At 35.1% G+C, this 144179-nt stretch overlaps 8 protein-coding genes across 8 annotated transcripts; 7 read left to right on the top strand and 1 right to left on the bottom strand.

The window, feature by feature from the left end:
- Nucleotides 1-7273: 7273 nt before the first annotated feature.
- Smp_047650 (putative ferritin) lies at nucleotides 7274-10148 on the top strand. Its single transcript, XM_018795563.1, has 2 exons — nucleotides 7274-7693; nucleotides 9824-10148. Exons 1-2 carry the CDS (start codon nucleotides 7364-7366, stop codon nucleotides 10010-10012), a joined length of 519 nt encoding a protein of 172 aa, XP_018649864.1. The 5' UTR covers nucleotides 7274-7363; the 3' UTR covers nucleotides 10013-10148.
- Nucleotides 10149-25289: 15141 nt separating this feature from the next.
- Nucleotides 25290-27262, top strand: Smp_047660 (putative ferritin). The gene is made up of 2 exons (XM_018795562.1): nucleotides 25290-25827; nucleotides 26978-27262. The coding sequence occupies exons 1-2, from the start codon at nucleotides 25471-25473 to the stop codon at nucleotides 27164-27166; spliced, it is 546 nt and encodes a 181-aa protein (XP_018649863.1). The 5' UTR covers nucleotides 25290-25470; the 3' UTR covers nucleotides 27167-27262.
- A 6924-nt stretch (nucleotides 27263-34186) lies between these two features.
- On the top strand, nucleotides 34187-35185 carry Smp_047680 (putative ferritin). The gene is made up of 2 exons (XM_018795561.1): nucleotides 34187-34522; nucleotides 34902-35185. Exons 1-2 carry the CDS (start codon nucleotides 34193-34195, stop codon nucleotides 35088-35090), a joined length of 519 nt encoding a protein of 172 aa, XP_018649862.1. The 5' UTR covers nucleotides 34187-34192; the 3' UTR covers nucleotides 35091-35185.
- A 3063-nt stretch (nucleotides 35186-38248) lies between these two features.
- Nucleotides 38249-51367, top strand: Smp_147640 (putative homeobox protein even skipped; the record flags this gene model as incomplete). Its single annotated transcript, XM_018795560.1, has 4 exons — nucleotides 38249-38369; nucleotides 40388-40833; nucleotides 43098-43161; nucleotides 50634-51367. 4 exons carry the CDS (start codon nucleotides 38249-38251, stop codon nucleotides 51365-51367), a joined length of 1365 nt encoding a protein of 454 aa, XP_018649861.1.
- Nucleotides 51368-65694: 14327 nt separating this feature from the next.
- Nucleotides 65695-88918, top strand: Smp_047700 (putative ring finger protein 11 (sid 1669) (nedd4 ww domain-binding protein 2); the record flags this gene model as incomplete). Its single annotated transcript, XM_018795559.1, has 6 exons — nucleotides 65695-65894; nucleotides 72360-72461; nucleotides 78189-78580; nucleotides 83521-83777; nucleotides 85708-86061; nucleotides 88357-88918. 6 exons carry the CDS (start codon nucleotides 65695-65697, stop codon nucleotides 88456-88458), a joined length of 1407 nt encoding a protein of 468 aa, XP_018649860.1. The 3' UTR covers nucleotides 88459-88918.
- Nucleotides 88919-92660: 3742 nt separating this feature from the next.
- Smp_147650 (putative formate-tetrahydrofolate ligase) lies at nucleotides 92661-104531 on the bottom strand (the record flags this gene model as incomplete). The annotated part of the gene is made up of 7 exons (XM_018795558.1): nucleotides 92661-93249; nucleotides 94675-95057; nucleotides 99972-100048; nucleotides 102864-102923; nucleotides 102961-103074; nucleotides 104371-104450; nucleotides 104486-104531. 7 exons carry the CDS (start codon nucleotides 104529-104531, stop codon nucleotides 93002-93004), a joined length of 1008 nt encoding a protein of 335 aa, XP_018649859.1. The 3' UTR covers nucleotides 92661-93001.
- A 22207-nt stretch (nucleotides 104532-126738) lies between these two features.
- On the top strand, nucleotides 126739-133367 carry Smp_123770 (kettin/titin-related protein; the record flags this gene model as incomplete). The annotated part of the gene is made up of 9 exons (XM_018795557.1): nucleotides 126739-127065; nucleotides 127104-127183; nucleotides 127221-127280; nucleotides 127315-127430; nucleotides 127471-127594; nucleotides 127632-127714; nucleotides 130274-130453; nucleotides 130667-130809; nucleotides 133158-133367. 9 exons carry the CDS (start codon nucleotides 126739-126741, stop codon nucleotides 133365-133367), a joined length of 1323 nt encoding a protein of 440 aa, XP_018649858.1.
- Nucleotides 133368-140629: 7262 nt separating this feature from the next.
- Nucleotides 140630-141562, top strand: Smp_102390 (hypothetical protein; the record flags this gene model as incomplete). Its single annotated transcript, XM_018795556.1, has 1 exon — nucleotides 140630-141562. One exon carries the CDS (start codon nucleotides 140630-140632, stop codon nucleotides 141560-141562), a length of 933 nt encoding a protein of 310 aa, XP_018649857.1.
- Between the last annotated feature and the right edge of the window lie 2617 nt (nucleotides 141563-144179).

Genomic DNA, 144179 nt, shown 5'->3' with positions numbered 1-144179 from the left:
TTAAAGGAAAAAAAAGAGGGCGATTAAAGTGAACATGGAACAAAGCATTGGAGAATAAAATCATGACCATGAATACTGCTTAGTAATATCTAAATATAAGAACTTGGTACAGATTCTTGAATATCTCTGGTTGACAGCTTATGCTTCAAGAGAGGTAATGAACTTCAGTCAGTAAGTAAACAAGGAAGTAAGTAGCCTAGTAAGAAATTTGTTGACCGGAATTAATCATTCATTTGCATATCCGATCATATATATATATATATATATATATATATATATATATATATATATATAGGTACGGCTTCATTTGCACATAAAAGTCTTATGTCAGAATCATGAATGGAAGCATCTAATTCAGAGGTTGATAAACATTTGCTAACATTTTTAGGACAGAGAAAATTACATATATTTCCCATACTGTTGATCATCAAACAGTTAGGTGAACATAATGGCTTTATCTTAGGTAGCAGATAACGTGGCACTTCAAACTGTACATATAAAGATCTAGAGTAAAAAATGGAAGGTATGTAGGAATACAATCAAAAAGTTGGGGAATGTAAATAATTATATATATATCGATATATCGAGTGCACCAAACCTGATTGGGACTTTCATGTTTTTGTACCAGATATGATTTGTCCTAATGATCCACGTATTTCTGATGAAGTTTCCTATAAATCTGAGGAAAATATGTTGAATGAATCAAATTATGATCGAGAATCCTATGCAGTTTTGATAGATGCTGATTTTTCTGACGACCTATTATCCTACAATGAAATCCTTAATAAATTGGAGGAAAATATTACAGAAAAATCAGATCTTGATGTTATATCAAATACCAGTTGTCCTCATAATGCATTTGTTTCTTGTGGGAAACTTGTTCAATGCGAAATACGAGTCGTAAACGAGTTCGATTTTGATTACCATTCGGATGATTTCTTATTAAATGTTGTTTATCCTTATAATGAAGTCATTTCTAATGAATCCTCTAGTCAATTTGAGAAACATGTTTTAAATGAAGCCACATCATTTATGACTTAGGGATATGAAAATCCAACATTATTTCGTTGGGGAGGATAGTGTTGTAAATTCTATAGTTTAAATTCTAGATGTCAGTGATTACGGTACATAACCGACATGTTGATCATATACAATTTCAGGAACCAGATGGGTCCGTTTCCATTTCAGTGTTTAATTCTAATACTAATAAGTATATTCTACATCATACAGAGTCTACATCCAATACATAGTCGGACAGATACAAGATGAACCTAAGGAGAAGAGGTACAATTGATTGGAAAAATTTGGATTTTCAATTAAGCTGTGGCGGTTGTGGTGTTTGTATGAATTAATGATTCCTTTGTATTTCATGATTGCCCGATTTTGAATTCCAAATACATTGTGTTCGTTTGTGCTCACCTAGTTCTGTTTGGTTTAAATTTCATTATTTCAAGGATTCTTAGTTCGTATAATAGTTCAAATACTTCTACTCACCACACTGACGTATCGCAAATTACAATCAAGTATTTTACCTGTTCCCTTTTGCTCTCTCCATCTCATATCAGTCCGTATCAATTAATATTTTCGAACGAAATAATAGTCATAAACTTCTAAACTAATGATAACCTTCTTTGCAGTCCGAATGGGTTATTAATGACAAGGAAATATAATCTATATTGTTTCATTTTACCGAATAATGTATCAAACAAAGTGAATAATGATTCCTTAATTTAAAGGGAAAAACTCGATTCCTATAAAAAAGTATGATATTTCAAGCATACCTCATAAGGACATTCAGACATTATTTATATTTTCCATACATGTTCGATGGTTAGCGTTTTTTTAGCGAGTTGATTTTCTACGGGATGGGGTCGCTAACCCCATGCCCAACCCTCCTCCTTTACCCGGGCTTGGGACCGGCAGTAGCCCCTGGAGGAGCTACAGGCGGAGTTTGATACAACAAAGAAACTTGCTGGAAATTACCGTAAGCCAGAAAGACCAGTGAAAAGCAAGGAAGGCAAAGTAATCACCGATATTGAAGAACAACGAAACAGGTGGGTAGAACACTTCAAAGAACTCTTGAATCGACCAGCTCCACTGAACCCACCCAACATCGAAGCAGCACCCACGGACCTCCCAATCGATGTTGGCCCATCAACAATTGAAGAGATCAGCATGGCCATTAGACAAATCAAGAGCGGCAAAGCAGCGGGACCAGACAACATCCCGGCAGAGGCACTAAAAGCAAATGTAACAGCAACTGCCAAGATACTCCACATCCTCTTCAGTAAGATTTGGGACGAAGAACATGTACCAACAGACTGGAAAGAAGGACTTCTCATCAAGATACCAAAGAAAGGCGATCTGAGCAAGTGCGACAACTACAGGGGCATCACTCTCCTCTCAATACCAGGAAAAGTCTTCAACAGAGTATTGTTAAACAGGATGAAGGATTCCGTGGACGCTCAACTTCGAGATCAACAAGCTGGATTTCGTAAGGATAGATCGTGCACAGATCAAATCGCAACTCTACGTATCATTGTGGAACAATCAATCGAATGGAATTCATCACTCTACATCAACTTCATCGACTACGAGAAGGCATTTGATAGCGTGGACAGGACGACACTATGGAAGCTTCTTCGACACTACGGCGTGCCTGAGAAGATAGTCAACATCATACGGAACTCCTATGATGGACTGAACTGCCAAATCGTCCACGGAGGACAACTCACCGACTCGTTCTAGGTAAAGACCGGTGTTAGGCAAGGTTGCCTACTCTCACCCTTTCTCTTTCTCCTGGTGATCGACTGGATTATGAAGACGTCAACATCTGGAGGAATGCACGGGATACAGTGGACAGGAATGATGCAGCTGGGCGATCTAGACTTCGCGGATGATCTGGCTCTTCTATCACAAACGCAACAACAAATGCAGGAGAAAACGACCAGTGTAGCAGCAGCCTCAGCAGCAGTAGGTCTCAATATAAACAAAGGGAAAAGCAAGACTCTCCGATACAATACAATATGCACCAATCCAATTACACTTGACGGAGAAGCTTTGGAGGATGTGGAAATCTTTACATATCTGGGCAGCACCACTGATGAACACGGTGGATCAGATGCAGATGTGAGGGCGCGAATCGGCAAAGCAAGAGCAGCATACCTACAGCTGAAAAACATCTGGAGCTCAAAACAATTGTCAACCAACACCAAGGTTAGAATTTTCAATACAAATGTCAAGACAGTTCTTCTGTATGGGGCAGAGACGTGGAGAACTACGAAAGCCATTATCCAGAAGATACAAGTGTTTATTAACAGCTGTCTACGCAAGATACTTCGGATCCGATGGCCAGACACTATCAGCAACAAGTTACTGTGGGAGACAACAAACCAGATTCCAGCGGAGGAAGAAATCAGGAAGAAGCGCTGGAAGTGGATTGGGCACACTTTGAGGAAATCACCCAATTGTGTCACAAGACAAGCCCTCACATGGAATCCTGAAGGTCGAAGGAGAAGAGGAAGACCAAAGAACACATTACGCCGAGAAATAGAGACAGACATGAGAAGAATGAACAAGAACTGGAAAGAACTAGAAAAGAAGGCCCAGGACAGAGTGGGTTGGAGAAAGCTGGTCGGCGGCCTATGCTCCATTGGGAGTAACAGGCGTAAGTAAGTAAGTAAGTAATACATGTTCGATGCCTTAAGAACAAACCAAACTTTACGTTTTATCTCATTGGTACAATAGATGATTTTCATTCATATAATCTATATCGGACAGATGTCCGTATAAGAGATGAGAACAAAAAATATTATGTGCAGAAGTCAATAAGTAGCAAGAGGAATTTTAAAAAAAGTGATCCGAATGTATAATCAGTAATTTACATGACAGAACTTTTCTCGATCATGTTTGAGATTCAACAAACGTTGGCATTTGGTTGTGACCATTTGTAAAGTCATGTTAGGTTCCTATTCAATGCGTACTAAATTTTAGTGCGGATGTTAACATCTGAATTCTTTAATCTGCAGATAGAAATCAAACATTTAAATTGATCTGACGTAATTTCATTAATTTTGAATCGCTCATATTCTCGATTTACTTTTCCAGGATGAGTGAGATAATGATCGGATTAAGATTTTGATATTTAAGAACACTGATAGCGAATGTCGAACAATGATGACTGTCCTCCAGATATTTTAGATAACATTTGGACTGTACCATTAAGAGATAAATCAAGTGGATTTTTTAGCAGAATGAAATCCATAGATTTATTGTATTCATCTGTTCCAAGTCTTCTCAGAAGTAAGCGAACTTGGTCTGCATCATCGAGATTTGAGCACGGAATATGTCTCCAAAAGGATAAAACCAGGAATCAATATGACGCCAAAATCAGGATTATAGTCTTATTCATAAATGAAATCTGAGACGGTTTCACATTTATCTGGTTGTGAGGTTGAAGTTGAATGAGACGAGAGCTTCTGAGTCAGTGCATCCAAAGGCACCGCTTGATTTGCGTCGCCTTACGCTTGCTGAATTTGTAGAATGGTTGTAAGGTCGTCCAAAGACATAGACATTTTCTTTTCGGACAGTCGAAGCAACAAAAGAATTTCCGTCACCACCTTAGTTTCATCCTTGATCAGTCTACCCAGTAATATACAAGAGAGAACTTGTCTCGATCTAGTTTGACACGATAAGCTAACCTATGTAACTGCGAGGCTAGAAATGTGTTAGTCCGAAATGAGACTAACGGCCTATTCCATTACCTGATCGGTAGACAAGCGAGAAAGTGAGGAAGAAGACTAGTTAACTGAAACACTACTCAATTTATTCCTGATTCCCGATTCCAGATTAGTCTAAAAAGATACATGAATAAATATATGACTAACATGAACACAATGTATAAACAATTAAAAAAAGTACAATGATGTCCAAACTGGGCGTTACGGTAGAAAAATAGAGTACAAAAGGTTACGTTTAAATTACTATGGCTTAGAAACAGAAAAGGGTGTGTCAGTGAACCACATATCAAATAAAAGCTTATGCTTTATAGAATAACCTAGAGACAAAACTAAATGTTAGTATCTTAGATACTTTGAATTAAGTCCAATAGCATCCCCAAAAATAGGTTCCATTGTACACTACGACTTTTTTGTTTCTCTATTCACATCAGTTTTATCATATATTTTGATAGAGTATTCATTGTTTTAATATGAAATCTCGAAAACTTTTAATAGCTTATATTGTTCACTGTTCTTTTTATTTATACTAATGTTAGTCAGTCATAATCTTCCCAGTGCATTCTACTCGCAAGTAGTATCGTTATGTATTGTTAAATACCAATAAAATTACTTAACATCTTGAGATGGTGGAGAAGATTTGTAGTTCAGGTGGGTGACATATTTAAATTCAATAAGAACCAATCAACATTGAGGTGCACAGGACAAGCTGTGAATCACATATGGAAAAATTCAAACACTTCACTTCTACCCAAAGTTTGTGCTGATAATGTCGTTCAGAAGGACGATGAAAGCTCCATGACCAAACCACTCAGCTCAGAGAACAAAACTCCATCAAAATACTTAACATCTACCAATCAAAGAAGACATTGATGAAACAGTAACTTTTAGACAAGAATAGTAAATTTTAAGAAATTATGTTGAAAACTGTGCGTATAAACAAAGATTCTACAGTTACGGATAATAACGATTAATAAAAGTGACATTTTAATGTAACAGCCATGGTGTAACGAACGTAGTTTTTGTTGAATTAAGCTAAATCCTACACTGAATTTATAAGATATGAAAACAATACATTGAATACATCATGTGCACATCTTCCTTGAACGGTCGCTGATAATCTACATCGTTCTTACATTCCTGTAGTTACTCGAACTGATTCTGTAATATTTTCTCTTCATATTCCTACTTCCAATTCTCGATACTTACTACTTTTATCTGTCCGTATATACATCATGCCACAATAGCAGTTAACCTTAACTGAATATAGCCAACATTAGAGTGATACAATCAAATAGTTTCATCTAAAACCAATAGTACTTATGTAGGTACCAACTTAATATGATGTGACTTGTATCGGTTTAAAAGGGAAATTAAGAAAAAATTCAACTGGGTTCAGTAAATGTAAGCAGTTAATTCTAAGATCAAACTATTGACAATTTGAGCAGCTTCGGTACAAAGATAAAATAATGCTATTTCAATTCTTTTTAAAAATTTGAGTCCTTAAAGTATGTGACAAGATAATTAGGGAAAGTTATATTTTAACAAATGTGGATTTATAGGCATTACCTACCTACTAAAAATTATTTCCTTTCTGCTTCATTTAATCTTTGAAGAATAAAATGTCATGATCAGAAGAGGTTTTGTGGAGATTTCAGTATTTTCATAGTTGAAATCATGAGTTAATTGAAGCTAGACCACCATGGAAAACCTGGAAGCACTGGATGGCCGTTTCGTCCTATTGTGGGACTCCTGAGCAGTGCGCATCCACGATCGCACCTCGCGAGATTCCAACCCAGGACCTACTAGTCTCGCTCCATAGCACTTAACCGATAGACCACTGAACCGGCATCCAACGGTGTTAATGTCTAACTTCAACCAATCCACGAAGTTGAGCAACCATTTAAACCAATGTCTTCAGTGAATTGATATCGATATTATTTTAAATTATATACGATCACACTTTCATTCATCAAAGTCAACTAGGATTGAATAACTTCGACTTTTAAACTTTCTTTCTTAAAAAAATTCCGATATTCTATTCTTCTTAATATGTCACATGGTTACGAAGAATTTCTCATAAATGCTGGTCACAATAGTACACATACTGATGTACTTCACAAGTAATACTATAATTTTCGATGATTGTACTCTTAGGAAAGTAATTTCACGTTTTGATATTATGAAAAATATGAGATTTACATTGGTAACAAACAACCAATAGGGAAACGATTTTTAGGAAAAAAAATGTATGAAATTTATATGAAAGTAGACCATCTCTTCAATTGTATCTTAGATATTATTTCAACCAATCTGAATAGCACAAACTAGTTAATAGTGTACAAACAGGTATTCAAAACAAATGGGAAGCATTTGTTTGATCATTATAGTCTAATGTTATTATTTAAGAAATATGTGTTTGTTTCATAACTTTAACAGTCCATGTGAGTTGTTATGCTGTATATGTGTCTATTTCGAAATCAATAAAAGGAGTGAACAGATTTGGATTGAATCAGTTTTAGTTAGTTGCAAGGTCTGTGAGTATTAGATTAGACGAGAAACTCCAGCAAACGATCTAGGAAACTAAAAAGATAGTAGTTTGAGTAGTTGTTTAAGTTAGAAAAACTATGAGTTCATCAAGAGCCAGACAGAGTTTCGCCACAGAATGTGAAAATGCCATCAATAAACAAATCAATGTAGAACTACAAGCTGCTTACGATTATATGGCATTCTTTACTTACTTCGATCGAGATGATGTATCATTTCCGAAAGCAGCTGAATTCTTTCGAAAAGCTTCACATGAGGAACGTGAACATGCAGAGAAGTTGGCGAAATATCAGAACAAACGTGGTGGTCGTGTTCAATACAGTGATATCAAGTGTCCGACTAAGACAGAATTCAGTAGTTTGGAAGATGCTATGAATACTGCCCTTGGAATGGAAAAAGCAGTCAGTAAAGTAAGTCAAAACATTAGTTATTTCTTGATTACTTTTTTTCAACAAATAAGCTACTTTTCACATTGGTTTATTTGCGTGAACATTAAGAAAGTGGCCGAACAATCATGAGGTCTTAAACTGATATCATCAACTAGAAGACAAAAAATATGGATGTTCACTTTATGATGAATGAAAAGCAAAAAAAACCCACTAAGAATTCATTAGTTTCACATGATCATTGGACGTTCTTAAGTTATTTATGTGTGAAGAAGTGGCTTACACTGAGTCCTGAGACGTCAAAAAGTTTAGTTTTTTTACTCATTAGGATATTACAAATATTTTAATTTATTTATAACCATCTACCCAGTGCACAATTTATTCGAAATTATCAAGTCAAGCCTTGGTATTGGTACCTACAAATGTATGTATGTATGGTGTACATACATGGTCTAGAAGTAAGATCTAGGTTCTGACCTAGGATTTAGGGTTAGTTTATACATTCCGTAAAATATAATCCTGACTAAGTCTTAGTGCCAACCTCTCAGACTTAAATTTAAGAGAGATTGAGTCAAAATATACTACATCGTGTTTCTTTTGACTGATCCATAATCACTTCATTATCCCATTTACATGTGAATATTTTCACTAATTTTATGCCTTATAAGTACTAAGTGATACTTCATTCATTAAAACGAAGTAAAAATCTGTCAGCAGACAGCATGTTAGCTTGACGAATAATCCATGACATTGGGGTCGCTCATCCCCTCACGATTGCTTATTTTTACTGTTTATCTGTTACAGAAGTAATTGTGTACTCCTTTATATTTAAATTCATTGTTCACTACGACTATTTACATGTAGTTTCCAGTTGTTTGAATTAAAGACAGAGTAGGATATCTTGATTAGTTTGGCTTTAGAAACATTTAAAAATTCTGGCTGAATTCCTTAACTGAACATGAAATATAGCTCAAATAATATTCAGATGAAATAGACCCAAATCCACTGATTGATAAAATACAATAAGAGTATTAGTGTACTTACCGATACTCAAGTTATACCTTTAATTTATTTAAGGTTGTCGATTGTTTTTCTAGTCTTGTAAGATGTAATTCATTCATTGTTTTTATACGCAGGGTGGATAGAGAATTACACTATAGTGATGAAGTGTAGACGACTGTTTCTATTATGGATTTTTGTGTTCTACTGTAAATATAAACCACTTTAGATATTGTTTTTATAACTCGCTTTTAACGCAATGACTTACATGTTTATCTGAAGAAAAGAATTTTAGTCACAGTGAACCATCAGTTAGCACTCCAGTTAGATTTCTGTTCTATGGTGTTGTAAATAGTCAGCAAAGTTTAATTTCTATAGTCAATTACGTTCTCAATAAGTTTGTAATTCTCCAAAAAACGATTTATTTTAGTGTCACTGGTTATCTCTTAAAAGATGAAATCCTAACAAATCAAACCTTTCAGGTTTTGTTTACCACAGGGTTAAGTTACCAATGCTTTAGGGACAGTCAACTGTACCCTGTATGCTGAAAGTTAATTACATGTTACGCTGAATAAATATCGTTTTGATATTAAGCCAATGTCCGGCTACATAATCTTACATAGCTTGATCTGGAATTCTCCCCTATACCAAAACGAAGTCATGTAGAATAGCACTGACATTCATCGTTTGCCCGTGGCTATCTCATAAAAATCTCATACGGAGTTGATACTTCATATCGATTACATATTCATCGAAAACAACTCAAATTTAGTATGTAGTTTCTATTACGTATTGACCTTATTTAGAGTCACTCAAAACTAGAAAGCGTTGGACAGCTGCTTACACTTAGTTTGGGACTCACCGGGGCTTGTTCATTACTTCAACGGATATCAAACTCAGGACCTTCAGGTATCGCTACAAGCGCTCAACCTTTAGATAAATGAGTTATTACCAATTGTTTCCTTACATAACTTCACTCAGTTCGCGGTATTTCCAAACGATTATTCAATACCACTGGTGATACTTGTTTCACAGGTGACATGGTTAGACTCCACTGGTCCCTGTGGAACTTTGGCGATCAACTCTCAAAGTTCATCGTTTTTCATTTTACAAAGTCAACTATTCAGTAATCATTTCATTATTTTTCTCTCTTAGTCATTATTAGAACTTCATGAAGTAGCTTCAAAGAACAATGATCCAGCATTGGCAGATTTTATTGAAAGTGAATTTCTTCATGAACAAGAAGATGCAATCAAACAATTCGCCGATTATTTAACCGAGACACAACGAGTCGGTAAAGGACTTGGAGAATATCTATTCGATAAATTAACATTAAATGAATAGAAAGATTCTAATTACCTATTATAAATGACACTACTAATTATCATGATTTCATTTGATACAGGATAGTTTGTTTTTAAAAATTATTATTTGTAAATATATCAAATATACTTCAGCAATATAATCATATAGTTCTGATAAACTTTGCTTTTTCAATGTCTTCTATAAATCTATCAAGCTTTTCGTTCGTATTTAGTAAAGCCATTGTTGTTAATGATCGATAAGGCGATAACCAGATAACCAAATATTGTCTAACCCTGTATCCTCAGTCAACTAGGTATCAAAATGTTAGATGTGGAAACCTTATTTCCTTGTTAGATTTCTCTATTTTTCATTAAAACATTAGTTCCAATCAAGATAATAGCTGTTTCACATCTCATACAGGTGATAATTGTAATGAAGAAATATTTTCTCTATTTATTTGTCACAGTGGTCAGTGTAATTAATCAACAATGAGAAGTCCTAAGTATTGAATTCAGAAGGACATTTTAATCAGTAGGTTCCCTTTCTAAGTAAATGTTTCAGCAGAGACTGTACCAATGAACACTGTATTTGACTTTTAAACCTTTTGTTTACTAACCACGAAGTTTAAGTGCACTATAAATCTAACTAGCAGTTTATTGATGAGATTTACTCCTTAAAGTTTATATAAAAATTAAACGGTGTCTATCGTTTTTCACTCCGCAGCACTTTAAGTGTTCAATAAGTACGTCTGCAACGAAGATTACACTCTATTTTGCACCACTCACTATTAAATGACAACAAAAATAACAGATTGTCGGATACAGTAGGATTATCAAACATTGGAAGTGTTGTGTATAACCTCAACAGAATTTAAAGCGAGACCTTTTAAAATAACAAATCGATATAATTGCTACGAGTTATAAACATATTCCATCAAGGAAAATCAAGTGAAATCATCTCCGGTTATAGTAAGAAGCCCACATTAAGCATGAGTTTTCAGATAAGTGGTAGCATCTAACTTTCTGAAAAGGATTGTCGAATCAAAAATATTTCCAGTTTGAGAAACTCACTTTAAACAGATCTATTGTGAAAGAAAACAGTAAAAACTTCTGCTCTAGAACAACCTCACCAAAAAAAGTTAACTTTCAAAATTCCCCATAGACTTGTTCTGTGCTTGCGGAATTTATTCATCACAAGCAACGGGTGTTATGGGAATACATATAAATAAATATAATTTTTGTGCACAGGAGAAATTTGTACAGCAGTTTAACTTACCCTGGACCTTCTGCATAATTATGCTTATGTATTTTAAAGTTTTTTAATTTTATTCAGTTCTCACAAGGGGGTTTTGTGGAGATTTTAGTAATTTTATATAGTTAAGATCATGAGTCAATTGAAGCTAGACTACCATGGAAAACTTGGAAGCAATGGACGGCTGTTTCGTCCTATTGTGAGACTCCTCAGCAGTGCGCATCCACTATCGGTTAAGTGCTGTGGCGCGAGACTGGTAGGTCCAGGGTTCGAATCTCGCGAGTGCGGGATCGTGTCAACAGATATAAATAGTACAGAACATCGATCAAAGTTGAATGTGAAGGATAATTGATGGAAGGTTTGTAAATGAAGTACTTAATGTATGATTCTCATATTTTATGAAGATATCCTGTAATTGTGCATTAAACAATAAATTAGTTGTCCCCACCTGAGTCTTATTCACTACAAACTAAACGATGAAAGTAAATATGTGATGAAAGCGTCCTATTCATTGGACATAACTTATTGAACCATAATACAAGAGGTAAGATATTCAAATATGTTAGTTAGTATCTAGTTGACTTCATTTCATAAATTTTAAAAATGAAGCCAGTGATATAGCCTATTTGTCTTCCAGAGAATGATGACTTACTAATATTATTATCAAAAGGTCATGATTATTCTAGTAATTCACTAAGCTATTAAAATTTTCAACCTATAACTGTCTAGACGGGTAAACAAATAAATACGATGAAATATTATGTTTTGTTTTATTGTATGATTAACATGTTCAATGGAGGCAGAAAAGATTAAAAAAAGTCAATGAGTTTGTAAATAGATTTTGTTTACAATAAAACTTATGAGAATGGCGAAATAACTAAATAAAGATCTTAGATTAATATCGTGAATGGATCAATATTATGCCGTCATCGAAAACCTGGAAGCACTGGACAGCCGTCTCGTCCTAGTATGAGGCTCCTCAACAATGCGCATGCACGACTCCGTACGTGAACGCTTAACCTCTAGACCAATGAGTCGGGATCCAATGGTGTTAATGTCTAACTTCAACCAATCCACAATAAATAAAGATCTGTCGATCGCTTAATCAGTTGTAGGCTCTTATTAAGTTTCATCAAATTATTAGTTGTTCACTTAATTCAAATAGCTGAGTTTAAACGTGCTACCATGAGTTTAACGAAGAGAACGAATTGGCCTTTGGAAATTTTAAAATATTTAGCTAAAACCAATAAAATGTTTACACAGACTCCTGAAATTGTTTTACCTTCACATCACTATTTCAGATAGATCTGCTTCTACCGACTGTCATTCAACAAACGTTTCTTTAAAGATAAATCATGTTTTGCTCCAATGTTAAAAATGTTAACAATTTGAACATATTCATTAAGTTCATTTAGTATTGTTTGTTTGAATCTTCCCATCGATGTGTTAGGACTAGAACTGGTCAGTCTCTAATTGGCATATGTGCATACTGTGCGTATTGCCTCGATATAGCCTTAATTCACAAGCATGCTAAGCAGAGATGGATAGTGGCGTCCTGGATTCCAGTGCTAGCCACTATCCATCTCTGCTTATATTCATTAAGTGTCTCCATTGAAACTGTAACCAAATAACACACTACTTTAAATGATCATGTCTCAGTTCATAGGCAACCTACTGATGAGTTTGATTTTCTGTGACAATCGCTGAAGGAAACTAAAATCTTAATTTAGAAAATTCAGTGGAAAAGCGAACAAAGCTCAAAATCTGATCATAGAGACTATCGATTTATATAATAATATGCCTTAGTAACGTGAATACAGACTATTTGGAGGTTGATACAGTTTGAATCCTATGATTTATACATTTCAATGTCTTTTGGGAACATGACTGAGTAAACCATGCCATAATATCTAGCCTTTATTAATGATCGAGTTTTATTAATCAATTAAAATATGTGCCCTGGGCTACGTGTTTTGGTCTCGTAATACACAGTTTCTTGATTTTACAAGACTGAAAGGAATTGAAAGGAGGTCAGGAACTTGAGCTTCGTATTAACTAATGTCAGTATTCGGCAAGCTTTCGAACTAAGTTAAATGATTATTCCCATTAGATTTAAACCCATGTTATTAAGATAAAAACCGATGCCTGTATTTATCTAAACGTTAGAGAAAACATAATTTACCATTTCAACCAAAGAACTAAAGAATAGTTATTAGCATTCATAACTGAAAATATTGTTGTTTCTTTCTTAAAAATATCATTGAAATCACTTGGACCTTTTTGCTCGCGTAATACGTTTATCGTAGGACGATATTTACTATTTGCGTAGACATTTTTATCAATGACTATCAACGTCACAGAAAATTAACCAAAGGACGGGCTTACTGTGCAGCAGTTCGTTCCGTCCTACTTTATTGGAAGTGAAACATGGCCAATAGGAGTAGAGGAAGCATTGCTCGTATATCCTGGGACCACCGAGTATGTAATGCAGTCGTTAGTAAACGGGCACTAGGTAAGAATGGCTAATCGATTGATGAAGTAGTGAAACGTCATCAGTTGAGATGTCTGTGACACGTGTCACGTATGCCCAACCACCGACTGCCCCGACGTGCAATGTTTTATGGTGTAGGAGTAGGTTGGAAGAAAGCTAGAAGCAGCCAGATCAAAACGTGGCACAAATCCATGAAGTCACTGACAGGTGGACTGAGCCATGTTGGTAGGTGTAGACTACCTGGTTGGGATTCGCGAGATGATAGCAATCGATGGTTAGAGACCTTGAATGACATGGCTCCAAATCGTTTGCAATGGCGGAGGTGCATCCACTCTTTGTGTTCTCCCAAATTCTAATCTTCTGAATTCTTCATGTCTCTATCTTTTTTCTCTTTCCAAATTTATTTCACTGTATTACACTCCTTGAATAACATCTTCAAACCCTAATCTTTCACATTAATGCTTATTCTTTTACTACTTCTACCACTATGGGATTTGAATCGACAACAGCATCTCTGTGTTAATGTGATATGGCAACTCGAACTGATGTACGAACGTACCAAGTTCTACGTTGTGACTGACTGATCTATCTATCTATCTAGAATGCGTTAATTCAATATAAATGACATACAATATTGAAATATCTACGAAATTCTTAATTCAAATACATGTATCAGATTGATAAAAACAAATATCCGATATCCTGTGACCCTTTTAAAACTGACAAATATTGTTTAATAATGAAATTTCGGAACCATTAACTTATCACATTTGAATAACTAGATCATATACTATTTATAGTTAGTATTTCAATACGTTTATCGTTTATATCAGAGAAAATTATTTTGGTATTCTATGGATACAAATAATCAGTGATTAGATATATATTTTTTTCTCTCATTACAATGTGGTTTAAAAGTTTAATAAAATGTAACACAATACTCTATATTATGAAGTGGAGAGAATAATGTTAATAATTTGAAAGTCTACATTATATTTGTCATTATAATTCTGATGTGATCATATGCTCACTAGTGACTGACTTCAAGCGATATTTCCTGGAGTTCTAGTGAGAAGCAGTAACCAGTGGAGTTCAACTAGGTCTGTTGTAGAGATATCAACTCACTGAAGACATTGGTGAAATGGTTGCTAAACTTCGTGGATTGATTGAAGTTAGACATTAACACCGTTGGATGCCGGTTCAGTGGTCTATCGGTTAAATGCTCGTGCGCGAGACTGTTCGGTCTCGGGTTCGAATCTCGCGAGGCGGGATCGTGTATGCGCACTGCTGAGGAGTCCCATAATAGGACGAAATGGCCGTCCAGTGCTTCCAGGTTTTCCATGGTGGTATGGCTTCAGTTGACTCATGATTTCAAGTATATATAATTCTGATGTGTTAAGAAGCAATAACTAGACTACTGATCGAAGATTTTAATTATACAATCAATGAAAACTAGAGGTGATTAGATGATTGTTTGTTTCAACATATAATTCTTTGGCCCCTAAATGTCCTGGTACTGCCGAGAATGAGGAGAGTCCACTCCCCCTCTCGAAATGCACTCACATGGCTATGCATATATAGCCTCTGCCAGGGAAGTCTTACTCACTGCCTTCTCTCACCAGGGTGTTGTTTACGAAATTGAGAGGACGAATAGCGAATGTCTGGCCCTTTAACCTGGTTGGTGGACACAGAAAGTCCACCTAGGGGAGTTGGAAAACCCTCATTCCAAACCAATGGTGCACATGGATTCCAGTAACGTGAGAGAACAAATTGCGCATGAATCAATCGTTGGTCACCGGCTACCATGGGACTGCATCTCCTTACGATGCTCCACTGCCTTGTGGATCAGATCTTTGGGTCAAAGGCTCCGGGTGTGGCCCCCTAAGAAAACCACTTGCTTCAGTTTGGGCACCTGGGCAGTATCACAGCCCTCACATAAATCAAATGAGATTTGTGTGGCGCATATATATCTGGTGCTTCCTTGTACCAATATTTATGTGTTTAAATGAATAAGTAAATTAGCAGTATCTATCATTTATGTAGTCTAAGATCGAAACCAGAACTTTCAGGTTACTTTTAGATCAATGATTTATTATCGAGTGGTGAATATTTCAAACTTTATTCAGTGGATATTTGTTAACTTAACATTTTAATTTTAGACTGTTTGTCACAGTAATTTTAATATTAAAGTCATGATGGTTTGAAACATCAAGGTTCTGAAAAATGAACACCGAGTAGCTATAAGTCCAATCACATACTGTGTGCATTTATCGGAATACAAGATTTTCGTGGAATGTTTTAAGATGATAAAACATCCAATGAAGTTCTATTGATCAATGGGATTTGGTCTGACAATTTAATGAGAAAAATACGTTTAGTCTCAATTGATATACTAATAAAAGGTGAAGTTCTTTCATCGATGTTGTTTTCCTAAATCACTACTGATTTTCTACTACGTAACATAAGGCAAATAAAAACTCCAATTCGTTGGCGGTGTAGTATATGTATTACTTACTTACTTATATTACAACTTGTGGGAAAATAGGTCGCCCACCAGCATTCTTCAACCAATTCTCTCCTGGGTTCTCCTTTCGAATCCCTATTTATTCTTTTGATATCTACCTCCTATTCCCGACGCAGTGTGTTCTTTAGTCTTCCTCTTTTCCATCTCCCTTCAGGAGACCAGGATATGACTTGCTTCGTGATAAAGATTGATGATTTTCGTAACGTATGCTTTATCCACCTCCGATGTCTTTCCCTAATTTCCTATTCGGATGGAAGATGGTTTGTTCTCTCCCACAGTAGGCTGTTGCTGATGGTTTCCGGTAAACGAACATTGAGTATCTTGTGCAGACAATTGTTTATAAAGACATGTACCTATTTGATGATAGTCGTAGTAGTTCTCCAAGTTTCAGTCCAGTACAACAGGAAATCCTTGACGTTTGTTTTGAATATTTTTACTCTGATGTTGTCTGACAGTTGTTTCGAGTTCCATGTGTTTTTCAACTGTAGGAATGCTGCCCTCACTTTGCCAATCTGTACCTTCACACCTGTATCGGATCCTCCTTACTTATCGATGATGCTGTCTAGGTACGTGAAGCTTTCCACAGGTTGTCTATAAAGTGTAGTTATGTTGGTGCTGTTTGTGTTGTATTCCTTGGGTATGTTGGGACCTACTGGTTCAGAAGCTTCTGCTACATTGGCTGTTTTCACCTGTATTTGTGGGTGTGTAGTATATATATATATGAAAAAGTAACTATGTTATTTTAATCACAGGTATAGAGACGAAACTATATGGAAATACTTAATCACTCATTCGTTGTGTATTAATCTACATGATATATCTTCTGTATAATGTAGATTAAAATTGATTCCAATAATGTATCATGATAAATAAAACTTGAGCAAATGTACAAATAACTTTCAGTTTATGATGTGGATTATAGTTAGTCGTGTATTGTTGCTTTTCTAGGTTGGAAAATTATTTATTTCTACTCTTTACAATCCTCTCATTCGCCTAATTCTACTGGTCTAATTTTACAATAACATCACCTTACGCGACCTACTCATCAGGTGACTTCATTTAAACATTGATTAGTTTTTTTGATCTCTAATGTTACTACTGTATGGTTATCATATAAATGTTTCCAATTTGAAAGTCATTACCTTTCCTTTTAACTGCTTGTAAGTGTTTATAAATTTCAATAGAAAGATTTATAGATAGTTTCTTTATCATTTTTCCATCGATGATTCCTTACCATTTCAGTATCTAAAAATCATCACATTTCATTACAATGTGAGTCTAGAATACCTCACTCTGAGATATGTTATTTTCTAACTGTTCTGTAATTAGTAATAGATTAAAGTAGATTTAAATTAATGATAGCCAAAAAAAGTCATTTAGTTGTTAGCAGTTTTAGACTAACTTGTAGTTCTGGCTCGCTTAAGTTGAATAGCCAAATTCATATATTTAAACTTTTGTCTTTGTAGTAGTAAACGACTTTCGAAATACTGATAAAGTAATATTATTATTGTATGCAACAGGATTATTTGACACCATCCTATACTCTTCCTTCAATTGTCAACTCTCTGCTCAGGCTTTCTGAATGGGGTTTCGTAGTCCTAATCTTTCATAAGAAACTTTTTAGTATTTCATAATGTTGTCCTTATTAAGCCAGTAATTTGATACCCCTGTTGTGTTACGATTAGACCTAAGTGATATTCGTAAATAAAGAGTTTATAAAGCGTGGACAAACAGGCCGAAAAGATCATAGGATATAAATGCTTCATGTAAAAATAAAACAAGTATTGTTGTGAACGAGAACACAAGCGGGGATAAACAACATTACAGAACATCTTGATAAAATCTAAGAACCATACAGTAAATCCTTCATTTGCAAAATGTCAATCAATCATCTCATACTTTGTTATTTCTTCGTTTCCATATCAATCACTCTCTATTCTCCTTCTCTTCTCTTCGATCTTCTTAACCTTCTTCCACTAGGCATTTCACTTTTTATTGATGATATATACTACTTATATCTGTCGATATCAGTACAGACAGACACTAGAATTTTTTGGTCATGTTTGACCTTGATAAGTGATTTGCCTATATTTTGCATATGATTTAACGAACAAGAAAACAATTTTATAGATTTTCATTTAAGTATACATTTGGTTCTTTAGATGAATCACATGCTACCTGCTTAGTATATTTCACCCAAAATAATAAAAAACATTTATTTTCAACCAATATATCAACTATTTGTTTTTAAAAACAGAAAGTTAAAATCAAGTTGACTTTGCCCTATCACAATGTTATGCCCCGATAAGGATAATGAATGGTAACTTTGGATATCTATTTGTGAACCAATATTATGCATATATTTTTTATCGTATAATTGCTAAATAACTAAGCTATTCACATTCATGTTCCTCTTATCATGAGCTTTATTTTGACCTATAGACTATTATTATACGATATACCATTCTTGAATTATCCCTAGTCTATTAATTACTGCCTCCCTCATTCACAGTCACATTTTACTGAATCTTGTACAAATGTTATTTTCTATTTTATTGCCATGATACGGTCTGTCTGTTTGGTATATAAACTCAGTATGTTTGAAATATAACGATTCATACCGCAGAAACTGTTCTGGACTTAACTGACTGGGCTAGGCAGGCGCAGGACCGATAGGCACTCTAGACTGCTCGTACGGTTTTCGTGTGTCACTGTTCCAATCGATGATTAGCTGCTCTCTGATTGGCGGTCTTATCACGTCATAGATTAACTGGGCATCCACTCGGCCACAAGTTATAACAATTTAGCTTAAAGAACCTACCATTGAAAGAGGAGAAATATTTGGGATATTGATAAAATCACATTATCGAAAACAAAAAGAAAACACTATATGTCGGTTTTCTAAGCTATCACAGTGCTGAATCTACTTGATATAACATCAGACTTCAATTTTAAGGGGAAACATAAATTTTGTAATGATCATATATCGTTTGTAGGTTGGATATTTATCTACCTTAGATTAATTTGTCTGTTGTTAAGTCGTTTATTGGAACTAATCACATAGCTTTCATGTCGGCTTTTAATTTAAAATGTGTTATGAAATTCATGTTTACCTATTGAGAGAGAACATAAGATAAATCATTTTTTCTGTAACTTTGGTCATATTCGAAAGGTAGTTCTTCAACAGACTCCATATTTGAGTCATTTAGACGACGTGATATCAATTTTGTTATGATTATTTTGATGAAATACATTCATGATCAACTGAGTAAAAACGAATGCCCACCAAACTTTCTAATAAAACGGAGTATAAAGTAAAATTACTGACAACACTAAAGAAGGATTTATTTAAGCTCAAATGTGATGTAACCAACGAGATAGTGATACAATGTATAAGAAAAGTCATAGAACAACCAGCTAACACAGCTAAATAATGTCCTTTCTTATTCAATGAATCAATAGAGAGTTCATAAACTAAGGACAAACTGCGTACTTCCATTGTCTCTATGTGCATTCACCAGTTCAACTGTTCTTATGCAACCACTATATTTCTAAACATCACCTTTCTTGGTTGACCAAGGGAAAAATAATACAATAGGAAGCTCTGTTTTGTTACATTTAATAGTTATCGGTCACCAAATAAATATGAATTTAGCTTCCAAAGTTATTTTTAGAATTCTATCAAACTTGCCTCATTTTACCAAACCTTTCTTTCTTACAGACAACAGTAACCAGTGGTATACACATCAATAAATTTAATCTTTGTTAACAGAAAAAGTTTATTCAGCCTCTTAATTTACCATGACTTTCTTCGTCTTAGTTACAATAATTTTTTTCAAAATTTTCAACCCTTTTAAATTCTAAAAAAAATTTCATTCCTATTCAGTTTTGAACCCAGTGCCGTTCGCTTCAAACACATGTACATCCAGCTGACGAGCCCCAAAAAGGACAAAATGCGAGTCCTTGATTCCACCGCTAGCCACTATCCTTCTTTGCTCATAGACGTTACTGTTGAGCTATTCAGGGCGATTAGTGGTGACATCTTTGATTGTCAAACTGCTTGATTCGGAACTTAATCCGCCAGATAGCACTTTTCCTCTCAAGATTACAGGTGCACTTTGGTGATGAGTAGTGCCAAATAACGCGCAACGAAATCCAGGATTTCCTGTTCATTTCTTCCGACCACCTTATGTATATATATTACTTAGAACATGAGCTGACTATTAACTCGTTGCTTTATGGTCCAAAGATGCATGACGTATAAAAAGTTACTGTTAAGACACAGTAATAACATAACCTCACTACCAACTGGTTACTGTTTTTCTGAAGGAATGGATAAAAAGGATATTAGATTTTCATTCACTTCTATCTTACAAAACTGACACCATTAATTAAACGGCAAATAGTTCTATTGATTAGTAGTTATGTGCTGAACAACATACCAGTTTATGTTTCATATGTTTTTCCAAAACTTCACGATCGCTTATACTGTATTACATAAACTTTTGTTTCTGCACACAGATGAAATCTCAATAGAGGCTTAATTGTATTATTTCTCCTTTAATTGTACAATACTCATGATTTGTTATGGGTTATATATCTAGGAACTCGATAGTGAAAGCGTTTCTCACATAGATCTAAAATACCTAGATAAGCAAGTAAGCATTGAGGCAGTTAAAAATAGAATGTTAGGTCTCAGTACATTCATCCCTGTGATAGACAATGAATAATCATTATATATCATCTCTAAGTGTATGGTATTTTTATGAACTTAGATGATCGTTTATATGACAAATTTGAATGAAGGAACATTTTAGGAAATTAATATTCATCCTGAAATCCAATTTATTTATGGGATAACAACATACACAAACCAAATGAGGTGTTTTATCGTTGAGAGTATAATTTATGGACGACATTGAGCAGCACTGAGGTGACACTGAGAAAGTCATACCATGTACTGATTACATAGCAATTTACATGGATTTTTGTAAATGTTTGAATGAATAATGTGAGTTCTGTTATAGAAAATCTTAGATGTATTATCTCTTTCTGCAAGACTACAGCTAATGCATCTGATTAATTTCAACGTCTCAATCGAGAACTTACTGTCTTTTTAAATTCACTTACTATTACTTGTCTGAATCTTCCCATTGATGCTAAGGACTGCAACTGGTCAGTCTCTCAAATAGGACGAAACGCGCATCCTAGTTTCCACTGCTAGCCACTATCCATCTTTGCTTACAATGCTTGTGAAATAAGGCTACTAAGTAAATTTAAACTTCACCCCATTGCACAAGCGAATGGCTATCAGGACTCAGTAGCTGAGTGGATAACACGATGGCGTTTGAAGATAAAGTTACTGGGTTCGAGTCCCAGAGTGAACATCGACTCTGAGATGCAGGTACATCTAGCTGACAAGTCTCGAATAGGACGAAACGTGCATCCTGGATTCCATTGTTAGCCACTATCCATCTTTGCTTACAATTACTGTCTTTTTCTTTTTTTGAAGAAATTTTAATATTTACAAATGAAAACATTGTCCATTTTAATGAATTAACGATGAGATTAAGTCACATTATAATCGTATGATTGCATGAGTATTGAATAAACTAAAGTTTACAAAATTCCACCTTCATTCGCATTCCATTTATTTTCTGTTTGAACAACCACCGACTAAAAGACACATCAAGTTCTTTCTCATGATGTTTAATGTAGACCAATTCTAAGCACAAAGTGTAATTCGAAATATCTTGTATAAGCAGGATATGCAAATATCTAACATAAAAACAAAGCGAATCACAGAGTTATGTTACTTTAGGGATTCCGTTTTATCGTTCCGATTAACATTAAGTATAAATCAAAAGTGGGAAAACTCAGGGATTACTTGGAGATATATATGAAGCCTATGAGACTTATTCATAGAAGCTATGCTACTTTATAGTCGTAAAAGATGTCAATTGAAATCAAACATAGTTTACCACATAAGAAGCAGGGAACTAGCTATCTTTATGTCTTGACATTAGATATGTAAATAGTTTTTCCGAAGTTTAACGAGGGATATAATGTTCAGATCTTACAGAACAAGAATCAATCTTGATAACATTTTTAAGGTTTTAGACTGTTTTGACCACCTTTTATGCATATTCATTACCTTAATTTAAAAAAATTTGATATTTGTATGGTCTGATCAACTACCGTAATAACTATGTTCATGAGGCATTTTACTGTAACATTTTATCTATCTTTGTTATACAAAGGCTCATTAATATGGAAAAAAAACGTGCTAAATATTAGGTGAAGAAATTCTTTTTGAAAAAACTTCTTATTGATCCTAACAATATAATTTGATCAGAAGGTGGTCTTGTGGAGATCTTAATAATTTTATAGTTAAAATCATGAGTCAATTGAAGCTGTACCACGATGGAAAACCTGGAAGCACTGAACAGCCGTTTTGTCCACGATCCCGCCTTGCGAGATTCGAACCCAGGACTTATCAGTCTTACGCGCGAGCACTTAACCTCCAGAACCACTGAGCTTCAATTGACTCATGATTCCAACTATAAAAATGTTTTTTGAACTAATATTTTAAATGGTTGAATTTAGTATCCAGTTTATTTGATAACAATTTATGTATAATTCAGATGATAATTAAATCCGATTCTATTAATGTGAAGAAGCAATCGTGATAGCTTAAAATCAAAAGTCGATGAGACAAATGGTCAGTTTCTTTTAAATCGACTCAAGAAATCAGATTATAGTGAAATACTGAAGAATCAATCTTTATAAAAATCAACTCATGCTCTCTTTTATTCTTTTTAATTATTCTTTCTGGATTGTTACTCAGCTGGATCTTATTTACCCCAAAATTAGTGCGTTAGAATGTATTAAAATCCATCATATTAAATAAATTATGTTACCTCGTAGAAATAAGAATCAATCATTTTGAACACATAGAAAATTGATCAGAATAAACATTGATTCAATGCTGTTCAGAGAAATTCAATTTGCATTAAAAAAATACTTTGAATACTATAGAGTTGGATAGAGCTAGTTTTAGGAAACCCTACAAATGATGTTCCCCCAAAAAATGAAGAAATGAAAACATTACATTTGAAGGTAGTTAGAGACTGAAAATTTCGAGATATTTAAACTGACTATATGACGGAGAAAAAGTCTTTCGTCGGACTGAACAATGATATATCCATGATGCTTGACCGATGACCTTCACTGAGCATTGTCCGTTTAAACAAACTATCAATATCAATATTGAGCGCTTAGGATGTTATTCATTTCGACAACATTGACATTCTTAAAATATTTTCTTTACAATTTTTATTTATTGTAGAAAATTAAATAATTCAAACTAGATTATATTATGACTCATTGTAAAAGACAGTCTTGAAAATAAAGATTTCGAAAGTTTATTGATAAATTTACATAAGTTTAAGCATATAATTTGCAATATACATGGGAATATTTTAAAATAGATTTCTGTAATTTACTATGTTAGACAGTGTTAGACTACTGAATATCGGTCTGTGAAATCAAACTAATTTCTAAAAGCAAAACATAGCAACTGACAGAATGTGATATATTGATTATAAAAGTAAAAGTGCTTGAATATTGCATCTTGAAATCAAAAAGTGGGGACAACCAATCCGTTTCAGTGTAGCACTATTGGGTATCTTGGAAAAATATAAGAACCGTATACTGAATATTTCATTTGCAGATACAAACACTTGTCTTTCACACTAGATAGGATTCTTCAAGTTCACAATAGCTTTCTATTTTCCCTTCTGTTCGTGTTCACTCAATCTTCTCCGGTTTCTGCTGCCAGATCTTCTACTTCCGATAGGTGTTACATACTACTTATGACGACAGATATAAGTAGCAAACAGAAATACATAAACCACCAATAACATTTGATAAATATAAATCAAAACGAATCATTTAAATATTTTTGAATGATATAAGGATCATGAGTGAGCTTTTTTAGAAATTTCTTGAATAACTGATGAATTAACCTAAGCAACGAACATGATATCACGCGTAATAGTATTCAATAAACTCGGATGAAAAAGAATCAACTTCTCTGTAGACAAAACTAGACATGATAAATATTAAATAGTATGACGGTTATCTAACAATAAATAATCAATTAAATAAACTACAATAAGTCAAAAAGAAAGGGTTCTTTGGAACGAGACTTCTGAAATATTGATTTAATGAATTTTCTTAGTTGAAAGCATTAGTCAATTGAAGCTAGACATCCATGGAAAACCTGGAAGCACTGGACGGCCGTTTCGTGCCATTGTAGGACTCCTCAGCAGTGCGCATCCACGACCTCGCTTCGCGAGATTCGAACTGAGGACCTACCGGTCTCGCGCCAGAGCACCTAACCGATCGACCACTGAGCCGGTATGCGATGGTGTTAATGTCTAACATCAATCAATCCACGAAGTTTGAGCAACCGTTCACCAATTGTCTTCAGTGAGTTCCTATCTCACAACAGACGTGGTTTGAACTTAACTGGTCACTGCTTCTCATTAGAACTCCAGGAATTACGACGAAACGGCCGCTTAGTGCTTCCAAGTTTTCCTTGGCGGCCTAGCTTCAATTGACTCGGGCTTTCAACTATGAAAATACTGAAATTTCCACAAAATCCCTTCTGATTTAATGAATACAAAAATAAGATGCAGAGATTTCAATAAAATTTTCAGTAGATTATCAAAAACACAAATAAAATAGACCAACAATATCACCATTTCAAAACCTGCACCTTGAAAACAAGTGCTGCAAACTTCACAAATGAATTTCCGTATTCATCACACACATCGAAAATCTGACATAACTTATTCAAAAATTAATCATGAAAATGTATGAAATATCGACTCTCAAATGAAAAAACCAATCAAAAAATAAAACAAAAATTATGAAAATATGTGAAACAATCAAACAACATTTCTAATGTATCATTCACCAATCAAATAATCACAAAATTATTTATACGCAAAGTCACTATGTAGAATTATGTGATTAGGATAGTCAGTCAATTCAAATGTAAACAACCAACATCGTGCGTCATTTCCAAATACCCTGTCACTCGACTTTCGTTCATTTCGTGGCACGTGTCTGTTTGATTCACTAGTATAAAAATGAAACAGATACATATCACTGTATCATTCGATAAATCATTCAACCGATCATTTCTACATCGAATCTAACACAATGAACAAGACAGTTTCCAAACATATATTCACCGAATCGAGAGCTAGACAGAATTTCGCCAAAGAATGTGAAGATGCCATCAATAAACAAATCAACATGGAACTACAAGCTGCTTACGATTATATGGCATTCTTCACTTACTTCGATCGAGATGATGTATCATTTCCGAAAGCAGCTGAATTCTTTCGAAAAGCTTCACATGAGGAACGTGAACATGCAGAGAATTTGGCGAAATATCAGAACAAACGTGGTGGTCGTGTTCAGTACAGTGATATCAAGTGTCCGACTAAGGTAGAATTCAGTGATTTGGTAGATGCGATGAACACTGCATTGTCAATGGAGAAGGCAGTGAATGACGTAAGTCGTATACTGAATCATTATCTATTTATAACTAAATCATCACTGACTGACTGTCGAAAATATCATAGATCAAACATGGTAGTACTAAACCTCATTTCAGTTCACATTTCGTTACAACCAGTCTGATGTATTTTACATGAAACTCAATCAGCATATTGCTCATTAATATTTAGGACACAATGGAGAATGCTTTTCATCCCTCACTGTAACAGGTCAAATAATTTTGGAAAAATTATCAGTAAAGTCAATCTTCTTTTATTGTTGAATCAAGGTAGAGAAAACTATTCATAGAATTCGATATTTAAAGATCATAATTATCGCCTATTTATACGAACTTCACAGAACTGATAATAAATTCAAATGATTCCAATCAACCTAAGCCTTTCATTATGTGAGTAGTACTTCGTGATATCTTGTTTCTCACAAGTATGGATGCCCTTTTAATGACTGAATTCGAGAAGAAACTGAGTGCAGTTTCCAGGTAATATCACACAGATCGGCGAGAGTATAATTTGTGGACGAATCAATCGTATATAAGATGAAAGGTCTTAGATTTGGGCGCGAAATTCATTCATACATTTGGTTAAATAGTTTCCTGGCATTTTAACTGATTCCAGTTGGTGGTGAAAACTCTAAATCTAGTTCCTAACCCTAACCATCAAGTGTAAATTATAATTTAATTCCTCACATTAGTTTTAAACCTCATTTAGTTCTAGTTATCATGAGGACATTCTCAAGTTCACCTTAGCGTCGATCAAAGGTCGTTAATAAATTATTGTCCCACTCACACATCAACCACCATATAAAAGAAAACCAATGTCATCAAGACAACTTTCTCACAGTCTTGATATTAATTGCTTTATTATGAACATGGAATTCAATAGTATCTATTGTCATAATTAAAAGTTCCAGATGAATGTTTAATTTGACACAATTCGTATTTCATCTTGAATAATACTCTATTGACTCCTACTATACAAGGAAAATGAACTGCAATTCCACTAAGTAACTGTCAATTTGTTTCCTCTATAACAGCTGAAACTACTGAAATACATACACGTCTTCACGATTTCAATATTACTTAGAAAAGTTACCTATCCTATATTCACTTACTGAATTCTAATTCACTTGTTTATTTCCATTATAGTCATTATTGAAACTTCATGAAATAGCTGCAAAGAACAATGATCCAGCACTAACCGATTTCATTGAGAGTCAGTATTTGCATGAACAAGAAGATGCAATCAAACAATTTGCTGACTATGTGACAGAGACAAATCGAGTTGGAAGTGGACTTGGTCAATATCTATTCGACAAGATGACACTGAAAGAATAAACACGAATTCATTCAGTTGAACTGTTCATTCATTGTTATGTGCCTTATTTTATTCTCTGCATTCGTTTTTTATCAGTAAATGAGTTATTCTCACTACTTTTCTAGTTTTCTTATTGTCCTTCAAATGGTATGGAAGTGGAAGTGGACAACCTGTTTGTTGTATTGAATAACTGAGTTAGTATACTTTCAGCTTTCGATGTGGGAATTGTTTTATAGACACAGGAAAATGATGGTATAAATGATATCTGATGTTTTTCTAGATAGTGAGTGTTTAGTGACTTATTGAGCTGTTCTTTGGGATCATACTATACAGTTGTTTTTCATAATACATTTGAAAGTAACTATCTGAGATTAGATAACCTTGGAAAGCTGTTTGTTTCGTGAGGAATATGGAAATGTCATAGTAAACATAACGTGTTAGCATTTTGTACATTAATAAATTGATAGAACATTGGAAAACCTAAGGATAATTCGAAATCTACAGGTTTTTTCCATCATAGATTACCTCACTTTGGGTATTGTTGAAAACTAGGCAGGACGGGGAAATTGTTTTATCCTAGTGAGGGATTACCCAGCAGTGTGACTAATAAATTTTACAAATTAAACTACTTTGCTCAAAGTCACTTCAATTAAACTATATTTTTCAGCTTACATATGGCCTACGTATTCATTCTTCTCTATCCTCTATCACTAATACAACGGCGTCTTCCTACATATGAAACATAAGTATGTCCAAGATGTTCGATATCAGCGACAATTCCAATGGCGAATTCTCAACAGATTTGGTGATACTCACTCACCGGCTTTTGAATTGATAGTCACCAGTTATTATCAGCAAGTGATAAATAATAAATGCATTTCATTAATTCACGAACAACAATTTACTACTTCTTCATCCTTTGTACACTTGAGCGATCACATATACAGTACTGAAAATTTTAATTAGTAATTTCCCAAGCTAACATTTGATGCCATTTATATTGTTTTATTATCATATTATTATTACATTATTATATTGTATTTAAATAAATAGACTTATTTATTTTCATTGTTCTTAGTTACCTATTATAATGTGTAACGAAACTTCTCCGTGTAGATAACATGCGTTTTAAATGTCATCGTAATTGCAGCGATACGGAAAAGTAGACCGGTTTCGCTCTCCGTACGTGGGTACACGAGTTTCATGTAGAGTAGATTATTAATCGAAGAATGTTGACGGGTGTGTGACAATAACATTACGTGTATCTAAGCACTTTGTTGATTTCATGTTTATAAAATCAAGTGACTGATAGCAGTGAATACACATTTAAATATAGGTATAAAGAAACATACATGCGATAACTGGTAAATTTGTCGTCGTCCATTTGTACATTGCTCTCCAATATATCCTATTTACAGTAAGCATCTTTTATGTTTTTTGGTCAACATTTGGTCACTAGAAGATCTCAGCTGAACTTGAAGCTGATATAGGCCGTCTGTTTTAAATCATGATATTTGCATTGGTGGTCTATCTCAAACTTTCTTTCTCATGTGTCAGTAAATGGAAAACCATGCATTTGTCAAGGTGACGAGGTCTACTCATTGAGGATTCGATGTGAAAACCGATGGACAGTTGACAAGTAATTTATTCTGGGCTTGTGAACTTTTTCAAAGTGTCCTCGTAAGTTCTCTGTTTTGAAAGGTAAATAAGAGCATGATGAAAGCAAATTTATGATTAAGTAACTTGAAGAATTATGATCAAGTCACCTCTGATCTTTCTCTATGATAAAGGAAATTGATTTAGTTATGCCAGTCTCTCAGCATATGGCAGCTTTGAGATTCCGAGAATCACTTCTTTGGACTTCTTCCAACAGCTCACTCCAGTTTAGGACGAACGAACGTCATATATACAATTAAAAAGGTTTTAGCATCGACATAGCTTAAAGCTGTACAACAGATAGCTCAATGATATTCACCGTCTATGTATATGTAACTTGGTAACAAGTATGAAACATAATGCATTTTGAAGCATCTATTGACTACTGAAAAATCCTAGACCGTTTACATAAGTTCTGAAGATCATTTTCAAGCTGTGAACCATATTTTCTTGCATCTTTCCTTTCCAAAGATTTGTTCTGACTTTAGCTGACATTTCGTTGTTGACATCCATATGGAAAGCCAAAACTAGAGCTATGTGGTCACTCTTATCGAGGGGTTCCATTTAATCGCCAGCCCTGATAAACTAAAGGGATTTTTAAGCAAAGATGGATAGTGGCTAGCAGTGGAATCCAGCTAGACGCGCGTTTCGTCCTATTTGGGACTCGTCAGCTGGATATACCTGCATCTCAGAGTTGATGTTCACTCTGGGACTCGAACCCAGTACCTTTCACTTCAAACGCCATCGCGTTATCCACTCGGTTTTTTACCGGCATAACTTACTGAAGAAGACAACTTTCAAAATGTATACCTTAGTTTATACGATGATTTTTGATGTAAAAAACCCTTCATTTACAGAAACTTTCATTGTAATTCTCAATAGTGTTGATAAACTGCAGGTTTAAGCCACTTACCTCGATTGTTAATGGCAAATACGATCAGCTGCGACTAAAACCATATAAAATTCCCGAGTTTTTGTGGTGCTTAATAAACATGAATGTTTATTACCAAAGTCTGCTATTGTTAACTAAATAATTATAAAAGCATTCTAAACTACATCTTTTCTGTGTAAGCGAACCAGCTCCAATTGAGTTTGTTGATGATCCGATTCTGATCTGAATAATAGATTAAAACTTGATAGTACAAACATACTCCAGTTGTACTTTAGTGAAAGTTTGTCATTTTATGAATGATTAGAAGATATCATTATTATTATCTCGAGTGACATCGAATATTTAATGCTTGTTAAACATCCAAGACCAATAATTCAGTTCAAATTCTAAAAATAAGTCAGCGTGAACCTGTTTAGCAGTTAAATTATAATAATACCATGTTTGCTTGACTTGAAAGACAAGATGAAAGCTGATGTAACCATCTCACAAATAGAAGATGAATTCTTAAATAGAGGACGATTATTTGCCATAAAGCATCAGCTAAAACTGTTCAAAATGCTCAGAAATAAACAAAATAGAGAAATTTCAGCATGAAGCTGAGAAATATTGTTTTGATGTGCGCGAAAACGGCAAAAATTATTTTTCTACCATACCTTTCGTCTGTGACCTTACGCTGTTCTCCATTATCTAACTAGATAGAATACACTGACTGTCAATTACACTCCACTTGATTTATGAAACTATGAGAAATATTCTTTTCTAAATTTAGTGTATAACACTACAGAAAATAATTATGTGAAAATATGTGAAACCACTATAGTATGAGTTTATAAACAAAACATAACACCCATTGATCAGATAAACTTCAACATAAGCTATCAAGAAACATTGTAACTCGAATTCTACACTGAATGACAATTCCTTCAAATTAGTTTATAGTTGGCGTCGACTCGCGATTGACTATGATTACCACTACAATAAGATTACGTGCCAGATATCCACTTGGATCCCTTGGTAGGCCTAAAAACAGAAGGCTGTTGATGGTCGCAATAAGATATATTTGTTGGCGATCTCGTAGTATCGAAAGAATACCGAGACGTGCCAAAGTTTACTGGTGGAACTGCCGAGTGTAAGCAAGTTCGCTCAAGGTCACAGGCAACGGAAAGAAATGTGTCTTTGGTACACTTAAACAAACAAGTACAGTGAAACAATCACTAATACAATTGGTTATAATAATAATTGTTTCCAATATACCGATCGCGATCTCGTCATAAAAGTAGGTCACTACAAGTCCATAAGACCTTGAAGATAAACAATTAACGCTATCTAACAAGAACACAATCAATTAATAAGTTACATATCTTGGCATATATTTATCTAGCTGATAAGTTTAGATATTTTTAACAATGAAACACAAAGGAAAGTTTATTTGTTTATGTGATTTAGATAATCTACCAATTTATAAAAGTAGTAACCACAGTTTTTGAATTAAGAGAGTCGTATGGACAACAGACAGTTTCCATTCATACAGATGTTTGTATAGATTAGTGGATTTTCATGCTTTATGTCACGGACTAGTCTTAGTTAGACAAATACACAAAACAAGGAAACAACATCAGTGTTTGATCGACTTCATACATATGTATACTATGTGAGGCCAAGTTGGGGTTCTGAAGGTAAAGTAAACGCATGCTAGAGCTAAATATCTTTGGTTCTACCCTCTCATGAATCATATGTGCTCTCTGGTTTGGAGCTCCATATCAAGACGAAATAGCTTCCCGGAAATCCCTAACTTTATTTAGCTGTCTGAGATCAGTTCGTTTTTCAACGAAGGTGATAGATAATTTGTTGGGCTATACGATCCATCCCCAAGTTTTCAACACACATATTGCGTTTGAAATAGTTATCCGGCTGGGTACAACCTAGTTTACTGTACATCTAATGAGAAGTTATCTTCTGTGATAACTTGTAGTGACAAATTAATGTTTTTTGACCAAAGTATTGATGGAAATGTTAAATGCATTGAATGAATCTAATGTGATTATAAGCAACCAATTCACACACTGATCCAGCTTTATCTAAACAGGATGAACTACTTTCAATTTGTAAGTAGACGGAATAAATAAAACAATTTATAGCCTAGCGATAACAGTGAAATTGGTAAACTTTTCGAAAATTCTTCTAACAGCATCGGTATTAAGATATTGTTTGTATATTAAGCAATTTAGAGAATAAAGTGGGAGTGTTTATTTCTACTGAATGAGTAAATTTATGGAAAACAGATCTCAGTTTTTAAGTTAGAAAAACTGTATATGAGAATTAGAAGGTAAACTACAGTGAGCATGAATTTCTAATGTCTCACATGTCAATTCACTTATTAATATTGATGAATACGTACATTTCAAGCATTACTAACAGATCAAGGTAAGTATATAAAACCAATCCATGCAGTTTATTAGTCATAGTTAACAATGTTTTTCAGAGCAGATATCTTGGTTACGCATACCTGACTGATAAGTTTCAAAACTGTAACCTAATCATTAACTGTGTTCATATTGTTTTATTTGTAATGTGATTTGTTCTTCATTGAACGCTTAGCACTCAATTCTACTCTTTATTGAGATGGTGGAGAAGATTTATAGCTCGGGTGGATGATTTTGACAGAGTTTTGTTCTCTGAGCTAAGTGGTTTGGTCATGGAGCTTTCATCGTCCTTCTGAACGATATCACCATTATTGGTACACAACTCATAATTTAGTCTACATTTGGCAATATGTAGATTGATGAAAGTTGTTTTTCACACATCATTATAGAATTTATTTCATTTAGTAGGATGCAAACTTTTTGAGTGCAAGTTTTTAACTGAAATGACTTATACTGTATTTCGAAGGGTTGTGTTCAATAAACTGAATCCAAGATGTAGCAAGTGTTAGTGTAAGTGTAGTGAACAAAGCACAAGTAGGGACAATGGAATGTTTTTAAGCACAACTTACAGACTATCTCACTGAATTCTGATAACCATAAAGTGAACAGTTAATTTGCAAAATAACAATCAGTTATCTCAATCTTAACTGTTTCTTCTGCAAATCTCAGTCCGTCTTCTCTGATTTCATTGTCCATGTATTTTCGTACCGACTGCGCTTCATTTCCGTTCTTTCCTTATCGATGTTCTGCCAAAATACATTCTATGTTTGACCATCACCATACACTACTTATATGGATATAAGTAGACTACACTACATAAGTAATATGCGAAGCTTATTTGTGACTTTAACCTATATGATGTGTTCCTGCTTTGTTTGTACGTTAGGACAGAAGTTCTACTAGAAGGACTCCAGGGTGGAGTTAATCAAACACGTGTTTGAGAATATTTTCTCTGGGCTGTTTTGTTATAATTCATTGTATTTCAGAACTATGATGACTACATTATTCCACTAACAAACATTCAGTACTGTTATACTTTATTGACTAAAATAATGAATTCCCCTTTTTTTATTCGTTACATTTTTTAATCTGTAACATCATTTGATATTCTTACACTAAAGCCAAATAACTAACCATGAACCCTTGAATGATCACTAGATTCTTGAAATTATTTTCAAGTTCCAAGAATAATTGTTTTTTTAGTGGAACCACTTGAAAAGATAATATGTCAGTGTACCCTATCTACTCATATCAAAACATTTTCTTTTTAACATTCAAGATCCTCTAAAACCTAAAGATCTTCGAAGAAATTCATCTTTTCTCACAGTAAAAAAGTATATTCTGATAAGAAATCTATTTCTTTTTTCTTGGTAAATGATTCTTAAACAGATGATCTACTTGTATGAGCGATGTCTTAACGGTATTTCAGTTCGAACCAAAAACCATTACGATTATAATTTATTCAGGAGTATTTCATTTGTTTTATTTCACGACTGCCCTTAACTTGCTTACTTACTTACTTACTTAAGCCTATTACCCTTCGTGGAGGAGCATAGGCCACCCTTAAGCTACTCTATTTCCAACATTAGACGGAACCAATATCAATTGGAAGCTGATTATTCGTACACATAATAAACATATATAATGAATGTAATGAATGACTATTTTTAGCGAGTGTAAAACTTTTCAGCCGATTATATTCCTACAGTTTGTTTATGAAACTGTAATAAGTATGTATCAAAAACAAACATACCAATGGAAAGACTAGGAATGCAAATGTGAAAACATGTGAAAGACCTATTGAATATCTTGGAATTTCAATGCTTATCTATTAGTTAATCATTTAGGTAAACTTAAACAAATACACAATTATTGTAACATTATTGTTTTGGTCATTGTTAACTTCAAAATGATACTCAAATATATGTGAAATATTTTGTTTATGTGTTTGTTTAGATTGCGGAAAAACATCTTAAAGAGTACAGAGTTTACCTTAATTACAAATATAAATACTCAAAAAAAAAAAACGAGGAAATGATTAAACGATTCTCTCCAGAGACACATTACAAAGCAACATGAGTAAATCAAGAGCCAGACAGAATTTCGCCAAAGAATGTGAAGATGCCATCAATAAACAAATCAACATGGAACTACAAGCTGCTTACGATTATATGGCATTCTTCACTTACTTCGATCGAGATGATGTATCATTTCCGAAAGCAGCTGAATTCTTTCGAAAAGCTTCACATGAGGAACGTGAACATGCAGAGAATTTGGCGAAATATCAGAACAAACGTGGTGGTCGTGTTCAGTACAGTGATATCAAGTGTCCGACTAAGGTAGAATTCAGTGATTTGGTAGATGCGATGAACACTGCATTGTCAATGGAGAAGGCAGTGAATGACGTAAGTCGTATACTGAATCATAATCTATTTATAACTAAATCATCATTGACTGTCTATCGAAAATGCTTAGCCTTAAGTATATTTAAACTTTATATTAATGTTTGTGTATCATTTCATGTCACTGACATTTAAATACGTAGAATTATCAACCGTTGAATTCGCCATCACCTTTTGTACATTTGATTTCTAGAATCAGTATATAGGGGCAGTACCATATTAAATTGAAAAACAAAATGGCGCAGGCTAAAGTTACATTTTAATGTCATTAGTCTCATAGACATCGTTAGCCACAATTCATCCTGAAAATAAAATACTAATTCAGTAAATGACAACATAAAATTTATTACAAACACTGGTTCAACTGTTTTTTTCCTTTCAGTCATTACTGAAACTTCATGAAATAGCTGCAAAGAACAATGATCCAGCACTGACCAATTTCATTGAGAGTCAGTATTTGCATGAACAAGAAAATGCAATCAAACAATTTGCTGACTATGTGACAGAGACAGATCGAGTTGGAAATGGACTTGGTCAATATCTATTCGACAAGATGACACTGAAAGAATAAACACGACTTCATTCAGTTGAACTGTTCATTCATTGTTATGTGCCTTATTTTATTCTCTGCATTCGTTTTTTATCAGTAAATGAGTTATTCTCACTACTTTTCAAGCTTTCTTATTGTCTTTCAAATGGTATGGAAGTGGAAGTGGACAACCTATTTGTTGTATTGAATAACTGAGTTAGTACACTTTCAGCTTTCGATGTGGGAATTGTTTTATAGACACAGGAAAATGATGGTATAAATGATATCTGATGTTTTTCTAGATAGTGAGTGTTTAGTGACTTATTGAGCTGTTCTTTGGGATCATACTATACAGTTGTTTTTCAGAATGCATTTGAATGTAACTATCTGAGATTAGGTAACTTTGGAAAGTTGTTTATCTTGTACCTATGTGGCTTTCCTGTTGAATGAGTTCAGACTAATAACATTGTAATTAGCCCACAAATCGTAATTCAATAGGTTATCTTTATCGCCTAGTAAAAGTCGAAACCACTAGACAAATGCTTAGAATGCAGTTGATGAATGAATGAGGCATTCGTGGAATGTCTTCCACGTTCTAATTGTTTTCAAACTTTGAATGATAATCAAAATCGATAATGTATTTATTAGGTTGTAAAATTAGACGAACATTTTGATCAGTTTCGCTAGCTTTCTATTTACATAAATATAAGTAAATAATGGATAGTTTGCTTTCTCTATGATTTATAAGAATTTCACGATTTAATGAAATCTATATTTCGTTAATGCAATCCTCGATTATTAAAATAAATATAAAGAAACTGTTTGCATTGAAGCATAACCGCTACACGTTAATTATAAACAAGAAATTTTTGTGTTTTCCATTTAGATTAGGAAACGGTTCGACGTTTATTGAATGATAGTTTTTGAAAATATAAATTGTTTTATCTATGATTTGTGCACTCAAATGCCCTGGTATGGCCGAGAGTGGGGGGAGTCCGTTCTCCCTCTCGAAATGCTCTCACATGGCCACGCATGTGTAGCCTCTGCCACACAAGTCCTACTCACTGCCTTCTCGTGGCGAGGAAGTTGTTAACGAAATCGAGAGGACGAAAAGGGAATGTCCGGCACTTTAACCGGGTTGGTGGACACGGAAAGTCCACCAAGGGTAGTTGGAAAACCGTGATTCCAAACCAATGGTTCACATGGTCTCCAGTATCCTGAAGGAACAAATGGCGAATGAATCAATCGTTGTTCACCGACTACCATGGGACTGTATCCCCTTACGATGCTCCACTGCCTTGTGGATTAGACCTTTAGGTCAAAGGCTCGGGTTGTGGCCTCCTAAGAAAACCACCTGTTTCAGTTTGGGCACCTGTGCAGTATCATAGCTCTCACACAAATCAAATGAGATTTGTGTGGCGCATATTTATCTGGTGCCCCTTTGTACCAATATTTATGTGCTTAACTAAATAAATAAACAATAATCAGGTAAAGAATTTCTTAAAGTAAAGCAAATTGTTGCTTGGATTTCAATAATATACTGAGACATTTATTGGGTGAATCAGGGATCTAAGCAGTCTATGTTAGATCCAAAAAGCACTTAATATTCCGATTCTGATACAGTTGATTACTCCATCTTAAACAGCATATATTACTCTATTCATTTCAATACTCAATGAAGTCAATTCTCATGTTAGGGTTATACAGTGTGCTTCTTTATATAATTACCTATGAGGTAAAGGATAATGAAAATTAACTTTTGAATGACGTGTTCGAAAACTGATTAAATCTATGATTGATTCGGAGGATTAATATCAACTGGTCAGAATTCGTTAGAACTTTTCAACTTCGGCTAGTCTCAATGTAAACAATCCTCATTAATATTTTCGTTACTCTATAAAAGAACAAATCGATTAAGATACCATTCGTATCACACATATCACATTCTCTTATCTTCATTTCAGTTAAATGAAGATTACCTTTTACTAAGTTAATTATTGCTTATTTTTACGTGGCTCTCTTTACTCACCGATCTTAGTTTGACATTCATTAGTAAATACTTTTGTGAGATCAGAATATCCTGGATTCCATCTTTTGTTGGGTTGTTAGTACTCATTGTTGATGAGTCTTAAACTAGAATAAAAAAAAACAGTTCTTCAGCTATTCTAGTTTTCTATGATATCTGAAAATTAACCAATCATCTATAAATTAAAATGATTCCCCCCTCCCCCAAAACCCCTATATTATTACTATTTTTGATTTATATCAAAAATTAAAAAAAATTCTTATTTATGTTTCTCTATACTCAAATGAAATTCATTTTCTTCCCTTTCCTATTATATTTCTCATTTACAGAAAGGGAAAGAAAGTAATGAATAGTTCCCTATTCAACCAATCAAATGTTAATGAATAAAGGAAATATTCCCTTCATTATAACTGATCAACTCAAAAATATTAAAAAAAAAATTAAATATGGTTTCGATTTAGATTGAAAGAGAAGGACATATATATAAATAATTAATTATTGTACTTCCACGGAAATCTTTTCGTTGTATTCTATTCATAGTTTTGTTGAAATGACATCTTTTACGACGAGTAAGTAAAAGTGATATTTTATTTTCAAAATGTTATGTATCAGTGTTATGAGATGCAGGTACATCAAGCTGATGAGTCCCAAATAGGACGAAACGCGCGTCTAGCTGGATTCCACTGCTAGCCACTATCCATATTTGCTTACAATGTTGTGAATTAAGGCTATATCGAGGCAATACGCACAGTATGCACATATGCCAATAGGAGACTGACCAGTTGCAGTCCTTAAAACATCAATGGGAAGATTCAAACAAGTAATACTAAGTGTTATGATTATATAATTATAAGTTTTCACCAAACCACTTATACAAATATGTAAACGAAGAATAGAAGGCTCATAAATGATTAATTTTGTAGTATGTGACAAGATTTGTAAAATGAACTAATGACTAGTGTAGTTTAAACATGTCCGATGTAGGACAATATTCAATGATGATGATGATGGGCGAAGATTGAGGTATACTATGAATTAATCGGAGTTGGAAATATAAACTATCGAATTTCAGTCCAGTAATCTAAAAGTACCATGTTCTTTAAGAGATTTGATAACTCTATATTTTATCTTCTAAATGAGTTGAAACTAGGACAAAACAAATCTCTTGTGCTATATGGTTCTTAGTAGTTTTACAGAAAGTGTCAATCTATGGCAAGAACTTTTAAATTTTGAAAAAAAGTTAAAATTTCTGTCAGATTCCACAACTTCAAAACAAAATAAATGGTCCCAAAAATGTATACATATGTATTATAAAAAGTATTATATGAATTTAGGACTATCAGTTGAGTAAATAATCTCAATTACTTTACGATCTATTATATCTAGAGTGTATGTTTTTTTCCTTTTTTGTTTGTGTTTTATTGATTGCTTGAGTGCCCTGTTAAATATATAAATATGATAAGACCGCCCAATTAGAGAGGAGTGAATTATCGATCAGAGCAATGATACACAAATAGCTGTATGAGTAGTCTTGAGTACCTATCAGTCCTGCTTTCTGCCTAGCCCATCCAGTTAAGTTCAGAATACCAATAACAGCCTCTGTAATATGTATCATATTGGTCTATAAATAGTCCTCAGAGTTACCATTCATTATTCTCCACGGGATATAACACCTCCTCTTTTTGAGAGATGCGGAGTTGATATCCGGATATTAGATTTCCCGAACTTATCCTCCCCCACGAAAGATCGTTGGATTCTCACATTCGCAAGTTATGTTTAACGTGGTTCTGTTTATAACATTTTTCCTGCACTCAATAGAGAATATGCTAGGACTGACTGAATGGTGAGGATCGACATTTGACATGAGGTCAGAGTTTGTTTCTTCTCCACGGGATATAACAGTTTGTTGACTTAATCTAATGAAATTGATTTTGTCTGTACTCATTTGTGAAAAAACGTATTCAGAAGTGATCCAATTTTCTCTAATATCTACTTAGCTCATATTATTTCATGTATTAGTTAATATTCAATCGGTAATTTGATATAGATATCAGTTGTATTCGCATTTATCTCACCCTGAATTGCTTAAATTTATTTTATTACTGATTTCACAATTGTATGGTCTAAATCCTCTTGAGGTTTAAAATAAAAATTAGTGGTTTTCAAACTTACAAATTTCCTCTAAAGCAAGAAAGACAAATATCATATCATATATAGTTGAAGTCATGAGCCAATTAAAGCTAGATCACCATGGAAAACCTGGAAACACTAGACCGCCGTTTCGTTTTATTGTGGGACTCCTCAGCAGTGTGAATCCACGATCTCGCCTCGCGAGATTCGAACCCAGAATAGGACGAAATGGCCGTCCATTGCATACAGGTTTTTCATGGTGGTCTAGTTTCTATTGACTCATGATTTCAACTATATATAAAAACTACTTAAAACCTCCACAAAGAATCCCCAAATATTATATCAGTTGATAACTTCTCTGATTCTGTATTGTTAATGAAAGCACTCATAGCTTGAAAACATTTATCAATAGCTTACTGTGCTATAAACTAAAGGGGAGAAGTCATCTACCAATATCACCTACTTGAATACAGCAGAATAAAAGTAAATGTATCTATCTAGTTGTTAACAAGTATGAACATAATGTTTCTATGATGGTTACCCAATTGTTGAAGACAAAATAGAGTATTGATCAATAGCTTTCAAATGATAAGATTGTCTTATTCTATGGATTACTTTTCTTTCTTCCTTAAAGGTACGTCATTACCTTCTAATAGATTTAAAATGTTTCCAGAAAACATTGTAAATTTTCATTTTCCATCATCATCATCATCATCATCATCATCATTTTTACCTTATTCATCAACATTTGCACTTTTCAATGAACTTACAACAAAATTTAAACATAATTCTCATATTACACAAAACAATAGTTTACAATCAACTGAGATCAATGGTTCATTATCAGAGAAATTTTACAAGGACAATAGATCTTCATATTCAAATTCTATAACCAATACATCTACTAACTGTTCCACAGATTTTGATGATACTCATACAACAACTTTAAATAATAATAATAATCATTATAATAATGAAAGTAAAGATACTACTGATAACATTGAACAATTCTCATTTAAACTTGAAAATTTCGGCACTATTTTTAAAAATTCATCATTACATAAGAATTCATTCATTCCTTCTTATTGTTCTATACAGAAAAACAATGATTTAACAAATCAACAATATCCATTACATATTAATAATAAACAATTCAATCATCATCATTCTATATCTTGGTTAGATAATCCAGTAATCAAATTAGAAAGAGAAAAAGGTAATAATGTAATAATAAATAATAAGAGCATTACAAATAAACAAATCATACATCCTATAATGAATTTACCTAAGGATAGCCTAATGAAAGATCAAGAGGATATTGTAAAAATGGAAGTAGAACCTTCAGCACCAATTATGTTAGAAGATGGAATAACTATGAATGAAGAATTATCTAATGAATCTATACATCAGTTATATTTATCAAATCGTAACAATCATAAATCTATTGAAGTAAATAATAATGATAATAATGCTGATGATATACAAGAACAATCAAAACGTTATCGGACTAGTTATTCACAAAAACAAATTGAAGTATTGGAGAAAACTTATCAATTAGATCGTTATATTAATCGACCACAAAGAGCTAAATTATCGATTGAATTAGATCTACCAGAGAATAAAATTAAAGTAAATGACCATTGATAATGAATTGAATATTTGTCATGATGTATTTTGAATTAGGGTTTTAAGTAATGAAACTCTATAACATATTGAATGATTATAAAAAATAGTGAGAATAGGTTAATCCTTGAAGGTATGAACCTTTCAAATCAGATATGTAGATGATTTCTTTATTCATTGTAGAAACATAAACAAATGTGAAACTGGTCACTAATCTTGATGGAGTTTTCTCCTCTGAGCTGATCACTAATCTTTATTATTAAACTAAAAGACTTATAAATTCACTTGTTATTGTTTGGTTGAATCTTCCCATTGACGTTCAAGATTGCAATTGATCAGTCTTTTATTGGCCATATGTGCATACTGTGCGTATTACCTCGATATAACCTTAATTCACAAGCATTATAAGCAAAGATGGATAGTGGCTATATCGAGGCAATACACACAGTATGCATATATGCCAATAAGAGACTGATGAATTGCAGTCTTGAACGTCAATGGGAAGATTCAAACAAGCAATACTAAATGAATTTAAACTTCACCACATCGCACAAGCAAGTGGTTATTAGGACTCAGTAGCTGAGTGGATAACGCGATAACGTTTGAAGCGAACGGTACTGGGTTCGAGTCCCAGAGTAAAAATCAACACTGAGATGCAGGTACATCCAGCTGACGAGTCTCAAATAGGACGAAATGCGCGTCCTGGATTCCACTGCTGGCCGCTATCCATCTTTCATTATAAAGCTTGTGACTAAAGACAATATCGAGGCAGTCCACACAGTATGCACATATGCTAATAAGAGACTGATCAATTGCAGCCCTAAACATCAATGGGAAGATTCAAACAAACAGTACTAAATGAATTTAAACAACAGTACAGTTTTGATGTGTAATATGAATATCTATGTTTAACAATAAGTGGTCAAATTTTCTGTCAGCTATTAAATGATGGACATAAATTAAACTTGACTAGAAATATTTTACAAAAATAAGGAAATGATGTACGTTTACAGTGATTACCATATTTAGATGAAAATTTACCAATAATTATCGATTACTCATTTGAGAATGAACTCTAAATTAAGGTAGTACTTTTATAGTAACCTAAAGAGTACCATTCCGATTTTAGTCATTACTCAATTTATAAAATCCTCAATATTTACCGAGGAATGTAAAATTTACATCAAGGAGACTTTTTATTCTTTCAGAAAGTAAGTGATCAGACAAAATTTTCACAGTAGCCTACATAAAATTCATTCAACTTATAAAGAAGGCTATCTACAATTAGGCAATAAACTTCAGTCAGTCAGCTACAAAGTAGGACCAGACACATATGTGCATCGGTCCAAGTTGCCATACCTCATTAGCACAACAAGATGAACACCCGTTTCATAGAAATAGTTAATTTAGTGGTGGTAATATATAAAAGATAGGTTTTATATAAGAATATAGTATAGGAAGGAAGAAAGTTATGAAGCAACTTTAATCTTAAGGTTTAAGGGAAGATAAAGAGTGTATACACCTACGCCATTGTGATCGATTGTGAGCCATGTCACCTAGAGTCTCCAATCATTGGTTTCGATAGTCACGCGGACCCTAACCAGGTAGTCTGCATCTGCCAACATGCCTCAGACTAGAAGTTATTGACTTCAAGCACTGATGCCACGTTTTGGTTTGGCCGCTATGTCATATTTATATGATGAGACAAATATAATTTATATTTTGATGACTTCAGTTAAGAACAATAAGAATAGACAATCTGAATTCATTGTAAATTACAAGTTAATCAATGTAAAATGACCTTTATAGTTTGTCTGATAAACTTGTTGCCAAGGTACCGTTTCTCATAGTTAATATTATAAAGTGAAATTCTACTGATTTACATTTATGATTTGAATACTTTATATGAATTTGTTTGGTTGGTTGCCTATTGAAGCATGTATAAAGGTGAGAGATATAACTTTCCTAGTTTTCTTTAAACAAAAAATTTCATACTGTCGTATACGACATCAAAATGGATTCTTTTACTTCATACCGTCTAGGAAATGATTTTTTTTTCAGAATAGGAACACACTTTATTTTCCGGTTGGTAAACTTCTTCAATATGTTTAATTCATAGAGATAACTAACATACCTACCCAATTCAATGAATACTAAATTTTCAAATAGATATCTTCCACAAACGTTTGTCAAATTGATCGTCTTTTTTTTATGAATCATTGATATCATGTCATAAAGAAATGACTTAATCGTAATTCATTTGTATTCAGGTTTGGTTTCAAAACCGGCGAATGAAAGAGAAACGTCAAGCTCTAATGTTGCCAACTGTTGCAGGTAACTAAACATGCTTATTTATTAATAATTTTGAAACATTTAGTCACTTTGACAAAATTGGATGAAATAATGAAACAAAGATTATCAGAGCAATGTGATATATTAGCGTAATACATTTCGAACAATCTGACCACACGTATACTTTTAAGAACATTTATATATGGAACAGCAAAACGTCTACTAGACAGATGGGGGCAAGAGGAAACAAAAATAATAAAGAAAATAATGAAAAAAACAGTGTGAAACTCATCACTCTGGGCAAAAGACTGATATTGCCATTATTGTATATAAATGTTCTTAACAAGTATATGTGTGATCAGATTGTTCGAAATGTATTGCGCTAATATGTCATCTCATAGTTCTGATAATCTTCGTCTTCTTATTACACTGTCCGAATTAATCTTGAGGTTTTGAGTGATGCAATAATAGGAACGTATAACGTATCCTGCTTTTACCATCTGAGATAAGAAAAGTAACTGTTGAGATTTATTTAGATTTTATAAAATATGGGTATAATATTGTTAGGCCGCAGACAAATTATAATATAAGTGATGAACTCAGTATCTATTGCCTATTCAGTTCAGTCTAGGAAAATTTGATTTTAGAAAGTACTGAGGTCGGATCTCAGTGTGTATTCCACACTACGATTGAGATACATCCAGCTGAAAAGTTACAGACGAGGCGAAATGCGTGTCGTGGCTTCAGTTTCCAGTTTTAGTCCATATGTTTTTAAAACATCTTGCGGAATCGCCACAAAGGAGTGATTCGATTAGGATTCACATCGGCCAACAAAAAGTGATCGACATCCAGTCCTGATAACAATAACTCGATAATTTAGACACTTTATAACAATATCCTTAATTTTATTCGTAATTTAGTACTTTTATGTCTTGAATAGTAAACATTATTTTGTCATTGAAGATGAAGAGATAATCAGACCAAGGGTACCAGTTAAACTGATAATATCTCTGTCCGGTAGTGTATCGTATTCAAATAATATCTTAGAACATACTTTGATTACACCTTACCAAAACGAAGTTGTTAATTTAACGAAATATTAATAAACAGATTAACTGAATTCAAGGATATATTGTGAACGCAAACCCGTGACATTAAAGGTACCGAACATTTCTTGTTATGATCTGATAAATATGTATTTGAATAAATGGCATAAATCACAGATCTATGTATTAAATATACATAGTGAACGAATATTCATGTAAGGTAGATCAAGCAGTTGTTTCATGCACAATCACACAACAGTTTACTAAAAACTGTAAATCACACATCGAAAACATCATTTTCACATCTTCTTTTAAGTATCTGTTACAAGTTTCATTGTTCCATCATTCCTGTTGTTATTATTGATTACTTTCAGTTACCCTTTCTCTTCTTTTCACCTTAATTTTCTCAACTTTCTGTTCGCAGACATTCCATTACCGACTGGTGTTACATACTACTTATATTAGCAAACATAAGTAGCATACACCATATATATATATTAAAGTTCATAGGTAATAATTAATTATTACATTTATTCTTCAAAAGTAACTTAATATCTAAATTGTATGTTCGATTAACTTTTGATATTTTCATACAACCATAAAGTTTAAGACATTATCTCTAAGACAATGTTCATATTACCTAGCATTAAATAAATCTCAATATAAGGGGGTTTTATGGACATTTTAGTTATTTTTATGTAGTTGAGATCATGAGACAATTGAAACTAGACCACCATGGAAAACCTGTATGCAATGGAAATCTGTTTCGTCCTATTGTAGGACTCAAATCTCACGAGGTGGGATCGTGGATGCGTACTGCTGAGGAGTCCCATAATAAAACGAAACGGCGGTCTAGTGTTTCCAGGTTTTCCATGGTGATCTAGCTTCAATTGACTAATGATCTCAACTACATATAAATCTCAATAAAAAAAATTCATAATCAGCATTGTAACAAATTGTTGTTCTTGTAGTTTATTCCAGCCATACTTCATTCAAGTCAATTCATACTTCTGTTTAAACAAGTTCACTTATTTATCTTAATTATTTACAAATTATTATTATTATTATGATAATAATATTTTAATTACTTTCAACCCCGTCGTTATTCCCTTTAATAAATGTAATAAAATCGTGATGTTTTTTTTTTAAAAAAATAAATAAAAACCCGCCAATTTTTCAATTTTTAAATTTATCCGCTAATTTAACGTGAGCATATATATACATATACTACTTATAACTAATTAAAGGTAGTATTCACTTTTTATATCTACATATTTAATACAGTGAATTAGGAAATTATGTTATTAGATGAAAGAAAAAGTGTATAGAAATTGTCTAGGTATATTTTATGACTTCCTTTAAAATGTAATAACATTCATTTTTATTGTTGGATTAAGTGTATAGGAGAATTTATTTTAAAAAGGAACTATACACAGAATTTTTAAGGTAATGAATGAAATCTAATCTTTGCTTTATTTTTCTGTTAATAAACGTTTAATATGTACTTTTATCAAATTAGAATAAGTTTTTACTGTTATACGATAATACTATTTAGTGGTTAAAGTTAGAAATTAACACCGTTTGATACCGACTCAGTGATCTAGAGGCTAAGAGTTCGTGCGTGAGATCGAAGGTCCTAGGTTCAAATCCCGTGTGAGGGATCCTGAATGCGCATTACTGAGGAGTCCCATGCTAGGACGAAACGGTTGCCCAGTGCTTCTAGGTTTTCAATGATCGTCTACCATTGATTGATTTGTGATCTTAATCAAAAACTTAGCAATCTCCAGAACTCCCTACTGATATATTACTTATGACTGAGAAAAGTAGAGAACTGAATATGGTTTACTTAATTTGTGATTCATTTTCATAAATTAGTCAGCTATAGTAAACTCTTAACATAAGATTACTCAAGACATTCTTGTTGTAACGTTTGCAACTTTGACAACATAGAGCCTGATAGTAACATTTGTGGAAACGAAATTGAACAAGATATGTCTTACCTGGGTCATGGTTATTGATAACTTCTAGCAACAAGCATGGTACACGAGCTGAACGATATTCTATTTTAGATAACAACAAATTTTTGGTAAACCGATATACCTCCTTCCAATACTATAAAAGTTTTTTTTAAAAAGGTACAATGCATTCATGAATGTGTAATATCACGGGTATGTGGACGACTAGTTCATAAGTAATTATGTACGTTCTGTTTATGTTATCTAAACAGATAAAACATTGTACTATACTTGGAAGAGTTTTGTTATTTTATTAGTTTTTCAGTTTATACTGGGAAACAATATTAAAATATGGTCTTACATCTCTTTTACATCAATTGTAACTCGAAATAATTAAGACTGATTATTTAGAGGTGGACAAAAATCATCTGAATAAAGCATGTTATATTTGAGGAAACCAACATACGAACTGCTTTGCTAGATTTTGTGCAAACCTATACCGTATTCATTCATTAGAAATATGATTTCCAATTGTCAAAAATTGAATCTTAGTAGTTCGTTATAATTAATTTAGTTGATTAGATAACTCACACTATTTATGATGAATCGAAAGCCACAGTTGAAAATGACAATTTTATTATTGTATATAGTTGAGATGATGAGTCAATTGAAGGTAGACCACCATGGAAAACCTGAAAGCACTGGACGGCCGTTTCGTCCTATTATGGGACTCCTCAGCAGTGTGAATCCACGATCCCGCTTGCGAAACTCGAACCAAGGACTTACCAGTCTTGCGCCAGAGCGCTTAACTTCTAGACCACTGAGCTGGCATCCAACGGTGTTAATGTTTAACTTCAATCAATCCACGAAATTGAGCAACCATTCATTTATTATTGGTTACAATCATTCAAAATGATTTCAAGTTATTATTTTAACAAGTGATTTAATTTATTTTTAGTTTTAAAAACTATAATGACTGTTTATAATTTTCCTGTCAGACAGTGAGTAAATTTTCCAATGCAGTTGTGCTTTTTGTTTAAGTGATATACCAAACATGAATCAAAGTTGAATCATGAACTGAGGTGAAGCAAAATGTAACAATCATATATATGTATAAGAAGTTATTAACTATAATGAACTAAATAGTTTGGTGAATATTGCTTGACTTCAGAAGCAGTATATGGTGGTTTTAAATTTAATTGTGGACATCAACACTGATATTTAAGAGGGATTTAGCTGATGAGTCCCAAGTAGGACTAATTATATTGTCTCGGATACAACTGCTAGCCATAATCCAAGCTTGTTATGAATATATCAACTATTGTTTAATATCTATGATCTATAACCTTCTAATTGTTTTTTTTTCTTTCAGATGATTTCATTTTATTTTGTTAAATAGATTTTTCTGTTATACACACTTAAAACTATTTTCCATTATGTAACATTGATTCAAGCCTTTATTATTCTCATCACAACTAGTACCCCCTGTCATCACATTACGAATTTGTACTTTTTACTTATTATGTAATCTATTCCACTGTTATCATTGACTCATAAACTGCCTTGATTGGTTTAATAATTTCGTATATACATATAAATATTACTGTATATTAGAGTAAAGCCTGATGAGGATCTAATCGAAAACAATATTGTTCGCTTGTATATATGTTGTTCTAAATCACAATATGGGAATTTTTCAAACTAATAACATTGTTTGATAGAAATTACAAAATGATATCTATATGATTTCGATTAGTGATTAATTGGTGTCGTCTTGCCAAAGAAAGAATCTGGAGTTTATTGTTTTAATCCAATTTAGAGTTAATGGAGGGTTAATGATAAGTAATAAACTTGAATAAAGTAGAGGTTTAGTTTATACTTGTCTTTAATGAGTTTTTAACTGATGTTAGTCTATAATAGAAATCATTTTTTAAGTTACACAAATGTTCAAAACACCAAATGTCTTTTTAATGAAAGTTTAGACTCTCAATTATAAGGAAGTTTAAATTACTAAATTTACAGAAGCTAAATGAGATCGAAAGTTGACCAATACTCTTTTAATTCATGAATTTATCTTCACATTAACTATTACAGTAAAGTGTATTCATACATAAGTTGTAGCTGACTGACTGAATCATTGACCTTTTCCCGTTTTATAACATTGATTCAAGCCTTTATTATTCTTATCACAACTAGTACACCTGTCATCACACTACCAATTTGTACTTTTTACTTATTTTGTAATCTATTCAACTAATTATCATTCACTCATAAACTGCCTATCGCTTCTCGGCTCTCTGAGCTAAGGTAATGTGTAGTATCTAAACTGCCTTGATTAGTTTAATAATTCCGTATATTCACATAAATATTATTGTATATTAGAGTAAATCCTGATAAGGATCTAATCGAAACTAATATTGTGCACTTATCAAGTGTTGTTCTAAATCTTGCTTACTTACTTACGCCTGTTACCTCTCGTCGAGGAGCATAGGCCGCTCGCCAGCATTCTCCATCCAACTCTGTCCTGGGCAATCCTTTCCAGTTCTTTCCAGTTGTTATTCATCCTTTTTATATCTGTTTCTATTTCCCGGCGTAATGTGTTATCTGGCCTTCCTCTTTTGTTCTAAATCACAAATATGAGAATTTTTCAAATTTTAAAATTAAAAACACAAAAAAAAATTTAAAATTTTTATTTAATAAATTAAAACAAGAGACAATGAAAAATTTTTGTTTTTAGAAACAAAGAAAAATGTCAAAATTCACCTTTTTAATTATTAGATTGTTCAATGACAAAAGTAATTTATGATTGAATTAGTATTTCAATTAAAGGATTTGTAAAAGTAATAATAATGCCACTTTTGTGATACATTATCATCTGGATGTTTACTATTCACTTAATACTAATACTACTAATAATGATAATAGTAATCTATAAATCACATGAATAAATTTCAGTCAAAATAAGTAGTCACTTATTGTGAACTTAATATTGGAAAAATACCTTTTTGTGTTATTTTAACATGATTACATAATCATTGAACTGATATATAAATATATAATGTAAATAGATCATTTAAGTATAATAAATATAATGTTTAATTAATTAGAAATTATTTTGATGATCATTGTTGAATTGATAAACCATCTGTTTATTTATTTATTTATATATTTTCAGAAGGGGGTTTTGTGGAGATTTTAGTAATTTTATATAGTTGAGATCATGAGTCAATTGAAGCTAGATCATCATGGAGAGAAGCAGTAACTAGTGGAGTTCAACCAGGTCTGTTGGGAGATATCAACTCACTGAAGACAATTGGTGAATGGTTGCTCGAATTTCGTGGATTGGTTGAAGTTAGACATTAACACCGTTGGATGCCGGCCAGCTCAGTGGTCTAGAGGTTAAGCGCTCGCGAGCGAGACTGGTAGGTCCTGGGTTCGAATATCTCGAGGCGGGATCATGGATGCGCACTGCTGAGGAGTCTCGTTTTATGACGAAACAGCCATCCAGTGCTTCCAAATTATGTATGGTGATCTAGCTTCAATTGACTCATGATCTCAACTATTTATTTATTTATTTGATTGAAGAAATGAAAAGGGAGTGATGAATTAGATGTTAAAGGTATATAGATATATACATATCTTGTCATTTCATAACTAATTACTTCTAAAAACTTGTAAGCTTTATACATCAGTAATCATTATGTTTTAAAGAAACTAATAGAATTAAATTCTGGCTGTTCTTCTTTTTCTTGATTGAAATGAATAAATTTGCAAATTGAATTCTATTATATCAGTATTTTTAATCATTTAAACAAACGGATAAATTTTAAGCAAAGATGGATAGTGGCTAGCAGTGGAATCCAGGACGCGCGTTTCGTCCCATTTGGAACTCGTCAGCTGGATTTACCTTCATCTCAGTGTTGATGTTCACTCTGGGACTCAAACCCAGTACCTTTCGCTTCAAACGCCATCGCGTTATCCACTCAGCTTCTGAGTCCTGATAGTCACTTGCTTGTGCGATGTGGTGAAGTTTAAATTCACTTAGTATTGTTTGTTTGAATCAATGGGAAGATTCAAACAAACACTATTAAGTGAATATCAATTAAACGTTCTTTTTTACTGTTTCCTCATCATGATTTTCTCCTGTCAACTATTTTAAATACTTTCAGTGGAAACTATGTTGTCTATCTAAAAAGAAGAATAAATAACTATTACATTAGTAAATATATTTAACATTGGATTCATCATTCAACTCTCTTGTTTACAATTTTAGTTGGAATTTTTAAAATTAATGACCTCGAGAATTATGTTGTCGTATTTAGATAAATATGTTATGTCTTTAAATGAAGGTACTGTAAAAAAAGAAAAAGCATACTGAGTCAAGGATCAAAGCAATAACTCAATAAAGACAGTCGTATTTACTTCACTAATCACTTTTTTTATTTCAAATGATCAAGTTTAATTGGAGTGTTCTGTTTTAGAAACTTTATAGTCTTTATTTTTATTATTGTAGGCAAAGACCCTTATTTAAGAGAAACTTTACTCAGAGTAACACAACTATACTGTGCAACACGATATGGAAATGAATTTCCTATTATGGATATGAAAAAGTCTCAGTCAAGAGTTTCACAAAATAAAACTATTCCTGGTGAAATTCGTAAACGAATAAGAACATCATTTAATCCAACGACAACAATGACAACAACTGTGTTATCGGATAAAAACAGTCACCATAATGGCAAATCACAAAGTTTGTCCAAGAAACCATGGGAAAAAGAATCCAATTTAATAACCAATAGCATGAATAGATTTAAAGATAACTTCATTCATAAAAAGAATGAGGTTAATCAGTCAAATATAAACTTAAGTATATCTTTACTCAATAGTACAAATGAACAAATTCTATCAAGAAGGCATGAAAATGAAGTTGTAACTTCAGATATTTCTTGTGAAAACTTTAATCCAAAGTTTCAGAATAACACAGAAGTTTCTAGTGATAATATGATGGACAAGAATGTTGATATAAACAAATGGGCAATGATTTCTCATCCTTTAAATCTTTCAACTTCATCAGTTAGTAGTGATGAAAGTCATTCATTGGTTGAAGATCAATCTATTCAAACAAAACAAAATTTTCCTAATCTATTTTCAACATTTCCATTTATTCATAGTACATCCTCAGCTATGTTGGATTATCATAATGAATCAGTTATCTCATCTACAACATCACAAATGAATTCATTCTAATTTACTCAAATCATCAAACATGGGTAAACGTTTTAAAAACCTGCTCAACTATATTTCAATCATTATCAATGCTTATCATAATCTTATGTATGGAAGGATTAGAACGTGTAAATGAATGGCAGTATGCATAGATAAGAACAGCTATAGTGATATATTGAATGTGAATCAATTAATTTTAAGGAGAAATCTTTTATTCACTACTTGATCATCATATTCAGAAAATATGTATACACATCAGTGTACGGATAAGAAGAATGACTATTCGGAAATGCACCATAACTTTCAAATTATAACATCAGATAATACAGAAGTCATCAATGAATGCTGTATGCTTCCAGTATCGTCAGAAATCCTACAGTTATTATCATTTTTATACTGCTTAAGTCAAATTTTGTGTGTAAATGTAAACAATCTTCTTTGAACCACTTGAAAGGTACTTGATAATGATTACCTTCTGCATGTTTTATCACATGTGAATGTAGTTCTTGTTAGAAACATTTTGAGTTATAGCTTAGTCACAGTCATATAGTCCATTTTTATAATAAATATAGTTCCATTAGTACCATCAAATATAATATATTGTTTTAATTTTGTCCGCCATTTAGTTCGTAGCTTACAGAGGGCTGATATTAAAACAGTTGTGGTTTTTCTTCTTTACTCTTAACAGTAAATGTTAGCAATATAATCATCATTCTTAAATTCATAGCGATTGGTTGAAGTCTTATCAAAATATGTGCTCAGTATGTCCAAGTGCACACTTTTGTTCGCCCAAAAGATGCAACATCCTGAAAAACAAATTATTTCTGGCTGTAACCATGTTCGAACTTAAATCTACATTAATGATAGTGTGATTACTAAAGTTATGGAAGTAGTAATCACTCGACAATCTCTTAGTCTTTGTACTCACAATAATAATAATTACTAACTGTACAATTTATAAACTTATCAATACTATTGGGAGACAAGTTTGAGGAGTACGAGATGGAGGTATGAAAAGCTGTTTAACAGTGCAACTGTATTAATGTTGTTCTTTATATACCATTTAATAATAATAATTTTAATAAATTCTAATCACCTATCAAATATTCCTGTTTAACATTTTTTGGCGAGTTAGTTTTCCATAGGATGGAGTCGCTAACCCCAAGACCAACCCCCCTCCTTTATCCGGGCTTCGGACCGGCAGTAACCCCCGGAGGGGCTACAGGCGGAGTTACCTATCAAATATACTTTATTATTCAAGAAATATTCAGTCTTTACACGTTGAATTGTTTGCTAGTCAATTCATATTTAATAGCTTCATATAATGTACTTTTAACAGTTGTATTCTTCTAAATTAGACTCTAGAATTGTAAATATACAAATTCTTGAAAGACTATTTTTGTAATTTTTTATTTACAAGCCTTTTAAGCAAACCAAATGAAGGATTTTAACCAACCATTACATATTACTAGAGTCTAAAGGAATCGAAAATATATCCTTGAAGTTAGACTACCTGAATTACAGGATTAGTTTTGATACAGGTTGACATACATTTCATGAAACTATTACTACTACTCACATAGCTACTACTACCCCTAATTTTAGTAAGACTACTAATACTACTGATATTGTGGTGTATACTACTTATGTTGACAGACAGAACTAGTATGTCACACCAGTCGGGAGTAGAAAAAACCTGTCAGCTGAAGATTAAGAAGATCGAGGTGAAGAGAATAGAAAAAGAAATAAAAAAGTAGAGCAAACTGGAAGAATCATACAGAATGTGAGGGGCAAATAATAGAAATTCGCAAATGAAGTATTTAATGTATGGTTCTCATGTTTTACCAAGAAATTCTATAATTTTGTGCTGGAAAATCAATGAAGACTTAAGTCTTCATAACTTATTCTAACGCAGCAAATAAGAGTTATTTCAGAATACACTTTTATCATTTTAATATTATGTTTACAAACTTAAGTGTATTACTCTGTCGACTTGTTTTTTTTCATCGAAAGAACCCAACCGAAGCATCAAATCCATCATTTAACATTTATATAAAACTATAGATACAAACATTTATCACATACAAAATGATAGTTTTACAAAGATTTAGTGTAAGGCGATGAAAATTGAAATGCTAAGCGTTCTAAACTTCTTTCTAACCTTCTTCATACATTATACTTGACACAAATCTATTTATCAATGTTGAAAGCGTGAATCAATTGAAGCTAGACCACCATGGAAAACCTGGAAGCACTGGACGGCCGTTTCGTCCTATTATGGGACTCCTCAGCAGTGCGCATCCACGAACGTGCTCTCGCGAGATTCGAACCCAGGACCTACCAGTCTCGAGTCGAAGCACTTAACCGATAGACCACTGAGCTGGCATCCAACTGTGTTAATGTCTAACTTCAACTGATCCACGAAATTGAGCAACCAATTGACTCACGCTTTCAACATTGATAAATACTAAATCTCCACAAAACCCCTTCTATAACAAATCTATTTATTTTAATTAATAACCATTCCGGCTGTTTTATATTTCATTTCATAGTGAACATCAGAAATTAGTCTTGGTTAAATCAACAGTAAAAATTGGGAAGTTCTGGATCTTTTTTTTAGTCAAGATCAGTTCATAATGTTAGTTATAAATTTTACAGAATCTTCATAGATCTCCCATAGAAAATATATTTAGCTATTTACTATCAAGATATTTCATCTCAGTTTGTGATTGAGGTATATTTAATATGGGCTTTCAAACTCATTCAAGCTATATGATTTCAGTCTCACAAGCTAATCAAGACCTATAGCCTACTTAAAAATGAACACTTTGTTGTGACTGCTATTTAGAGAATAATGAATAGGGAAGAAAGCTTGTAAGAAAATTAATAATTAATTTACAATCTTGGCACGACTGATATATGTAAACTTTAAGATTACAAGAAATTTACTTGCCTACAGCTTACCAAGAGAACTATAAGCTTCCGAGTCATATTCTAGATCAACCAATTTTGATTTAGATGAGTTAAACTAGCCAATGAATTATCGATTAGAAAATCTGAAACTCATTTTAAAACTCATTTTAAAAACTCATCTTTACTAAAAATACTTTTAATCAGAACTAACCTATAACATAGACGTAGATTTTTTGAGTATTTGTTATGAAACATAATCACAAATCAGAACAATTCTCCAGTCAATAATTAGGTAATGGATGGAGTAATATGAGCTGAGTAGGTAATGGTAAGGTGATTTGAGTGCTACTTAAATCCTGCATGTGATATTACTTATCTTCAATGATAGAGATAAAACGATATATGAATGATAGTAGCGATAATATTTAAATTCATGAGTCGATTAAAGCTAGACGGTGGACGGTCACACAATATCGTGGATTGGTTGAAGTTAGACATTCACACCGTTGAATGCCAGCTTAGTGGTCTAGAGGTTAAGCGTTCGCCCGCGAGACCGTAGGCCTTGGGTCCGAGTCCCGTGTGCGGGATCGTGGATGCACGCTACTGAGGGGTCCCATACTAGGACGAGACGACCATCTAGTGCTTCCAGGTTTTCCATGATGTTCTAGCTTTAATCGACTCATGAATTCATCGATTGAAAATTACTACAATATTCACAAACCCCCATTCTGATAATATTTGAATATGATGAATTTAAGTTATGAAAATACAAAATGAAAGATTTATTGTACATTAACCAAGTTAAATCATCAAAAATTTAAAATGACCATTGAATTATTGGGTTAGAAGTTGGGTAACGTAAAACAAATGGTTGAGTATATCTCTTTTGTTCACTGATATTTCTCGTCATATATGTATTTAAGATTGCAAGTTGAGTGAAGAAATAATTCTTACGATTTAATCTCACATTAAGTTTCTATTCTCATTAATATTTTTAACAGTTAAGAACGAAGTAAATGTTAAATAAGCGGTGGTCAACCAATTTTACAATGTCTTACATAAAACTGTAGTCCGTTACAAGGTGAAGAGATGTAAAATTAGAAAAAAAAATAGATGAAATTGTTCCAATGATTAACCATAACAATTCGTTACGTAAGAATAAGAATTAAATAATTTCGAAATTGAACAATGTTTCCTGTTGTAAGCAAAGATGGATAGTGGCTAGCAGTGGAATCCAAGACAGGCGTTTCGTCCTATTTAGGACTGGTCAAATGGATGTACCTGCAAACCAGAGTTCATGTTCACTCTGGAACTCGAACCCAGTACCTTTCGCTTCAAACGCCATCGCGTTATAAACTCGGCCACTGAGTCCATCTTTGCTTACAATGCTTGTGAATTAAGGCTATATCGAGGCAATACGCACGGTATGCACATATGCCAATTAGTGACTGACCAGCTGCAGTTCTAAACATCAATGGGAAGATTCAAACAAACAATACTAAATGAATTTAATGTTTACTGTTATTTGTAAAACTAATAGTAGGTGATTAGTAAAAACGGGTTGAAAGGAAATTAGAAAATCAGATTATTAGGATAGATAGGTCATGTATAGTAAAGTTCCTAATTAAAACTGAATAGAAATGAAAATTTTGAAAAAATTCTTGTAACTAAGACGAAAAAAGTCATGGTAAATTAAGAGGCTGAATAAACTTTTTCTGTTAACAAAGATTAAATTTATTGATGTGTATACCACTGGTTACTGTTGTCTGTAAAAAAGAAGGTTTGATAAAATAAGGCAAGTTCGACAGAATTCTAAAAATAACTTTGGAAACTAAATTCATATTAATGTGATGACCTATAACTATTAAATGTAACAATACAGAGCTTCCTATTGTATTATTTTCCCTTTTGATCAACGAAGAAAGGTGATGTTTAGAAATATAGTGGTTCCATAAGAACAGTTGAACTGGTGAATGCACATAGAGACAATGGAAGTACACAATTTGTCCTTAGTTTGTGCACTCTCTATCGACTGACTGAATAATAAAAAACATTACTTAGCTGTGTTAGCTGGTCGTTTTATGGCTTTTCTTATACATTGTATTGTAGGTTATTTTATCAATAAAATAGGTGAAACTATGAACACTTTTTTTACTTGTGTGTAGTAATCAAGAATAGTTTTGATTTTGTGATGGGTAAAACTGACTTTCGATTTGTGTCTGTCAATTGAAATCTATTTTCCGTCACACCGAAGCTCACTTATGGAAACGCTTGTTAATTATAATTAACTAATTAATTATATAATTAATTAACTATAGTGAACAAAAACACCACTGGGGACAATCGGATGCGTTTACACACAAGTTACAGACTATCTCACTAAATTCTGATTATCATACAGTAAACAATTAATTTGCAAAATAACAACCAATTGTCTTAATCTTCACTGTTCCTTCTATAAATATCAATCCATCTTCTCTAACTTCATTGTTCATGCATTTTCCTACCAATTGCGCTTCATTTCAGTTCTTGTCTTATCGGTCTTCTGCCAAAATACATTCTAAGTCTGACCACCACCATATACTACTTATATGGATATAAGTAGACCACACTACAATATCACTATCTCGTTGGTTATATCACGTTTGAGCTTAAATAAAACCTTCTTCAGTGTTATCTGTAATTTTACTTTAGGTTCCGTTTTATTAGAAAGTTTGGTGGGCATTCGTTTTTACTCAGTTGATCACGAATGTATTTCATCAAAGTAATCATAACAAAATTGATATCACGTCGTCTAAATGACTCAAATATAGAGTCTGTCGAAAAACTACCTTTCACATATGAACAAAGCTACAGAAAAATGGTTTAACTTATGTTCTCTCTCAATAGGTAAAGATGAATTTTATAACGCTCTCTAAAAAAACCGACATGAAAGCTACGTGATTGCTTCAAATAAACGACTTAACTACAAACAAATTAATCGAAGGTAAATGAATATCCAACCTATAAACGATATATGAACATTACAAAATTTATGTTTTCTCTTAAAATTGAGGTCTGATGTTATATCAAGTAAATTCAGCATTGTGATAGCTTAGAAAACTGACATATAGTGTTTTCTTTTTGCTGTCGATAATGTAATTCCAAATATTTCTCCTCTTTCAATGGTAGGCTCTTTAAGCTAAATATTTAATCGCCGAGTTATTGTTTTTGTTGTGAACGACATCAGCAAACCGAAAGGCATAACAATAGAAGATAGATGCCTCTCCATCTGAAAAACAGGTTACAGCAGTTATGAGAAATATTATCCTCATCACTTACTCATACATGAACACAAATTAGAAATGAGGTGATATTGATTTATTATCATTGAGATCAACTCATATGGACAACCATAGATATGAGTTCCATTAGAGAAGATTGAAGTTATGAATCTTAGGAACACTAAGAGTCCCGGGGAATATCTAAGAGTATGGCATTCATACCACTCGGAAATCGGTAAACACACCAACGTACATCCAATTTATCAATCTATATGGAAGAGGTCAATCAGTCACCAAAATAGGCAGTCAGCATGAATACAGGAAACAAAATGAAAAGAGCAAAACCCACAAAGACTATCAATTACAAAAAGTCATCAGAACTAACTTTAAAGCACTGATAATTTTGTTCAGAATAACAATGAAAGCTCTACGTTGAGATAAGATGGTGGTTGGAGGTGGTCAACAGGAAACCCTGGACGCGGGTTTCTTGCTACTTGGCACTCGTCAGCAAGGTGTACCTGTAATTTTGAGGGAACTGGTGCTTCCTGACGGATTCGATCCTGTGTCGCCCAGCTTCTCAGTAAGAGACGTTACCACTGAGGTATTCGCGCCGCGACCGACCTGTAGGACGGAGGTGTAATCACAATTGATTGATCACTGAGTAGCATTCGATCACCACTAAGTAGGACTTGACACGCATGACATTGATCACCACCCAGTGATCAGTCAATTGTAAAAGCTTTACAATCAAAGCATCCAACTTACAAAACACACTAACACCAAAAGCGTCCACCTAAGTTATAAATCTTACTTATCATTCTTCTACTTCCTCAAGCAACGAAATTGTCTGATTTATCCTGATTTCGGCTATTCAATCAACTATCTAATTCCTTTTCATGTAAATCTATTAATCATAATGAGCATTTGAATTGCTACTTCGACAAAATAATTAGATAAAACAATATGAATTATAATACACATATACCTTTTCCTATACTAAATCCAATCAGTGCTAAACTACCTAATTTCTGTCTTATTACATAATACTTTAAAGATTACAATTATATTTTTTTTATTTTTTTTAAAAAAAGGAAAAGATTTATTTTTGTTATTATTATTGTTGTTGTTGTTTTATTAAACTAATCATGTATTCACTTTTGAAAAACAATCACACTTAATCTCTATGTATATATTTCATTATTTCTAGACAGTTGTTTACCTCATGGGATTTCAATTCATTATACCGATAAGAAAATAAGGGAATAACCATATATATAAAGGTAAAAGCAATGGTGACAACTAACTAATTACAGTGAATTGTTAAAAACAAACCCTAGCAGAAATGGCATTAAATCTATTATAAATAATTTGTTTAAAATTTATAGTCGCCAAGGCTCAGTTAATGGTTACAGAAACGTAAAGAAAACTGTTAACTGTCTGCTTTTTTACACCAACCACCAGTTTATTGATGTATATATATATATATATTCAAAGGTTGTTATCTATGTATTATTTTGTTGCTTATTATCAAATTAACTTTAACCCTATATTAACATAAAACACCCACATACAATTATTTGTCTCTGTAGTCAGAAAATTTCTGGGGGGGGGGGAATAATGGAAATGACAATGAGTCTTTTTTATTTATTTCACTCCCCCCACCATCACCACCATTGTAACACCCCTTAGTGTTTTCTAGTTTTTCACTTCAATAATTTAGTTATGACAAGTAATTAAAATGGGCAATGGTTTAGGTGTTAAATTTATTATAGGATACATTTATGACCGTATATTATACACATTAGGATGCGAACGCACATTAATAAACTTGAATATATATAAACAAATATTAAAGTCATTAAATTTTAGTTCAATTGTCATTAATATGAAAACGTAATTATAATGAACGAGAACGTTGAAATCATTTATTTGTGCATATGTGTGTGTATGTATCGATGTATACGCCCTTTGGGAATTAGAAATAATAAAGAGGCTGATTTTGTTTTTCTTCGGTTAATAAAAATATATTATATAGTTGAGATCATCACGAGTCGATTGAAGTTAGACCATCATGGAAAACTTGAAAGCAATTGACGGCCGTTTCATCCTATTGTGGGACTCCTCAGCAGTGCGCATCAACGATCCCGCCGCGCGAGATTTACTTTTTAAAACTTTTTCTAGTAATCATTATTACAATGTAAGTTATGTCAGTTTTGATGTACAAAGTTTGTGTTCGATCATTTCTAGAATACTGCACGCTTATTCTTAATAGTAAGTGCATGAAGGATAAATTAAGGTTGGAATCAGTACACAGAGATGATTTACACTTCGGATTTTGAAACTGGTTGTACCTTGAATTGTAATTCCAGATGTGATAAACTTGTGTTTGACTCTTTGTGGAAGGTAAGACTGAAACTAAATCTTATCTTTTTCTTCAAAATACTTAGTAAACTATCCATTATATCCAGTCACGTAGTTCAATATTGTAACTAGTGAAACAAACCCATTTTAGATAATTTGTCTATATGAATTACTTTTTTTCAGACTCTAGAATAATTTACCACAATCTGTTCGTAAGATAAAATCAATCCCATCCTTTGTTCGCTGCATTGATGTTGTTCTTTTTCTCTGTCTTGTATGTTAACTTCTACTCAGGTCTCGTGTAACCACGTTTTCTTTTCTTCAATCTTCTTTGTTTGGACACTTATTATTCGACTTTGGCTAAAGATTTACGTCTTTAAATTTATTTTACCGTTGTGTGTTGCCGGATCATTGACTATGGGGATGAAGTTACGACGTGATCCAATCAATGATTGTTGACCTTTGATTGTCATCTGGGAACAGTCACTCGAATCCTTTCAAATAGATATTTGATCCGATCTTGTCGGAAATTCTTTCATTGATTCTCAGATACCGAACAATTATTTATCAAACATTCCTTCATCTGTTTAGCTCGTTATTTCGTGCTAGGAATACCTTTGACTGTTTAGCATAGGCTATACCGTTCGAGATTTTCTGTACCTTCGAAATATTCTGTTTTCTTTCTTAAATTAGAACCGTTTAAATTGAGCCCGGAGTGTTTTTGATATAATTTATTACGAGTCATTGAAAAATGTTTCGTACTTCATACAGAAGAAAGTAGTTTGGTCTACTTAAATAAACTGGTTCGTTATCTCTGAGTTCAGACTAAATACTGAATTTTCGGTAGTTTCAATTAGTTTACTTTATGTAAATTCAAAAATTATTGAAAAGCTTACCAGTTTTTGGTGTTACGCTACAGTATAAATGTTTGATTTTTGTTCAGTACTCTGGTGGTAAGATATTATATCGATTTAAACATATATTTTACTACCGACGTTCTTAATAAACACAACACAACAATACACGTAACTGTGATATTTAGAAGTATTTGAACTATTATTCAAATTGGAATGCCCGAAATAGCGCAATTTAAACCAAACACAACTAAGTGAGCACAAACGAACGTAATATATTTGGAATTCAATATCAAGCAGTCATCAAATGCAAAGGGATCACTGGTTCATACAAACACCACATAAGCCACAACTTAAATTGACTTTCAAGTTTCTGTATTCGATTGTACGTCTTCTCCTAAGGTTCATCCTGTGTATATCCGACAGTGTATTGAATTTAAATTCTGTATTGTCACGAATGTACCCATTAGTATCAGAATTGACAACCGAAATTGGAACAGGCTTACCTTATTCCTGGAATTGTATTTGATCAACATGTCGGTTATATATACCTAAATCATGTATATCTGGAATTCGCATCATAGATTTCTTTACATTCTTCACCACAATCCCCGTGGCTGTCGAAGATCATTTCCACGATAATATGTAAATTCTACAGACTCTAAACAACTCACATCCGAACGAAGAATCCTTCCCTTTAATAGCTTAGATGGACTCTCTTTCGTCACAGACTGTTTAGCATTTTTATATTGAAGTAGAAATGTATCTGCTCCGCTCTCCAGTTCCTTATATGTTGAAGCAGCAATAGAATCAATAACAGTTTTCAATGTCCTGACAAAATTTTCTGCCTGACCATTGGAACAACGGTGTCTAGGAGAAGTAAATAGATGTTTGCACCCTATACCATTCAACCAGGTAGCGACTGCACCCGCAGCAAAATGAAAGCCACTATCAGTAACAGCATGGGAGTCCCTCTTCGACTAAACACCTCCCTTAATGCTTGGATTGTGAAGTCAGAATTTGGTAAAGTTGTGAAATTGACTATAGGCCACTCCGAGAAAGAATCAATAACCAGAAGTACATTGTATTTGCCAAGAAGTGGACCATAATAATCTGCATGAATTCCCTGCCAGGCCTCAGACGATACTGGTCATGGAGCGCACTTCGAAGACTGACTATTCAACTTATGACATTTTTCACAATTGTTTGCTGTACGACATATATCTTCATTTATATCCGGCCACCAACATGTTAGCCTTGCCAATAACTTCATATTCTCAACACCTAAATCTCCACTATGAAGATTTTCAACGATAGATTTATGTAATGAAGGGGGAATAACAAGACGATCAATTAGACACAAAATACCATCAGGAGTAGTGGATAACACATCTGGCTTTGGAAAATAGACAGGAAATCTACGTTTCAGATTATCATTCAAACCTTTTCGTATAGCGCTGAGTACACGTCCAAAGTATCTACGAGTTTCTCTAATGAAATCTTTTTGTCTCACCAGAAAAGGTTGAACTAACAAACAGTCTGAAGTATTAACAGGTTTATCTTGCAATGAATGTCGAGAAATGTAGCCAACGTGTTGAAATTGTTTGTCACTCCTTTGCTGAACCGTATAGTCATAGGCACTGAAAGAGATACTTCATCGTTGAACTATAGAAGCTGAAGGGCGCGCTAAGGATTTTTTAGGATAATAAATGAACTTTAAAGCTTCACGATCAGTAACAATAATGAATCTCTTTCTGAATAAATATTAATAAACTCTTTTAACAGCCCGAGTTTTTGAATAACCTTGTTCAGTAAGAGTACGTTTGTATAAAACAAAGATTACTGGTCTGCCTCACTGATCTGAAACTGTAATAATACCCACAGGTTATGTATCTGTAATAAGTACAACATGTACAACGAGGCAGTAAGTTTGAAAAACAGCATCGCTCTAAAGAAAATTTAGTAGACTCCGTGAGCATGACTCTCGTTTCTCACCCCATTTGATTGAATTCGATGCCAAAATATTGAATAAACAATCGGGACGACAAGACGAATTGGGAATAAAATGGAAATACTTTTGGAGAGCACCCACTAGTGAACGTAGTGCAGTAAAGATTTTCGGAGATAGGGCATTTGTCAGTGGCGCCAGTTGTTTCATATCTAGTCTAAAAGCTTTACCATCAACTGGGTATCCAAGACATTAGGAACTATATAGACATAATGAACATTTATTTGAATTCACCGTAATAATCTTGATTAAACGACGCAATAAATTAATAATTTTTTCGTCATGCTCCAGATTTCGAACCTTTTTATGTGATCTTCGAAAGATTCGTAACTTAAATGCATGTCCAACTGTTCCATCACAGGCTCCATCATGAAATCAATGTGATATTTAGAAGTATTTGAATTGTTATTCAACTTAGAATCTCCGAAATAGCGCATTTTAAACGAAACAGATCTAAGTGAGCAGTATCAAACCTATTGTATTTAAAATTCGAAATCAAACAGACATCAAGTACGGAAGTATCATTAGTTCATACAAACATCACAGTAACTCATAAAATTTTTGTTGTGACGTCTGAAAAACGTCATAGCAAGTCCTTTTCAGCCAAATACTTATACGGACTTATGCTATCACGGAAGACTAATAATACGTGTCAAATAAGTGTATCCTTGTTATCCCGAAACTTACTTTAAATCAGCTGTATGCATTTCTTTTTTCATATGTTTGGGTATTTCATTCTTCTATTATTACTCACTATCCAATCGTCCATAAATATGTTCATCTTGTGATTTGTAACTCGGACATTTAACCATAGGGGTTATCCATGGTTTCTTTAACAAACACTTGATCTGCAGACCCAGCACCCTTGAAACAAATCATGATCGATCTAATTATGTACAAGGTTTGGTCAATGAAAATATACGATTCTGTCAAGGGCCAAAAATATTTAGTCAGAAAATAAATATCTATAATGTTTAATACCAAGGTTTCATCTTCTGAATAGATGTGATAGAGAATGGCACTGTGAGTAAATTAAGTAGAACAACATGATTTAACATTTGGTGACAAATTTTTTGATACAAATGATCGAAACGCAAATCACAGAGGATAACAAGATGTTATGGTTGACATGGGAAACATCGAAGTGAAAACCTGTATAACTCAGACAAAATGCCTTTACATATAGTGAACAGGGATACTGAGTTATAGATTCAAGCTCATCTAGTCAACTTTGAGATGAACAGAAATATTAAGTTGCTCGTGCATGTATGGATAGTCTAATATAGTCTCACTTTTGCTTTCTTAAACACGGTCACTAAACATATTTAAACACTTCATTTACTATCTCCAAGCAGTATGTGGATAAGTGTCCTACTTTAAAGGACTCAATGCAATAAATTTTCAGATGATAATGATGGATAATAAAAATGAACATTTGAAAAAACTATGTAGGAGTAACTATGCATAAATAACTATAGTGGGAATCGATATTAAGGTAAAAAGCTTCCGGGTAGTTTACCCGATCACGTGCGCTATTATAGGTGAATTCGATTGTTATTTATAGGCGAGCGAATTCTGGAACTTAATTTGGTGTATTTGTTCCGTGAGAGTAGATTTCGTAGAACCAGTAGATGTCACATTGTTGTGCAGAGGTGTTATAACATCCAATAAAAAACTATGTAGTTGAAATGCGGAGGAGAAAAGAAAGGAAGTAAGTGGGTTGATTATACCAACAAAACAAATGAACAACTGTATGAATAACAGTTAAACGGATAAACATCTGGACAAACTGCCGAGACAACAAAATATCAGAACAGGTGTACTTACTTGGCTTTCAGAGACATTTGATGTTGTGCCGCGTATGCTATAAGTAGGATTCCAAAGATCGTTTTTAATCCTACTCTGGCTTCAAAATTATTAGCAGAACCAAATGTTACTCATTAAGCGGAACTCTTTCAAACTGGAGGACATCAATATCAGGCATGCGACAAAAGATTTCATTCCTGAATTCCGGTTCAAATTTGTCTGTGATTCTCGATTATAAAGGCGTTACAGACAACGAGAAAAGCCCCAAACATTTATGATCTTTCAAACATTAAAGGAACACTACCTTCTCTGATTTCATTTAAAGATCTTCAAGAGGAAACTAGGTCAACTAAATTTATGGTTTCTTATGAACCAACCATCCGTTGTTCCATGAAAATCAAAGACGATTCTAGTTTGCTTCAAAACGATTCCAGAACATTCGAGACATTCCATTTAACGAAGATTTGAAATTTCGCATCATCAAAGATCACTTTATGAAATTCCGATCCCACATGAGGGAAACAATGCACGCCTACGACAAGTCTCTTCAATCCACTTTCTTAGAACTTCTTTTTAGACCTAATGGATCGGTTACTAACACAAACTACACTAAGAAAACAACAAGAGATGATAAAATTCTGGACTTTATGCCAAGACAGCCTAACTTTGTCTTCACTGGACTGTCGTCAGCTAACTAGCTTAAAACTGACAGTTTAAATTAATATCATCTTGTAAAATATTTGATTCTAATGTCAATAAACCAACGTTTTCACATAGAAAAATATACCAATACGTTAAAATCATGTAGCAAATGTTCGGCAATAAACTGTGGAAAACCAATGAACAATGTGTCAAAAAACGGACTCTTAGCCTCCTATTCTCTTAATTGAATCAATAAAAGTAACTTAAGGTTTTATCACTAGTTTTTCAAATATTTTTGTCACTAAGTACCTTTAGGTCCTTATGTCTCTTCTCAGAACTCATTCTTTACTGTCTTCATAACCGACAATCTTCCACTATGAAAACGTGAGCGTACGGAAAAAAGGTTGGTATTCAAATCACTATCTTTCTTTAGTGTCTTCATTTTGATTATTAACTGCTACTGGATACGTCCGCGTGGTTTGAAATTGATCAATAAGGACAATGTTTGGAGATGACTTGTTTTCAAGCTTTTTACCGGGAAACTTCTTTTCGAATTCGATTATGAGTGATAATCACTTCAGTCGGGCACTCATGGCACATGAAAGAGCGATCAGGCATGTACATCAAGAATTCCAAAGAGTCGCACAAGAAATATTTGATTCTTCAGCGCTACCTAGACAGTTTTTCAACTCGCAATTCAGGTAATTAAAGTTTTAAATCCAGCCACTGCATTAAAAACAATAAACTTCACGGATGAATTCGTATTCGGTCCCTTCTTAAATGTTTACGTTTAATTTGATTTAGGTCGATTTATAATCTATTGCCTTTTTAAGATCATATAATTGATAAATCATCGAATCAGTTGTTTGAATGGCTAAGGCAGTAATAAATTGCTTCTCGTGAAACTTAAAAGAATTTTTTAACAAGTATATCAGGGCGTGAAGACATATGAGTACACTGGACTAAGCTCTGTGTGATGTTTTCATCATGTAAAGATATAAATAAAATAACGCGCAGTGATGCAGTGACTCCTGTTTTATTCCTCAGCGCAAAGTTTACTCTTTTCAAGCTCTGAATAAACGCTTCGCCGTGTAAATTCTTTATTCTGTCAGTTCAGCGTTTATGAACGTTACTTTGGTATTAGCTGACAGGAGTTTATGAGTTAACGCAAGTTTGTAGAAGATTCTTCGTAAGCAGTTGTCGCATAAAATGAAAAAATATTTAGTATAGATAAGCGCGTTCGCTTACATCTACGGTAACCTTAAATACATTTCTTAGTAGAATATACCAAAGAATAGATCAGTTCTAAACTGAAAATATCTCCAACTGAGTTTAAAGACGCGTAAAAAGCTTGTTTGTGACGTCGGAAACAAGCCTTGTCAGGACTTCATTCTCACACTGTGTATACCGTGGCATTGTTACACAAATCGAGATGGATTTTTGTTATGGTCTACTCAGGTGATCCTCCTAATGCCTTATTCGAAAGCTATTGTGTGGATTTTAAGTCCGTCTTTACATAACTGTTCAGTTCCAAATAAATAATCAATCGGTATAGTAGTTTAGCATTTTTTGAATTATAACCTTGTGTTGTTCAAATTCACCAACTAATAATCCATGGTTATGATTGCCAACTAAGTACCTGATCATGAGAAATACTCCATATAAACTCTTGGTGGATAGTTTCATGTACTCATTCTTGTTGAACAGGGTGCTTGCAGGCTTCTTAGAACTAAGCTACACAGATTTTCTCGCCGCAATTCTTCTAAGGAAGTGTAATAATCCAAACAGACTATTTTCTTCATAAATTGGTTTCGTTTGAGGTTAAAATGTTTATCTGTATACCCAGAGTCAAGTATCTGTTTCTGTAGTTGTGTGCGATAAAATAGGAAAAACCCTCAACAAGTGGTCTGTTGTAGTTAACCCTGTTTTCCTACACAATCACATTTTATTTCTATCTTTGGCATCGTGAACAGAATTAATCGCTTCATTCTAAGGAAGTTTGAAGATGTCTTCGCTACCTGTTCTTATTTATGTGCCACCTCCATGAAAATGTCTATTTAACTTGGCCTATCCGTTGACATTTTACTTACTTTATAGTGAAATCACTTTCATATATAAGAACTTTCGTCGAAATTAGAGTGAATGGTTTCACAGATTGCCAGGCAAAACGTTGGATTCTTTTTAAATTCATTCGCTGAGATTTTACAAATATATTATACCTAATGAAATCACTTTCCATTGCCATATTTATACAGTTTTGATACTGAGTAAAACGATACTGATAAGAGTGGACATTGCAGGGGTGGCTTGTTAAAAACAATACAATGGTTTTTCTCACACTGTTTTTATCATATGCATGAGTTGCTAAAAAATGTTCTATACAATCGAGAGGTTAGAATTTTGGTTTTCTAAGGTAATAATAAGTATTCGAGTGAATGTGCTAAGAATTCTTAGAATAGTGCAATTTAAGGCACATAAGACTAGATGAGCTCTTCTAGGGTTACTGCCGGTTCAAAGCTCAGGCAAAGGAGGAGGGTTGGAGGTGAGGTCGGCAACCCTGTTCCGTAGTAAACAATCATGCTAAAACTACTTACTTACTTACTTACACCTGTTACCCCTCGTTGAGGAGCATAGGCCGCCCACCAGCATTCTCCATCCAACTCTGTCCTGAGCCTTTCTTTCCAATTCTTTTCAGTTGTTATTTATCCTTTTCATATCTGCTTTTATCTCCTGGCGTAATGTGTTCTTTGACCTTCCTCTTTTCTGCTTCCCTTCCGGATTAGGGGATTGCCTTGTGATGTAGTTTAGTGACTTTCTTAATGTATGCCCTATCCACTTCCAACGTCTTCTCCTAATTCCCTCTTCAGCTGAAAGCTGATGAAGCCGTAGAGTTGGCTCACATGTCTTCTCCACCGCGTGTCATTTCGCTTTGCTCTCTTCTATTCGCTTCATCCCTCTCATTTCCTGTCCAGATCAGTAAGCGTACAAAACACATGTATTCAAAAATTCATTCTCATATTCACCTGATTTAATTCCGTTATTCACGAACGTGATTTAATTCGATGAAACATAGGAGGATAGCCGACGTGTGTATTTTAATAGCAATCAGCATACTATCCAAATGGAGTCAGATATCGGGTCACTAAAGTGCATGGAGAGACCTGGAGGACCAGCCAAATAGCTATAGAAATGAGGAAATAAAACTTGATGGTGCTCAAAATAAGTGAAACTCATTTGACCCAGGCTGAGCAGAAAGGGTTAGATACGGAAGAGACGCTCCCGTACTCTGGTCATAAAGAGGAAAATGCTCCACGCACTCAGGGAGTTGCTCTGATGCTATCCAAAGAAGCACGGAAAATACTTGCAGGACGGGAATCTCATGGACATAGGGTCATCAAAGCATCTTTCAAAACAAAAAAGGAGGGGATCACAATCAATGCTGTCCAGTGTTATGCACCAACCAATGATAGCAATTATGACGTTAAAGATCAATTTTACGAGAGGCTGCAATCAATCACAGCGAGGTGCTCAGTATGGAACCTGACTATTCTGATGGGAGACCTAAAAGCCAAAGTCGGACTGGACAACACCGGATATGAAGATATCATAGAACGATATTGACTGAGAGAATAGAACGAGAATGTTGAAAGGTTTGCAGAATTTTGAGCATTCAACAAAATGGCTATAGGTGACACTATTTTCCCTCACAAACGCATACAAAAAGCTACATTGGTCTCACTGGACCACACTACAGAGAATCAAATCATATTTGTATCAATACAAAATTCCCAAGGTCAGTGAAAAATGTAAAAGCCAGGAGAGGAGCTGACATAGCTTCAGATCACCACCCGGTGGTTGCTGTGTCAGAAAGTGATGGGCCACAAGAAGCATCATCATAAGGAGTGGATCTCTATCGAAACCCCAGACAAGATTCAAGAAAAGAAGAACAAGAGGACAGAAATTAATAACAGCCGGACAGAAATGGAGAAAGTTAAGGCACAAGCTGAACACACCGAAGCAAACAAACAAGTGGAGAGAAGCATGAAAGCCCATAAGTAGAAATACGTGGAAGAGCTAGCAACGACAGCGGGAAAAGCTACAAGAGAAGGAAATACCAAACGACTATGTGACACAACGAAGAAACTATCAGGGAAATATGGTAAGACAGAAGGACTCGTCAAGGATAAAGAAGGCAAGACAATCACCGAGATTCAAGAACAGAGGAACAGATGGGTAGAATACTTCGAGGGACTCTTGGATAGACCAGCTTCATTTAATGCACCGGACATCGAAGGACCATCTAAGGACCTTCCCATAGATGTCACTGCATCAACGATCGAAGAAATCAGGAAGGCCATCAGACAAATCAAGAGTGGGAAAGCATCAGGACCTGATGATATACCAGCTGAAGCCTTGAAGTCAGACAGAAGTAACTGCAAGTATGTTTCACGTTATATTCAGGGAGGTTTGGGAGGGGGAACAAGTGCCGATGGACTGGAGAGAAAGACACCTCATCAGAATACGAAAGAAAGAGGATCTGAACTACAGAGGCATCACACTACTGTCAGTACCAGGAAAGGTTTTCAACAGAATGTTGATGAACCTGATGAAAAACTTAGAAGACGCCAAACTTTGAGATCAACAGGCTGGATTCCGTAAGGATCAATCGTACACTACGGATGATCGTTTAACTCGTCACTATATATCAACTTCATGGACTTTAGGAAGGCACTTGATAGCGTGGATAGGAGAACCTTATGGAACTTTCTTGGACAATATTGCGTACCTTGAAAAGTCGTCAACATGAAACGGAATTCATACGACGAACTATATTGCAAAGTAGTGCATGAAGGACAGCAGACAGACGCATTCCAAGTGAGGACCGTTGTCAGAAAAGGTTGCTTACTCTCCTCCTTCCTTTTTCTTCTCGTGGTTGACTGGATTATGAAACCTTCACATTTGAGAGGAAGCATACAATAGAATGAACAACTTGGATGAAACTAAACGATTTGAACTTTGCGAATGATTTAGTTATTCTATCCTATACACATAAACAAATGCATGTGGAAAAAACCAGTGTAGCAGGGGCATTTGCATCAGAAGACCTCAACATACACAAGGGAAAAAGTAAGACCCCTAAATCAGCACATAGAGCACCAACCTAATCACACTTTATGTAAAAACTCTGGAAGAGGTGGAAAGTTTCATGTATCTGCGCAGCATAATCGTTGAATAAGAAGGATCTGATACAGACGTGAAGGCAAGTGTTGGCGTAGCGAGGACAGCATTTCTACAATTTAAGGACATATTGGACCAAAAACAACTGTCAACCAATATCAAAATCAGAATCTTCAATACGAACGTCAAGACAGTCCTACTGTATGGAGCTGAAACGTGGAGAACTACTACAACTATCATCAAAAAGGTACAAGTATTTATAAACGATTGTCTACATAAGATACTCAGTGTCCGGTGACTGGAAACCATTAGCAACAGCCTACTGTCAGAATGAACAAACCGACTTCCAGCTGAAGAGGAAATTAGACAGAGACATTGGAAGTGGATAGGACATACATTGCGGAAATCATCAAACTGTGTCACGAGGCAAGCACTAACTTGGAATCCTGAAGGAAAAAGTAAGAAAGGAAGACCAAAGAACATACTGCGCCGAGAATTGAAATCAGCCATGAAAAGGATGAATAGCACTGGAAACAACTGGAAAGTGTTGCACAGGACAGTTTTTGTTGGAGAATGCTGGTGGGTGGCTTACGCTCCTCCACGAGGAGTAACGGACGTAAGTAAGTACTAGACGAGTACAAATGAACTTGTATTTGGGATTTGTAATCAGCGCGCAATCAAGTTCAAAGAAATCATTAGTTAGTACAAATGCCACATTTTTCCCAATTTTAAAACCATAACTTGCTTCAGTTTTCAAATGAAATTCATCACAATTCAAGGAGCTAATCTTCACAAGGTGGAATAAATGAATCGCTAGTCTTTTCTTGTTTGTTGGTATATTTTAGTGTATCAACTGATTTGAGCATGTAAATGGTTCACTCTAAAGCTCATAGGACCGACCCATACATTAATTTAATTATTAATCATTTTATATTGTAAATATCATAGAAAATGTCACGCATAAGATACTTTATCACCGATTAAATACCAAAAATATTAATCAGGTAAATTAATCCTTTGATACTTATCTTCACTTTGTGGAAGCAATTGTTGTAAATAGTTCCTAGATTAGCTCCAATTAAGAGGGATCCTTTATTGATCTTGCTTATTTATATGACACACGATTAAACAGTTCTTAGATCGGGAATGTACAGGGCTGACCTGCTTGTTTCAGTGTTTCCCACTGGTTTGTTAGCAGACTAATTTGGGCTCTCTAAAGATTATATTTGAGCATTGCAAAATAAAACGAAGACTGTGAAAAAAAGGATCATACAGATCGGAACTGATGGTTTTATATATATAGGGGTATTCCATTTCTCACCAATACTTTAAGTTACATGTTGTATGCATTTATATTTACCAATTAGTTATGTTAACTACAATTATCAATCACAGTAGTGTTACTTTGAGAGTTCTCGACCTCCATATGGTAACACTGCTAAGTCTCATTCAATATAGTTTGAAGTTTACGATGTATTTGACAGAAGTAATTATGAATAAATAAGTTCTCTATGAACAATACGCTTTATTTTGTCATGGACAAAGAAGACCATTAACATGTTTACATTGTTATTCTATTTCTGCATTACTTTCAGTGAAAAGAAAACCTGACACATTTATAAAAACTTTTTTACATCTTATTTGCAGAAGGCTATTCTTAAGCAATTTTGTCATTCATCCCTCAGAAGGGAAATATTTTCTTGCATGGTTTGATATAGCCTCTAGTAAGTGTAACACGAATACTTGGGTGCAGAGACCCTGAAATGAAACAAATCTAAATCTGTCCCTTTCTAGGTTCAATGACATCAGGTATATCACATTCTTTACCTCAGAGTGACTAGTCTACGAATATTCAAATAACAACTTTTCTTAATTTAAGAGGTTGATAGGTGGTTTCCGATTTCAACCACTATTTTAACATTTACCACCTTCTCTTAACACAAAGTGTAACTATTCAATGTTTGTCATTCGTGTTACATCTTTTTCAGAGATATTTCTATAATTCCATCTGATCGAGGTACTCAAAGAGATCTTGTCCGAGTAACGCTAAGCGATTCAAATGATGTAGTTGGTAATTCACGCGTGAACAGGTTAGTGTTATCCCATAAAATTCTGGTACGTAAATATTTCTTTTACATTAACTATCAGTGGTGTTTCATTTGTTATTTCAAAGGATCAAGAGACTTTGAAATAATCAATTCTTATTATCCATCATTATTGATTATTATTTTTGTAAATCAGTCAATCAGGAAATAATTTTCAATTATCTGGTCAGATGATTTATTGTTTGAAATGACGCTCGAATTTTTTTTATTTATTTTATTTAAACACATAAATATTGGTACAAGGAAGCACCAGATACATATGCGCCACACAAATCTCATTTGATTTTTGTGAGGGTTGTGATACTGCCCAGATGCCCAAACTGAAACAGGTGGTTTTCTTAGGGGACCACACCGGGAGCCTTTGACCTAAAGGGCTAATCCACAAGGCAGTGGAGCATCGTGAGGAGATGCAGTCCCATGGTAGCCGGTGACCAACGATTGATTCATACACCATTTGTTCCTTCAGGATACTGGAGCCCATGTGCACCATCGGTTTGGAATGAGGGTTTTCCAACTCTCCTAGGTGAACTCTCCATGTCTACCAACCCGGTTAAAGCGCCGGACATTCGCTTTTCGTCCTCTCAATTTCGTAAACAACAGTAATGCCACGAGAAGGCAGTGAGTAGGACTTCCCTGTCAGAGGCTATATATTCGCGTGGCCATGTGAGGGCATTTCGAGAGAAAGAGCGGACTCTCCCCACTCTCGGCCGTACCAGGGCATTTGGGGGCACGCTTGAATTTAGAGACGTAGTGATCAACTTGTTTCTTGAACTATCGTAGTTGACTTATTCTGATGTATAAATAACACTTCAGAGTTCACAACAGAGATGTATCCTATTACATTGCAAATCTAAACATAACCTCTTACTTTTATCAAGTTTGAGGTTATCTTAGTATTTGTCAGAACTGTAAATGCCTTTTATAATTTAGAACTTTCGTAGGCAACGTTTTTTTAAGGTATCTTCAAACCCGTGTTGTCAAAATTGTACTTTTGTAGTACTTTGAAAGTTTTTTTTAAAAATTTCAATACCTTAGATTAATTCAATCTATAACCAGAAGTTATCTACTTTATATATAATAACTAATTTTTTTTTATTTTAAAGCACAATAAATAGATGTAAATCTTCAATTATATTCTTATTATTATCTTGACTGGTAAGGCTGAAACTTCTAGGAAGTAAGCAGCATACTTGAAATTACCATATGTGAACGTTAAACACAGAATCATAAACTATGATAATGTTATGAGTTATATAATTATCTAGAAGAGCCGAGAAACCGGTAAAAAGGTTGATCATATCAAGTCAAATCAGAAAAAAATTAATATTCTGACGAAATTATAAGAACATGGAAGTGCATATCCTCGTTTAATTCTGAACCATTTTGGTACCCGCTTTACTAATCCTGCGGATTTGAATTAGACCAATTTAATGTTATAACTGGAACATTATATTATTTCTTTGAAACTTTCTGAAATCTAGCTCATAGATGTACAGGGGTCGATAGTACAAGTATTGATTGTTTAGTATAATATAAACCTTATCAAATGATGCACATTCATTACGCTTAAATTCAGAGGTGTCTGCTTCATTGTCCAATCGTTTAATTAACGTTGAGGTCCGGTAGTGAGTTTTAGCATGAAGATGGTAATTTTACTAATGTCAACTCGGGGTCAGGTAGTTTGTTCATGTTTAACGAGTTTCATCCCAGTAGCCTCTACATCGCATTATTCTTCGACCCTGATACTACAGAAAGGTGATTAATTTATAATATAACATTATTAAATCCAACATAGCTCACTGGAACATTTATTTGCATATACTTTCCATCCATCATGAATTTGTATATAAAAAAAACATTGAAAAGTGAATTTGTCTTTGAAAGATTTCTGAAGTTCGATTATATCGTAAGCCTTCATGCAACAAATGAATTGATAAGTTTGTCAAATAACTTATAAGCTGACGAATACAAAATAATGCACACATAAGGTATCTGGAGCATTCGTCTTAAAAGGAAATACTTCATCTAATGCGAACATGTGATTTCACTAGTATGATTTAGTAGGAAACATTGAACTAATGGCTATAAAACAACTTCGGGGGGAGGAGGAGGAAAGAATGTTCGAACCCTGCTCCAACCTACTTTGGTCTAGTCTTCTAATTAATATCATTAACCTTTACACTCTAAAGAAGAATTGGCTTAAATATGAGTACCCTGACTGGTGTCAACTCGCCAGTGAGAGTTATTTTCAAAGTTATACCTATTTAAATAGGGGTTGAAGTTTTTTTACAAACATGAGACTGGTAAATTCATTTCAGCAAAGTTGCATACATACAGTTGATTAAAAGTTATTTGAAAATTTAGTATTCATTGAATTGGGTAGGTATGTTAGTTATCTCTATGAATTAAACATATTGAAGAAGTTTACCAACCGGAAAATAAAGTGTGTTCCTATTCTGAAAAAAAAATCATTTCCTAGACGGTATGAAGTAAAAGAATCCATTTTGATGTCGTATACGACAGTATGAAATTTTTTGTTTAAAGAAAACTAGGAAAGTTATATCTCTCACCTTTATACATGCTTCAATAGGCAACCAACCAAACAAATTCATATAAAGTATTCAAATCATAAATGTAAATCAGTAGAATTTCACTTTATAATATTAACTATGAGAAACGGTACCTTGGCAACAAGTTTATCAGACAAACTATAAAGGTCATTTTACATTGATTAACTTGTAATTTACAATGAATTCAGATTGTCTATTCTTATTGTTCTTAACTGAAGTCATCAAAATATAAATTATATTTGTCTCATCATATAAATATGACATAGCGGCCAAACCAAAACGTGGCATCAGTGCTTGAAGTCAATAACTTCTAGTCTGAGGCATGTTGGCAGATGCAGACTACCTGGTTAGGGTCCGCGTGACTATCGAAACCAATGATTGGAGACTCTAGGTGACATGGCTCACAATCGATCACAATGGCGTAGGTGTATACACTCTTTATCTTCCCTTAAACCTTAAGATTAAAGTTGCTTCATAACTTTCTTCCTTCCTATACTATATTCTTATATAAAACCTATCTTTTATATATTACCACCACTAAATTAACTATTTCTATGAAACGGGTGTTCATCTTATTGTGCTAATGAGGTATGGCAACTTGGACCGATGCACACATGTGTCTGGTCCTACTTTGTAGCTGACTGACTGAAGTTTATTGCCTAATTGTAGATAGCCTTCTTTATAAGTTGAATGAATTTTATGTAGGCTACTGTGAAAATTTTGTCTGATCACTTACTTTCTGAAAGAATAAAAAGTCTCCTTGATGTAAATTTTACATTCCTCGGTAAATATTGAGGATTTTATAAATTGAGTAATGACTAAAATCGGAATGGTACTCTTTAGGTTACTATAAAAGTACTACCTTAATTTAGAGTTCATTCTCAAATGAGTAATCGATAATTATTGGTAAATTTTCATCTAAATATGGTAATCACTGTAAACGTACATCATTTCCTTATTTTTGTAAAATATTTCTAGTCAAGTTTAATTTATGTCCATCATTTAATAGCTGACAGAAAATTTGACCACTTATTGTTAAACATAGATATTCATATTACACATCAAAACTGTACTGTTGTTTAAATTCATTTAGTACTGTTTGTTTGAATCTTCCCATTGATGTTTAGGGCTGCAACTGGTCAGTCTCTAATTGGCATGTGTGCATACTGTGTGTATTGCCTCGATATAGCCTTAATTCACAAGCATGGTAGGCAGAGATGGATAGTGGCTAGCAGTGGAATCCAGGATGTGCGTTTCGTCCTATTTGGGACTCGTCAGCTGGGTGTACCTGCATCTCAGAGTTGATGTTCACTCTGGGACTCAAACCCAGTACCTTTCGCTTCAAACGCCATCGCGTCATCCACTCAGCTTCTGAGTCCTGATAGCCACTTGCTTGTGAAATGAGGTGACGTTTAAATTCACTTAGTATTGTTTGTTTGAATCTTCCCATTGATTTTTAGGACTGCAATTAATCAGTCTCTAATTGGCATATATGCATACTGTGCGTATTGCCTCGATATGTTGTTTTACTTCTTGATATTTAACGATTTAATTTATCTGACGTTTCTTTCAATTCTGACCTAAATATTTTCAGTGATGATTTCCATGAAATTATAATCAGTCTAATTGAATAAAAACTGTATTTGTTGCTTTTCTTTGTAAGCTATTAAAATTAGTAAATGTTTTCGCGCGCGAGACCGAAGGTCTTGAGTTCGAGTCCCACATGTGGGGGGTATGAATGCTCACTTCTGAGGAGTTCCATACTAGGACGAAACGACCATCAAGTGTTTCTATGTTTTCAATCATAGTCTAGCTTAGATCTACTCGTAGATTTAACTGTGAGAATATTACAATCTACACAAATCCCCATACTGATAAATCTAAAATTATTTTGCTATGAATTGTGTGATAAAATTGGTTCCTTATACTAAAAATGTATTTCTTGAATTAAATAGGAATAATATATTTTTTAAAAAATCAGCGAATGAATTTGAAGTAAACACAGCGTTTCGCCTGGCAATCTAGTCCAAGCTTTTTCAAGGAAACTATTCGCTCTAATTTAAACGAAAGTTCTTATATATTATTTCCTTGAGAAAGCTTGGACCAGATTACCAGGTGAAACATTGGATTTACTTCAAATTCATTCGCTGAGATTTTACAAATATATTATCCCTATTAAATGTCTTACATCAACTCGGCGCCCAAATACTGTGAAACCATTCACTCTAATTTAGACGAAAGTTCTTATATGTATTTCTTGAATGTTCAATTATAACAGAGGCATTTAGATTATTTCAGACGAATAACAGTAAGAATACGCATAGGTTAGTTCATCAAAAATAGTCATTAATTTCATATTTGCTAAAGTACCACGCTTAATCTGTAAATCCCGTTCAGTCATTCTCATAAATACTATATTCACTGTCAGTTAATGTTTCTAGATTAATACGATTCTCATATTCTACACAATTGATAATCACTAGATATATTCACTTTTTGAAAATGTCCAGGTTTCCAATTTTCGCAAAAAAAACTACAGGCAATGGAACTAATTGTTTTCTAAAAACATAATATCATCCATTTAAAAAAAGGAATTAATTGATGATGTTATGTACTTCCATCAACTTACCAGTGAATTACACAAGTCCAAAACCATTATCAAATCCCTCGTGCTCTGTTAGCTAGTACAGAAAGAGGTTGAAATGGCCGAAACAAAACATGGTACTAATTTATCAACCATCTGACTTTCAACCTGAAATATATAGGAAATGGTATACTTCTGACTGACAATTTATAAGATACACAAAATCGTTGGTTAAATATGTTGAATATGTAGATTATAATTGGCTTCACTAGCTTAGGTGTATTCATCTTTTTTCTTTTATAATACTGTTCATTTTACACTACGACTTGTTTCTCTTAGCTTCATACAAATATTCATATTCTTATTTCTGTTTGATTCGGTTTTTTATGGTTGGTAATGTTATTTTTAATGTAAAGAGTAGTAAAGTAACACGATACAGGTGGTTCAGATCTTAGGCTATCCTCACTAATTTATGTTTCAGACACTTTTGAAACATAGTTAGACCAAATACCATTTGCTAATATTATCCCTAACAGCTCATTATCTTTTTGAATTTAGGCATAGAAATAATGATCCTGTGACATTTGAAAGAACCAGACTACAGTGGTATGACTCGAATACTCGTAGATCATTCTTGCCTGAGCCAACTGCACGTCCTAAAGTATTAGGATTTATGAATGCTGATGAACTGAAAAAACTTCCTACAAGCATTTATAGAATTAAAAAGACTTCATCAACAAGCGACGACGCATTTACATCACCTGATTCGACTACAAAGGCATCAAATACTCCTAATATTGTACCTGTTCTTAATGAGAACCAGAATAATATGACACCATCTGCTGGTACACATTATCTTGAACCAGAATCAAAAACAACTACTCTTGTCCAAATTCAACCAATACAATCATCTCCAGCACGTGGTCATCCTGAATGTGAAATATGTTTAAGTGAGTTGAAAGTAAATTATGTTATTTACTTTTATACTTATATGGAGGACGGAAAAAGTCTTATTCAGTTATGCTTTATTTTTCTAATTTAAAATATCTCCACTTTTCTTTCAAAACTGGAGTGTTTTAACTTTGGAATGAATCACCTTCGTTTTGAGTTACAGTAAAGAATAATCATTACTTAAAATATTAACTATAATTAATATAATCATGTTAGTAACCATAAGAATAGATAGATATCATACTAGTACTTCTTTTTGCAAATTTCCCTACCTAGTCATCAACCATGACTATTAGAATCAAAGTGTTTTTTGTATGTTCTTATTTCATTCATTTTAATGGTTTAGATCCAGTAAGGTATTTCATAAAACCTTACTTGTAGTTCTATTTAAATATTTGTAGGCTACTAGTATTCGATCATAGGTGTCTTTGAAGCATTGCTCGTATATCCTGGGACCACCGAGTAAGTAATTTAGTCGTTAGGAAACGGGTACTAGGTAAAGATGGCAAATCGATTGATGAAGTAGTAAAACTTTGATAGTAGATTTTACCTAGATTTTAAATGATTTTTGTCAATCTTACAATTTAATTACAACAGTTCATTTCAAGTTATGGTCATTATAGTACAGGGAAATAATAAAATAATCACAGACATGAATTTTGTACATAAATTACTTTATTATATTAAAATGTTTCAAACAAAATATATTTTGACTAATCATACGGGTTGATATAGGCTAACCTACTGATTTCTACTTAGTAGTGTAAACAACTTCGACCAAGCTATTATATCAGTATTTACCAAACATTATTAACCATGTTTTTAAACTGTCCTGTATATTTGTAGGTATTATTACCAAGTTTTGATTTGATAATTTTGAATAAATTGAGCATTGGGTAGATTGTTATAAATAAATTAATATACTTGTAATATCCCAATGAGTAGAAAAATTAGATTTTCTGACGTTTCGTAACCAAATTTGGTCATTTATTCTCTGAAGAAGTGGCTTACACCGAGTCACGAAACGTCAGAAAATCTAATTTTTCTACTCATTGGGATATTACAAATATATTAATTTATTTATGTTCTGTATATTGTTCTTGTCCTACTAAGCTTTTTTACATGTATGTGCTTAGTTATATATTAAACACTTTACTAACAGGCCTACATTTTCATAGTTGAATTCATGAGTCAATTACAGCTAGACCACCATGGAAAACCTGGAAGCACTGGACGACCGTTTCGTCCTATTATGGGACTGCTCAGCAGTGCGCATCCACGACCTCGCCTCGCGAGATTCGAACCCAGGACCTACCATTCTCGCGCCAGAGCACTTAACCGACAGACCACTGAGCCGGCATTCAACGGTGTTAATGTCTAACTTCAACCAATCCACGAAGTTGAGCAACCATTTCACCAATGTCTTCAGTATATATATATATATATATACCTGTGATTGCTTAAAGCTAATACATTTTAATTTAACAAAATACTATGATATAATTTATAAATAACTTTACAGGTAACATTAATATTTTAATTACCAGTTTTAAATACTCAGAATGAACGAAACTATCTGCAATTAAAATGCTTTAGAAGCAAATCGATCCGTTTCAGAAACCTAAAATAATGTAGGAAGTTATGTTTCATGAAGTATGACATTTCGGATGGTTTATCGTACTCTGAGCTACATTCATCATAGAACTTTAATTTTTCTTGTAAACGGTTAATTAATCAATTGAAATTAGACATTAACACCATTGGATACTGGCTCAGTGATCTAGAGGTTCAGCGTTCGTGTGTGAGACCGAATGTCCTGTGTTCGAATCTCACATGCGAGGTCGTGGATACACACTGCTGAGGAGTCGTATACTGTCCAGTGCTTCCAGGTTTCTAATGGTGACCTAGCTTAGATCGACTCATGAATTCAACTATTAAAATTACTATGATCTTCACTAACCTTCATACTAAATTATTTGTAAAAGTTACATTATTTATTTTCAAATTAAAATGTACCAGGATTATTTACACTATTTTTTTAAACTATTTTTTCCTTCTTTTTGTGACTTATTCGGGGTCATGACCCTATCAATAAAACCGGTAGTTTATCATGTTAACTGAGTGATGTTTTTGTCCGTTATATGGTTGAATACTGTTCACTCTATGATTCTTATTTAAGTGATATTTAATTATGCTAGTTAATCCATACATAACAATTCATTTAGTTAATTTCATAAAAATGTAATCATCTTTTTGGTTACGTAATTTACATGGTGTGATACAACTTTCATTTGAAATATTTTAATAATGAGCTGATTGTAAGTGAATCATTTATAATCAAAGTAATTTAAGATTTTTACTTCACCATTATTTAACATTACTCTTCCATCGAAGATGGTTGCATATGAAGATATTGATTTTCTGTCACCATTGTTACCCTTACTGTTGTTTAGTTGCTTCTGGGATTTTTAGACAATTAATTACGTATATTCTATCAAACTAATGATAGTGAAATAAATTCAGAAATATAATAGGACAATGAAAGTTGGTTAGGTTTCTAGAGAAATTAATATGATTTATGGAAAGAATATTAGTGAAGGCAAAGAAAATGGTATAAGACAAGAATCTAACTCTAAAGAGTTGTATACTTACCCTACATTGAACGATTAGGGCACATGATTGAAATCACGAACCGATCTTAGTTGAACAACCATTGAAAACTTGAAAGTACTAGATGACTGTTTCGTCTTTTTTACGGGAGAAATCACCGACCCTGCAACCCGGGATCAAACCCATGACCTTTGTTTTCATGCACTAATCCTTAAACTCCAGATCGTTGAGTCAGGACTGGTGGTCCTGGATTCAAATATTCAGTGATGGAGTTGTGGGTGCATATTTTTGAGGGACTCCTTAATATGATATTCAATGGTTGCCTATCTTTGTCAGTCCGCGATTACAATTAAATTCAACAATTTCCACAATCACATACAATCATGACATATTGTTTGAAATTTGTGAAGTTTACAAACAATGCTGGAAAAGACTACATTAGTTGTTAAGTTGGTTCTAGTATAAAACATAGGTTAATAATTAGATCATTTCAAGTAATAAAAACTTGTCATTATTTTCCTCTGATTTATCTGGATTCAAACGTTCGAATTTATTGTGGATCATTAAACATGTAGTGAAAATTCCCATTTTGACATTTGATAAATAAAAAAGGAACGAATCGAGCGAAGAAGCTTCTTTTCAATTAGTTTTTCATCATGGCTCTACACTAATATAAATATATGATTTACAATAATGAAATAACACTCTTCGAGTAGATACGTTACGTAATAATTATATAATTACATATCGATTATTAGTTGGAAGAAAGAGGATTAATAATGATCAAAGTAATTATTTGAAAATGAAGCTGTTGTTACGTTGCATAATATATAAAAGAGAAGAAAGAACTAATAAAATATTTTGATGAATGGTCACTAATATAGTAGTTATGTAAGAATCAAGAGATGAAGGTAGAGAATAAGTAGAATACAAAAATGGAAGGCATAAAATGATTGTTTACCAAAATTCTGCTACAAACTTCGCTATACCGATGGACAAGGTAGCGAGAGTGTTTGCGCAAACTTCTTTTGGATACAAAGGTTCGGTTTGTGAATATATGGATTGCTATGGCTTCAGCTATGTGCAACAGACGAGCTCGTAAACCGTGCGGCAAATTTGATGGAATATGGTAGATAACTTTAAAAGTTTTATTCAGTTCAACTTGATGACCTGTGTCGACCAAGCGAGTGAGAATAGATCACCTTTACCTGTCCTTTGCTCAATCACGACGAATGGTGTTCTGTTATTCGTTGACGAACTTGCCGAATTGTACGCCCTATATAACTGGCTCCATAGGAGCAGTTGAATTGGTAAATACACATAGATGTGGCGAATTCAGGTAATCTGTCTTTATTAACCGTTCTTATTGTGGGGCGGTTGCAGAAGACGGTACTCAGTCGAGCTGCATTAAATGTTTTCTGTACTACCTTTCTTAACCTCTGTGTCACGATTTCTTCCGCAGCATTATTTAAGAATCGTAACTTTAAGAACAATACCTTCGGAACAGTAGGTACCGTTGTTCTTCTTTTCGTCTTCTTCATGTGTTTGTCGATGAATTCCATTGGGTACTCATTCTTATTAAGCAAGTTGCGAATATTAACCCATTCATTTAAAATAATGTCATCCGAGCCAACCATTCTAGCCCGATGAGTCAGGATCTTTATCAAGTTTCTTTTGTATTTAATTGGTACTGCACTATAGAAATGAGTGTATTGTTCTACTGTAGACTTTCTATGTAACGCTGTTTTTATATCTGCTTAAATGATTTAAAACTACGTACAGCTTTGATAGGGATTTTCACTGAATAAATATACTGGTATTATTCCTAGTGAAGAAAATCTTCTTTTGGACGAAGTCATTTACGTATGCTGTACATTCGTATGTATAATCGTTTGGTGAATATAGATCCATAGAAAAGAATGCGTCATAAAGTGATTTGAGATTTCAAATATCAAAGGGAGTTGAATAATAATCATAGGGTTAGAGAAGAGTGGAATGATGAAAATAATTTTCGAATCCAACTGATTGTATAATTAAGTATTTTATGATATCCCTTGCTATTCAAAATTCCAAGGAAGAAGAAACTAAATCCGTTTACATCTCAAGTAAACTATTGCAAGGAATGCTTTGGTATTTGGTACCAAATCTATTATTAAGCTCTGTACCTTGTTATTCATCTCAATTTTGAGCATATTATGAGGTTTACTGAACATTCTGTTATTTGGACAATGGATGATTAATGATGATAAATTATAATGTTGTAGATTATTGAACCGGTTGAGAGTTCTACACTGATTCAAAGGAAAATGTTTGGATTACTTATTTTTAGTTGAATATCAGGATAAAGATCGCCTCCGCCACCTACCTTGTGGACATGCATTCCACATGAAATGTATTGATTCCTGGCTAAAACAGTCAACAACCTGTCCAAAATGTCGTGCTGGTGTTCGTGCTGGACTGGCTCGGTTAGAACGCAATCGTCAGCGACAGAGAGCTCAATCAAATAGTGGGACGACTTCGAAACCGACGCCTATACGAGCTGTTCGTCCACGTCCAGGTGCATCAACTTCAAATGTTCAAGAACAGGTATTCGATCCGATTTATACACAAGATTTTTTAAACCTTTTTCTCTCATTTTCATTTAAATTTACAATCAATAGAGTTTCGCTTGCATTATATAGATGAACAATTATTTCCTTCGGTTTTATTTTTTCTACACTACTGAATATGAAAGTGGATTTTGTGCAATCAGACTTTAATGTAAATTGTCAATGAAACGATTCGACGCATTGAATATAAAGTGTTAGACAGATGATGCCCTTATACGAATAATAATCAATGGTATATCGGATATTAGTTAACCGTGAGGGATAAATTAGTTAGCGGAGCATCAGTGATACGTGTTAAGTAAACTTCAACATGTTTAAAATTAAAAACAAGAAATAAGTATATTCTAGACAAGTGGGAGTGTAGAGACACAAATGTCTTAGCAAATGACATAAAATTAACCACGATCTGCTTCTCACGAAATTTTCCAGTGAATGTCAATTTATGCATTAAAATGTGAATCCTAGCTCAAATTTGAAAAGAGTCAAGTAAAGGATACGGGTTTTTCCTTCAATAACGACATCATAGAACCTCATAATTTTTCATATAACTTGGATTGCTTCCAAACATTGAAACATGTTTTATTTGAGCTGGGCTGTTACCATCAGGGATGACTGATCGTTCATAAGAAGATTCAAAAATCACTTAGCACCATGTTTCTCAGGATGACGACAACTATCCAAAATCGAACCTTGAAAGTATGGACTGATTTGATAAACGTATGAACATTTACAGTACTGAATCAGATTATTCATCCCGTGTGGTCAGTTCGTGGTAAATCAACAAATTTGTGGGCATCACCTACTCAACAAAGATTATCAAATGAAGCCCGAATTTTAGATAATCTTGATTTATCACCTATGTCATTATATACATTTCTCAGTCTGATAAAAAGAATGACTTTAATAGACATCTCTAGTAGATTATCGTAGCTAATGATAAGACTGTGGCTGTTTCGCGAGTGGGAGATTTTTGTAAATATATCGCTATCGTTTTTTTTAAAGAGTATCACCTATTTAGCAGTCGTTAAAGGTAATTTAATTTTACAATCATTCACCTTTGAAAACAGTAGAAGGAATTTAATTTGAATGCACCATATTTTTAGGCTTTAGCTGAGTGAAATTATTCTATACTTAATACTACGTTATCGTTTAACCCATTAATCTTCGGACTAATGTTGATCTACTAGTTTAAATAAACATATATTCGTCTAAATCATTCATTTTGATTTACCACTCAAAGTGAAATATCGAGTTACCAATTAGTAATAACGAATATTACTCCTATGACTCCATAACCTACTTTTGGCTTCATTCCAAACTCTGAATGACATTCAGTTTGCATGGTAAGACCACCTTATCATCCTAGAATCTCTCAACCATGAAGATTTTTCTAAAACTACGAATGATGGAATTATATTAATAGGGATTTGTTTGGATCTTAGGGATCAGCATGCAAGATTAGGTTTAATTGTAACTATATTATGGTAGTTATAGCACTTATTTTATCTACCTTAAACAATCTATAATTCTACCTGCTTTAAGTGATTTCGTACTTTTTAATCCTCTTCAATAACTGGTGGGTAGAGGCCTCATAAAAATAGTGTTTATGAATATAAGATTTTTATGATACTTTACGTTCATGTTACATTTCTTACTTGAAAATTATGCTCCAGTGATAAAGAACTAAACGATAAGCTAAGTGTTGATAATATCCGCTTCTATGATTAGTGAATTTTATATGTCCCCTGAATAAAATTATGTATGACTTACACTTTTCTACATTTTGTCTTAAAGAAATGTTATTATTATTGGAGGCTTTCTTAGAATTTCACTTGTCAACAAGTAACAAAATATAATTATTATTCTTTCAAAGTGGCATTTCTTATTTACATTGAAATAATTATTAGCATCGTCCATCGAATTCCAGACAAGGTTCACAAACAACCAATAGAAATCAGATAACCACTCAGAGTTCTGTAGTTGGGACTGCTTCAGATACACAGAATAATCGTACTACTCGCAGTCGACCTAAACCTTCAGCTGCTGCAACTTATGCTACGTCTACTACTTCTACTAATCGCACTACGAATGCTCCAGTTAATCAAAGAAATCAATGTTCCATTTCGCAATGTAGTTCCAATCAGCAAGGTCGTTCATCAGAACATAATAATGAAAACCACGATGAAGATGATCTTAAGCATCTAACCATTAGTAAACCCAGTACTCGTGAAAATACAGTGTCTCGAAACAAAGTAAACGAGGTTGGTCCTAGAGCTTTTTACAAAGATGATAATCTGAACAGTTTTGAAAGTAACCCAAGTTCATTGTAACTTCGGGTTACTGATCTCAGCTGACATGATAAACTAATTGGTCGGTTAAATTCAATCCACTTTTAAATGAACCATACTATTCAGTTGGTATTGATAACCAGGTTGAATTTGTCATACGCCAACGAGCAATATATTAGTTTTGTTTAACTTGTAGAGTATTAAATTCTACTGTGCAGTTTAAGCATATATAATTGATCAATCTGACAAACCTGAATTTGTAATTGGAAGTATAATACCGACTTTTTGACCACCCACTATTCTCTGTTATTCAATCCTTTTAGAGAAACTATTTTACTCGGCTAACAATCTTTATTATAATAGATGTTTTGGTAGGTATCCAAATGTAATGCAATGAGATTAAATTGTCTTACACTATGTTAGTCTTTTAGACTAGTTACATGCGGCTAGAGGAATGTGCACATTTTTGAGTTACCAAGTGTGAAACGCTCTATATTGACATTTGTTTTGTAAAAAACTGATAACCAGAGTTCACTACCTAAGAAAGTTATACTTTTTCAATAAAACATAAAGAATGAGTGAACTATTCCATGTACAATCATGGAAACTCAATCTATCTGTACCAGGAATAAAACAAGCATATGACTGGTCGAGCATTTAGAATAATATGTAATTTGTTAGTATTATTCTAAATTTCGTCTAATTAGTGGTTGGTGGATAGATCGATCCGCTTCTACAATGTTGTTTTCTTCCTTGAGTCTCCCGTTTTAATAATTAGAAGGTTAAGAAAGTATTTCGGAGTCATAGAGAATAAACTGCATCAGTTGTAGGCATCAGTATTTAGTTCAGGTCAAATCTGTCTTGTTTCAAGTCATTACAATCTGGAACCTTTAAAATCACTCAGTGAGAATCAGGTAAACGTGATTGTTTCACAAATACAGTAGTTGGTGATATTAGTATGTTGTCTCCTATTACTCTCTAGGAGTATTGGAGACAGGACTTCTAGTCTAAATAGGTGTTTGATCAATTTGTCAAACATATGATTTTAGTTAAGTTTCATCTCATTGTTTCGGTTGTTGGTATTCCGCTATGACTGGAAATAACTTCATAATTATCAAGTTAAAAAAGAAGTGAATGATTCACCTGAATGAGTAATATGTTAATAACTAAGGGTGTTGACATAAGCAATGATGAAAATGATATTAACATTCAATAATAACTGAAAATAAATTTCAGTTACTCCCTTTTTTTAAGACTATACTGATTACGTCGCACAAAATGAACGATAGAGGATTTGAAACTAAGTCTTGGCAATATAAAAGAGTTACATTTTCAGTATTACTATCCGCCTGTAGCTCTTATAGAGTTATTGCCGGTCCCAAGCCCGGGTAAAGGAGGAGGGTTGGACATGGGGTTAGCGACCTCATCCTGTAGAAAACTAACTCGCTGAAGAAACGCTAACCAGAACTGGTGGGCGGCCTATGCTCCTCCACAAGGGGTAACAGGCCTAAGTAAGTGAGTAAGTATCCTGAGTTAAGAATTCTGTTTATTAAGTTTAAATGAATTTAAAGTTCTATTTCTGACAGTCCATAAAACACAAAGCGGGTTTATATTATTAACCCAAAATGATGTTGATTTAAATATCATCAATACACCAGTTACATTAATTAAATGATACAACTGTGCGAAAGTATATGACAAAATGATACCGAAATATATAAATAATTTTCATAGTTGAAAACGTGAGTCAATTGAAAAAACCCCTTCTGATAATAATAATCATATGCTCACTAGTGACTGACTTCAAGATACATGTCCTGGAGTTCTAGCGGGAAGCAGTGACCAGTGGAGTTCAAACCACGTCTGTCGTGAGATAGAAACTCACTGAAGACAATTGGTGAATGGTTGTTCAACTTCGTGGATTGGTTGGAGTTAGACATAAACACCATCGGAGGCCGGCTCAGTGGTCTAGAGGTTAAGTGCTCTGGCGCGCGACCGGTAGGTCCTGGGTTCGAATCTCGCGAGGCGAGGTCATGGATGAGCACTGCCGAGGAGTCCCACAATAGGACGAAACGGCCGTCCAGTGCTTCCAGGTTTTCCCTGGTGGTCTAGCTTCAATTGACTCACGCTTTCAACTATGAAAATACTAAATCTCCACAAAAAACCCCTTCTGATATAAATAATTAACAAACCACATTGTTTAATGACAAAACAAAACGAATATTAGAATAATAACGAGTAATATTTACATTTTTTTCTCTCTTTCAGTCAATTATCGCTCGACGAAAAGCTGTTGAAGCAGCTTTGCAAAGAGCAGCATTATCTGACACTATACAACAACAGATTGAAGGGAATCCACTTCCAAACTAAACATAAGACATATAATTACCAGTTTATTCTATATGCCTAATATAATTTGTTTATTCACTTACTCATCTATTCATTAAACAATCGCCTTCGAACTCAATCGAAATATCATTATTACAGATTATATTTTATTATCATTTCCATTATTATTGTCATTGTTATCATTAATATTATTGTTCTAGGAAACTTATTTCCTTCTTTTGTTTGTGTAGTTTACTCTTTTTTTTTACTCATTATGTCATGTATGTTATAGTTACAGAGGAGTATGAAAGTATTTAGATAATGTGGTCAGTTTATTTGTTCAAACTATTTTGAAAGTTAGCGATATTTTTTCAAAACATAACACATAAAAGATAAAAAAGGACCGAACCCTATCTTGGTCATATATTCAATTTTGTTGGCGTAGATATTTGCGCATTTCAAAAATGCTTATGGTAATAATATTGCAGTTTTCTTTCTTCAAAAACGATTTAGTCTTCTGGCTTATGGATATGCATAAAAAAAACAACGTAGTATCATTCATTTTACTCGGCTTTCAGTATTTGTGTCATTCTATGAGTTACTTATTTCTGACTTCTTTTAATGTACGAGATACAGTGAATTGTCATGAGAGGATTTTTGGGGAATCCTTCATTTGTAATTAGATTAGAGATGGATTCTTGAAGTTGTAGTGAAAGCCTGTGATCAGAAGTTTAGCCAAATCGGTAGGTGAGATAGCTATCTTCGATGACACCAGATCGTCATGCAATGTAGCGCATTAGTAGAACTTGGACTGACTCTCTGAGTTAAAGTTATCATGACTTGAAGATTCTCAACCAACCATGTATGATGTTTACAGTGTGCACTGTTCAGGGTTCCGGAACTACGAGATCAGTTATTTGCACCCCTTGGTTTTTAATGGTTATCCAACCATCAATTTGTAGTGAAAATCCGTCCCATGTTGAAGTTTGTAATAGTAATATAGTAATACTCTTGAAAGTTGTACAGTTTTTTCAATCGATGAAATTGAAATATCTTCGTATTTCAATTTTGTAATTATTATATGTCGTTATTCATTATGAAAGGAAATCTCCATTTAGCTGACCAGTCGGATCGCCTACCTGACTATGTAATGTTAATGCTATCGGTGACATATATATATTGCGCATTTCCATATAATTCGAGCAAAATCAGGGAATGAATGTTTTACGCGAACCAGATTTGGAAAATTCATAGTTGCTTTCAGTACTGTAAACTAATTGAAATGCTTTATGAGGCGACCAGTAACATCTACTAATTAGTCCTGAGAGCATTTTCTAAGACCATCAGGCTTGCATCACTATATAACATATGTGGGATTTCCAACTAGAGGTACCCCAAGGTTTAAAGTATCCAAAATAAACACTTCCTATTGGCCCAAAGACCTAAGAAGCCTCAGTCAACTTGAACAATATTTCAATGGGGGCTTGTGAAAACGGTCAGCGCCAATTTGTGTTATAGATCTCAGTATTTAGTTACTTACTTGTGCAACTATCGTCTTCTAACGTGTATAGGAACGGGTGGCAGGCATTGAAAACAACCAACTCGGTTCGGTCATTAATTGATTTAACAAGTATATAGACGACACTCGTCAAGTTGACTTAATTGATATTTTGTATTCTTTCAACAACTACCAACTATTACTTGACCCACTTAACATATATGTGCCAGTTATACAAAAATTGTCGTTCCCATTAAGTTTCGACTGAAGCATTGGCTAAACATATCGCTACTGAGTAAAAAGGACATCAATTCTCAAAAAACGCTCCCTAACTTTTGGTGGGGAAAAGAAACATTTCTGTAGGTATGCCACGTGACGTATCTAAATAAGTATTTTTAGCGTAAGCTTGAATGACCTAAATTATTATCTTCCAATTAATGCCTTAGAATACGAAAAATGTAGATTGCGGAATTACCGGTCGACCAATCAGAACAATGTGTACATGTTAAACCGACGATTATTAGTTACAATGAAAAGTTCACTCGTCAACGCGTTGATCACTACTTTTCGTTGCTTTGAGATGCTCATGAAGTTTAATGATCTGTTGTGGCCTCTGTTTCGTCTAAAGGGTAAATTTTTGTCAATAGCATTTAATACGTGCTTGACGGTATAGCGTAACACGTTTTTCGGTTATTTTACAAAACTAATAATGTGATTTAACAGTCATAGAAATTAACAGTGAGTCTCAATAGTTTTATTATTCACGAACCATTCATCAAATAGAATGGGCGTGATAACTGGAAAACAGGCCTATATTGTTTTGGTTGAACTACTACGATTCATACCCTATATCCCACAAGAAGAATGATGAAAAATTGAGACGCAAATAGATAGTATGATTTGTTCTAAAAGTTTAACACCGGTTGTCGTACTAGGAGTGCAACATTTACGTAGCCAACGACAGCTTAACAGCATATGACAAAACAGAATGAGAATATTTACTTCGTTTCCTAATTTAAAACAGTTGCCGATGAAGAATAACCGGTCATGTAATTAAGTAAAACTACGGAATAATCCATCAAGAATCCTGAACACGCTTTATAAATGACGAAGAGACTTATTGGTGATAATATGAATAAAATATTTAACAAACTACCTAGTTAAATATCCAGGAACATACTACATGAAAATTATGTTCTTAAATTAATGATTTGTATACATAAATAGTAAGACGCTAATCTCAGACACTTATGTCCATCTATCAGTTTACATAATTATGTTGAACCATTCCGCTCAACTGCATTAATAGCCAACTCGAACAAACAGGTCCTGAAACACCATAGCTTGATTAGCCGTAAAAATGTCAACTTCTTAATTTGACTATTCATTTAAAACAATCCACAAGGTCCAATCGCACCAAGTTAACAGACATTGTTAAGTCCATTTCAGGTACGTGAATCACCGATAAAGTTCAACTTAAAACTGCCTTCTCGTAGCGGGGGTGTTGTTCACGAAATTCAGATGACAAAAAACGAATGTCCGGCGCTTTAACCGGGTTGATGGACACAGAAAGTCCACCTAAGGGAGTTGGAAAACCCTGATTCCAAGCCAGTGGTGCACATGGGCTCCAGTGCCCTGAAGGAACAAATGGCGTATGGATCAATCGTTGGTCACCGGCTACCATGGGACTGCATCTCCTCACGATGCTTCGCTGCCTTGTGGATCAGATCTTTAGGTCAAAGGTTCCGGGTGTGGCCCCCTGAGAAAACCACCTGTTTCGGTTTGGGCACCCGGGCAGTATCACAGCCCTCACACAAATCAAGTGACTTGTGTGGCTCATATGCATTTGGTGCCCCCTTTGTACCAATATTTATGTTTTTACATAAATAAAACCCGATTTCACCCTAGAAAAGTGAAATATATATTTAAATCTGACTGTGAACAAATTATTTTACCGCATCATTTTATCTACCTGATTGCTTTCAGCCAGTATCAAGAAATATATACTGTTTTATTCCCATTTTTCATTTGTTACTATGTTTCCGATACCGTTCTATATTCAGCAATTATCTATTTCAACGTCAAAGCCATGATGACCATCAACTTATTCAAGGGATACGAAATTTTTCACCGGTTACAAATGTTTGTATATTCAGGTCGGGATCTAAAACTTCACATTCATAAAGACCCTCGACATTGTCCAGTTGGGTTTAGTCTTTAATATTTAAGAAGTAATAAAGACCCTTACGATTAATAAAAAACATATTCGTTCGCTAATGAATTGATGGTTACTTTTCAAGAGTCACTAACCCTGACATTATTCAGCGATGCTATGTGGTTAAAGGTAGTCAACAGGAAACTCTGGACTCGGGTTTCGTGCCATTTAGCACTCGTTATTACGAAGTACCTAGTAGGATTCTAACCTGCATCCTTTAGATTCACATTCTGAGGTGTTACCACCGACCTATTGCTGTCACGACATCCGAACACATAACATCTCACCATAGTCAAGTCACTCACACTAGTGGTCATACAGTAACCTGGTCGACAGAATTCGATCAACACTAAACGCTTACACAAACAAGACATTGATCGCTGTTCAATGATTGACCAATTGTAATTATTCCTTAATTTCCTTGTGGCTACTAAATTTTAAACACGTTCGAACGTCAGAATCACACAGCCAACAATTGTAAATATGATACATATTAACAGAAACAATTCATAATGAAAACTGTACCGATATACTTAAAATATGTTTTTATTTCATATGAACAATAAGAGCTGTGTGCTTTTGTTTGTAGTTGGGGTATTTTACATTATACATCACAAGATGCTAATTGCATGAAGTTAAAATACTCAGTTGAAAGTAATAGTAATTGAGTATACAAATAAGTAACAGAGAGCTTAATATCACTTCTGCCTATATTACGATTAGCGATACGCTAATTAATAGAAGGTAGTAGAAACAGTTTAAAATAAATGTCTGGTTTAGAATTCGTTCAAGATAATTGAATAAGTACAGAATGTTTAACTAAAAACAATATCCATTGATTAGATTAACTAAGATAGCTGTTATCATCCCTTTTATCTAGATACTTTTCTGTCGGCATGTTCTTTAGATAAGATGTCATTTTCAGAATAATTTGAACAAGAACATATGGAATTATTTAATCCTACAGACCATTTAGCACTATTCACGGTATTACGAAATAACATAGCGATTGAAACTGGACCAACTCCACCTGGAACTGGTGTAATCCACTTCGCATTCTCTATAGCTGTTTCAAATTCTACATCACCGACGCATCGTGATTTGTTTGGATTTCGAGGATCTGTTTAAACGGAAATAGCAATAACTGTAATGACAAATATGTATATTTATATAACGTTACCTAAAATGTTCGGTTCTAGATCCTTCAATGAAACAATTAGTGAACCTACAAAGAAACAAATTTTGATGACAGTTTAGTAGTTAAAGTGTCCGGCTTCTATCCAATAGGCTACAGGTTCAAACTCCGCCCTCCCTTACTTTGGTTTGGGTTGCTGGGTAATATTACCAGCCCTCATAAAAACAGTTTGCTCAAAGCTTAGTACATAAATTCCTGCACTCAGGAAACGAGTTACACTAATAACTGACGAATTAAATTTGATAATAATTAGTCTGAACCAAACCATAGTTGTTGTCTTGACGTCGTGGTAGGGTTTACATATCATAATGATTTATTCGGCCTATATTGGACGAAACACCAACCCTTTATGTTCATACCAAGCAGGTAGATCAGGGAACGGTAAGACTAGAAGCAGTAACTTAAGTTAAGAGGGAGAAGTTATTCTTCTAACCGTACATGGATGTGGTTGCTGTAAGGTGTTTCCTTCAGACAAACAGAATCTCCAGAGGTATTGTAGTGAAGGAGAACACAAGTGGGGACAACCAAATGTATTTCAACACAAAATTATAGAATCTCTCAGTGAAATCTGAGAATCATACAGTAAATACTTCATTTGCGAAATGTCAATCAATCGTCTTAAACTTCATTGTTCCTTCACTTCCACACCAATCATTCTCTGTTCTCGTTCTCTTTTCCTTGATCTTCTTAACCTTCTGCCTCCAGGCAATTCACTTCCAATTGATGATACCTACTACTTATATCTGTCGAAATCAGTGGCACACACCACAATACTACCTCCACATAATGAAAGGAGGTTAGAAAAGGTAAACCCTAAAATGTCACACCTCATACTACCCAGATAATTTGTGTATTCAGTGATAAGGCCTTCTGAAGCATAGAACTAACACATCAAAATCTGGCCACAAAGTGGTCGTGTGTGACCGGCCTCGAGTAGCTGTCCCTTGGTCTCTGTGTTTATGCTTCAGGTCGGTAAATTCACTACTAATACAGGCTTTTTTAGATTACCCATGGAAAATTATTCTTTCAAGACGTGAGCAACAGGGAAAAGAAGAACTGTCCCCATACCACTAATAGCAAACCATACATATCACAGTTTTCGTCTTTCAAGTTATTACAAGTACATTAATAACCAAAGTACAACATATTCTTCCTGAACCATTTGGTTGTGCATACCACCAACCTACTATGTCCATCAGGTATTCGAGTTGTAGAAGTTAGAACGAACAACTGTCAGTTCAAACTAGCATACTTCATCAACATTTCAGTGAACGTAGACAAACAAGCATGAAAGTAATGTTTACAAAAAGACATATTAAAGCTTAAAACAACAGATCTATTCCCACCTACCATTCAGAACAGAATAGCCGCAATCAATTACCAATGCTCCTGGTTTAATCCATTCACCCTTTATTAATCTTGGATGTCCAACTGCTGAGATGACAACATCACCTCGATTAATTTCTTCGTTAATATTATTTGACTGTATGTGACATTGTATAACCGTTGCACCGCACGATCGTGACAACAAATCCGCTGTGGGTGCTCCGACAAGACGACCACCACCAATGATTACACAGCGTGAACCAATTATAGGAAAATTAACATGACGAATAAAAGCATAGCATGCGGCTGCTGTACAAGGTATATGAACATGCTGTTGTTTTACGTTTTCACAATAAGGGCATAGTATATCCCCACGACTTAATACAGCTGTATTATAAGGATTCAGACTAAAGATAAAGAACAAACAGAAAGATTGCTAAGATAATTGTCCATGAAATGCATGATATACTTTAGGACACAAGGAAATTGTCAGTAAGTCTTTAAGACTAACTGAATAAAGATATAGTTTGCTTGAAACTATACGCAGAATTTGGGCCCATAAAATTTTCCAAAGCTTTATCACAGACTGAAATATATAGCGATAAAAAGAGTGAACATCCATAACGTAAGCGATGTTAGTTGGCAAACAAATATCAACTAATGATGAATGTGATTTGATAAATTTCCTTTGATACCAACAAAAACAAACACCGGGGATTATTTACAAAAGAAAACATCAACTACTAAGGACATTAAAATTTGCAATATAAAAAGAAAACGTATGAGCAAACGACCGACCTACCAATTGAATTGGAAGTGAATAAATGTTTTTAACAACCTGAATACATATTTCAAAGATATGTCGTCCACCCAATAATGGATCAGTCTTGTTTAAATGTCACGACCGTAGCTGCTACCTTGACGTAGTGGTCGGGCTTGCCTATCGTGATGACGCAACCGAGTTATATTGACTGGAACATATGTTCCTGTAGGTTCTACCATGCCACGCAGGTTGATCGGAAAACGGTAAGATTACAACCAGCAACTCAAGGTCTGAGGGCAGTCGTACTGCTGACTGTAGAGGGGTGTGACAGCAGTAAGGTGTTTCCCTCGGACAACCATAATCTGCAGCGATGCTGCCTTCTCACAAGGAAGGAAGGAAGGGGTTAAAAAAGGTCGACCCTAAAAATGTCTCGCCTCACCTTACCTCACGGATTTCCGTCTCCGGAGGTAAGGCCCTTAGAAGAACTGAGCTAACATATCAAAAATCCGCCTGTTTCTAGCAAATACTAACTTTTAGAACAAGGAAAAACATCTTTTGACGTGGCAACCCCCGAATTCGCCCCAACGTTGGACCCGACTAGATCACATCGCTATCAGTCACCGATGGAGGGGCTCAATAGAAGACTGTCGCTTATTCTGGAGTGCATGTTTAGATTCAGATCATGCTCTAATGCGAGCACGTACCAATCTGCCTCTTACTGGACGTAGGAAAGACACTGCAGGGAAGCCTCTAACGGTTCTACTTAACGATAGGCAAGCTAAGAATATATTTCCGGAACAACTAGAAAAACAGTTAGGCAGCTGTGTAAGTTGTGCCCAACCTGAGCCAGAGTGGAATGACATCCGAAAAGCTGTGGAAACAGCAGTGATATCTGCTAGTACGGTAAACCATAAGGTTAGGGATAAACAATGGATCTCAGCAGCATCTACTGCACTGATAGATGCTCAAAAACTCATCCCATCTGGCTCTGAACATAATGAAGAGGGGAGTAAGCCTAAGCGCATGTTAACAAGAAGCCTACGCAATGATCGCGAACAGTGGTGGGTAGCGAAAGCAAGAGAGATGGAAAAGGCAGTAGCAATAGGCAACAGCATACAACTGTTCAGACTTGATAAAGAAACCGGTATTAGGAACCCAACTGTCAGCGGAACTATCTCGGAAAAAGATGGATATATTATCCATTCTCAATCCAGGAGATTGGATCGATGGATAGAACACTTTAGGGGTCAGTTCAATTGGCCTTCAGCTACACTTCGGTTTCCCACGATCCCCAGTCGTCCTGAATGGCAAATTGATGTAAGTCCTTCAACTCTTTACGAGGTTGAAAAAGCTATAGGAAATCTGAAGCGAGGGAGAGCAGCAGGCCCTGACAGGTTTACTCCTGAGATTTTTAAGGATGGTGGTCCAGTACTAGCAGCGAGATTGACTGAGGTCTTAGGTAGAATCTGGGAACTAGACTTAATCCCATCTGACTGGTCCCAATCACTGATTGTGCCAGTCTATAAGAAAGGACAAAAGTCCTCTTGTGACAATAACAGAGGGATCAGTTTGACTAATATAGTGTCTAAAATATTAGCTTTAATAATACTTCGTTGCTTAACCAAAGCTTGTGAAAAGTGGACTAGAGGAAACCAGGCTGGTTTTCGACCTGGAAGTGGTTGTATAGACCAGATATTCACCCTACGTCAGGTCCTAGAACATGAGACACACATTCAAACGCCCTACAATCGCAGTATTTCTCGACCTTAAGGCGGCATTAGACTCAGTTGATTGTGAGGTTCTATGGCAGTGTTTGTCACTGAAAGGAGTACCAAAGAAGTACATTAGCCTCATCAAGGCTCTCTACTCGAACACAACTGGTCGAGTTAGAGTTTATGGAGAACTGTCATCAGAATTGATAACCTCAAGTTGTGTTCGTCAGGGCTGTCCACTCTCTCCATTCTTGTTCAACTTTATCGTAGACGTGCTTTTAGAAATAACACTTTCATCATCTAAATCTCCAGGAGTTGAACTTTTACCGGGAGATTCATTTGTTGACTTAGAATACGCCGATGACATAGTTCTATTTGGTGAAGACGCTGACACAATGCAAAGTCTTCTGACCACTATAAGCAACAATGCAGGTATGTTCGGGATGCGATTCTCTCCTTCGAAATGCAAAATGTTACTTCAGGATTGGGTTGCATCGACACTTGAACTAATGATAGAGAGTGAAGTAGTTGAGAGCGCTGACCGCTTCACTTAACTTGGGAGTCTCATCAGCCCTTGTGGTCTGGTGTTTGACGAAATCTCAGCACGGATAAAGAAGGCTCGTCTAGCTTTTGCCAACTTGCGTCATTCATGGCGTAGGCGAGATATCCGTCTAGCAATCAAAAAACGGGTTTACTGCACAGCAGTTCGTTCTGTCCTACTTTATGGCAGTGAAACATGGCCGGTAAGAGTAGAGGATATTCGTAGGCTACTAGTATTCGATCAAAGGTATCTCCGAAGTATTGCTCGTATATCCTGGGACCACCGAGTAAATAATGCAGTGGTTAGGAAACGGGTACTAGATAAGGATGGCAAATCAATTGGTGAAGTAGTGAAACTTCATCAGTTGAGATGGCTGTGACACGTGTTACGTATGCCCAACCACCGACTGCCCCGACGTTCAATGTTTTATGGTGTAGGAGTAGGTTGGAAGAAAGCTAGGGGCCGCCAGACCAAAACGTGGCACAAATCCATGAAGTCACTGACAAGTGGACTGAGCCATGTTGGTAGGTGTAGACTACCTGGTTGGGATCCACGAGATAACAGCAACCGATGGTTAGAGACCTTGAATGACATGGCTCAAAATCGTTTGCAATGGTGAAGGTGCATCTACTCTTTGTGTTTTCCCAAAGTTTAGTTTTCTGAATTCTTCATGTCTCTATCTTTTTTCTCTTTCCAAATTTATTTCACTGGATCATAATCCTTGAATAACATCCTCAAACCTTAATCTTTCCGATTACTGCTTATACTTTTACTACCTCTACAACTATGGGATTTGAATCGACAACTGCATCTCTGTGCTAATGTGGTATGGCAACCCGAACTGATGTACGTACGTACGAAGTTCTACGTTGTGACTAACTGAATTTAAACGTCATGTTATTCGTTCGAAATATACCACAAAAAGGCGACTTGGCGAAGAAGTACGTGGATACCTGATCGATTTCACATTCTCACTCAAAAAAGTAACTGGAGAACCACTGAAAAATGAACAAATTTTGTCTACATTTTATCAGGTTGAGGTTCTCAAAACACCCTGAAATAACAATCGCAGACTCTGCATTGAAAAATTTAAAATCTGTTATGGGGACATAAACGAATATTATGATTACCTTGCTTCATATCTAGATGCTGACTTTTTTGAATACTAATAATAACGTGGTAATCGATCCACGTAATTAATAATAAATTATCCTATACCTACTTATTGATTATCACGAGGTGGTACTTACGTATTTTCCGTCTTGACTAATTGTACTAACATACTTCTAAATCCTACTTTCGTTTTAGTTTATATTCCCTAATAGCTAAGTTTATGAAACCTGGGACAGAGATTATAATTTCATCGCAAATGAAGACTTATCAACAACGCACTCATTCCATTACATAAAAAGCTGAGTAAGCACAGTATTGTTAGCGATTTCAAAGGTTTGGATCTTATTTTTGTTAATATTCCAAACGGAATTTTACTGTTCTTTGACGGCAAATGAGGTCTTACGACAAATGGAATTACATACAACTGATGATGCCTAACAGGGTGAAATGTGAGTCCAAAATCCTGTTGCTTGATAGTTTTTAAAGTACCATTAACTTTTAAATAAAGACATCCATTTTAGGGAGTCCATGCTACAACAACGATTGACCAAATTCATCCCTTAATATCAACAACAGGAAACTACAAACATTACCACATAGTAAACAATAAGGGATAGTTCCAATAACAAGGATAATACATCATCTTTTCAGTGTTAAACAAATAATGATAATAATGATAACCCATTTAATTACACAAAGCTAGTCTGTAAAATGTTCAGAAGAGTTATTTATTTATTTGAACACATAAATATTGGTACAAAGGGGCACCAAATACATATGAGCCACACAAGTCACTTGGTTTGTGTTTGGGCTGTGATACTACTCGGGTGCCCAGACTGAAGCAGGTGGTTTTCTCAGGGGGCCACACCCAGAGCCTTCGACCTAAAGGTCTGATCCACAAGGCAGTGGAGCAACGTGAGGAAATTCAGTCTCATGGTAGCCGGTGACCAACAATTGGTTCATACGCCATTTGTTCCTTCAGAGCACTGGAGCCCATGTGCACCATCAGTTCGGGACCAAGATTTCCCAACTCCCCTAGGTGAACTCACTGTGTCCACCTTCCCAGTTAAAGTTCTGGACAAATCTAAACCCAACTGACGCTAAACACCATGCCCAGTTACTGAGAGAAAGAAACTAGCGGAAAAAACTTAACGGCATACAAAAAAAGTAATTTCATAAATAGATAACGTACCCCTCAACATCCTTGAGAGTAGCAACAGCATTTAATGGATTAGTAACATTAATATTTGAATCGGAATCAAACGGTAACTTCAAAAAAGGAAAGAAACATAGAAATGAAGTGTAAACACAATTGCAATGATCAATTTAGTCCACTAGATTTGTTTGTGATTAAAATTTAAACGCCCTTAACATAAAAATACTTCAATAGATCACAAATGGACAAATTATTTCCTAATGGCTATGTGATGACTGGTCTAGTGAATTGCGATCAACCAAAAATAAATACTATATTAAGATACTATTTTTATGCTTGGAAAACTTCTCTAGTAAAGCTTGTCATTAGTAAATGTACATATTGTTAAAAGTTCTATCCCTTTTTGGAAAGAGGAAGTCCCACCAGCCAATAGAACACAGGATGAAACACGCCTGATGCTTAATATACACATAAAAATATATGGGTTCACAGTTCGTAAGAGTAAACAGATAATATACGCAGGCATGGAAGTATACCGAAAAGTAAGAACAAGAGTCAAAAACGAAAAGTAAATGATATAAAAATGATCAGGATTTAAATAACACAGAATGCATACGCCTACGTCATTGGCTCACGTCACTTAAGGGACCCCGAGTTTTATTATTGCAGAATAAGGATAAGTATAACAAAGCGCTAAGATACATACTATTAAACAGGAACCCCATTTACAACACACCTTCCTACACAACAATCTAGCGCTTTTCTATCATTACCCTTAGCAACTTCTAATCTAAATCTCTTTAAGTCAACAGGACATTGGGGTGGACAATGATTTGGGATTTTCAACATATGATCTATACAACTTCGCAATACCCATTGACTTACGAGACATGTATACAACTTACTCATAAGCTTAACATTACTTACTTAGTAGTTTCAGAACATACGATTGTTTTGAAGACATATTTTGAAGTACTTGTGGTACATCAACGATCTAGGACATCTACTAGATACACAGAGTTAGATAGGCCTTTCTTATTTACGCTGAAATTTCATCCATCACTACCTCACTAAGGTTGGTTCAACTTTTCAAGTCTTCATGTACTTTATCTTCTAACTTTGAGTAAAATGTAGATCAATTATCTTATTTTTATCAAGTGTCGTGTGCCAGATATTTTTAGACTCACTCAAGACGTTGATGACACTACACTATATGTAACAGAGTTTTTTAATTTTGTACACTTTGGGTAGATTACAGTATCTTCATGTGAGCAATATTTTTTTTAAAAATTTAAGGCTAAATATCTTTGAATGCATTAGTTTTTCTGTAAGACGAAACCGAATGACAATAGTGAAAGTATACATTTATACCTAGTAGAATACCCTAACTTAAACAGCAGTCACAAATAGGTAATTAACTAACATGTTTGGGGATAATTCATCTAAAAATACACTTAGTTCATAGTCATTCAAACTTATTATGTTGACTGAGTTTGGTGAGACAATGTAAATTTTTCTCTTGAATAATAAGTCGGTACATAGAGTTACAGAAAATTTAGGTGCTTGAACAAAAAGTTTTATTATTTTGCTCGCACAGTTAACCCCTGAACGGTTGTTTTTTGTAATATGGTTCATTGATTAGTTTGCATTAAATATTATCTCCCTTCCAAACATCTTTCAACGCTATACACTGATTTGGTTTATGGCAAAACAAGCAACACTGAAGAAGTATTTTATCATAGCACTGTTTCGAAAAGTTTGTCAAATACAGGCAACTTACGATGAGATGAATAATCCTAGAAGTTGATTTTTTGTTGGAAAATGTTTTGAGTTTAGTGGAGAAGCTATATTGAAGAGGAAGGCTAAATTAAAGCTAACACGTCAGTACATGGAAACTCCAAATACCAGTACTCAAGTCACCAAAACCTAACGAGACCTAGGCTAAAATATCCGCCAATAAATTGGAAATGTCACAAAAGTCGTATATGATCAATCGGTCAGACAGAAAATTTGTAATCTGGCAAGTATGTGCACCTATGCACCGATGCATATATGTGCCTAGTCCTACGTTGTAGCTGACTGACTCCATCCATGTCCACACACACACAGGTGAACACGAAAGTAGCAGCAGTATCGGTGATAGTGAAAAATAGATAGCATAGACAATATGATTAGAGAAAAAATTGACTCGCGGGATAAAATGGGTAAAGTAATTATGAAACTAAAGATGTAAAGAAGGACAAAAAATAAATGAATCTGTGATGTTGAGATCACTTCTGAACCACGTTACCCAGTCTCGAACTCATGGTTACGGTAATTGCGCAGGTCCCAACTAGTAACTTGAACCTACCAATATGGCTGAGACCAGTAGTCAATGGCTTAAAACACTGATGTCATGTTTTGGTTTGGTCGCTCATAGTCTTCTACTTTCATGTCAGCCAACATAGAGCATTGGGGTAAGTAGTAGTCGAGGACACGAAAAGCACGTCCCAAACGCCTTATTCGATAAAGACTTACAATCACATCAACCAACTCACCATCTTTACTTAATACTCTGAGCCTAACCTCAACAATGTTTACTCGGTTGTTTCAACACGTAAGAACAATGATTCGGGAATATCTCTGATTCAGTAACAATAGTCTTATACTCTCCCCTTATGGTTCAAGCGTCATAACCAGAAATCAAAAGAGAAAAGTGTTAAGCAGTATGCTCATCTGTTGGTTAAGTGATTATTTCGTCCACACCATAGGTAAAACAAGGTGGCAAAATCCAAGCAAGCTTTCTGAATCTGGACCGAGATCTCGTTGAACACTAACCCAATATGGCTGATGAGACTTCCAATATAAGTTAAGTGGTCAATGAACTCAACAATCTTACTTTTAATTGTTGGTTTAAGTAACCATTGGAATCACAGATAAACAACTTACTTGTAAAGTGATACCGTGCACTGATGAATCAGAATTCAACTTATAAACATAATCTAAAAGCTTTATTGTCATCAACTTCTTTATTAATTTATCTCACCACTGACTCAGGAATATGTGATGGAAATCGCATGTGAGACAAAAGTATGCCATACTTCTTTGCAAATTTGGATTTTTGCTCTATGTACAACTTTGACTGAGGTAGATTACCAACCTACATATAAAAACATCATATGGAATAAAAAGACAAATCACAGGAACGAAACATGGTGAGTCAAAAATGAAAGGATGAAACAGTATTTTCTCGCTAGAAAGAACATGAGGATTGTTTCTGCTTACCAGGCCATTAATCAGAGACTAACTAATCTTTAAAAATGAGCAATTGTTTTGGGAAAAACTGACGCACAAATAAACGACTTTTTACACTGATTAAACCTTGCAAAAGAAGTTCAGCACTAGTGACAAAATACTGGAGCATTAGAACGTCATGGAAATATAGGCTTCGAGTAAACTGACGACGTTGCCGCACAACAGAGGCTCGAAAACCAAATGTCAAAAATATTCATAAGTGATCACTTATTAAGTATTCGACACACCCTAAAAAAAATTTTCATGCAATTGTTTTGACAGAAACAAGTCTTCTTGAGTTCCGTATCTAATTTTCGTAAACGGCAATCAACGAATTAAGGGTTTGCGATGTACGAACATCTCAACTTTACGAGTAAACATAAGCTATTGTTTAGAAACATTAAACTTCATCAGGCACTTAAAAGACTTCGGGGAAGAGGTTATTTATGTAGAACTCATCTCCAAGCAAGTTGTCAGTAGCCAAAGATTAGAAACTAAAACTATGAGTTGTAAGGACACAATATATGATAAATGCAATGGGGTCTGGTTTAACAATTATTATAATTATTTCTAGTAGTTGGAAACTGGGATCCTTACCTCGAAAACAGAGTGAATGATTAAACTTAAGTAATAACACTGACTGTAGATAAAAAAAGTGGTTGTAGCATCAAATCATTTAACAAGAAACTAGATTTACTCGTAATCCAAATACATCGACCGTAGGGTTAAACTTTGAAGTGTCAATAGAGTATATAAACACTGGAAAAACACGATAGTTATGTTTATCCAAGTAATTCCACGAGAAACAGACTTTTATAGTTATTAAGTAGAGAAAATGTTACTCAAGGCAGGAGAACAGCATGCATAAAATTATATTTTATATGTGACAGCCGAAAACGAATCCAGAGGTTTATTATACATGTAAAAGACTTTAATGTAACCAAGTTGTAGGGTTTTAACAGGAACAGTACTAAACCAGTAATTTGTTGACGATTTGCAGATGGCGGTAGCATGAACTCAAGCATGTGATATCAACAGTTGCAGTGCATGCAGTTAGGAAAGTAGCCAATGTGTTGTAGGCATTTGTTAAATTAAAACTAGAAATTATAAGCTAGAAAACGCATTGAGGAGACTAAAACGATAAAAGACTAGGGAAACTTACTTCAACAACGACCAATTTGGGAGAAATGTTGAAGTTTGATTTCAAATAAGCCACATCTGATATAATTTTTTGACCAACAGCTGAAATGTTGAGCACAAAATTAGTGTAGTTATACTTTGAGCAATTTGTTGGCCACACAATGTTATTCCCTTAGACATCATAGAGATTGGATTCTAAAATCAAAACCAGTTCGAAATCACACTATTCAACCTGATCATCAGAATCAAGATATTTTACAAAAAGGCGTTGATAGATTGCACAAACGTCGGAAGATTAAAAGAAGTTTAAGTGGCATCCAACCTCGCTTTATTTCAAAATATAGATAATAAAGTGCTTCTCAAGCCAGTATAGAGATGGTCAATACGCGCCATTTTAAAACGACAGTGGTATTTTTACTTGCTGAGTTAATTTCATTGTTATAATCGTTTGTTACGCATCAAGACTTCTGTTTTCATTCTCGTTGCGTGTAATCCATTCAAAGTAGTCACTAAAAGTTTCGATTTTTCGTAAATAACTTGCCGTTTGTATTTTTTTGAGTTCATTGATTTCCTTGAACTTTGCTTACACTTTCGAACCTAACAGTTTTCAGTCCTATGTCTTCTTTCGATCATCTTTTTGTTTCTAGGTATTGTTTGTGTCGATTTTCTTTTGAAAACATACGAATAATGACTGGACAGTTCAAAAAAGTAGTTGCCAACGCCAAGGCTATTGATACTCTGGGGAAAGTGGCATGCAGTGGTACAAATGGTTCTGGACGGAATAGAAGAAGCTTTCGCTTAACAGGCTTCCGTATCTAGTAGCAGTGGATCACCACTACCTCGAGGCAGGAACCTGGGCATATTATCGACAAAAGGGGAAAAAGAAGAAAAGAAACTGGTAAATCATACTAAGATACGATCCTTAGTCCTTAAGAATATGTCAAGTTTTCTCTTAAAGGATTCCTGGGAAATCGTTTGGACTAGCTCATCCGGAAGGGGATTCCAGCATTTGACTACTCTTAAGGAGTAGAAAGTGTATCTACTTTTCGTTCAGCTGTGTTGTCTCTAGTTTATGGGTGTTACCCCTTAGATTTGTGTTGAAGCTAAACTTAAGTAGGTGTTTAAGGGGATGTCCAGAAGTATTTAGGATGCTGTAAGCCATAAGGCCACCTCTGAGACTCTTGTACTCTAATAGGTAAAGGTTCAGTGATTGAAGGTGCTCTTCTTAAGGCTTGAATTAGAATCCCCGAATTGATTTCGTGACTTGGCGTTGGTGATGTTCCAGAGTATTCCTATCCTTTTGGAGTGAGGAAGGAAATACAATGTTTCCGTACTCAAAATGGAGATGAATAAAAGCGATGAAGATTATGTGGAAAGTTCTACTGTCAAACTGGTCAGAAATGTGCTTGTAGCTGTAAATAATTCCACAAAATTAATAGCTCTTTAAGTGCTCGACATCGGATGCTGACCACGTTGTTTAAGTGGACTTGTTTAACTGAAGGCTTTCGGTCATGCATCCGTACCAGATCACGTTTCGAACCAGCGTGGGACACAGCTCCTACGTTCGCTAGTCAGATCAGAATAAACGTTTCTCGATATATTGATAACGTATCAAATATATCTTTCCTACCTCTTCTCGTCTGACTTCTGATTTCAACTGGTGAGGAAACGGTTCCAATATAGAAGGTGCTGCTGGTAGCTAGTTGTCAAATTAGAATACCAGTTGTATCTTCACGCTTCAATATTACTAGTGTAAGGTTTACTCGAAAGGCATTTTTGCCGCACTTAGCGTAAGACTCCAAATCATAGGGTACCAACACTCTTGAGACACCTCTAGAGGTCAGTTGCATAAGTTGAAGTTATAGGCTGAGGCATATCTCAGATGAACTACTTTACACTTTGAAGTGTTAAAGGTAAGTCCGTTGTCATCTGCTCAACTTTGAAGCACAGTCAGATCCCCCTGAAGTGCCAACTTATCCTCTTGGTTACGTACTTCTCTTCAGAGTTTTACATCATCAGCGAAAAGTAATAAAGCTGATGATACTTGTCTTGGACAGTCGTTTATATTAATCAAAGAAAGAAGAGGTCCTAGTACTAAACTTTGGAGGACCCCACTAAGGCATTCCATAGACTGAGAGAAAGCGAAGCTAACCCTGACCTTAAAATGTCGATTTTTAGATATGAAGTGAGTCAATCAATTAAACGTGATTTGATACCTAATCGTTTGGGCTTATTGACAAGTCATATATGGTTGATCCTGTCAAAAGTCAGGGTGCCATGATTGCAAAAGATGGCACCACGACGTTTTCACGAATCTAACGCCCGCGATTTTCAAACTGTTTGGTTAAGCAAGAGTAATCGAGACATATTAAATGGCACGACCCGTCCGATTCACAAATCGAAGTGAAGCTACTTCAAATAAGCTAAGATTCAACTGACTTACATAGGCCAGCGAAGGAAGGACCGACATCGAAAAAGTCTGTTAGAAATATAAGCTCAAGAAATGGAGTTTCTTCTACCTCTCACCCTCCAAATGGTAGCAGGCACGAAGTGTCTAGAAAACCTAGGTCTGTTTCTAGGTGAAAAAACATCAACCTAATCACCCATGTCCTCGACAATCATCCAGAATCTTATAGTGTGTAGCCCGACTGTGATCACTACTCTGATGGAGGTTGATGAAAAGGTATAATACAATGGCAAAAAACGATACAGTGTTATCAAAGAAAACCCAATTCTCCAAACAGTAGCTGGGAAATTGAGTGCTGGTAAAATTGACAGGTCATGTGTTTTGTCGATTCAAGGAGAGTGGGAGCTCAGAACCCAGAACTCTCTTTGAGCACGAGATTGTGTTGATCAAAAAATATCTATCATACCAGCCAATGCCTCAAGATATCTCTGCAGTCACTCGCTAAATTTTTAGTGACTAGGTAGCCAAATAGACTTGAAACAGGATCAAACCAGGCTTCTCAAAATAGTACTTCAATCTCAATGTAAGGGACTTAATACTACAGAATGGACATGAACTAAAGAGGCCAGAAGTTTTTCACAATAAAAACTTGCCTCTTGCAGACCATATAAAAAGATGAGAAGGTGAAATAATTCAAAACTAAGGTAAGATGCTGGTCAGAAGTACCTTCAAACTGTAACTTTTCGGGTGATGAGGCTTAGAAAGGGAATGATGCTGAAGCCAATTTGTGTGCGGCACGAAAACATATAAATGGTCTTCGGATGTGCGACAAAACTTTTTGGAGCTTAAGCAACAGGCGATAGAAGCTAGGTGTACAGACAGACACTATCAATCCTGGTGTAATCACTGTCAGAGATATTGGGCTAACACAGCATGTTGACAGTAGGGAACAAGATTTCGAGAGTTTCACATTAGTAGGAGCCCATATAACTCAGGATTATGGAAGAGTAGCTCTATTCTTTAGAAATACTATCCCATCCACCGTTATCGATGAAATGTAGTTGGCGTCGAGTCGCGACTGACTATGATCGCCACCACAAGAAGATTACGTGTCAGACATCGAGTTCGGTCCCTCGGTAAGCCAAAAACTAGAAGGCTGTTAATGGTCCAAATCAGATATATTTGTCGGCTATCTCGTGGTATCGAAAGAATGCTAAAGTTTACGAGCGGAACTACCGAGCGTACTCGAGTTAGTTCAAGGTCACAGACAACGGAAGGAAATGTATCTTTGGTACACTTAAACAAATAAATATAGTAATGCAAACACTGGTACAACTAGTTACAATAATTATTATTTCCATTATACCAATCGCGTTCTCGTCATAAAAGTAGGTCACTATAAACACATTTCAAGAAACTGAGACATACTAATTAGTCATTTGCCACTCGAAAAAAGAAAGGATAAGAGTTGCTGATTAATTTGATCTACTGAAGTGTGAATTGTGAGGTGAGAGATGTTTTGATAGACGGTTTCAACACTCCGTCATCAAGTTGTCGATGTATAACCTTAGGAGATTGGAAAATTCGGAGGACTGATTTGTCATAAAATTATTTTGAACAGAAACTAGCCGATGTGGTTATCACATGTACTCCAGTGTAACATGTAATATAACATTAGTTTGCCTACAGTATGCATGCCACGTGGGGTAGTTAAATCAATGAAGCCAATAAAAACAAGTCAGTACATTAGTGCAGGTGTCCTACAGAGTTAATCTTTGGATTTATGTTTTAGTATTGACTGAGTGCAGGGTTTATAATCTCTTTTAAAAATGGAATCGCATTCACGTTTCAACAATTACGGCCCAAACTCGGCATTATTGTGTTAGAATTCTGGTCTTGCTAGTTAATTATACAATACAACTTTTTACGTTTATAGTTGTTATAAAGTAAATTTAAAGGGCTCTCAGTATTAGCTGTGGCCTTGAAAGACCTATGAACATAAAAGACCATTTGCCTCTCAAACGTGTGTGGATTTAAGTCATCGCCCTCACTACCAATGCTTGCTGGTCAGTAACATCAATCTAACTTTTTTCTGACGTTAGGCTCATTTGGGTTTACTCTTTAAGAAAATGGTATGTCTCACACGGCGTTATATGTTCTACATCGCGTGGGAATATACGTTTTCTATGAATACTATTTTACAAGCTTATCATGCATTTACAAATTATGGACTTTGGGTGAGGAGTATAAAGAGTGCTTCAGATGACCACAGAATGAATTGCGGGTTTCAAAGCAAATTATAAACATTTCGGAAGTCGTAATGCCGGACAAATATTTACCAAAGTATGCGGGAAAATGTTAGAATATAATAGTTGTAAATATAGCAGTGAGCAATGAAATAAAATTAATAGCGAGTCAACATAGTGTACGTGAAATTAGAAAGGTGATGAAAATAAACGTAGTGGGACTCACATTTACTTGTTGTTGATGGTATTTTGTGTTAATCTAACGTGTTGGTGGGTCACGGGCTACTTATGTACAAGACCGCTGGTAGCCAACAAAACTCTGTGAAGTTAATTTCATTAGCCTTTGGTGTAGCAATGAGCCTTTCTTTCGGCCGAGCATCGTTGAACATTATCGATAGTTCCAGAGAGTTACCTGTCTTCTTCGAGCGAAAATTAATGAGGGACATATGGCTACGGAAATACGTCCAACACAACTGTAAAGGATAAGAGAAAGGGGAACAGAACCCATAATCTGATACGATTTAGACATACAGTAGCCTTGTTGCATCCGACTATGACACAGATTTGTTTGCGCATGCTAGGATATCAGCGCAAGCATGGGACCCATTAAGAAGTCTTACAGACTTATGCCGTCCATCTGCCATGCGTATTTCGGAGGGTAGAATGTTCCATATTCATTCATACTTGACGAGGTAGAAGTTTATCCGAGTTTTTGATTCATATTTTTCAACTTTGACCGTAGAGACTATATCTCAAAGGTCGTATATAGATGGGCCTTGGGTACGAACTGTACTACAGGTGGATTAGGATTTTTGAAGAGCTGAGAGTAGAGAATTGAAGGTCATCTAAGCCTTGGTTTCCAAAGTGGTTCAAGACCTAGGATGTGGCATCGGGAACGATGGTCAATGTGTGAGTGCATCTCAATGCCAGTCGTTAATTTGAGTTTGACCAGTGCGTTATCGTTGAATATTAGTTATATTTTAACAGACATATCCTCAATGCATACCCAGCCTCATTTATCTGTGTTGAATTCCAAGTTCAAGACCTAACACCTGTTATCTGGCTTGTTGTGTTCATTCTGGATTGTTTGAGTCAAACTTCGTACTCTGCAAATGTTGGTTCTATAGATGACCATGAAGTCATCAGCGTAAAGGCAGGTCCTATCTGTGTTGAAGCACCGGCTAATTTGCTATATTTTTGGTAGATCTTAACTTATATATATTTTATCCCTTAGGCTGGTTATATATATATATATTTCGCACGAGTCACTCCCCAAACCATTTTATATGAGATATGTTTAGTAGCTTTATACGACTAATACTAAGATTAACAGATGGTGTTTAGACGAAGCATCTTAGGTCAAACAATAGTTAAATATTTGTTAGGGGTCGTAATTGTCACTTCTTAACATGTCTTTGAAGGATATGCATTAAGTCAACGAATACTTCTGCAGCATAGTTTACAAAGTAAACATACCACTCGATTTCACTGGCATCATTCTTTCTATTCGATTATGTTTTACTTTCTGACTTTTCTGAATCAACATCTGTTGACGTGTTCTGAACCATCAAAAACCTCCGACATATTAAACAGCACTACTTATTTTATTTTACACAGCTAATCCGCACAGTAAAGCTATTTATTAATGGGTTCTCGAAATCGCTATTACGCTTCGCTACGATTCGGTAAGCACGTAATATGGTCGATTCGAGCGATGAAAAAAATTACTAAAACAGTCAATAACCTGACCAATAACTGTTTACCTAAATAGCGTTGCTTTCCCACAGTTACCTTAATACGAACACAAACTAAAAGTTTATACCGTTATCATAGAGATGGATAAGGAGTTATACTCCCCTCGGATAAAACCCTTGCTCTCATGGTTCGCACGCATTTTGTCGATATACGAACATAATTAACTAAAGATATAGTACAGTATATGACCTGTAAAGTAACTATATTAGCTCTATTGATTTCACATACCTAATTTCACTCATTTTATAAGTGATCTGTTCGATCATCAGAACATTAAGTTTACAACATGAATCTCACGGCGACACTCACGTTAAACCAATTATTGTCAGTGGTTCATACGAGATTCTAAAACATACCACTGGTGTTATAAAAAACTCATTTTTTATAAAAAATAAGTCATATATTTTGTATCGTTTTGTGAAAAACTGAAACCTACCGAACATGTGGCTTCTTGATTTGATTATTACTAATATGAACAGAAAACACTTGTGTTGTTCATACTTCGAGCAGGTAACAAGGTGTTCCAATGTGGATGATTGGGGCACTTTATCATACTAATCCGTCCTTTTATGGTCATTTTTCCTCATGTCTGAGTCCCTAACCGCATACTCTACTTTTCTGGGTTGGGGAGCAACCTTATGCACCCGCAGATACGAACCCGGTTACAAAAGGCGGTTATTATTAACTTAAGGTCATATATTTCATCGGGTTTGGTGAGGAGTTCTACTTCCGGCAAATTCAAACATTTAAATATATGCCTTTTAAAAGAGTAATTTTTTGTCTTGTTTTCATACCTTTAAATGCACAAGATGTCTACACCGTGTCTATTTCAGATTATCAATCCATTCTGGCAGCTACGAAGATGAGCAAATGTTTGGTCATTATTTGTCCTGTGGCAAGTTTTACTCATTTTATTCATCTAATGCTAAATGCTTTAAATGTGGTAAAATTGGACATATGCAGACAGTTTGTAGAACTTCTGTTCATCTTGCTGCAAGTGGTGCTGAACTTTATAATTCTGATCCTATTAAGTTAAATGTTTCAAATGAATTGTAGTGGATGTCGAGTCGAGGACGGACTATGATCACCACTACTATTCGATTACGCGCCCACAAACGACTTGGTTCCTTTGATAACTCGTAAATCAAAAGGCTTTATTAATCCAGATCAAGTATATTTATTGGCGATCTCGTGGTATCGAAATAATACCGAGACGTGCCAAAGGGTATAGGCGAAATGGGCAGTGCGTGAGCAAGTTCGAACCAGACAAGGCGGATAGCGAAACAAGAAGTGAATGTGATACAGTTAAACAAATACAGTAAAACAATCTCTGGTACAATCGGCTACAATAATAATAATTGTTTCTGTTATTCCAATCGTGTTCTTATCGAGACTGGCCGGTCACTACAGAATCATGCTCTGATCACATTCACGTTATTATTTTACCAGATATGCGTTGTTCCCGTGATTCATGTATTTATAATGAAATTATTCACAAATATACGGAAGATATACTGAGTGCACCAAATCCTAACAGATCTCTGATGTTATTTTATCAGATGTGGTTTATCCTGATGATTAATTTATTTCGAGTGAAATCTCAATCAACTATGAGGATCAGGCCCTAAATGAGTTAAAATCTGATTACAGTCTTTATAATGTTGCATCACATTTTATTTGTCCTCACAATGGATTTATCTCTACTGACATTCCTAATGAGTGTGACAAATGTGTTCCGAACGAGTCGAATTCTAGCCACATTTCCGATGTTATTGTAACATATATTAGATATTGTCTTAACACTGTGTGTCAAGTAGAGTCCCTATGATGGATCAGAGGGAATAACAAGTTTTCTCGAAGAATTTAGAAAACCAGTTTGCCCAGATATGAAGTTTACACAGGCAGGAAATCCAAATTAAGTTTAGGATAGTCCTAATGAGTAAGAGGCAAATGCATATTAATCATTTGATTGTTTTTTCAGGCGAATCACGACCGGATGAATCACGTCTGTTAATTAGGCATATCAGGGCATATTCATCTGATAACTGTAACAATAGCCTGGTTTATTTTAATGTTAAAAGAAAATGTTATGTGTCATGTTTTTTATGTAAGTCAAAGTCACATGATGGAATGCCTCAAATTAGGTGTCAGTGTGTATCCCCAAATACACATATATAATAATAATGATCGAAGTCTGAGATATGAGAAGATAATTAAAATTAAGGACGTAAAACTGGTCATAAAATTGCGACATAAGGACCCCACATTATTTCCGTGGGGAGGATAGTGTCAGAAAGTCTGTGGTTTAAATTCTAGATTTTAGTGATTTCAGTACACAACTGACAGGTTGACCATATACAATTCCAGGAACCAAGTGAGTCCCTCTCAACTTCAGTCGTTAGTTCTAGTACTAATGAGCATATTCTAGATCATATAAAGTCTGTATCCAAGGCATGGCCTGACATACATGTAATGAATCTAAGGGGACATCCAAAGGATTTCGGAAACTTAGATTCCAACACAAGCTATGGCGGTTGTGGTGTTTGTACAAAATAATGATCATTTGATACTTGATGTCTGTCTAGTTTCAAATTATAAATGCAATTCGTTCGTTTGTGCTCACTTAATTTTCTTTGGTTTAAACAGCGCTATTTCGGGGATTCCTAGTTTATATAACGAACTAAGTATTTCTAAATATCACATACACTTTCTAATAACTTTTTGTAACCAGTGACGCTTTTGGGTGGACTGCAAAAAGTACCTTTGGAGGTACAATCTGCTTCTTTAATAGTACCGCTCTATTAATTGACCTAATCTTAAAATTGTAGATTTGTCATGAAGTAACTGCCTAATCTATACGATCTTACATTGAAGTCACATCACCGTCTACACTGAGTCATTCTGTCGTAATCATCACCAACTTGTGATGGAGAACACATTTAGGCTGGAGATAGGACATTATATGTAATATGACTAAAAGAGATAATTTACACAAGAATGACCACACCTGTAAGGCTAAGCTATGCCATCCGATGAATTGAATTTCGAATGAATGTTGCCGGGTCCACAATTATCGACCTTCTCTTAGAGTCACATGTTGAAAGTCTATTTTTCTAGTTAGCTCATGTTCAGCTTTGAGGAGTGTGGTTAGGATCCAGTGCCATTACATTCTAAATGACATCGACTCTAGATGTTTTTGATTGGCTTTATTTATATTTATAAGTGATATGTAAAGTAGTGAGAGGTCACATCCAAATACATAGTGTATGTTTAATGTAGCGGTATAAAGTTCAGAGTACGATGAGGATCGATCAATGAGTTTATGTAACGTGACATCATTTGCTTTAGTGACGGAATCAGACCTTGTGCAGGTGCTGTAGGTATCAGGGTAGATTATGTTTTTTCAAATGGTTCTGGATGTAATTGAAGAAGCTCTTATATGTAGCAACAGTAGATCACCGATGCCGCCAGGTAGGAACTGATCAATTGTTTCCGCGTCTGCCATCTTAGATGGCCTGGAAATAAGCAGAAGAAGTTTCATCGTAGGTGAGGTCTTATTAATTGACTGAACGGCAGCCGTTAGAATTTAACAAATGTTGGAAGGTTAGGTTGAATTCAATATGCGTTCTGAGATAATATATGTACGTTAATGAATGAAGGGGTGAGTACTGCGAGGATGCAGTGATGAAGAGTCAAATTAACGAAAAAACTGTCAGAACATGGTGTAAGATCCACTTTGAGGGTTCCGTGTGTGAAAATCCCTGATTCGCATACATTTAAACTTGTTCTTAATGGTTTCTTTAGTTATACATTTTTGTTAGTCTTTTTGATGCAATTTGAGATTGTAATGTTTCATTTCATAATAATTTTCTTATTTTTCCTCTTTCGTTTTCACTGAGTTTCTATGTTTCTCTCTGAACTGTATCTATGTTGTTTTGGTTGATATTTAATCTTGGCGGCAGCCATGTTGATTGTTCCCTCTTTGAGTGTGTTGCTTGATTTGACTGGGATTGTGCATTGTGGTCGTGAATTGAAACACATTCCCAGAGTTGGAAACACTTTGTGTTATAAAGCAACAAACTATTATCTTCTGAACGGATTTTTACTTGATCTATCCAGAAAGGATAGAATAACACTTATTTTTCGGTGCGTTCAGTAATTTTCTTATATTTCTTATCAATTTGTCTATTTATTGTAATTTGGATCGATTATTTTGGGAACAATTATTTGTTGAATAACTGAGTGGTAATATTTGTTTAGGTAAAATTGTACATTTATATTTATGATGAAATTTAGAACCGTTGTTTCCCCAATCACCTTGTTCTGACTTCGATTGGGGCGAGCTAGTGTCTTCTCTTACCAGACAGTTATTCTTCATCCAAACTTAGTTTGGATCTTATACATGGTATTTTTTTGCTAATAACACTATTTACTTTTAGAGAAAAGGTATAGATAAAAAAAACCAAGCCGGCTTAGAATAGTTGCAGCCTTCGAAATTCTCGAGGGCCTGTTTCTTAGGTGGATGTACAAATACCAATATATCTGAAAACTATGTGGTCCGAGTACAACGTTAGAGGCCGTCTGGATATTTCCCAATCCGTATCACATATAAATAAGTCAAAAAAGTAACTAAGATGACACATGTATATCAATAAAGTCGAATAAAGGGTTACACTGTGAGATGAAAGTAAATGCTGATTGGTTATTAAACATTACTAAGAATAGTAATCACTAATGCAACTAAAGTTTGGAGGGCAGAGATACGGTCCAGTACGGAAGAATTGTTTTCTAGCGTTAATTAACATATTATGCACGGTAATACGATAATTTATCTAGTTAATACTTAGATTGAGATTGTTTGTTTACATATAACTCGATTTATAGGTGCCTCTTAACGAGGTACAAATATACATGATTTTGGCTACAAGTCAACGGGAGCGGTAGAATATTTGACTACTCTATGAAGAAGTAACTATGATATGTGATTAAGCATGATAAATGTTGTAGGAAGTTATCTAATGCAATTATGAACCTCGACTGGATTACTTTTGCTCCTATGTAATGAAGATTTGAAGTAAAATTGTTCGGTAGCATATAAATCAAAGAGAATCGGGATCAAATGCTCCATCTTAATGAGCTAGTTCTTGGATTTTAATAGCATTTTAAATTGATTGGGTATAGGTTCAAAATTATTCCAAGCTAAATACGTAGCACTGACTGAAAGAAAAATCTAAACAAAATTTGAGATTTCCTAAAATTACAGTAAATTTCTGGTGTTTTTATCTTCTGTTTGACCATGGAACTCGGCAGTCGGAAATTAGTCAGGCAGTAATCAAGTAAGATGAAAATTCTAAGGGAGAATTTGTGACGGAAAATAGAATATGAAATGAAGAAGCATACAGACAAATTTATTATCAACAACTGATCAAGTCTTGCTTAAATAAGCTACAGGCAGATGTGCGTTTGCTTTGTCCTATAGCTATACTTACGAATGGTTGATATTTTGACAAACATTTTACACAGAGCACTTATATACTGATAGTGTTTGTTAAAAATATCACATTCGATTAAAATCGTAGTTGGTTAATTATTTTCATCGATTGGGCTAGTTAGCCTGAATACCACCCAACATTGGGGTCAAACTACGAGTGTTCACAGTAATTGGCAAATTGTGCCATTAAGTCAGCTACAAAAAATTAGGTACACAATGCTAGGTTGTGTTATTTATAGTCTTGCTCATCAGTGTAGATCGCTAACTTATGTGATCTGTGTCAAGGATTTGGAGCTGGCAGTCAAAGTATACCAGTTATCAGTGGCTCTGTACCACAAAATCGAGCTCACTCAAACAAGGCATTATTATCAATGGCCTTGAATTATATGATAAAAAAGGTAGTAAACGTAAATGTAAACGAGCATCAAATGATGAACGCCTAGTCAGAGAAGGTTGTGAAATACAAAACTGCTATAAGTAGAGAGCTCCAGTTACTTAAGAATAATTTCCTGTATGGATATAGCGTTAACAGTTATGTACTCGTTGAGTCAAGCGATCAAAACACAATAACTGGGTAACCACGCAGCACTGATGAAACCAAAAATGCATGTAAACGGTACGAATATGAAATATCTGAAGAATTTCTAATCAGGTCTGTATGGTCGATAGGTACAAAAATAGTAGTTCGGCTTACTTCACAGGCGAACAGTGAACAACTTGACAACGATCATTTCAGAATTCAAGAATCACAGAGAAGGTTACTTGTCAGGCTAATCAGAAGCTGAGTAGTAAAAGCATTCAGTAGCAATACCTGCTTCTGAAAATCGGGAAACAAGCAGCCCGTCCCTTCTCCTAAAAAGATAACGAGATATTTGAAAAAAGTTAGAGAACCATAAACAAGTCGATTCTCAAAATGACAAGGTCTCTGGATGACGAGAGACTGGCTAAGTTAAACTTAATCCCCTGGTCATACAGAAGAACTAGAGGTTACTTGATCACAATTTTTTGATTGCCTAGTAACAAATTTACATCTCATATACTCTTACTTTTCTTATCTTGTAAGGCAGAGTATTAACATGAAAGGTTCATAAAGATCACCATACCCAGAACCAACTGATCGTCTTCTGATCACCAGTACTTCCATCTAATTGTCAGTGAGTGAAATTCTTTATCTCAACGAGTTTTTGAAGTTCAAACTATTACAGCCTCAAAAGAAGATTAAATAAGATAATAGACCTAAAGATGCCACAAGTATTTGGACTTTGACTAGACCTTAATCAGTAGCATCTGTAACGGAAACATGCCTACCCAGTGAAATCAGAAGTCAGAAGCGAGGAAGTTCGAAGACATATTTGATAGGCTATCAATATATCTAGGAGCGACTGATCCAAACTGGCTAGCGGTTGTGGGAGAAGTGGAGCACAGCGTATGAACTCGTGATCTGGTGCGGATGCGTGACCGAAGGCCTTCAGCTAGGTGAGTCCATTAAAACTAATATGGTTAGCATCAAATGTCGAAGACCTACAGAACTATTGATTTTGGAGATTTATTTACTGTTACAGACCTCTATCACGATAACTACCGAGAGGTATCGAGGTTCCTCTCTCTACGAAGAAGTGCACTAAGACAGTGTCTAAAAGAACAGCACTCATAATAGATTGGGAAGATGACGAAAGTGGCACACAGTTCACCGATGGCTTGTAATCTTAACGAGTAGGTCGGATAACTCTGGCCGATAAGTACAACTAAGTTGCAAATCAATCACTTCACCTAATCGTACCATTAAAAGTAGATATCATTAGGGAGAGGCTTGACAAACACATGTTCATTCACGGATTATTACCTACTACTTGAATCATCTGTGTCTGATGCGTGTCTCATAACTTACCACCTATCATTATAATCTCTCACCAACTACCTCCTAACTCGCTAATTATCATCTTTTTCCCCCTTATCCAGTTCTGACTTCTAAAGCTCACTGCATTGCCAATTAGCTGACTTGTTTGTTATTCTTGGAACAGTCGTGTTCTCTTATCACTTGAGTTATCATATTGTTATTTTCACGTTGCAACCAAAGAAAATCTTGCCTGGTAATATGATAAATGTTCAGTATTCAGGAACCCTACTACCCAAGGAAAAACACACCCACTCAAGCTACCAGATATACAAAACCACAAATAACTATCAAACTGGCTAGACTTCTGCTCAATGAACATTGCCAAATACCTGAGACGGTGCTGAGACAACACGGAGCGAACGCAAAAAATCGGTCTGCGTATACAAGTTTGTGGTGAAGATTTTAGGTTTGTTTTCCACTTAAATGCTAGAATTCGCTGCCGGCCGAGCTAGTCCAAACGACTTCCCAGGAATTCTTTAAGAAGAAACTTGACATATTCTTAAGTACTAAGGATAATATTTTAGTATGATTTAACAATTTCTTTCTTTCTTTTCCCTCTTTTATCGATAATATACCCAGGTTCCTGCCTCGAGGTAGTGATGACTCACTGCTGATAGATATGGAAGCCTGTTAAGCGAAAGCTTCTTCTACTCCGTCCAAAGGCCCAGGAATCGAAAACGCGCCTCGACATCCAAACAACAAAATACCAAACCTAGACGCCCTGGAAAACCTGGGAAATCAATTACGGTTCGTAACGACTCTATCATAATCATGAACCTTATTGACAACCCTGACCTTCCTCTCAGTATGCAGGACAAAAATGACAGGATGTTCTGGGGAGAATTGAACAAGAGGCTTGAACTGCCTAGAATAGAGTCTTTGACGGTCACACGGCTCACTCGGGGGAAGAACTCTAACCACCAAAACCACCCGAGGCTGCTTCATGTTACACTTAAGAATGCCTCCGACATAGTGGACGTCCTGCTAGCCAGTCACTTACTGAAATCCGATGGGAACGTAAGAATACTGCCCGACATATCGTATTCTGAACGAAATCTCATCCGGAACATCCCTAAGGAATCTCGCGAGGCGTTTTTCCGTGGAAGAAATATCATTGTGCAAGGTGTACCGGAAAATATGGACCCAACTCAAGCAAACTCTGATATTTGGGAATGGAAATTCATTAAGCATTCCTTAAAACTCAAGAACATATTGACCCAACACGTAATGAGACTAGCCAAGAGAGACGGAGACTCTAGGCCCCGGCTATTGAAGATAACCTTCCCTTCCTCCCACATGGCGGCTGCCACTCTGGAAGCATTTCGTGCCAATAGACGTCGGTTGCCAACTGGCATCCATATGCATCCGGATAGGCCCCACGACAGCAGGATCAAGCACAAACGAAAGCTGGAGCTGACAATTCCACTCGTGGACTGTCTTGATCATAAAAAATACGTGTAAAGGACAGGGACTACCAAGTCGGTAAACATTGTATAGGTAGTCTATCTGGATGCGCACCAACTTCACAACCAAGAGTTTCTCAATCTTGATGAGTCAGTATGGTGCTCAGTAAGATTGTCTACCACCTCGAGGTGTCTAGTTGGGGTCATCTACAGGGAGCCCACTGCCGACATCGAATATGACAAACGTCTGCTGGAAGGATTAACCCGCTCTACGCGTCTCGGATTCTCTCAATTCCTGATTCTAGGGGACTTCAATCTTCCTAGAATCAACTTCGTGGAACATACATACATTGGAGGTGCCAACTCTACTGAAGCTCCGTTCTTCAACCTCATCGGTGACCTAGGATTATTCGAAAATGTGAAGTCGGCAACTCGTTGGAGAAACAGTCAGACGCTGTCGCGCTTAGACTGGATATTCACAAACGAAGAATTCCTAGTTGACGACCTCTCAATCCTGGCTCCTCTGGGTAAAAGCGATCACGCCGTCTTATCATTCAGCTTTGTCAGCAAAACGGAGCTAAGATACCCCACTAGCAACAGGCGCTGGAATTTCAAACGGTTGAATGTGTTAGCTTTACATGACTATCTACAACAGGTGGATTGGGATGTTCACCCTCAACTTGAAGTGGATGCTCATTGGGATTTTTTACTGCACACGATCTTATGTGCTACTGAGCATTCAGTTCCTCAAATGGTCCCAAAAAGCTACAAACAACCTCCAATCATCAAGAACCGCACTCGTCGTCTGCTAAACCGCAAAAGGCACTGTTGGGCCGAATATAAACGAACCGACAATAAAGACGCATACAGGCAATATAAACACATAAGGAACATATGTTCAAAGGCAATAAAAGAAGACAGGCTTCAGTTCTAAACCAAGCTTATCAATAAATTCGTCTCCAATCCGAAAAGCTTATTCAGTTACGCAGCTTCTCTTCGACAAGGCAAAACTGGAGTTTCCCAATTGCTTGGTCCCAATGGCCCGACCAATAACGACGGTGATGCCGCCAACCTTTTGGCTGAACAATACTCCCAGACATTCCAGCTGACCCACATCAACTATACTGACGGAAGCTTCACCTGCACCTGTACAAGACTTTCCGAAATGGACCTGAGTGCTGACCTGGTGCTCCGTAAACTGCAGCACCTAAGAAAAGACACGTCTCCCGGTCCGGATATGGTTCATTCTGCTGTATTGAGGGAGCAGCTTCAATCCTGGTGACACCACTTAGCGTGATGTTTGCACACTCGCTAAGCAGAGGCAAACTACCGGAAATTTGGAAGCTGGCTCACATCACACCAATTTTCAAAGGAGGTCGACGCAGTGAACCCTCAAGCTACCGACCAGTGGCCCTTCTCTCCATACCTTCCAAAATTATGGGATCCCTAATATACGACGGTTTACTAGAATACTTATCATCCTTAAAGTTCTTCTCACCTCAACAGCATGGTTTCAGAAAAGGTCATTCTTGTATGGCCAACCTGCTGACTGCGGTGGACAGATGGACAACCATCCTTGATCGCAAGGGGAAGGTTGACGTCATTTACCTTGATTTCTCAAAAGCTTTTGATGGGGTCAACCACGTATGTCTTATCAATAAGCTTAGACGATTGGGTATAAAACCCCCTTTGGTTGATTGGCTCACTTCATATCTAGAAAACCGACACTTTAAGGTCAGGGTTAACTTCACTCTCTCTCAGGCTATGGAATGTCCTAGTGGGGTCCCCCAAGGCTCAATACTAGGACCTCTTCTCTTCTTGATTTACATTGACGATCTTCCTCAACAAGTTTCATCTGACTTATTGCTTTTTGCTGATGATGTGAAACTTTGGAGAGGGATACGTAATCATAATGATATACTAGTTATTCAGGAGGATCTGACCCGACTTCAAAGTTGGGCAGACGACAACGGACTTACCTTCAACACTTCGAAGTGCAAAGTAGTCCATCTGCGACATGTTGCAGACTATAGTCACAACTTAGGTAATTCCCCTCTAGAAGTTTCCCAAGCCGAAAAAGATTTGGGAGTGTTGGTACCCTATGACCTGAAGTCGTATGCGAACTGTGACAAAAACGCCTTTCAAGCAAAGCTTGTATTGGTAACATTGAAGCGCATTTTTGGCCAATTTGACGGTAGAACCTTCCGCATAATCTTCAACAGTTTTATTCGTCCGCATTAAGAGTACGGAAACATAGTATTTCCTCCCTCCCTCCAAAAGGATAAGGACACTCTGGAACGTATACAACGTCGAGCCACGAAATCAGTTCGGGGACTCAAATTCAAACCTTATGAAGAGCGCCTCCAATCACCTAACCTTTACCCGTTAGAGTACAGGCGTCTTAGAGGTGACCTTCTTATGACTTACAGTATCCTTAATACTTCTGGTCATCCCCTTAAACATCTTCTTAAGCTTAGTCATAACACTAACCTAAGAGGTAACACCCAGAAATTGGAGACCCTACATAGCGGAACAGACTGCAGACACAAATTCTACTCCGTTAGAGTTGTCAAGTGCTGGAATTCGCTGCCGACTGAGCCAGTCCGAGCGACTTCCCAGGAGTCCTTTAAGAGGAAATTTGACTTATTCTTAAGGACTAAGGATAACTTATTATGATTTACCAAATTCTTTTTTTTCTCTATTATCGTTCATATACCTAGGTTTTTGCCTGGAGGTATTGGTGATCCACTGCTACTAGACACGGAAGCCCGTTAAGCGAAAGCTTCTTCTATTCCGTCCACGCGCTATTTAAAAAGGACAGTGGTATTTTTCCTCGTTGAGTAAATTCTATTGTTTTGATCGTTATTAACGTATCAAGACTACTGTTTTTATACTTTGATTGAATTTATTTCAGTTAAAGTATTCTATTAGAGTATCATTTTTGGTATCCTAAATAGTTTTATCGTCGGTACTCCAGAGTACCTTTGTTTTTCTATTGTGTCTGTTAGTACTTTAGTCCTAACTATTTATAGTTTTTTTCTACTTATAGTCAACACTCACTTTCGCATCCTAAAATGACTGGAAGATGCAACAAAAGCATTTGCCACCGCCCAGGATGTCGATATCCTGTTGATAGCGGCATGCAGTGCGATGAGTGCAAAGGTTGGTACCACGAAGTTTGCACAAATCTAACACCTGCAGCTTTCAAGCGGTTCAGTAAAAATGGGTGCGTATGGCTATGTCAACAGTGCTGCTTGGATGCAAATAGCCTGTTAACCGAGGCCATCTCAATAGTAAATGCCGCAAAAAAGTGTCTCGGCAAGCGCGGTCGGGATACATCAGTCAGAACTCAATCTGTCGACACGCAGATTGACACAAGGCAGGCCCAAGTGAGTCCAAAAAATGCCGACCCACACTCTACAAAGGAGGAAGAACATCCTCCAAAGAGGTCTAACACAACCAGAAACTCGCGCAAAAAAGTCTCTTCTGTCCCTCGTATCAAAAATGGTGCCCAGAAGGGAACTTCCGGAAACCGAAACCGCAAGGTTCGATCGGTTTCCAGCGCGAAAGATGACCCAATCTCCCAAGTCGTCCTGAACCTTCCGGAATCCCACAGTACGCCTGACGCGACTGTGGTTACCACTCCAAAGAACGTTGGCGATTGGGTACGGGTCGTAAGAAAAAAACGCCAAAATGACGTAAAAGGAAATCATACCCCCGCCAAAAGGGTCGACAAGCCGAGGTCTGATCACAGCGACAGATCAGTCATTCTCCATAGAGTCAAGGAGAGTGACAGCTTAGAACCGAAAGCTCGTTTTGAGCATGACATTGTGTTGATAAAACAACTACTCAACCAAGTTATGCCCAAAAACATCCCCGGAGTCACCTTGCTAAAGGTGTATAGACTAGGAAATCTAGCGCATCTGAAACCAAATCAATCTAGACTACTTAAAGTCGTTTTCAAATCCCCGAACGAACGCGACTTAATCTTAGAAAATGGACATAAATTAAAGGGTTCAGGAGTTTTTCTCCGTAAGGACTTACCGTTGGCGGACCGTGTTAAAAGACGGGAAGCCGAAAAGGAACTACAGCTCAGATTAGACGCTGGCGAAAAAGACCTGAAAATTGTAAATTTTCGGGTTGTGAGGCTTCGACAGAGGATGATGCCGAAGCCACTCTGGGTGAAGCACGAGGCCACCTAAATAGGCTTCGGATCTGTTATACCAACGCCCGGAGCTTACTAAATAAGCTACCGGAACTAGGTGTACAGATTGACTCAACTAGGCCAGACATAATCGCAGTCACAGAAACATGGCTGACGCCGTCTATAGATAGTAGGGAACTTGATTTCGAGGGTTTTACATTAGTAAGGGCCGACAGAACACAAACGCGTAAAGGAGGGGGAGTAGCTCTATTCATTAGGAATGCTATCCCATTCACCATTATCGACAGTGTATCCCATGAGAGTGGGACGTATGAATTAGTTTGCTGCCGCCTGAAATGCAGGGGACAAGAGTTGCTACTTAGTTTGATCTATCGCAGTCCAAGCTGTGAGGTAAACGAGGTCCTGCTAAGCAGTCTCAACACTTTATCACGAAGTGATCGATGTCTAATCCTAGGGGACTTCAATGCACCCATGGTGGACTGGGGAAATCTGCGGACTGAATCGTCAGCAAATTCCTTCGAACAGGAACTAGTTGATGCGGTAATCACATGTGCCCTAGTGCAACACGTGAAGGAAGCAACGAGGTACGACCCGGGTTCTGCATCATCCTTACTAGATCTTATATTGACTCATTATGAGGATGATGTTGCAAACCTGGATTACATGCCACCCCTAGGCAAAAGTTATCATGCAGTTTTAAGCTTTGACTTCCATATAACTGTCGATCACGAGTACGCTTCAGCTCAATCCAGACCTAACGTCTGGAAAGCAAACATACCAGACATCATGAAATCAGCATCATCAGTAGATTGGAAAATAGACCCAGAGTCATCAATCGAAACGGCTTAGGACATATTCCGGAATTTATACTTAGAAGTTACCGCCCCCCACATCCCTTGGACTACACCTAAGAGAACGAGAAACTCTCCACCGTGGTTCAGTAGGGAGGTTCGCATCCTTCTCCGTAAAAGAAGGAAAATGTGGGACAGATTTAGGTTACTGGGGACTGACGAGGCAAAATCTCAGTATCAAAAGGCTCGAAATACCTGTGCCTCAACCCTCCGTAAGGCCAGAAAGCTGTACGAAGAGAAAATCGTTAGGGAATCCATAGAATGCCCTAAACGCTTGTATTCGTATATAAACCAAAGGACAAAAAGAAGAAGAAATGTTCCTTCACTATGGGGAGACAGTACTGCCACATCACTAGTGGAGGACGACTTTGGCAAAGCTCAAGTATTCTCTAAATACTTTAGCGATGTATACACCATAGAAACACCCTTCTCACCAGTCCATGAAAATCCCCCCACACAAGCACTGGACAGCGTAACCATTAAAGAACTCGATGTCTTTGGTCTGCTAGTTAAGCTTGACATAGGTAAATCCACTGGACCCGATGAACTGCATCCTAGGTTACTAAAGGAATTAGCTAACTTTGTTGCGAACCCTTTAAGTGTATGTTTTAATCTATCCGTAACCCAGGGTCGTCTACCAAAAGACTGGAAGAACGCCATAGTAAGTCCAGTCTTCAAAACAGGTACAAAACATAAGCCTGAGAATTACCGACCAATTAGCCTAACTAGCGTGGTTGTTAAAATCTTAGAAAAGATTATTCGGAAGGAGCTGTTAAAGTATCTCGATGAAAACCGGCTCCTCTCCGAAAAGCAGCATGGTTTTAGAACAGGTTACTCTTGTCTCACAAACTTATTAGTCGCTCGTGAAAGCTGGTGCGCTCTTAAGGACCAAAAATTACCTATAGACGTAGCTTACATCGATTTCAGCAAAGCTTTCGACAAAGTTCCGCATAACCGGCTATTATATAAGCTAAGGAATGTCGGGATTGGAGGCAATCTATTGATGTGGATAAAAGACTTCCTGGTTGGGCGTCAACAAAGAGTAAGGGTGAACTCCAAGTTGTCTAGCTGGGAAACTGTGCTTAGTGGAGTCCCCCAGGGTACAGTTTTGGGGCCAGTGTTATTCCTCCTGTACGTAAGTGATCTCCCTCGTCTACTATCGTCATCGGTCTTACTCTATGCTGATGATGTCAAGATATGGAGAGCGATACAAAGCAAGAGCGATAGCTTAGAACTTCAAAATGACCTGGAGAGATTATCTGAATGGTCCCAAACCTGGCAATTGCCGATAAACACTTCCAAGTGTATTGTGATGCATATTGGCCACCACGGTACAGATACATACACGATGAATAACACTGAGTTACCTATTGTTCAGGCACACAATGACTTAGGCGTCATCGTTAGTCAAGACTTAAAGACTACTGCACACTGCCGTGCAATAGCCGCCAAAGGTTTTAGGACTTTATGGTCCATACGCAGGGCTTTTAGGCATCTTGACGCTAAAACGTTTCTGACTTTGTATACAGTGTTCGTACGCCCTAAACTTGAGTACTGCATACAAGCAGCTAGCCCCTGCCTAAAAAAAGACAGTGAACTCTTGGAAAGGGTTCAGAGAACAGCAACTAGGCTGATTCCCGGAATAGCGAAGCTCCCGTATGGTACTAGACTGACCAAGCTAAACCTATTCCCGCTGTCATATAGAAGAATCAGAGGCGACTTGATTACAGTTTTCAAATTGCTTAATGACAAATTTGCACCTGATATGCCCTCATTTTTCTTGTCTTCCAAAACAGAAAATCTACGAGGACACTCCAAAAAAGTTCACAAGCCCCGAATGAATTACTTGTCAGCTGACTACCGACTTTCCCATCGAATAATCAACGAGTGGAATTCATTACCTCAGCACGTGGTTGAGGCTCCATCCGTCGACTCCTTCAAAAGAAAGTTGGATCAGCTGAGAGACCATCATCGCCAGGACTAACACAGGCCATCAAGCCTCCTGTCCTTTCCAAACTGAAACTGAAACTGAAACAACTATTTGAACCATTTGAAGGCATCTTGACCATTTGAAGTTTATCCGGAGCGGTTTTCGCATCTGGCGTTACGTACACTTTTTTTATTTGTATTGTCAAATTCCAACCCAGTCTTATTTCACTGCTTTTTAATGATAATATGTCTACACGTAATCCATCCCCACCTCCAGATTATGACGAAAATGCCAAACAACTTGATATGATAGGCGACACAACTTACAGCAGACGTTGGCTCTTTTCGTTGTTAATTAAATTTCTGGAAAAGGTTAATAGTGAGACCTCCGCAACTTGGCTAAGTTCCGAGGAAGATCCCTCTCGTAAGGAGTTAGAAACAGAACTGGAGGAACAGCTGTGTTGTCTGTGGGATCTAACTGTCAATCGTGATGTTCTGAAATTTCTCGACGAGTTCGAAATCGTCTCAATATTTAACAATGCTTTGGGGAGTGTTCAAAACCCCAGGTTACTGGTGAGATAGCACGTTTGTGCGAAAGTTTATTAGTAAAGGAAATTATAGTAGGAATTTTGGGAAATCTAGCTTATGATCCACTTGCCTGCCGTAAAATGAGCGAAAGTGAATCGTTTATGTACGTCTTTATATTTATAACATTTGACTTAGAGTAGTGTTCGTGTAATAAACTTGCTTTACACAAGAGATACTCCTGCACTAATTGAAACATGCAGGTTAGTTTATGTTCTCTGTGTACATGTTCCTAAGATTAATTCAAACTGCGCTTGCTTCAGATGAATATAGAGCACCTTGGTTAAATGAAATTCGATTTCAGACAGAGTTCCTTGAAAATATGCTTTTTATTTTGAAAAGCTCAACCAATGGTATTCTTCCATGGATATATATTGTCTATACTCCTGATAGCCACACTTCTAATAGGTACAGTACGTCTCATTGACGTCATCACACGAGAAGATGATAGTTTAGCTGAGGTTTGGTGTGGCGATCGCCTACTTACTGCTATATTGATAGCGCAGCATCAAATGAAGTAATTTTCGATTTCCCAATTAATTATTTTTGTACAGGTGGCTTCATGGCAGTGAAGTAGAAATCATTCATCGTTTACTTTATACGTTTTCTTCCAATGTAAATGGTGTGTCAGCCCTAGGTTAGTGTCTTTATTTCGGCGAAAACTCATTAACATAGTTCACTTCTGAAATTTATATCTAACATGTTGACATATACTTGTGTACATCGCATAATGGTCAAACTGAATGTTTTGTTGTTTCATAGGCATGTGATATCTGCGGTAACGAGTAACCCTCTTTCGTTGGTAATTCATTCGAATAAATTTTTAGGTGTTCTGTGCAAAACCTTAACATTGTCAGATATCTGTCGGCTACGATATAATTAGAGATAATTTATGAAAATCAAAGACTCGTCCATTGGATTGTGTTACTTGACTGTTTTTTTATTTTGCTATCGACTCATTGCTCTTATATTTATATGATAGCCATAATACATAAATGTGTAGAAAGTTGTTTGAGTCGATGGCTTAGTCGTTGATTGCATGGATCCTATACTAGAAAGATTTCCACACCTCAATATTTTAGATCATAGGAATGCTTTGTCTTTGGATGTAATTTTCAGCTTAAACAGTATGATAGATTGTTATAATTAGCACTGTAGGTGTGTGGACTTCGTGACCAGTTCCCCAGACCTAAAGATGAAAGGGTACGACTATGTTTTGGTGGATAAAGTGCAACCCTCAAGTAAATCTTAACTTGCATACATGTATATATTCCAGTTCTTCATATCCACAAACTGCTTCCTGGATTGTGTTGAGGAATTAATTCTTTATGACGTATGATCTAGGACTGTAACTGTAGTGGTATGTAGTTTAGATGATCGACTAAGAATAGGCCTCAATACTCAACTTGTGTTCATAGCTTAGTTAAAATTAAAATTCGGTAGTTATCCCATATTGTTAAAGAGCTCACATCACATGTTCTTGTGTTATTTCTCTGTGATGTCGAAGAATTAGAGGAAACGTGATAGAAAAAATAGAATCCTTTGGCACTCATAAAATTTGTCAAGTACTCTGAACCTGGTCGATGTATACAGGAATATATTTATAAACTTTATGTTATGATAACTAAGATTTTTTTACCTAGTGCTATTATAATCAGCTGATTTCAAGCCATAAAATTCTCTTCATTTGTATTGAAACGTTTGTTTCCGTAATTTGTTCGTCTTTAATTTTAATTTCCTCCCACTTCCAACTGAAATTTTATTTCTGTCTATCTGTACACGTGTACATCGATTCCAACCATGGTTTGAAAATTTGTCTGTTGTGTGCATTTTAAAAGACATCCATACAGAAAAGTTGTGAATTCTTTTAGCTTGTGTAGAGATAGTTTTTAATACCAACATTTAAGGTTTTTCTTTCATTCATTTATTATCCCATCGCGGATGATAAATTGAGACAGTTTTGGGCGACACAGGAACCTGACGTATGATGAATTCATCGCACTATCTTCATATTTTATTTAAACTACTTGGTTCTAACCAAAAGGTACTGGCGTTAGTGAGATGAAATCTTGAGATCTATTTCAGTAAACACATGAATGATTATGTAGTCAATGAATATAATTTAAGGTGATTAGTTAATACTACTTTTAAAACATTTACGTGAATATATGTCATGTTAATTCAAGTACGCATGTGTCTTTACCCAGAAGGACACAACATGACTGAACACTTTTTATACAAAGATTAAAAATGAATATGTCAAGTGTATTTTAAGAGAGACTAACTAGGTGCATATTCAGGACACAGCAACATTGTATTTGGAGCTATATGTAGTTTGTTGTGGAAGTAGTTTCTGCAATATCTGACAACCTCTAACCGAAGGTAGCTTTAGTAAAAATATCTCAACAGATATATTTATAACAATCTACCCAGTGCTCAATTTATTCGAAGTTATCAAATCAAAACTTGGTGATGACACCTTCAAAATAATTAGTTTGAATAGTTCATTTTGCTTAAATCCAAGTTAGAGGACTTGATTCACAGATTGGCCCACGCTTGTTGTGGTATTACTTTAGGAAATCTGAAAGAATTTTTGTTCCAAGAAGTATATCGATTTGTTCTTTGCCATGTTTTGGGGAAATGCAAACGTGCCGACTTTTTACGTCAGTTGTTTAACTTGATCTAAAATTGGGCTATAGAGGGCTGAACAAGTTCAGAAAAACTCGCTGAATTCTACTTTAAGTCACATGGTTTTGTCAGTCGTCACAAATATTAAAGGAATTTTTACAAGTGACATGAAATTTACAACTGATGCAAACCAAAGAATTCCTTATCATTTTCCAGTCTAAATATTTGTGAATGTTTATTTATTGCTTTGATTATTTAACATAGTTTCAAATTGTTAGGATCACATTGTGTTATGTATATGATCCCATAACCAAAATAAGAAGTATTTCATTTTTATTGTTTCTATGTGTATGTTACTTCAATGCAAACCCCTCTGACATCTCCATCCTAATATCCAAATAAAAAAAGGGATTTTCCTCATTCCTATGACTTTCAGAAACATATCTTTCAATCACAAACAATCTAGAGGACCAGTGTTGAGTTTTTTATTCATTTAACTTGTATCTTTTCTTATCGTTCTTTATTAGTTGTCCTATCCTAACTGCTTTTTGTCTGTCCATTTTTTTAGTCAATTCATTTTCAGAAGTGTTACCTACATTTGGTGTCTACTTGCGTAAAGTTTGTGAAGATGCACCTCACCTCATTCACTTTGTCACGTACTACAATAGTTTACGAGCAATTATCCCGATAATAGATGTCGTTATAGCTAGCTTACCGTGCATGGATGCTATGTGTTGTTACTTATCAGGTAAATAAACTGTTATATCGAGTGTACTTTTTTCTACCTTTTATACATAGCATACTTTTTTCTGGTTTTAAAACTGCCACACTGTATGCTTACAGAGAAATATTGTCTAGGCTAAAATTTCGATGTGATACCGAATCTCCGGAAAGTAAAGCTAAATTTAGAAAAAAATTAATATCTTCCTGCCAATATTTACTCACTGTTCATACTTTCTAGATCCACATATCCTTCCTTGTTTAATACACATCGCTTGTGGTTGTCAAAAACAAAAGTCTGAATTACCTCTAGTCCGTGGAATTTTGGCCGATTTAAATGTATTATTCAAAGACATCATCAAATCAGTCAGTTCATGTTTAGAAGTAAGATGAAAAATATTTTATGCACTCTTTTTTATTTCCACACTTAGATTGTTAATTCCATCTTAATTTAAATTAAAAAAAATTAGATTTATAATATTAGTCAGTGGGAATAAAACAATTCAGCCAAATTGTATGTTCTTAGTGACGATAATGTTAGTTTTAAGCGTCTTTCCTCTGTTGATAAAAAGAGTTAATGTTTTTCTGTATACATGAACGTTAGAATGATATTTATTTACTATTTATTTGAACACATAATTATTAGTACAAAGGGGCACCAAATACATATGAGCCACACAAGTCACTTGGTTTGTGTTTGGGCTGTAATACTACTCGGGTGCCCAGACCGAAGCAGGTGGTTTTCTCAGGGGGCCACACCCACAGCCTTCGACCTAAAGGTCTGATCCACAAGGCAGTGGAGCAACGTGAGGAAATTCAGTCTCATGGTAGCCGGTGACCAACAATTGGTTCACACGCCATTTTTTCCCTCAGGGCACTGGAGTTCATGTGCACCATTGGTTTGGAATCAGGGTTTTCCAACTCCCCTAGGTGGACTTTCCGTGTCCCTCAACTCGATTAAAGCGCTGTACATTCGCTTTTCGTCCTCTCAATTTCGTAAACAACACCCTGGTGCGAGAAGGCAGTGAGTAGGACTTCCCTGGAAATGGCTGCATACACGTGACCATGTGAGAGCGTTTTGAGAGGGAGAGCTGACTCTCCCCACCCTCGGCCGTACCATTTAGGGGCTACTGATATTACAACTTGGCTTTGTACTTGCGTGAACTTTAGTGATGTATCAATCAGTTATTATTTGGATAGGAGCAATGATCATACTTTCTTTTCATGACTTTCCAATCGAATTGTATTGACTGAAGCAAAGCAATACTGCCAGCTACTTGACTGTAGTGGTCCCCAAATACTCCAGTGCGGCTGAGGGTAGAGGGAGTGCATTTCTTCTTTCAAAATGCTCTCATATGGCTGCGTGTACATAGCCAATCCCAGAAGATTCCTCCTAGCTGTACCTGTTACCTTGATGTGGTGGTTGGGCTTGCCTATCGTGATGACAGCCGAGATATATTGGCTGGAACACATTTTTTTTAGGTCCTATTCTGCAAGACGGATCGGTTGGAGAATAGTAAGAGTAAGAGCAGCAACTTGAAATTCGAGGGCGAAGTCTTACTGCTTACTGTAGATGGATGTGACAGTCGTAAGATGTTTCCTTCGGACAACCAGCACCTGCAGTGATGTTACCTTTTCACAGTGGAAGGAAAGGGTTAGAAAAGGTTGACGATAAAAATGTCACACCTAACCCTTACTCAATGGATTTCCGTATCCGACAGTAAGGCCTTTTGAAGTGTTGGGCTAATACAAAAAACCACTCGTAAAGAAGCCGTGTGCGACTGACCTCAGGCAGTTATCGCTTGGGCTCTCCAGTTACATTCACAAGTCGCTAAGACCACCACTAACTTTCAGGTCCTTCAAGGAGAAATATTCTTCCAAGGTATGGGCAACTGGGAAGGGACAATCGTCCTCACACCTCTATTAACACTCGAAGTTATCATGTTGACTGACTGAGGAAAATCCTACTCACTATCTTCTCATGGCGAGGGTGTTTTCAGAAGTGAGCGGAGAAAAAGTGAATGTCCGGCCCTTAAAGCGGGTTAGTGGGTACGGAGAACAACGGTAGTCGAGTTTGAAAACTCTAATTTCAAACCAACGTTGCATGTAGTTCCCATGATCCTTAAGGATCGAATTGCATATAAAACTATACTTTACGCTCGGCTACCATATGACTTCATCTCCTAACATTGCTTCGCTGGAAATTCAATGATTTATTGTGTGAAACATATATATTTTGGTGCTCCTTCGTATCAACGTATATGTGCTTAAATAAGTAAATATTAACAGTAGAGCTTTTTTCATCAATAAATGTGATCTTTAATGATTCTGCTTCCCCAAAAATGTAAGGGTGATGCTGAATGGGACATTATTTCGCTTCACAGACTTCTGAAGTACCGGAGGTTGGGTTGAAAATGTGTTGGAAAATAACTACCCACAAAATGGTCGTATTAAATTGTTATTTGTATTTTCAATTACCTGCTCCAATAATCAATCAGTTAGCTTAAACCACTACAGATATTGGGTTCTACATTGTTCCATTCAAACTGAGTTCATGAGAATAGTTAAATATAACTGCTCAATGCACAAATAGTGCATATATTACACTGTCTGTACTTTTTTATGAAGCTTACATTTTAAGTTAATCTTTGTCTCGTGTATAAATCTCACTATGTAACAATAAGTTTGATTATTACTGACTACATTTATGAATTTATATTTTTTGTCAATAGACAATGGATGATTCAAACATAGCACCATTAACTACAGGTGAATTACAATGGTTAGCAAACTTGGAAAATGATGATCAATTTGGATTTCGTGAAGCATTTACAAATTGTTGTTTAAATGATGGAGATTCTGAAACTAAAGCTTGTCTTATTTCTGTATGTAATCAGCTAAAGTTACCGAGGATTTTGGAGTCAGTCACAACAGATGGTTAAATGTCGAAGTGAAATGTTTCAAAATACACATTCAGAGCTAAAAAACCGAGTGAGAAATTAGGAAAAATTTAACGCTAACAGATTTTATGAGATCAAAACATCGGCCAAACTTAATTTCCCTTTGTAGATTTTCTATTATTTGATTAAAAACCTGTAACACTAATTGTTGCCTTGTTAGTTTTTAATGTCAAGTCAGAAAAAAAAAATAGATATCTACTTTATACTTATAATTATGTATATATGGGGCCTAGTGTTTCAGCCATATCCATATTGGTCTTTTGTGGGTGGGGAGGGGAGCTTAGTTAGAGATAATAAAGTGAACATTTCTTACTGATATCATATTCTTCGAACTTCCAGTAGAAGTCAACTTGAAGAAGGTGATAATAATGTTGCTCAAAATGAGAGTGATAACTTCGCTACCGAAACAATTCATCATTTTAAAGTCTTATAAGATAATCGTGTAGAGAAACCTCTACTTAAGTAAATCCTTTTATCTATAATCAGTCGATAAGAAAGGATAGTTCATTATATTGGATATTTTGATCTGAGGTAATTGGGACTTGCAAAGCTCATAGTGTTCACATATCTATTCGCTCATTATTGTATGGATTTGAGCCCATTGTTTTGTATCTCATATTCTATGTCTTTTCCTACTTGTTTGTTGTTTTTTATTTGTTTCTTCCCCCTTGTTGCAATATGATATGTGACAATTAAAACTGATAATTTGTAATAAGTCCCACGTTGCTCCTTCCTGTTTTCGTGTCTGAACATAATCAACTTTTGGATGAATGCAACAGGCACTTGCGTAGACTATCCTATTAAGTGTTTTTAGATCCTTGATGGTTACAGTCAATCATCACAAAACCATTTTAGATATCACGGAAATTGAACTTTTTGGATGAAATGGAGTTGACTCACTGTCCACGTATGCACATGTTTGCAGAGTCAATTAAAATTTCGATAGGTTAAAGACCATGTGTAACGATTTATCGGCAAGCATTTTCAAGATGTTCGAAATATAAGATGATCTAAATTTTTATATCTGCCACCAAATGTAGAGCTAGACAAAATATCCTCAAATTAAAATGTAGGACATAGTTTCACTACACTAACATTTCCGGGAATAGGTTCTATATCGAATTCTCAAACCTAGAAAATATAAGTCTTTGAAAATCATTCAGCTTCTTTTTGTGATACAAATGGACAAAAAAGTTCGTATCAGTTAGAACAATGGCATAGAAGCTTGCTGAGACTAGTTTTAGCTTTTCGTAGATTATTATTTCTGGTATCTTATTTTATACGTCGATAAAATTTCCAGGAATTGTAGGAGTGTTTTTCATCCAACTAATTAACGTCTAGAATGACGTTGGTTTTTAAGTGTGCTAGAATCTTACTAGTTATTATGTGTCAGGATTTCAAATATCCTTTTTATTATAAGAATATTAACATTCGCTTTTTCTTTAACAGAAAACAACCTATTCACTTTTGAAATTAGCGTAATCACCTTTTAAGTTTGAAAGCAAATAACGATTACAACAATAGTGAGAAATGGGATACATATTGTAGTGAACAGAACACGACTGGGGACAATCGAATGTATTTAAGCAAAAATTACAGATTATCTCAGTAAATTCTGATAACCATACAATGAACAGTTTATTTGCAAATTAACAATCAATTGTCTCAATCTTCACTGTTTTTTTCCATTGTTCATGAATTTTCCTACCGATTGCGCTTCATTTCAGTTCTTTCCTCATTGGTCTTCTGCCAAAATACATTCTATGTCTGACCAACACCATATACTACTTATATGGATATAAGGAGACCACACCACAATATTAGCTACCACTACTTCGCAGAATGAGGTTGACGTCTATTATTATCTAGTGTTATGAATATGAACAGTTGATATGAAATACTTATTACAAATTTTTTGAACATTAAAATGTGCTACTATTCAACCACCTTTAGAATTGGAGAAGCAACATGAAGCTGAAATATACATTAGATGAAAAATTATGATTTAATTTACTGTAATATGATTTATTGAGTATATCTAGAAATAATAACATATTCAGTCAGTCACAACGTAGAACTTCGTACGTACGTACATCAGTTCGAGTTGCCATACCACATTAGCACAGAGATGAAGTTGTCGATTCATATTACATATAACATTTGGATAAATTACAACAAGCAGTCATTTTATCATGTTTGGCTGCATATGCTTCTTTCATAAGTAATTTATATATTATCTGAATAGTGTTATTATAAGATCTAGAGTATTCTACATACGTTTGGATCCATAAGTTGATATCAATCCAATATCAAAAGGAAAATCTCCTTGTCTATTCAGCAGTTTATGAAAGGTTTTTAGGATATATATGTGTATATAATTTAATCCGAAACATTTAGTCACGGTGCAGTATTCAATTGTTAATTTTAAAGGTGGTCCGCCTAATAAAGAAATTGACGAAGTACTGAACGCTTATTTCCGTTTTACATTAATTGCTCAATACTGTATAAATTTATTAACTGAAAAGTCTGGTTGTCTTTAGTTAGACTCCGATAACGAGTTAGTAAGCTGTCTAAATGATACAGTAATAGTTACGATCAATCTAAACAGCTCCAATGGACTACGGAAAACGTTTACTTCATAACACTCATTCCTCTACTGATCTATTTGTATGCGGTTTATTTGGTTTATTAGTTTAAAGACATTTCAGTACTTGGTATGTATTTTCAATAAACAAATAAATACGCTGACAAGTCAACTGTTGGAAATCTAACTGAGAAAATTTGATATTCAATATCTCAGTTAATTTTTGTGGTCAGTCTTCAAACTGTTTTTGACGTTGATTCAACAATGTTTGTACCTGATCAATTGATAGGGACATATTACAAACCAACTCCATAGTTAATTTGGTGTAACTAGCCAGGTTTCAGAACAGAAAATTGATATTAGAAGCTTCTCATTTGTTCAAGCCAAAGAAAAAGATAAACGTTATTGACGGGCTCAGATTAATTTCATCTCTCAAGCACAAAACATCTTTTTCACCAACATCCACTAGTCCACAGCAAAAATTTCGACAACCGTTTGCTGATGAAAGACCACACTACGTTAATACAAGACTAAATATTAAACTGATCTCACATAAATGAAAGAACGCATTCAATTAAGACGGAACGAAATGTCATACTGAATGGAGACCCACATGGAATTATCAAATGGCCTCATACCTGATGTCTTCCTGATATTTCCTTGGTTGAATACATGAAAATGGCTCTTGTACTGTTGATAAACTTGATTAGTTGTTATCCTTCGTCATTACGACCGGTTGATATCTATTACTTCACTGTCTAAACAAATTAGTTAGTTGGATTGTTTAAAGTATGTGGCAGAAAGAACAGGAGTTTTTCGATAGCGTCACTTTTCCCCCACCGATGAACAACCTGAAGTACTGATATAGAACACTGACTTTAGGAGTTTCGAACTACGCTAATATCAGGGTTCGAGTATTTTGTACTCGTGATTAGTCCTAAGCATCTAACCGAATAATGACAATGAGGATCATAATGGAGGTCTAAATAAAATTTATTTGGCAATCATTTCTAACTAGATACATAAATGCCGTGCATTGGCAGCTTAGAATGAATGGTAGAATACCGAATGAAAGACTTCACATCCCAGTGCAGATAGCTATTTTATAATAATAAATGTTCAGGTTTGAAGGAATTACTCATTCTGTTAGAAAGTATGTGATGTAAGTTTTTTCTAGGACAAAATAGTAGTGTATCTAGCTAAGTCCTTTTTAATGCTGTGGCTGTAAACGTAAGTGAGATTCGAGGAGTCCCACAATAGGACGAAACGGCCGTCCAGTGCTTCCACGTTTTCCCTGGTGGTCTAGCTTCAATTGACTCACGCTTACAACCATTCGTGGAATTGTTTATTGGTAATTTTAATAAAAATTTATTTAAAGAAGATTTATCCACAAAATGATGTAGAGTTAAGTAATGTATACTTGTAAGTGGCATTCATTCAGCTTTGATGAACAACAGTAAGAATATTAAATGTCTTACATTACTACTTAACAGGTTAAAATGTTTTGGATTAGATAATATTGACTATGTTATCTGTTGGCAAGGGAAAAATGTCTCCTTTTCAACTGATACTGCCACTTAACAATTATTGTATATGCGATCAATTTTACCTTGTCTATCTGCTACCTAGTCCTTCTGTTTCGAGATAGCCATACATGGCTGTATACGATTCGACCGAAATGAGAGCGAGAAACTTCTAGAGTTAGACTTATTTAGGACCCTAATAAAACTTCTACAATACCTTAACAAAATTATTTTTATGTGTATTTATTTTACAGAGAGCAGTAGTTAGATTCTGAGTTAACCATAAACTAGTCAACTCAAATTAGATTAATCAATAACTTGTCACAAAAAATCAATCAATCAATATCGTGAAAATAAAAAATTTCATGGTTACCGATGCTAATTAAATTTTAGCAATTGTTATATGGAGTCTTGGTTCTAGAAACAATTAATATTTAATATCAGAAGGGGTTTTATGGATATGATAGTAATTTTTTTAAATAGTTGAGATCATGAATCAATTGAGGCTAGACCATCATGGAATACCTGGAAGCACTGGACGGCTGTTTCGTCCTATTATGGGACCGTTGGATGCCGACTCAGTGGTCTAGAGGTTAAGCGCACGCGCGCCAAACTGATATATCCTGGGTTCGAATCTCCTGAGGCGGGATCGTTGATTCACACTGCTGAGGAGTCCCAAAATAGAACGAAACGGCCGTCCAGTGCTTCCAGGTTTTCCATGATGGTCTAGCTTCAATTGATTCATGACCTCAACTATTCAAAAAAGATAATATTTAATACTCACTGATTTTCTTTACTAATTTGCCAGCTAGTGCGAATATACTATTAAAATCATTCAAAGTTTTTGTGAAACAAACTACATCAAGGATACACAAACTTACAGAAATAAAATGTTAAAAAAACTGAAAATAAATATCCTTTCCTCCTAATATGTTGTTCCAACTAGTTTTGTGGTATACTGTTTAGTATGAATTAGCTATACATAAGTTGGAGCAGAAGATCAACTGAACTGCATGAAGATTCTGTACCGCGCTAATCAGATAAAACATTGTGAAAATATAATCACACTTGTACGTTATATAATTAGTCCATACAATTGTGGTTATGCAAATTAGGAGCAAGCTGTCATTAGTTAATTAACTGACTCAAAGTTCAACCCTGTTAAAAGATAATTTCTGAGTAAAACATTTTAACAAGATAAACGGCAACATATATTTTGACTAAATTCAGTTGATGTTGTTTGTTTGAATCTTCCCATTGATGTTTAGGACTGCAACTGGTCAGTCTCTAATTGGCATATGTGCATACTGTGCTTAGTGCCTTGATATAGCCTTAATTCACAAGCATTGTAAGCTAAGATGGATAGTGGCCCCATTGCACAAGCAAGTGGCTATCAGGACTCAGTAGCTGATTGGAAAACGCGATGGCGTTTGAAGCGAAAGTTACTGGGTTCGAGTCCCAGAGTGAACATCAACTCTGAGATGCAGGTACATCCAGCTGACGAGTCCCAAACAGGACGAAGCGCGTGTTTTGGATTCCACTGCTAGCCACTATCCATCTTAGCTTACAATATATTTTGTCTGTTTATATTGTTTAATCATATCAACCACGAGTTAAGGGTGTGGATCAGTAGTTAAATTATGAAGATCATTTTGAGCGGTGTCAACCATACTTCAACAAATGTAAACGTTCCTTTGAGTTAATTGAGCCTCTAAAATTCATAGACATATCTTTATTTTAATTGGACATAACTTTTACAGTATCGATTGGGCTTCCATCAATTACTTTTACGGGAAAAAATTACAATGTTTGCAGAACCAATGGTCATGGTCTTGAATTAGTGTCAAGATCTTTTGTTTTATCTAATTGAATTTAAAATATGACAATAGATCAACATGAGTGAAGTAACAATGTTTTGTTACCTTAGAAATATATTCATTAGCAAATGAACTTCAAATTATGTAACATTTTATTTCTTTCATTAAAGAAACACACTTAAAATTGACTGAATACTACGTTTACTTACGAAATAATCTACTTTATAAAAAAAAGAGAAAGTCGTGGAGATAAGAGAGTTATTAGGAGGTATAGGAAGGATTTGAATGTGATCAACTTGGTCTCGTGTGCTGTTACGGGTATGAGGGCTAATATCACATCCCAGCTGCCCACACCGTGGAATGGTGTTTCTTGAGGGACCTGAAAAAGAAGTTGGATTAGTGCTGGTCTTAACGACCTGGGAGCGTGACCGCAGAGTCGAAGGGACAACTGCTTGAGACCGGTCACACACGGTCTTTTTGTGGGGGATTTTTGACTTGTTAGCTCAGTTCTTCAAAGGACCTTACCGCAGGAGATGGAAACCCGTGAGGTAAGGTGATGCGTGATATTTTTAGGGTCAACATTTTCTAACCCCACCCTCCTTGTGGGAAAGCAGCATCGCTGTTATGCTGGTTGTCTGAAGGAAGCACTATACTGCCGTCACACCTCTGTACAGTCGGCAGTACGACTTCGCCTTCGGACCTTGGGTTTGCTGCTTTTAGTATTACCGCTCTTCAACCGACCTGTCTGGCATGGTAGGACCTTGAGGAACGATTGTTTCAGCCACTATAGCTCGATTGGTTCATCACGATAGGCAAGCCCGACCACCACATCAAGGTAGCAGCAGCGGTCGGAAAAAAAAGAGAAAACAGGCCATATTAATGAAATTTATTTTAATTTAACGGTTTCTATAGCAACTGATCATTGATGATAAAAATTTAATTTCAACAAATAACTTTCTAAAATGGTTTCATTAGTTTACTTGTTAAATTGTTTCCTTTAAACATCATTCCACAATACATTGTATCATTATGGTCCATTGGTTGTTCGTTAGTATTTTATGGAACATGTTTGTTTTTACTGAGATCAAAAAGATGGTAGATTATCAAGATCCTCTTTATATATATATGACTTTTTCTTATTTAGTGAAACTAACCAATAAGATATGAATCAATTGGTTGATTTCAACTGGTTAATTTTACTCACTCAGTTTATGGCCTTTCTATAAACAAATGCATATAATTACTAGTACACATTTATTATTTATTCTATATTAATAAATTAAAGAATCATTATTGTAGTCAGTGAAAAGAAGAAACAATATGACTGGATCTACAAAACCGGATCTTGATCGTTTAGGCTATTTTAGAGAAATGTCTTATATTACAATTGGTGATCCATATATTGATCTAGGAAAATTTGTTTTCAATGAAGATTCTTGTAAAGGTAAACAATTATATGGGATTAGTACAAAATCAAAATGTGGTTTAAATGATGGATATTTTACTCCATACAATCGGTTATTTATTGGTGAATCCTATACAGATATGACAAAAATTAAACATGAAGAACGTTTGAAAGAAAAAATTAAAGAAGGTGTTAAAGCATTTCTTCCACCTTCTGGTTCTAAACAACTTATTGGATCTGGAAGTTATTGGGGTACATTTTCACAACCGATTTCATATTTTCGTAATGAATTTATTAAATCAATTAAATCATCTGATGAAAAAAATTTTTATACCTCACCATCTAAAAAAGGTGCTGGATCTAGTTATCCTAATGTAACAATTGGAAAATTACCTGCTTATGTTTCAGAACCATATTTAGATAATATAGACAAAACTAACAATATTAAAGATCATAAAAATTCAATACTAGGTCGTAAAAGCTTCATTCAATGTGGAAATATTGACTACTTTGGTCCAGATCCATATAAACAACAACAAGGTATTATCAAAAGACCTCTTAAACCCGCAACAATACAAACGAAAAGAATCACAATTCCATTTAGACCATCTAATCCAGGTAAAGAACCAGGTGGTTACAAAGCTGGTACATTTAATCCATTTCCTAATTACATATCTGAACCATATATTGATCCTTATAAACGAATACATTCTCATCGAGATGCTAAAGTGTTTATTCCATCATCTGGACCTAAATCTGCTCGATTTGATTCAATATTAACAAGAAATGTAAATAAAACTATAAATTCATCGAATTTCGACACTGTTAAATCTGTAATTTATTCATGAAATATGTTTTTCAAGAAAAACGAAATTGTGATTTCTGAATGTTAAATGTATGTTACTAATAAATTTGCCTTCTGTCAAACTATGACAAATATACATTATTAATGATAGGTATGTGGAACTTATTTACTTAATTACGCCTGTTACTCCCAATGGAGCATAGGCGGCCGACCACCATTCTCCAACCCACTATGTCCTGGGCCTTAGGTATGTGGAAACACATTCAAAAATTTGAACACAAATAAATTATAATGAGTTGTAATAGTTGAGATTATGAATCAGTTGAAGCTAAACCATCATGGAAAACCTGGAAGCACTGGACGGCCGTCGGATGCCGGCTCAGTGGTCTGGGGGTTAAGCACTCGCGCGCGAGACTGGGTTCGAATCTCGCGAGGCAGGATCGTGGATACATACTGCTGAGGAGTCCCACAATAAGACGAAATGGCTGTCCAGTGCTTCCAGGTTTTCCATGATGGTCTAGCTTCAATTGATTCATGATTTCAACTATTAAAATTACTATAATATCCACAAAACCCCTTCTGATATTATAATGAATTTTTTAAAACAGTATATTGTCTATCAAAGTACATATGATTGGTAGTTGAATACATTGAAACTTGAATATAGTTAAAAGCTGTAGTATCCTATCTGGTAGAATACTAACTATCGGTTTCAATTTAATGTTTTAACATTGGTATTTTCATGTTATACATTACGCATTTATCACATAAATGGATCTGTTAAATAATAATTATATGTTAGATTGTTTTAGTATCAATGAAACTATTCGCTCTAATTTAGACGAAAGTTCTTATACACAAAAGACAATGTTTTGAATTTCACCTACTATAAAAGATAATACAAAATTTTTCCTAGTTGAAATCACGAGTCGATTGAAGCTAGACCACCAGGGAAAACCTGGAAGCACTGGACGGCCGTTTCATCCTATTATGTGACTCCTCAGCAGTGCGCATCCAAGATCCCGCCTCGCGAGATTTGAACCATGAAGATTGGTAACGACGACTTAGATTTTATTTTGAATTGTAACATATTAGAATTAGTACTTTATGTTTGTTGATTAGCTAATATCGTTCTGTTTAGTTTCTTCATTAAATTGTTACATTTTTTTAATGAACAAGGAATATTTAAAACGAATAAAAATTTGAATTAACTGTTAATTATCTACTTGTAGTTTGGTCCATCAGAGTGCTTGGTATCTATGTGGTTGCGCCACAGGATTGAGCTGTACTGTTCGGATTGTAGCGTTGAAGTCTATATAGTGTCTAGTTCTCCTATGGGATTGAGGTGTAGTGCTCGGGTTAAGTCTGAGCAGTGTTTGGCTCTCCTGTTAAACGGGATCGAGCTGTACCGTTTGGGTTGCTGCGTGAAAGTCTGGATGGTGTCTGGTTCTCCTGAAAACTAGTGCAAAATTACCCTGACCCATAAGGGTATATTATATAACTGAACTACTTGTAGTTAATATTTGTTAAAGTATTCTCATATGTATTTTGGTAGAGTTTTCTTCTCTTAACTGGATGGTTTAGTCGTGGATCTTTCATCATTGTTCTGAACGACATCATCATCACAAATTTCTATTTGGAGTTTGTGTACAAACTCATTATCCACCTGAACTATAAATCTTCTTTAACATCTTATGATCATAGTAATAATTCAACATTGTTGTTTTTCTTCATTGAAATCAACTTGTCACTTGAATAAATGGTTTATTTGAAGAAAATTTATACTTTTAATGCACTTTTTGTCATTTAGCATTTTATAAGGTAAATAAGTCCATATAATATTTAACAATCTATCTTAATGCATAATTTCTAGTTGATTTGTTGCTAAATAGTACTATTCATTAGAATGAAAGTTATTCGAATTTACTCATATTGAAAGTATACTGTTCACGGATTAATTCCTTGACAAATAAACGATCGAATAGTAATAAAATGTACGGATTCTTAATTGAGTTAAGTATTCAACTGACATTTAAATGTAATCGATTGAGTGTTTTGACAAATGTGAATCCTTGCTTGAAATTCTTCAACAATAAGTACTATGAGTAGTGCACATCAGGTCATTCATCTGTCTCTGCCACCATTACTATTAGTGCCCTTAATAAGTTGAAATCTAATGATACTGAAAGCGAAAGTTCCTATCGCATGTCTTTTTATATTATCAGGAAGCTATTATACTAGGATGGAACAAGTATCCAGTGCTTTTCGATCTTTAATGATTTTTGTTCCATTATAGGACTTAGCACCGATGAGTACCCACGAGCCCAACAGGAATCATACTCAGGAAGTTTACGTCTTGTGTTAGGTATTTAATTTCACTCTACTGAGTTGAATTTCGAAGGTTTACGTTTCTAAGTTTATTTATTTACGATATTGTACAACTATCATGTATTCCTATCAATTACTGTAAATAAACAAAAGAGATAGTTGTGGGTGGTGGAAATATGTCTAGCCAGTAATATATTCAAAGTAACACTATCTAGTTTTCAAAACTACTGTATATGGCATTCTGAAATTGCATAAAGAGATATGAGATACGTTTTTGCAACACTGAATATGTCTGACAAGTACTATCATCATTTACAAAAATCTTTTTCTAT

Source organism: Schistosoma mansoni, chromosome 2, assembly GCF_000237925.1.
Source record: "Schistosoma mansoni strain Puerto Rico chromosome 2, complete genome".
In the NCBI taxonomy this organism is placed as follows: Eukaryota; Metazoa; Platyhelminthes; class Trematoda; order Strigeidida; family Schistosomatidae; genus Schistosoma; species Schistosoma mansoni.
This window is presented reverse-complemented; position numbering and strand designations above follow the sequence as displayed.

What these genes read in the sequence shown, in the direction of transcription:
- Smp_047650 (XM_018795563.1), top strand. Translation starts at nt 7,364, where the DNA reads ATGAGTTCATCAAGAGCCAGACAGAGTTTCGCCACAGAATGTGAAAAT. An exon ending in TGGAAAAAGCAGTCAGTAAA is followed by an intron (nt 7,694 to 9,823) that starts GTAAGTCAAAAC and finishes TTTCTCTCTTAG; the next exon opens with TCATTATTAGAACTTCATGA.
- Smp_047680 (XM_018795561.1), top strand. Translation starts at nt 34,193, where the DNA reads ATGAGTAAATCAAGAGCCAGACAGAATTTCGCCAAAGAATGTGAAGAT. An exon ending in TGGAGAAGGCAGTGAATGAC is followed by an intron (nt 34,523 to 34,901) that starts GTAAGTCGTATA and finishes TTTTCCTTTCAG; the next exon opens with TCATTACTGAAACTTCATGA.
- Smp_047660 (XM_018795562.1), top strand. Translation starts at nt 25,471, where the DNA reads ATGAACAAGACAGTTTCCAAACATATATTCACCGAATCGAGAGCTAGA. An exon ending in TGGAGAAGGCAGTGAATGAC is followed by an intron (nt 25,828 to 26,977) that starts GTAAGTCGTATA and finishes TTTCCATTATAG; the next exon opens with TCATTATTGAAACTTCATGA.